Source organism: Pungitius pungitius, chromosome 8 (assembly GCF_949316345.1).
Source record: "Pungitius pungitius chromosome 8, fPunPun2.1, whole genome shotgun sequence".
Lineage (NCBI taxonomy): Eukaryota > Metazoa > Chordata > Actinopteri > Perciformes > Gasterosteidae > Pungitius > Pungitius pungitius.
In genome coordinates, this window is record NC_084907.1 from 2,202,961 (window position 1) to 2,347,139 (window position 144,179).

Genomic DNA, 144,179 nt, shown 5'->3' on the forward strand with positions numbered 1-144,179 from the left:
ATGTTTTATTGGCTCACCGCGCTGTGACAGGACTTTCCCCCGGTAACGTGCGTTCGACACCAGGTAAGCACGAACCAAACAGGGACAGCAAAGGATAAATGGGCCCAACCCGGTTGGAGGATAGAGCAGAAATATTCAAACAAAGTGCTGTCAGGCACCTGGGCAGAAGAAAGACGTCAGGTAGGCATTCTGTCCACTCACTGTCTCTTTGGCTTTCATGTGAGCGTCAAAATAAGACGTTTCAGGCATTCATCTTCAATTGAAGGTGAGGCCACGGATTATCCAAAGCTTTTTTTCTTTCGGGGGTTCGGCGGCCTGCCAAAGGTTTTGTTGCACCTTGGTGGGTAGTTAAATCTATAGCAAAGTGATTAGGCGGCCTCAGTTCAGCTAGCTCAGCACCGTCTCTCCTGCAGGGAGAGGCTAGAGCTGGGGACTAAATTGCATCGACGGCGGGGGGGGGGGTCGGCCACGGGCTGCTGGTCCAGGATCGGGGAGGAGCGATGACTTTTAAAACACTGTACAACAGCGTGGATCGATTGTGAAGTGTGAGCTCTGCTGGTGATTGCTGTTAGGCTCATTGCTCCAGTCCCTGTAAACACCCCCCCCCCCCCCCCTCTTTGCCATGTTTGTTTATTGTGCCCCGACGCAGTTCACTCGGAAGCCACAGACAGCAGACTGCACCAGTCGCGTAGACCACCGGGCCCCACTGGGACTTCCAGCCGGACGTCTCTGAGAGGAGATCTGGCCGGCTGAGAGCTGAGGTTTGCCTTCAGCTGCTCAATTCACGGCGTTAATACCCATCGAATGCCTGTCGCGAACCCTGCAAGTCAGGGCTTTCTTCTCTCCAGATTGTGGCCACTTCTGCACAATATTGACGTCCAAGATAAAGACTTGTGATAAAAAAAAAACCCTTTGTAGAGGCAAGTTTCTGTTCGGGCTCAGCGGTCATAAAAAATGTGTACAATCATCATTCCTTCTGGGCGATTAAAGGCTAGTTAGAGCAATTTACCGCTGTCATACGTTGAGCCCCTTGAAGATTATTGTAAAAGAGCAGGTCATTTCCTTTATATCTTAATCCAGGCTATGTTGAGACCACTGTGTAATGTCCTCCAGGGGCTTCCATCCAAGCTGCTTTTCGCCCACGATCGCTCACCACCCTCTCATTACTTGGTCACGCACTACGGAGAGAGCTACCAGCGAAAGCGCACCAACAACCGACCCTGGCATCCAGACAGCTTGACATGGCAGCTTGAGAGGTCCGAACGGCCAATTTCTGGTAATTATCACATTATATTATTATACATGGTGATTTAGATATTCAAACCAACCCGGGCCCCAGCGCAGAGCAAACCTGCTTTGGTGCATTTGATTTTGTGTGGACGGAGCACATCGGCAGTTCTGCTCACGGGTGAATAAATGTGGGTGGCCCCAAGTGCCTTTTATTGTTCCAATTCAGTCACCGGTTTAATTAATGCTCGCAGTAACATGGCCGTTAACGTTCTGTTCCGTGCGCCTTTACAGCCCGTCTCTGGCCCGCCGCGGTCCACAAAGAGTTTGCGTTTGGAAAAGCAGCAGCCAATCCCTTCCAGGACAGGCCGTGCACAGGTCGGCACACCACGAGGCACCCACCTGAGCGCCCTGGAGGGCTCTCCAGCCACCTCCACGAAGCCGAACCACAACAACAAGGACCTGGATCTGAGGTCCCAGATCATTGCTGGAGTCCACTTCCCCAATCACAACAAGGTGGCTTATGAATTGCCTCGCATGCTGCTGGGTGATTTCTCTGTCATTCTGGTCCTGTTGTACAGTTCCTCTTGGGTATTATCTACATGAAAGAGAACCTCCCCCCCCCCCCGAGATAAATCCTCGAGCAAAAGTAATTCAAAGAATTCAGCATTCTTCTGATTATGCCGTTGGGAGGACTGCTGTGAGTGTACTGTGTGCTTGAGTTACAGAGTGTACATACATAGAGAAACATGTTTGTTTTTGTCAAGACAGAGAAAGGAAAAGGGCTTTAAATTACGTCCGCCCTTCCAGAGGATAATTACATGCTAATTATCCCTCTCCCCGCACACTTGATATCTGAAACGCTGGCTGAGCCGTTAGTATTACCCTCAGTAGGATGTAAACCAATACATCCAACATGCGTCGATGCCATAACCGACCTGGATATTAAGGCGAACAAGAGTCATCCCAGGTGACATCTGAAGGGAAGTGTCTCATCTCCTGTTCCATTTGGTGTTTAGTTACAGGGGATCAAAGTGTTTAATTAGGGAGAATCAAAGACGGCTCATGTTTGATGGTCAACCATCTGCCTCCCTTTTCCCCCGCCTGCCTGCTGCCTTCCTGTGCAGCTGAAGCCCTCCGTCTCGCCCAGCGTTTAGCTAGTCCCCCCCTTGATGATTCCTGCATGTCACGTGACGCCTGGCTGCCGTGGGTAGTCAAGAGCTTATCGTGTCTTACCCGCCGCACTGCTGAGGTTGCCCTGTGAGCCACATGATGGCGCTACAGCAGCATGTCACCCTCTCGTGCCTGTCAGCGTCCTCAGCATTACAATGAAAAACTTGATTAGTGATGAATTGACTAAGCACCTTTACTTGTATGGTTCTTATGCATATTTCCTGTAATTGCTCAACACAAAATAAAAAAGTTGTTTTTTTCTAGACATTTGGTTTCTTACCTGGGTCCATTAATTGTGAATTAATATGCAATGGATGACATTCATTTATTTCTTTGATGTTTATAGAACAACAGATATATTTAGTAGGTACACTGAACAAAGACTGGGGCTCAGTCAGTATTAAAACAAATACACTTCTTTCTGGCCTCTAAACAACAACAAGTTTTAGCCTTGGAAGAGTTTCAAAAGTAATGACAAATGCTTTTAGAAGCCCACCTATTCATATTACGTGACAAATCCATTTACATCTTGTCATACTTAAAGAGCAACTGTAGATAATTGCATTGTATCCAGGCCACTGTGTAAATTATATGTGTGCCCTACACAGTGATAGATTACCACTACATTGCTCAATCTCTGTAATGTGTTAGAGTTGAATGAGCTAATTTACCCCAAGACTTATTCATGAATTATCCAAAGAGGTTAAGCATCTGGGATGATATAAAACTGGCTTAATGGCAGGACGGAGTGGCAAATCAAAGGAGCAAACAATCTACATGGCAGCTCTTCCGTAAATCTAAGCAAACAGTAGTTTGGCTGCCATTAGGAGTCTAATACTTTGCATCTACTGCCATGGCCACAGACGTGAGGAACACACCCAATCCAAGGATTTAAGTTTGAATCGGAAGCTCCGTGGTTTTGTATAACTCAAAAAACAAAGTCAACGCAGAGATTCCAACTTTGCTTTAACATTTGGGGTGTACACAGTAAAACCCAAACGGTCAACTAAAAACTTGTCATGTAAAAGCACGCTGTTGTTGAGATACTCCATTAAGCGCCTAATCGTCACTAAAGCAAAACTGAATCCTCAATCACACGCTCGTCTGTCGAGGCTGTTTGTCAGGGAGTGACAGAACGAAAGGGAAAAGTACGCCCTTTGCTGCGGAGAGGACACTCATCTTCCCGTCTTTGAAACCCGGCGAGATCTCGTCGGCGTCGAACCCCATGGTGAACTGCCGGCTGACGCAATATATCGTGCCGTCGGACATGACGCACTGGAAGGCGGGGCAGCGCTCGAGCCTCTTGGTGCTGCACTCGTACCACAGGCGCGCCACCGTGTGGTAGCGGTACACGCTGACTCCCAGCAGAGGGTTGACGTCAAACCGATACAGAAACCTCCCGGCGGCCACCATGTCTGCAGTTCTGTCCTTGCTGCCCACCAACAGGCTGGGCCTCCAGCTGTCGGTCTTGGGGCTGTAGCGCAGCAGCATGTATCTAAGAGTTCCCCCGGAGACGAAAAGCTCTCCGCTGCTCGCCGTGACGTGATGCGCCACGGCGAACGTGTCGTTGGGCAGCGGAGCCACGAACGTCCATCTGTCCAATCGCGGGTCGTAGCGCTCCACGGAGGACAGGCACTCCCCGCCGATGGCGTAGACGTAGCCGTCCAGCGCGGCCAGTTTGCAGCGGGGCCTGGCTTCATTCATGGGGCTGATCTCCTTCCAAATTGATGTCAGTGGATTAAAGCAAAACACTCGCTTTGAGGGTGTCATTTCTCTGTCTGCGCCTTGGCAGCCCACTGCCACAAACAAGTAGTTATCCATTGTGCACATGGCACAGGCTTTGGAGATGACCTCCTGCGGGATCGGGCAAAGTGTATGCCAGGCGTCCTTGTGGTCATCATAGTAGTACACCGCACTGGACGTCCTCCTCTGCTCCGCCTCCCGCGGGCGCCCGCCTGCGTTCCCCACCCAGTCCTGAGGGTCCATGTCGGCCGCCATGACAAACCTTCTACCTCTCATCCTCTGCTTCTGGATTTGCTCCCTCTCGCCAGCCATTAGCCGTCCATAAAGGTTGGGGTCCCTGAGCACCTGGAGGTAGTTGTCAGACATGACTCCCAGGGCAGCTTTTTGCACAGAGGTCCAGCCATGTGTCTTGGCCAGACACAGCGTCTCTAAACAATTACCCAGATGCAGTTTACTCTTCAAGCTTTCCATATCTGAGCCATCGAGAGCTTTTGCTGGAGGCAGTAAATATGCTGCCATAGTCTCCACATCTTCCTCCTCGTTCACATTAAAGCGTTTACTGCCGGTTGAGTGAGAGATGGACTCATTGCTGGTTGGTGCCCCAGAGTGAGTCTTTGGAGTTGAGACTTTCGTATTTAGAGAGGGGATGGAGAGCTCAGACTGCTCTGCAGCAGACAGATAGCTCTCTTTGCGTAGGAGTACCGGCCTCGCGGGTGGCCTCAGTTTTAGGCTTCCCGGTAAAGAAAGATCTTCAACAGTGCTTTGTGGTAAAAGCAGATCACGCATGATGATGGCGCTCAGCGAGCAGGGGGATTCTTTGAGGCCGCCGCCTCGACTTCCAAGCTCCGCAGACTCTGACTCGGAGCTCCTCTCATACTGGCCCAGAGCGGCGTTCGAGTCTGTTATTGAGTGAGAGGACGACTCAACGTAGTAATCGTATATTTTCCCGCGCACAATCTGGTCTCCCGTTCCCTCCCGCACAACGTTCGCATCCTCCACCTTGATCTCTGCCTTGGAGAGGAAGCTGGAGTAGGCCCCCTGGCGCTCTAAATCCTGCCGTAACTCCCTGCCCACACCCACACTGCCCTCCAGCTTCTGAAAAAAGCAAGGGGAGCGGCGCCCCGTTGCACTGACCATCCCACTCTCAGTTGGATGAGGAAAGTTCAAAGCGGATCCAAATGAAATATTACTGGTGGCGACCTGTGCCGGCTCCTGACGACGGAGTTTCTCTCCTTTCATGCCGACATCCCGGGTTGCATGAGACGCACTAAATGCCTCCTCTTTCTTTTCGGCTCGGCGTGGACGAGCCTCCGCTGCCGCGTCCTTGGCGTCGTCAGACGTCCGGCTGTCAGTTGCCGGGTCTGTGTCCGAGGGTCCGGGTTGCCCGCCCTCATCATCGGCGGCATGCTTTGTTGAGCTTTGGCCTCTGAGTGTTGCCTTGCAGTTTTGGAAGGTTGGTCTGTCCGGCTCTTTGTCGTCTTTGACGCAGAGCTGAACGTTTTCTGCTTCCCTGGAGCTGAAGAACCTGTATGCCCACGAAACCAGCAGCACCCCGGCCACAGAGAGACTCAGTTTCAACAGCAGCTGCATGTCGAAGTGGACTCCCGAAAGCGCCGCAAATGGCATCACCGCAGCGCTGATGGCGGTGGCGATTGGTTGACTGATCCTTTTGAACGTTACTGTCGATGCGTCTCCATAGACTGGCGCATGCCGTCTGGTTTCCTTTGTAAAGTAGCTCCTGTGATCTGATGACTGTGACTCTTTGCCAAAGGATCAAGTGTAAAATGACACCTGTGGAGGGACTATTTGCATCGCTGGCTCTGCAGAGGCGGGGCATTGGTCACACACTACCTGTGGCAGGGCAGATGTCGATTTAATAACCATACTATGTAAATACTTGATAGATCAATATTTGGTTAAGCTGTTTGCTATCGGAGGTTTTCTCATGACTGTCATCATCTAACGTCCGGAACACAAGCAAATCCCAACTTTAGCTGTGTTGTTATGGCTGCGTCTTTTGCTCTGTGTTATATCAGACTGGAGTGGTTCATTATGCACATTTCTGAAGAAAAAAAAAAAGAAATAGATCACGCTTTGTTACAGGCTGCACTGCACGGCTATGATCTGCAGGAGGAAACCATGGTCTGAATAAGGTGTAGGGAGTTATGATAGGTGACATTTATCAAATACTTAATAACCAGGATACATCTGTTTGCACAGCCATGCCACAGATCAAAGGTCCTTCTCTCTGCCAGCGCAGATGCTACAATGAATCTCCCCGAAGATGCTCCGGAGCTTGCTGCGGAATGACAAAATGGCAGCCACTTGGTGTGAAAAACACATAGGACACTAAATAACACTAGATAACCGGGACTTGGGAGGAACCTGACAGGCGTCATTCATTCCACACGCATCCCCGTCACATGCGAGCCGTTGCCCGCGTCAGGCCGCCGTTTGCAGCTGACGGCACACTTGAGCGAGTCCGTGGTCAGCAGCAGACTAGTGTTTATTTTTACAGCACACTACGGGAGGGCGTGTCAGGTGTCCCAGGCTGAGTACGGGGCATTGTTTGGGCGTCCGAGCCCCGGAGACGACATAAAGGAAACCGGATTCCCGCAGGCGAGGGTTGAGGAGCTGAATAATTCACAGATGGGCCGGAGAGGCTGCTTCTTATCCTTGCTCCCATGTGAACCACTCGCCAACTCTGCTGTTGGGTACTTTCACCTCGTGTTGATCGGGCCGTCCATGATAGGTGTGCAGTGTGCGAACCACAAAACACGTGGGCGTCTTTTTCCCTTTTTAACCACAGAGATTAGGAATGGAGTAAAAAGTAAAGCTTACTATTTTGAGATATTACAGAAATAATACGATGAAAGGGATATTGCAAAAAATGCCATGCTTAGGGATCATTTCAAAGTAAACTTATACAGCATTATGAAGGGCACATTTGTGTTCACATTGATACCCCTATAATTAACAGAGGGGAATAATTAAATGGCTTGATTAGGAAGTTAAAGAATATGCAAGTTTATACATTTAAAGGGTCCTATTGTCTCTTTTGGTCTAGAACAGCTTCAGATCAAAGTTACATCAAATGTTACTACGGACTATTAACTTGTCCCTCACGCACACACATATATGGTATCAAAATCCATGATGATTACATTAAGACAAGACGGAGGTGTATGAAGGACTGTGTGTCTCTAAGTCAGCTCTGCGGTTGACCGGCCCGTCCCGGGTGTCCCGCGTCTCTCGTCTGATGGCAGCTGGGAAAAGGCGTATAGAAGATCACTGACTCACTAATGCATTCAGAAATTGCGTTTTTTTTTGTTTTTTTTATCTCTCTTGAATACAAAAATGATTGAAGGAAGAAAGCACAGAATAGCCCCTGAATCAAAATGAAAATGGCTGCTGAGCTATAATGCTTCGCACTCATTCCTTTTTGCTTCTCTCACCGGAAAGAAAACACTAACAATTCAAAGCGCATATGACTGAGTCTTAATAATGTGTGTCCTATGCAGCTCTCAGAATGCAGGAATATGGATTGTACTTTGGCAAGGTGAGGCAAAATCTCAAACGGAAAGATGTAACCTTCCTGTTGGACTAAGCTTTAGAAATCCCCCCCCCTCTTACCTCGCACCTTGTTTAAAGATTCATCCCTCAATACGCGTCGTGTCCTTAGAACAGCTTAAAGTGCAACTCTTGCGAGGTCCAGAAAATGCAGGATTATTCTGCATCAAGCCGCCAGTCATAGTGCGAGAGAGAGAGTAGAAACTGGAATGTGTTAACAGCAACACCAGAGTCTCCTTCAAAAGCCACGTCTGGTCCGTGCACTTAAGAGAATATCTGAAACAAAACCATCTGATGGAGCAGGCCGAGACGCCCTTTGTCTCCACGCAGACTGCTCTTCTAATTTCCCGTCATACGGTGAGATCGTAAACAACCCCTGCAATAATCTAGATATGAAGGAGTGAGCAATATTCGACACTGTATATTATTTGCGGCGGGGGGGGGATCTAACACTGAACGCGTCGGACACGGTGGTTTAAGTAAAGCCAAGGCTGGTGAGTTTTTAAATCATCTCTCCATTTTAATACAGGTGAAATGAAACAAATGCAACAACCCTGTTTACACACGTTGCCTCGAGTTAGCACCTCCCTGGAATGGCGGCTAAAATGATCCTACTAGCACTGTAGATGTCTGGGTAAGAGTTACGCATTGTACACAATGTAGGTCACTTAAGATAGTATGTCACAAGTGAATAACTGGATTACAGGCCAGTGACAATGAGTTGCAGCGCTGCTGCCGATTGCAACACACCAAAAAGGAGAAAGAATCTTCAAAACGTCACATGCACCACAACCCCAAAACAGCAGACATGTTTGATCTTTTTTTTTTTTTTTTAAACTGTTCTTGGAGACCTGCTAGATATAAAAAGCCCAAATAAGAAACACAAATGCTTGTAATGGTCCCGTCCTTTTAGCCCGAGAAAGACCTGTCTGAGAACAGCGTTGAATGAAGTACAAACAAAGGTGGAGAAGTGTAAACTCCAGCTGTATCAGCAACCACCCCTCACCATCACCCATATAACGTCTTTAATTATTTTCAATATTTACACTGATGTACACAAAATACACTCAAAAAGGAGATTTTTTTTTTTTTTCTTCTAGTTTCTCAATGCATTTAAATCCTCTGGTACATTCCGCGCCATCAGAAAATAAAAAGGGAATACTTGTATATCAATAAAAAAAAGAATGTTCATCTCGGAGCATCTGTGTTTGTTCCCCTGTGGTTTGTCAGCTTGCTGCTAATCAGGTGCGTCCCAGCACACGTAACAGATGGGTGTGGTTGATGTGGTGGCGCCTATCCAGCCAGTTCCACCTTTTCACGTTTCAGTCAACAACAATGGCATTTTGACACAACAAAATGAAATCCAAATCTTTGGGTGTTTTTTTCCCCCCTCTTTTAATTCCAAATCGTCAGATTTTATTGATCGACAGGCAGACGTGGGACAAGAAACAAAAAAGGGTGTAGATGGGTGCCGGGCTGTACAGGGGGTGGTTGTTGTCAAGTTCATCAAGTTGTTCCTTCGATATCATTACCTTGGTTATTATTTCATTACAAAGCCCCCCCCCCCCCCCCTCAAAAAAAAAAACAGTGGAGGGCCATCCTGAGATGGCACTGTTTCCTGATCGACTGACGCATGGAGAGCCTGTTGATGACTGGAGAAGGCTTGCAGGGTTTTTGTGTGTGTGTGTGTGTGTGTGTGTGTGTTGTGTAATAAGGGTACGTATGTGTGTAAGTGTCTTGAGAGGTTTCACGTCAGTTCCACAGTCACTGTGAGGACAAGCGCCATCCACGTTAGTCCGGGGATGTCCACGCATGAAGCTCCATCTACAAAACCAAAGAAACAGTCAATAAGACGGACATTAACCATTGTTCTCACTTCTTTGATTGGCCTTGTACACACGAGGCCACGGACTCAATAGTTCAATTCTTTCTCAACACGGGTAGATTTTCGCTTCGCAACGCGCCAAAACGAGGTGCGCTTTGGGGCGTGGCGTGCTTCTAGATACGTCCGCTTGGTGTCAACAGCGGATGCTCCTCCTGGATGTGCCAGTGAAGCCGTTTCTTGTTGTGACCCATGGCCACTTGTTCATTCAAAAGGTCTTCTCTAAAGTCGCTGAAAAACTCGATTGCTACAATCAAAGTCAAACATCACACATGAAGAGGAGCACGCTAAACAACCTGAAGTGGCTTTTCCCCGGGGGACCGATGTCAGCTTGTCACTGTCGCTTGTCCCACTCGCCTCGAGGACGACAAGCGTGATCACTCGATGACAACAATGCTCAGCGAAATCAATGATGCCGCTACACTTCTTTTTGTGCAGTTGGTATTTCCCATTGTCACAATTCTATCATGTTATATAATTATTGGTTACTCCAAAATGTTTCAGGAGAAAGAAAAACATCCCAGAAATCTGAAAATGATCCCAAGACAGACAGACACAAAGTAGATGATGTGTACAGAATAGAGTAATAGGTTATTGACAACTATAATGACCAGAATATAGATATTGTAAATATAGATGAGGAGTATTGATCCAGGAGAATGTTGATCCGTGAGGCTACCAGTACACCCAGTGATATCCCAACGCTGAAAACCACGATGCCGTTTTTTAACAAAGTCGAAGAATCCTCATGTTAAAAATCGGAGGAGAGATGCGACTGACTGAAAGTGTGGCTTTAGTTTTATAATCAATAGTTTGTTCAGATTGTGACACTAGACTTGACCCAGTAGATACAAAATGATCATGGTTTGCCTTAAAATAAGTATGCTTGTAAAGTAACTATATAACGTCACTTTGTGACAAAATGGCATCAATGGCTGGCTTCACATTGGAGTATAGTATAGTAGAGTATAGTATAGTAGAGTATAACGCCGGGTACGTGTCATACAGGCGCCGAAGCGCGGAATCAAAACGCCGAGGGACGCGTCCCATGCATCTGTACTCGATGCCCCTGGGGAGGGTGACCAGGCTGCAATTGGATCAGATGTTTGTCGGGACGGTTTGAATCAAGGCCACGCGATGATTCCATATTAAAACGGAAATTTCCATGAAATTCTATGTCAGCTGACATGTCGTACACAGCCTGCGCCAATCAAGTGTGACAAAACAGGAAAACAACAACTGGATCTTCTCAATAAGTACTTCATCTCATGCTGTAATGGGCTCATCCAACCATAAGATCGTCATATGAGGTCCCCTCCCAGCTTCCAATCACAGATGCACGTCGCTCAGGCCATCTGTTCTCCTTCAGTTTTTGTCTCAGACCTCCTGCATTTGAACTGGGACTGATGAGCTCTTCTTAAGAAAAGCATTACTGAAAACACCTCGGCTTCTTTCTGACCTGTGAAAAGTCCAGGCTGGTTCCTGTCTCTAATCTGCCCTTTGTTCTGAAAGAGGATTTGGTGGCGTAGAAAATGACAGATGTGGATCACATGACTGTCGCTGTTACTTTTGAGCCATCGCTCTTTGTGATTGCACCAGCAGTATAATAAGTCCTGTGCCCACCACAGCGCCACAACCCCATGACGTTTGGATACTCCCACCTCGCCGGGCTGACAGGTGCTGACAGTCCCCCATCTCACTCAAGTCTGGAATCCTGTTCATTGCGGCACAGTGCGGCGTGGACACGTGGTCCGGGACGGGGGAATTCTGACAGAGATGAACGATGGGACCGAACCGGCATGAGCCGTCCTTCCCCCCTCGGCCGCGCCAAGAGGACGGCCGTTCAGCCGCTATGCCGTCGGTCACGTGTGGGGTGACCTCTCGGGGGGGGGGGCTTGTGTTGTGCACCGATTTGACTTGCAATGCAAGGCGTGTCCGCGCTGACCTGATTCTGTCCTTGCTCTGTGACACACCTGCTCCCGCGCTTACCATAGCATTTGCATATTCGGGTTTGCATCCCCGCGATACGAATGGCAGGCAAAGGGTGGGGAGAGAGAGGAGGGGAAAAAACAACGAGCCGCAGGACGAGGGACCGATAACTTGAATTCGGGGGGGGGGGGGGGGGGGGGACGAGAGACACACGATATGATGTTTCTGGAGCAGGAAAAGCGAATAAAAAAAAAAAGAAGAGAAAAAGTGAAGCCAATGTCAGACTGGAAGAATGTTCATATCTCCTCTGACTGGGGCGGTTGGGCTTAAAAACAGCTCGCATGCCATCTGCTCGGAAAGCTGTTCACACTGTACGCGGGGACAGACACGGGCGTCACACGCATGCACGAGGGACCATGCACCGAAATTATACCATTCTAATTCATTTTCCAGTTCATCAACAACAGCTCAAAAAACTATTACGATGCTGGTGTCGCTCCGGGCCCCGTTGCACGTAAATAACAGTCTACATTTTGTGCAAATTTACTGACGTGTTTTACAAAATAACATTTGGGATTCTTCCATTACTAATAATAAAAGGCACACGTGTGTGTGGACGGACCGTGACACGCTGCTATTTAAGTGGCACTTATTGAGCTTGGTGGAAAAAAAGCCTGTATGAAGAAATGTAGACGAGCTGTTCTCTCGTGGTCATAGTCGCCACTTTCGTCTCAAGTCTTGGTTACTTTGAAATGTCCGTCCAGCCAGAACTGAACAGCACGATCTGCAGTGACCTTAAGGCCCGCGTCGAAATCGGAGATCGAGGGAGAAAAGAAAATAAGAGCAACCGGAAATGGGTCAGAACGGAGGGAGGTTTGCATCGGGAGACAGAAAGTGAAATGTGAAAAGTCAAAGTGGAGAAGAGGAAAGACGACGAGGAGAGACTGAATGAGAAAGAGGGAGGGAGCTGGCAGAGAAAAGGGAGAGATGGAAAGGCTGTTGTGTCACAGCCCCCGCCGGCTTCTCCTGACAATCCCTCATCTTTACATATGATAATCTCAGAAGCCGCAAATGAGCCACTACAGCACATATGAAACGCCAATAATCTGGTGCTCAACCAAAAGTGACAGGCCCCGGTTAGTCACAGGGAGAGGGCCTGTCGCCCCCCCCCCGGCGCCGCAGATTAATCCTGACAGAGTCACTCTGCCGCCGTCTACCCGGCACCAAGGAAACCGGGACAGGAGGAGAATCAACATCCACCTTTCAATGCTCTGACATTCACGTTCGCTTCTCTCATCAGCGCCACGTCGTCTCTCTGAGTGAGCAGACTTTGTTTTTCCTCTCCGGGTTTTGTTCCAACGTTACAAACGGTGTCTGTCGGAAGCGTCGATGACAAATCGGCCCCGGGGAGCACACTCGAAGCGACGTGGCGTACTTACTGTTCTGACTCTGCGTGTTTTTCATCATGCTCGGGTTTTCTGTTGGAGAGACAGAAGGAGAAAGCGGGTCAACTGGGAGGTGAGCAAAGAGCACAGTTTAACAGGGTGATTTTTAACGAGAGGGTAATGAGCACAAGAACGGGGGACGGTGGCTGAATGGAACATCCCCAGTGAGAAATACTGGGCCTGTTAGTGGTACTGGGACCACCGGGACACTCTCAATGACAGCGATACCAGCCAACTACATAAGGGACATAAGTGCGTGCAGTCTGCAGGTGTCTGCAGTTTGGTGTGAGCGTGCATGTGTGTGTGTGTGTGCGTCACTGGCCTGCTCCTCGGTGCTGACTCACTACACAGTGAGTATTATCACTGAGGGTCGGCTAAAGACTCGCATCAAGCCGTGATTACTGCTCGTCTCCGTAACCGGGCCGTCTATTATTCCTGATGATTCATGTTGGACATTCTGCCAATCGGGGCGAAGCCTCCAGATACGGCTTTCTCTCTGCCCCCCCCCCCCTCCTCCTCCTCCTCCCCCCCGAGAGGTAGAGAGAGGTGTCTCATCTCAAGGCCACAGGGGACGGTGCCAAGGTCACTTAATCACCATTAACTTCCCCTGAGCCGCGAGCGGAAGCGATCTACAAGGAGCGGGCGGACAGATGGGCCATACCAGGCACGTAGCCGACGGCACCTGAGGGTGCATCAGGGTGTTAAATAGATATTAGCGCTCCTCGCAAAACGCCTCCCAAGGTAACGCCTCCCTAAAGTGCCACTTTGTGGGTTCTTATTAGGCCCGTCCAGTAATTTGTACATCTGTGACATACTTTAAAACCTGTTCACAGGAGGGTTTTCTGCAAAAGACTTACAAAGAAAAAGATGGATGGAGTGTTCTTTTTTTTTTTTTTTTTTTTTACCCGAGTCAATGAAGTACGTAAATGGTTTTCACTTCATTTACGTCAATCTGGGCCATTCAGGGCTGAAGTACATGCCTGTACATTGAAAAAGGTATTTCTCCTACAAGACGAGGCTTCCATAGGTGAAACAAGCACTTTGGGAGAACAGTTGGATGCTCTTCCTGTACCTTTTCTTTAACATCATATCATGATATCATGATATTAGAATAAAGCAATCAGATGTCGTATTTCTACAAATAATATCTGAATATTTAACACTGTGGGCTGTAGTTATTTCCAATGAGGTAACATGACAAAAAGCTTTCTGGTGAGGCTGAGACGGTAAACATACACCCACGTATACAATGGAGCGCGTGTGCAATCACCAGCGATGAAGAAACTAATTCCATCTTCCAGGGAACGCGTTATCTCCGTCCAGCCATTGAACAAAGTGCTTTTCTAACGCGGTCATCAACAAAGGGGCCCTTTGATGCCACTGTTGGCTGCTGGTGTTTAAGTGAGAGCACCAAGTGCCACCGACAGAACAGTGATTAAATCCCCTGCCAGAGAATAGTTATTCTCACTAAGTGCAGCCTTAAAAAAAAAAAAAAAAAGTGTTGTTGAGCCAATTAGGAATACATCTCTTATTAATCACTCACTTAGCTGCATCAATGATTCATAACCGTAAAGTAGTCACAGTATTTTTCAAAGTTAATGTGTATATATTAAAATGAATTTTGTCATTTTCCTGTGACAAAAAAAAGAAAGAAAATCCTTCACATTCAACCTCCCCGTTAATAATTCAGCCTTCTGAGGGGCGCGCACCGAAGACGATGAGGCGGGTGTGGGTGTCCGTGGAACCCAGAGGATTCTGGGCCGTGCAGCGATACATGGAGCCGTTGAGCTCGGCCGGCACTCTCTCCAGAACCAGCTCCTTCCCGTCCCGCTCGGTGCTGCCGTCCAGCAGGCGGCCCCCCACCCGCGTCCAGGTGAAGAGGGGCTCGGGGAACACCTCGTTCTGTCAACACACGAGGGGGGGGGGGGGGGGGCAGAGGGAGGAGAGAGAGAGAGGGGGGGGGGGAGGGGGAGGGGAGGGTTGTGTGGAGATAAAGAGCAAAGGCCACATGAATAATGCACGCACCAATTTCACTCAAATGCAAAGGCACGTGAACAACATGCATTAATAACCAATACAACGCCCAATTTAAAAATATAATGCTCCATAATGCAGTGTGTCAAGCATGTGTTTCTATCCATAATAAGAGGACACAAGAAGGAGGCAAATTCCACCATCTTCATCTTCTTCCTTTTAAAACAACCATCGGTCCTTCAACCTTCTACAATACGATCAGGAAAAACAACAACAATCAATTAAATACTAAGGCAAGTTTTTTTTTTGTAATAAAAGTGCAAAAATGCCAAACTAGGAACACGTAATCCTGTCCCATGTGTACATTTCATAGTGGCGACCTCCATAGCCTGCAATGGATGAAGAGGGTAAGTCAGCGGGCACAAGAACCAGAAACTAAATAATATTAATTTAATGAAAACTGTGATAGGATAGAAAGATCTGACCTCGCTACTGCTGATGCATGTGTAATAACAAAAGATCCACTGTTGGATAGGTTCATTCTAAATCTATTCCTAAAGACATTTATAATATATGAGATTTAACTTTTCATTCAAGAGCGCATTAAGAAACGGTTGAATATGCAAATCAGCTCAGACTATCAACATCTCAACATCCCTCTCCTTCACTCAGAAAGCTGCCGTCTTGGAACCCTCCCCCTCAGTCAATTATATTCAGCATGCACCCGAGTTCAAATGACACCGTCTCACGTGCTCAAACAGACCAAAGGCTCTAATCGCGCCCTCGACAGCTCGCAGTGACCCGCTGGGAGTAGCTGTGAAAACTCTAAGCTTTCAAAACAAAACGAAAAAGCGGCGGCTCTCCGAGGCCCGAGTTCAAATCCTGACGGAGGTCAAGCGAGGTCGGTGGGTCGGGTCGGCCTCTTGGGAAGAGGTCGCATTAAGGAGAGGAACAAACAAACACTAAAAGGGTCAAAGTGAAACCTTGCGGTCGCATTTAATGTCACACAGAAAGGCCAAGTGAGGAAGGCAGGTAAAGTAGAAAGAATTTCTGAAACAACACACCAGGGGGGGGGAAAGTGGCATCTTATTTCCTCACAAAGACGGGGGGGGGGGGGGGAAACGTGTCAGTGTTGACACACAATTTTCTTCGTTTCTTCTTGTTAGACCTTGAAGCCGATAGTTCCAGTGAAGGATACGGGGAATTTGCCTGTGCTGCCGAAGGGCCTGAATGGCTCTATTACACACTCCAACCTGTGCATAATTACCAGTTTATGCACTGTACAAAAACAACGTTAAGATAATCCACTCAAACCCGTGATAACATCTGTGCATTCAATGCTGAGGCGCACTTAAACCCCCCCCCCCCCCCCCCCACAAAAGGAATGGATTCGTTTTACATGGAACTGTCTTAAAGGAGTAAAGTAAAAACCCCAGAACTTGCAGAGATTCCTGAAAGCACAGATGCTTTTGGTGTGTGCTTGGGACCATTAGCGGGTCCAATAATATCAGGATTAGCCGTCAGCTTCAATCTCAAAAAAGGATCACCATCCACGGGCCTCTTACTCTGGGGACGGGGGCCTTTCTTCCGTGACACAAAACAATCTCTTCGCTGGAACCTTCGGCTTTTTCTTTGGGATTATGGAGCAAAACGTCTGGGGGCAGCAAAGGTAAAGCGACTAGCGTAGCATCGCTGCCTTCTGTCCGAGGCTGAGAGACATCGGAGACCATACTCAAACAAATGCATCTATTGTCTCAGGCCTCAATGAACAGCCTATAAGATGTTAGAATGTGTCCAAATTTGATTTCTATGCATGATTGTGAGAAGACAGAAAGGGGAAAAATGTCAATGCCAAACAGAGAGGTTGCTCCAAAAACATAATAATCAACAGGCTTAGCTGCACATGCACAAGTTTCAACGTGATTTTCTTCAAAGCCCCATGCACTTACCCCAGGCGATCCTACCTGGAATCCTTGCACGGTGATGCGCACCGTGTCCCCTACCTTTGCTCTGGTAGGGGACATGGAGAGTTTAGGGCCCTTAGGAGCAGCTGAGAGACAAAAAAAAAACAAAAACACAAGAGACAAAGAAGAAGGTCATTGTACTGAGCATGAAGAGCAAATCCTGCTGGACACCGGTTTTGTCACAGAGGGAGGGAGACAAACACAATTTCCTGTCAATTAACGTCCCGGGGCGGGAGGCGAGGGACCTGCAGCTCTTTCATCCAAAGGACTGTGCTGGATGCCTTCTCCCTCGGTGAGAGAAAGGAGGGAATTGGGTTGATGCTCATTACTAGAGGAGAATGGGAGTGCAGGAGGCAGTGAGATAAGGGACACTGAGGGAGCTAATTCCCATGTCTTGGTGTGGACAGTAGACCCCAGTTGGCTTTCATTTGGACCCTCTAGTACAATGAGGAGGGAGGGGCCACATTCTAATGGTCCGAGGCCGCGTATGTCGCCTGGAGATAAAGTGAGTGACGTCCACGAAGGTGTTGTTATGTCAGATTACAGCCAATCAGCACAGGTCATCGCCGATAATGGGCGTGGTTCTGCACGATTCGGGATCATCAACAACTCCGCTAAAGCTAGCGGCTCCACCAAAGAGACGAGGAGCACGCGCAAAGACCCCCCCCCCTACCCGTCCTCCCCGGGACTTCTTTAATCAATTTGATTCAAACTCTCGATATAAATCACACTTGCTGCTTGTTTTTTTTTTGTTAGATGAGGTAAACTAAAGGATGAATAAATAAACAGACAAATGACCTCGGTGTTTGGATATTAATCTGGCACCAAAGTGTCCGCCGTGGCTAACGAAGCATCGACTACGAGGCCGCTCCAGCCTAATGGATTAGGAGTCGTATCTGTGAATGGGATCGTGCAAGTTTATCACAATCCCTTTATTAAGTAGAAGAAAAATAAATTGCACCATTTTAGGGATGGAAATGGAAAAGGGCCGATGTATTTCATTCATTGTTGGGATTTTTAGCACCAGACACCTGGTCATTTTGCACGAACTGGTTCCATTTGTCCAGAGAGCGAGTCCAAGCTGGTGCAAACCAAAAGGGAGGATCCCTGGCCGCCGTAAGCGCCGCCATCAGGTGAGCGCTTCGCAAAGTGTTCCGTCACGTGCTGAAGACGGGTGGCATTTCACATATAAGTCTTTCCACTGCCCACACACTGACAGAAGGGTATTTTTAAATACTGGTGCCACGGCGTCACATAGAGCTTCCAGGGCATATGGTTGGGAAAGATGATGGCTGATTTCTGGGATTTGCTCCAACGGTGACAGTTGGTGTCCTACGTCACCACCTTTTGATTAGGGCAGCGTGATGGACACACACACACACACACACAGCCGGTCCCCGAAGGACTCGAGGATGCACACGGGCAGCGAGCCGCGGGCCCCCGGCCCTCCGGTTCCCGAGACGGAGCCGCGACCACTGGAGGACGGTCAGGGAATAAACCCTAAAAAAAACGGCACGCCAGTGCGTACAGAGACATCCACAGGTCACGAACGGGGGTACATTACATTACATTAGATTACATTAAGATTAGAGGCAGGAAGGAGGAGCCAAACGCAGAGCCTCAAACAAAAAACAGACTTGGTCAAAACTTCAAAACCAATCCGCAGACGGGGGACCAGGAGCATGTAGTCATACCGACTACAATGACACAACCAGAGACCAGGGACACACAGGGCTTAAATACACAGGGGAAGGTGCAGGTGATTGGACACAGGTGGAAACAATCACAGGGGACGACAGGACGAGGCAGGAAGTGAATCCAACCCCCCCCCCCCCCGGGGACACGAGACGCACGAAACTACAAAATAAGACGAGACATGAACCCAAAGCGTGACAACACAATAGAGAAGATTTCAAAGGCCTGAACCTGGGAAACCAGATAATAAATATTCACATTGATACATAAATAACTAGACACACACACACACACACACACGTCCCGGAACTGAGCATCTGCTCTTTGATTACGACAGTCTGGCCAAGCGGTCGCCGGGGCGACGCGGGGAAGGCTGGATCCGTACAAATTCATGGAATGAGAGAAATAAATGTCACCACTTGTCTCAGGATGTTGAATAATGAACACCGCAGCTTGTCTAAACCCACTGGTGGGGAACGCCTTTGAATTATTAACACTCACTGTGTTCACAAATACAATCCGGTTTCACGATTTCATAAGAGTTGTAGCACCTTTTGTTTTTTTTTTAACCCCCAGAGCGCCGGGCTTCAGGTGGAATTCGCACGCCGAGCACGGAGCCAGCTGTGAATATTCATGAAGCGCGATACAACGCGGGTGGATTTTCAGACTCCGTCTCATGTGGCAATATTAAATCTCTGAAAGATTTATTACTTATGGGCACTGCGAATGCCTCCTTTTCATTTCCTGACCAAACACACCTGAGTGAGCGATTATGCTGGTCCTGTATACAGTGGGAAAGATACCTTTATCCAGTTATGGTTGGATAATGAAGAAGAAAAAGAAGAAGAGGAGGAGTGGGGCCTGTGAGGGATGGGACTCGCTTGGCGAGCTGTTTCGCGGTTACATTCAATTAGAGTTAAACAAAGGTAAAAAAAAAAAAGACATTGTGCATCACCTCTGACCTGAATTACAAGCATAGTATCTTTTTATATACTATTGCACAGATGAAGCCAAAAGTAGGTCTGCGAATGCTCTGAATTTCAAGTGCGCTCTAATTAGGATCCACAAAAGGTGCATCTTTTTCATCGTTTTCATTCCTTCCGTCGCCGCGAACGCACCGCGGTAACGATGAATTAATGCCTTCAAACGAGGCAACCTGTGTCAAAATATTAACCTGTCTGTGACATTTAGCAGCAGCTTCACAGAAGCCGCTCCCCTCGGGGTGCGTCACCTGCTTCATCTTCCACGCGTGGAAGAGGGGGGGGGGGGGGGGAAGAGTTGTTGGAATCGTTGTTGTGAGCAGGCACCTCGTGCCGTTAGACCCATCCGGTGCTCCACTTGCCGAAATGGGATGCACTGGATTTCAATTTAACCAAAGTACGACAGTTATTACATTTTAAAAGACCATTTTCTGGGGTGAGATTTCCCCTTTTGGGAATAAGTAATATGGGGAGAAAATGGATCCTCCGCTTGGCGTATAAATGAATGGTTTTAAAGATACGGCAGTATTATAATTAAGATCCATGCCTTTTATAAAAATACCAAAACCAACACTATATTGATGATTCAAGCAAGTAGTGTGTAAAACTAGTAAAAACACAAGGACCATTTTCACATGGGTGAAATGGTCCTTTTCTTTTCTTTAATGCTAACATTAGTGCTACAAATTTGTATTGTTATTATGCAGATGGAAAGTCTCCCTTCGTATGGAAAATATCCAATCTTTGTTATAAATAACTATTATTGTCTCAGCAGGAACCAAAGGGTTTGAGGCTATTGTCCTTTTTTCGTGGGGAGTGTTGACCACACGGAAGATGACGCGTACGCGTAACGTTAGAAGTACTCTAGAACTGAAAAGTGATTCAAAGCGGTGTAACAGGAAGGAGTCTCCCTCCCTCACTAATTGAGACCCTGTAGATTCACCCTATTTATCCGGATACGTTTATAGATGGCGGAATGAAAACGCTTTTGGCCCACGAGAAAAAAGGAAAAACTGAAAATGAAACTGAAAAAAACCCAAAATCCAAAAACAAAAAAGAGCTGGACTGGACGGATATTTCAAGAGAGATCCTTTGTCGTCATCTAAATTCAGACTCCAGGAGTCCTCAGTTACGATGTTTACTTGCAGACTGATATTCCATCATTCAGAAAATGTGCCATATTTTCCTTTGTTTTTTTTCCAACTAACCCAAACAGGTGTGTTTCCACGTGTGTTTACCAGGCTTCGGGCCTTGTTTGCGGGACGTGTTCGACCCTGCTCTTCATTTCACGAACCCATTTGGAGACTTTCCATGAAAATGACAGTTCCCCGTTGGCTCATTTTTAATTCGATGAAAGGTGCCGATGTGAGATAAAAGAGTGACAGCGACAGGCACACTGCGGCAGGCAGATACGCGCCGGCCCCCGTCTCCTCATTTTAGATTCTCCCCTTTCTTGCCTTCAACCACGGCTTGTATCTCACGGAAGATAATGTCTCTGTTTATCGCGGCGTCAGGATTGTGTGGCTTGTCTCCAGGACGGCCGTGCCAGCGCCTCGCCTTTGAAGTGTTAATTGGATGCGCTGGAAGCAATCTTTGTTTCTAGATTACAGGAAATTATTGTGTGTGTGTGTGTGTGTTACTCTTGGATCGCTTACTACCAAAAAGTGTTTACCTTAAAGCAGTGGTTCTTAACTGGTCTGGCTCCGGGACCCACCATCACCCCGCGACCCAAATCGAGGAACATTCTCAACTTCTCAAATTTATTCAAAATCAAGTTCATAAGCTGAATTTTATATTCAGGATATTTAATTGTCCTAAAAACCCAATGTCTCCCCCATATCAGAATGGTTTGACCCAACCTGGCACACGCTGCTGAAAACATGGACGGACGAGCCGGCAAAAAAAACGACACTCCGCTGCATTATAAAAGTCCCTTCAAAATAAAATCACAGGATGATTTTTTTTTTTTTTAACTCAAATTTTTATTTTCCCAAACTTCCCACCAATTGAGAATCACTGCCTTAAAGTAAAAAAAACATCTCTCGGTTGTAGTGTTTCTGACCCTGAAATACGTGATGAAGCCATAAAAGGAGGAGCTTTAAGCTCATTGCTGAGATCGTCCTTTAAAGCGTTCGAACATCGATCGGCGTGTCAGAATTCTCATTGGCTTCTCTAATTCAGGCTGACTTTTTCAATAATGGCGGCGCGTTAACTCAATCGGAGCAACACGCGGCTCCACCCAATTGCTCTGTCAGTCTCAGTGGAGTTTTTTCTTTTTTTTTTGCATTCGCGGCTAAACTCCCGATCTGCTCGGCTGTTACGCAATTAATGGCTAGTGCAGTTTTTGCACAAACGCCTTACTACAGTCGCTCCTCCGCTCTGTGCCTCCTCTCCCCCTCCCTCTCAAACATGACACCGGCTGTCAGTGTGACCGGCTGATGATGATTGGCTGGCTTCTGCCTTAAGTCCCGCCTCTCGTCGTGCAGATGTATATCTGTCTGCACGTGCTGATGACGCAGGCAGGAACGTGGTTATGGTTATTTTACAGGTACTTTGAACGAGTGTTTATGCTTTGGAAGTTTTAAATAAGGTTGATATGTGTTTGGATGATGTTTTGTGGAAATCTTTAATGTTTGATTTTATATTTCGTTTTTTTAGACTAATGCTAATTGTTAATTGGGATATTCTTCAGCAGCTAGCTAAATGTTGTTGGTTGCATATAGTTAGTATTTAAAATGTTCCTAATATATGTTGTTTCTATATCTGGAGTTTGTAACAAAAAAAAAAAATCGTTATACTTTTTGTATGCTTCTGTCATTGCAGTCATCGTTTTATTGTAAATAAACAAACCACCTCCACCCCCCCCCCCCCCCACACTTCTTGCTACGCCCCTGGTCCTTACCCACCTAGGGTGACCTCGGTCTGCATGGGCATGGACAGCGCCGGGTGCTTGACCTCGCAGCTGAACAGCGCGTCGTTGTCCAGCTGGGGGTTGAGGGTCCAGGTGAGGCGGGCCTGCACCACCACGGAGCCGTCGCTCTGCGGCACGCTGGTGTGGCTGAAGTAGTAGAGCGGGTCGGTGCTGTGCACCCAGCGGGGGAACTCGCGGCTCACCACCGTCTCGGGGATGACCTCGGTCGCCGGGCTGGGCTCGTGGGCCCGCTGCCCCTGGGTGTGGACGCGCTGCGGGCTGTCCGTGTACTGGCGGGGCACGTGGCCCTCGGGGTCCATGAGGGAGAGCGAGCGCTGCAGCTTGGTGTCGTCGAGGTCCCTGCTGATGAGCGGCCGGGCGCCCCTCACGCCCGCCGAGCCGCCGTCCTGCTCGCCGGAGGCCTGCGTGTAGGAGATCACCTCGATCAGCTCGCCGTCGCGCTTGAAGTACACCTGGGACGGAGAGGAAGGAGGGTGGGATTAAAGCAGGAGGTGGAGGAGGAACAAAAGGTCTCCTGTTTACACACTGGGGTGGTCGGCCGAGAGGTCGACACAATTTGCCCTTTAGCTCGTTTTTCGCTGTAAATCAGCACGTGAGGTCAAATACGTGTTTTGGGAGGTCACATTGACCTTTGACCACCAACATCTGGTAAGTTCAGACCAGTCAACAATAACTTTAAAGCTCGGACATCTTTCACGTCACACTTTTTTCTCTCTTTCTTCCCCCACTCCGAGTCGAAAATGCTGATTTCAGCGCACGGCCTTAAAGAATTGATTTTACAATTGGATCCTCCGCTGTGTTTGGCCTGTAGCAGCATGTTAGCGCTGTGTTTTCTCACCATGTCATTTACATCGCTGGGCGCCTAATCCCCTCACAGGGGGGGGGGGGGGGGGGGGGGGATTCGAACTCCCATCTCAGCACTAAACCTGCGGATATTTGCATTGAAATAAGCTCGTTTCGTCGCCGACCTGCGTGTTGCTGTTTTGCAAAAACGCAATTCTTGTTGTCGGCGAAGGAAGGAAGGACCTTTGGTCATTTGAATTCAATTTGCTAAAGATCAAAGAGTTATTATTGTTCCCACTGTATTTCGCCGCATTGATTTTTTTTGGAAGAGATGGTTGAGTGCAAACAAGTGAGGATCAGACCGAGCTCCTAAGTAATAACTTCCAATAATATTCCCACATTGAAAAAAAAGGAGATATAATTGGTAATCCTGGAACTGCATTAGCAGCTTTACTATATACGGCTCTATGAACAATTCCTTTAATGTGGGAATACATATTGTATCCTTATCTGATAATCAGATTGCTGAACACAGTGTTTTAAATTGCACTGTAATACATTCAAAGTGTATTGACTGGTTAAAAATGTCTTTTAAATTCCATTCAAATTATACTTATTTATTTTAGGTTAGTGTGTGTGTGTGTTTGCTGTTGTGTTGCCACACCATCATATTACAAGCTGTTGTCATGTCCCGGTCGTCTCGTGTCTCAGGGCTTCCTGTTTTATTTTGAAAATAAACCTCCCTCTCGTTTCAGGCTACTTGCTCCCTCTGGACTCCTTTTCTCAGCCTAGCGTTTATGTCGTAGACCCCTTTTTGTTTTTACAGTTCGTTTTCACTTCACTTTTGTTAATAAACTTAGATTTTTTGGATGGTCTGAGGAGTCGTGCATTTGGGCTCAGGGTCGTCTGTGTCGTGCTGCCGGGTCGCATCATAGTATTTATACCCAACTCCAAAAAAATGGCAGGGCATCTATAATGTTCTAAAATGTTCTAGGTGACCACGGCCCCATCTATCTGCACTGTGCTTCCAACACAAAGGTAGGGTTCAAACTAAAAGTGAGTTCATTTTCAACTGCGCACTTCTAAGTCCTTTCAATATTTTTAAATGCTTTTTGAGTCGTGGATGTTTTCTTTCTCCATCTAAGGTCTGATAATAAATGGTTACATTTGCCATTTCCTGTAAAAGATGACTAACGACGACACCTACAAGTAGAAACCTTAGTTGGACGATGTGTTGTCATAATGTCACGCTTTGGTTCTCCTTCCTGTTTTATTTAATAGTTTCTTGTCTCTCGTGTCTCTGGGTGAACTTCACTTCCTGCCTTGTCCTGTGATTGCCTGATTGTTCCCACCTGTGTCCAATCACCTGCACCTCCCTAGTGTATTTAAGCCCTGTGTGCCTGTTGTCCCCTGTCGCGTCATTGTCTAATGTTAGTCCTCGTTGGGGCACGGGCCGTTTGAGTTGGTAAAGAATAAAGAGCACTTGGTTGGAAGACCCTGCATTTGAGTCCTGCTTCAGCCTGCGCCAGCACCCACCCTGACACATAAGGACCAAAAAAGGTGTCACCAAGGTGTCACTGGACACACCCACGCAAATACACACACGTATGCTCACATGAGCTCACACGCCTCACGTGTTTTCCACCAAGAAGCGAATGCCCTGACACATGAACGTCCTCCGTGTGTCACATGTGCGACATTTGTTTTGTGCTCGGTGAACCTGCGACGCGTCTGAATCGACCGCGGGCGCATCGACCGCACAGCATCGAGCGCATTTGTGAATGAAGCTCCGCAGTTAATCGCCCCCCCCCCTTCCTCTCGTGAACTTTTACACTGTTGGAGAATTCGATAGCCGTCACCCTTTTATCCGCCTACCCCGAGGGCCTGAAAAACCAATCGCTCAATGGGAAGTGGCTGAACCGGCCTCGGAGCCACAGTGGCCGCGGTGAGTCTGCCGCCGTGAAGCCGGCGGGGGAGAAGAAGCCTTTTTCGCGGCGTATTTAAGCAGCTTATTAATTATCACAGCAGGTGGAGGGTGAATTAGAGCGCTCTGCACCTGTTCCGCTGCTTATGTTGGACGGAGCGGTGTCGGTACACAGTAACACCTGGCTGGCTGTGGATTGGCATAATAGGGAATTCATTATCCGAGCCCGGATAACTGGTTTGTTTCTAAACACACTGACGGAGAAGTTATTTCGTGGGAGTAAAAAAGAATGCGGTTGCAGAGAGACCTGCGTCGCATGCTCTGAAGGAGCATCTTCTTTGAGATGTTACCGCCAGCAAAGTATCGAGCATCAGTTCATCTTCCCTTGTCGCCCGTCTACTGGAGGAATAAGAAAGGAAATCAGGGATCTTGAAGTATCTTGCGGTTCTGCTTCTTTGTCACTTATATCACGAAGAAGAAGCTTCCAAATGGAAACACGGACACGGTGAGACGTGGGAAGCATTAATGAATCTGTGTGAGGCTTTTTATTTGATGATTTACCACCACTTTGTCGATGCATTTGCTTCAGCGTGACCTATTCTTCTTAAACCTTGTTGTTTAATCCATTGCCTTTCTTGTAACGTTTGTAGTCTGCGGAATGTGTGTATGTGACTTTTAAGGTCGACTGTGTTGAATTTGGCGTCATCCACAGGTGATGGTTGCCAGTGGCAACCTAAGGAAACTTCTCAGATGAGTTCGAAAGCCACTGTGGGAGAACCAAATTGGGCCAACCTTTGGTTTGTGGATTTTTGGGCTCAGCAATCAAAGAAGACGGAAAATTCTTAATCAGAAAACCCTGCGACACAGGAAGCAATTTATTTGATGAGAAATATGTTTACCAACATTATTCCTCTTTCAACCTACGGTAAAAAAAAAACTAAAAAAAATCAAGATTTAGTTGTGACCACATTCAAGCTCGTCTTAGACTTCCAGATCAAATATCCCCCATTTTTATTTCAATTAAAAATCAATGTTGAGATCATGAATTAACTAGAAGTTGGATCAGTTAAATGTAAGCACTTATGCCATTACATCGGGCTGAAAAATACCAACGTTTCAGGAGGCCTTTGATGAGTGAAGACATGAATGCACCTCTGCGAGGTCGGGATTTTACATTTGGCTGTTTAAATGTGTTTTGAAAAGAGTCCGAAGTGTTTTCTTAATGTACTGAACAGCTTGCAGCCAGCCGGGCCGGATGAGGGAGAGACACCAGGTATTTTCTGCAAGTGTCTTGTCCTTCGATGTACTGCAGAACAAGTTGGAGTCAACAGGACCACGATGCACAATTCGTCTTCCAATCCAATCACAACTAAGGAGACGTGTGACATCACTGTAAACTATGTTTGTGTTACTTGAAGCTACCTACTAATTTGAATGAAAAAAAAAAAATCTCATTTCCCTGTTTGACAGGTAGAGTCAACAGAAAATGTGTCACTTCTCTCAGGCTGTTCAAATTAGAGAGCAAACATTTATTCATTTCCATAAGTTATTATAAAGCTCCCAAGATAAGACCAAGAATGTCCCTTACTGTGATGTATAATTTTTTTCTATGTCCACTTAGGAAATCAAAAAAATGTACTGTAGAATAATAAGCAAAACGGGGTCTGGGCTTGTCTTCAATAAAAAAGTATTTGCATGTTCGGTCCTACATTTTGCTGCTGCTGCTGTTGTTTTATTTCACTCAAAGAGAGTCTCAGTGCACGGAATGAACTGCTTGTCAATACTGCCTCTGTTGTGAATCCCGCAAACACTTCGTGATCCAATGTGCGAAGACGACAGAACCAGATCGGAACCAATTACTCCATTCGTGGGATGAATCGGCGCCAAAGTGAAAGCGAGCCGAAGCGGCACGAGAGCAGCGTGAATGGGCCGTGATGAAAGCACCTGCTCATCAACATCTCAAATCCAAGTCCCATTGAAACCCCGTAAACCGTGGTGGTCCATGTACACCTTTTTTTTTTTTTATTGCTGCGCTTAATCACGGCGTCGTCAAGAGGACGAAGGCGCCGACCGCACGACGCCACGCGAAGGGGTCAGAGGGAGAGACGAGAGGAAGGACCCACGCCACGACTTAATCAGCTCTCCTTCTTGTTATTAACCGTCATTACCTCCTTTTTTCTTTTCAATCAGCGCCTGCTTGTTGCTGTGAGGGTGTTCTAATGAGCGGCGCTGGGAAGCTGCTATCGATACGTCACCGGCTTTCGGGGTTACGTCGGATGGCGACAGATCTTGAAACATAACGAGCAGAGGCTCTCACGGCGTGCGGCGTGGATTGCGCTCAGCGGCCCCGAGATTGTCGGGAGCCTCAATTCGAAGCCACTTAAAAGAGCATATTGTTGTTGAAGCAGAAGCCCTGTGAAACTTTTAATATTTATTATCAGTGAGATGCCACAGGAGCAGTGTGGGTGCAGCTTAAACACTTTTAAAGGAAGAAACGTCAACCTCTCTCTGAACTCTCTACTGAGAACAAAAAACAAAACAAATGCAGCAAAAGGAGACATATTATATTAAGGTAAGCTTGGATCGTTCTGCCGGTTATTCCATCAGCCGAGTGCACAGATAAACTGGACTGAGTATAAACCACCAGCACCTGCAACCTCGTGTTCGATAGAGGCCCGCATTAAAATGCATGAAAAGAAGCCTTAAAGGCAGTTAAAACAGTTAGAACAATAACAAAAAAAAGGGGTTAGGTAATAAACAATATCACACCTTAAGTTCCTTCACGCCGCCCACGTCTGGCACGTTTAACTTGAACCCGCCCCCCAAAGACGACGGCCACTAACCAGCAGAGAGGGGAGAAAGCACTCCACGCCAGCAGGTGGCAGCGGTGGGTATTTGTCATTTAAAAAAGGGAAAGTGGGAGACGCAGCGCTGCCAACAATCAAGCTGCGACATGAAACGAAGCGTCTTTTTTTGCCAACAGCTCGAGTCCAGATGGCCTCGTCGTCGTGAACATATTTGTGTATTTGAACGATCAGATGAGTGGATGATAAAAACGGAATTGGCCGATGGCTGACCTTTACGTAGAGAAGGGCCACCACAGCTCACAATGATCATCTCCGGTGATAAATCTTAGCGCAAGAACGACAAACAGCATCCTGAGAGGGCGAAGTTTGCAGCTGAAGCGTGTGAAATGTGTCCGGAATCCAGCACTGATGAGAAAGTTACCTCCAGTATGAAGCCCGGTACCACCACTGACCCTTTGCTCCTCACCCTGCACGCCGAGGACAATCTATGCACGTCCACTCTGCGCTTTATTTAATATTACACTGGACACTCTATTTCAAACATTTAATATTATTCTGGATTTCTGCACCTGTGTACAGATGTTCCCCCCAGGAGTTGGTAGAAAAAAGAAAAAGAGCTGAAGAGATTAAATATGGGACTATTAATTATTAGGTTGACACAATAATGACTCAAAATATAATTAAATGCTGCTTTGTATTTCCTGCATGTGTAAAAAGCAATTGTTCAAACAACACTTCAATCTCATCCAATCGGAAAACTGGTCAACATTGACTTATTTTACTCGTGTAGATACATTTTCTACAGTTATAAGTGTGTCTTGAGAGAGATGTTGTTGCAATAAAAGAGTTCTTATGAGGCATAAGTCGGATGTGGCCATCGATCGAGCTGTCGCGTCTGATCATTTGGGTGTGAGAATGTGCCGGTTAGACTAAAAACGCGATTATTCAAATGAAGCTCTTGCAGTTATTGCAGGTAAAAAAAATTCATTGAATTCCCCTCAGTATGTGAATCTCATGACAAATAATGGCTGGCTATGAGTCATACAAATACAAGCCACAGAGCATGAAATAGGTCCTATAGTTCTCCATTCCATATTCCAAATGAAGGACATACATGTAAAAAAAGGGTAGAACATTCCTTGGTGTATCTGTAAACAAAGATAGACATTTGGGTTCAGTAAATACGGCCTTTGTAAGTTCGACAGCTCTTTTCTCAACAAGCAGCATCCACGAAGACCAAATGAGTTTCCATCAGAAAGCCAAACGAGACGTTTGAAGTTGCAGATGAACAACGGCGGGACGAAGAGGCAGCATCTGAGCAAAAGCTACGTACCCACCCAACGATGAGCTGCTGCTGCTGCTGCATGAACGTAGACGACAGCGACGGCAGAACAACGCAGCCCAAACGTGGTCTTTCTGCTCGCTCCATCTCCATTGCAATAAGTCACAATAATTAACTCAAAAGCATTGTTATGCTGTAAATGTCCTTTTTGTAACCCACCATTAACTTTGACGGGAGCTGTGATTAATATTTGATAAATCCTTTGACAACATTTAACAACAGGCCTGACGTTCTATGATTTAAAAGCCACAATTGAGACAGTGAAGCACATAGAATGGTTGGAAATGGTTGTTTTCTTCCATCCGTTAGCATAATAGTATGTTATTTATTAATCCTGGCTACGGACCAACGTATGAGATCTAAAACAAGATTAAACAGGAGAAAACGTTGCCTGTAATGTCGGCTGTTATGAAAGCGGCGATGGGAAGCGGCACACCGAGAGGTAGAGACAAAGTGTTTTAGGGATACAAATCCGAAATGACGGCACAGAAAATGAACACGCAGGATGCCAAAAGCTCTCTTTGAAAAGCAACTGGGGCCAACTGCAGCTAGCGGCGGTTTCCTTTCCGCGGTCAACTTCCGGTCTCAGTCCGGTCCGTAATAATTAATCTCGGCCACATCAATCGCATAGAGTAACTTACTTCTAAACCTTTTTAAATGTCTGTTTTTAACTCTGACACTAAATTTACACGTGAGGTTGTTAAACTTTTAAAAATTTGGCTGGAATGGAATGGTCAAACAGCCGAAACCTTCAAAGAAAGTTACGGCTGGGGTCGTTATCAGCAGCGTGGGCCTACTGACCAGCTGGAACCTTTCAGGGGTCTCTTGTCCTCCATTATGCTTTGGCTTAAGGCTCCCCGTGAATCCCAATGGGGGGGGGGGGGGGGGGGAGAGAGAGAGGGGGGGGGGGGGGGGCGCTGCTACTTCACTCATCAGACCGTCGGCCAGGAAGTACCTCGGAGACGGGAAGTCGCGTTCACCTCGCGTTCACCTCTCGCAGGGCTCATAATTGCAGGCGACGGGTACGCCGAGGGCCCCGGAGTCTATTACCATGCGCCCCGTGGGCGATGATTAACGGCGCGGCGGGAACGAAACAGCCAGCGGCCCCGCTCTGCAGCCGCCAAGCGCAACAAGCGAGACCCCCTTTTTCCACTTTGGGAAGAAAAAAAAAAAAGAAGTGAAATGAAAAGTGTCCCTGCGAAGCGTCTGTCCTCCTGCATGTGCAGACGAGGGCGTCTTTCTGCACGTGCATGCAGGAGGGTGTCATTAGCGTGTCACTGCGATGTGGACTCATTGGCCTGTGAGCCTCGATAACCCCAAAGTGTCCGCTTCCTCCGCCTGATTCCTTGTGCAATGAGCGCATCGTGTGACTGAATTAGCGCCCGGTAATCAATCGCCGGTCAATCTGTGAAGAACGTGACAGCCGCACAGCAGGGATGCAGCCGACGGCGCGTGGTGAAGGACACAACTATTTGTGGCGTACCTTTTAGTCTCAATGGACCACCTCCGAAACAAGTCACAGTCGTTGTGGGGGTTTAATCCAAACAAAGTTGTGAGTTATTGTCAAGTTGCACATTTTCCATGTTCTTATGGCTTTTTCACTTAGTTTACTTATTTTTGGAGGCCCAACCGCGGTGTTTTTTTCTATTTAAAATTGTCAACTTTAGGGTCCAATTGGCAAAGTTTCTTTCCTTCTGGTCAAAAGTCTGTGTGCCAACTCACTGAATTCTGTTCAAGTTTCTATTTGATAAAATGGATTACTGAGACAGAAATGGATAATTTCTCTAATTGATGTATCTCACACATTCATGTGACATTTGTGTTTCCATAGTTTATTTACTTTATTTAAATTCCTTTCCCATCCTCAAAGCCAACGACTGTCAGTCAAGTGACACAAAGAGCCTAAAATGCCTCATCCGGACCCACAGATCGCCTTTGGAATGCTGTGCTTTCCCCCTTTCTAGGGTTGGTTTAAGTGTATTGGGCTCCGTTTGTAAAATGTTGCACGTTCTAAAATCCCCGCGCAGTGTTCGTACATTTAGCGTTATCATATGAATAAAAAAAGCAGGACAATACTCACATGTCACTTTTGCTGCTCTATAACAAGAGCTAACTCATACGGACTTGCCATCTTGGCTTGCTGCAAGAATTACCGTAAGTATTGTAATTGTCAGTCGTCAAGTCTGACGTTTAAACTCAACATTTAGAAACTTTGTGTTACTGCCAAACATTATACTTGGAAAAGTTGTTGCATGTATTTACATGATTTTGTCTCTAAATGTTTGAAAAAGTGACATGTGAATATTGTCCAGCTTTTTTTTATTCATATGATAACGCTAAATGTACGAAAACTGATTTTAGAACGTGCGACATTTTACGAACGGCGCCCCATATACGTGTAGCAGGGTCTGTGAGGAGCTTGTGTCCATCTTCACCCTCTGTCAAGTCTACACTGGATGCCAAGAATTGTCCTGTTGGGACGCGACTTTGGAAAACGTGTTCCACGGAGCACTTGTTTTTCAGAAATATTCAAAACATCACAACTCCGAGTGCCGTTTAGCGGCGCGAGAGCGACAGAGATGGACCTAATGGAGCGTCTCATCTGAAGCTACTCACCGACGGGGCTGGTTTCCCTCCTTTCGCGGTGCAGAGGAGGGTGAAATTCTGCGCCTGGTATCGACTGAACGGGGCCGGAGTGTTCTCTGCCACCACTGATATGTTGTTTGGAGGCGCTGTGGAGGACAGGAAGAAAGCTTTTGTGAATCAATAGCCCCCCCCACCCAACACATTGGATTGATTAAAAAAAAAAAATGCACATGGTATATTGTTGAACTGTTGGAAAACCTCAGCGCTCCTCGGCTCAGTTCGACCCGTATGGGTTATTTAGTGATGAAACATCTCGGGGGGGGGGGGGGGGGGGGGGTCAGCGTGTTCGTCGCAACCCACAGCGGCAGCCGGGAAAAAAAAGTGATGTTCACATTGACACAGACTAAAAACCAGCGAGCCGGCCTCCTCCGTCTATCCAACCCGAGAGGATCCACACTCACTGAATGGGTCAGGACAATATGTTGGGTAACCCCACGTCCCCCCCCCCGGGGCCGATAAGGTAGAAAATCTCATACATATCATATCAGTAACACGCCGCATGAGTCTCGCTTGGGAAAAAAAGACCCCCCCACATCACAGCGTCACAGGAGCAATGGGACGAGAAGAAGGAGGCGACCAATGGGAATCTCACACATCCCTCGGAATATCAGCTGTTCAACATGCAGTCCATGGAGTCTCGACTCACGACATCAACAAGCTCGTCGTCAGGTGACGAGCAGCAGATGAGGATCTCTGGAGTTTGAATGAGGGGCCTCAGAGTGGCTTTTAGATGCAGAGTTTGTCAGGTTTTCTTTGCATCTCCATAAACGTTTTCACGCCTTTCAGTCTGACGCTTTTATTTTTTTTAAATACTTGAGTTGTTGAGAGAAGAGTCTCTTTCAAATTTGTGGATCAGGTGTGTCACGCTTCGAGGAGAACACCGGGAAGGCCTTGCAGGGAGCAGTGTCTTTTTTCACGTGTCACTTAAATCCATCAAGAGGTTCAAAAGAGACCTGCAGACGGAAATTAATTGATTTTCAGGTGGTGGGGGGGGGGGTGGTGAAGTTGCTTTGCCGGTCGGGGTGGCTCTTGTGTTTCCACACCACTTAATTGCTTATTGATGGGATTCATATGGTAGTAAATTAACCTTCCAACACTCCATTAGCTTCCTGACGAGGCGGCCTCCACCTGGCAGATGATAAGCTGTCCGTTCCTGACCAATCGTTCGCGAGTACCCGACACGGGGAAGAGTCGAGCGGCGAGAGGGCTCTCCAGCGCAGTGAGGTGGCTCCAGCATGCAGAGCACATAATCGGACAATTTAAAATAAAGGAAATCCCCGCCCAAAAAAGATCTAGATTTAAATATTCATTATATTAATCGCCCTTTTTCATTAAAAAAGCATCACACGCCAGAGTGAAATGCTGATTTAATGGAATAAAGTTTGCCGCAGTCCAGTAAACATTTTGCAAGCCCCATCGTTCACTTTTGTTCTTCAAAGTGCTGCAAAACTTTTGACATTTTCACTAAAGTCTGCAGGGAGTTTTGACCCACTAAAGCATGTACATTTATTTTTAGAATTTCCCTCAATTTTTCAAATTCCTACTCGACTGCTACGAACAGTTACCTCCACTTCCTAGTAAGGAGATGCTTTTGTTTGGGTCACTTGAGTAGAGCAGTGCATTGATCACATGGTCACATCCGAGGTGAAATATTAATAATCATAATAATTAAAAACCAGCCTGCTGGGACTGGGATGCTCGTCAGGGACGACGGAGTCCCAGCCGCTCAAACCTCATTTAATTGCAGCTCTCTCTTCGCCCACTTATCAAACGTGCTGCTTTTTCGGGAGGTTTTGAAGCTGTCTGTCGGGGAATGTCACACGGAGGCATGAACGGCTCCGTCCCCCTCCAACGGGGGGGGGGGGGGGGGGTCACCTTCTGATGGGGAGTGTAGCTCGGGTCTAGAGCTCGTACGAGGGGAAAAACTTCAAATGCAACAAAAAGGAGATGAATAAAGACACCAACGTTACGTTTGCTGTAGATGAGAGACTCAAAACTGTCAATATATTTGACATTCTCATGGAGCTTTCTTTAAAAAAAAAACAAGAAATCCCTATTTGAAGTCCTCTCTGCAGCGCTCTATAGCGAGGACAGGTGTGCGCGGTATAATATTGGTTTAGTGCGAGAAGAGAGGCTTTTGTGTCCCAATGATGTTTTTACGTTACTTAAGGATTACATCCATATCTTTAATTTGAGTAGTCTTATAATAGAATAGTCCTAATAAAATCTAAAATCTCTTTAAATGGCACAATTTGTTGAAAAAGAGAGAAAAGTGAAAAACAATTGCTGGGCCCTGCCAGACATGTTGTGTGTACTGAAGGCTCCATTCCATCATCAATAAAGAGCCAGAATCTGCAATGAGCCGTTCCTTATTTTCACGATGTTCAGAGTTCACACAACAACAACAAAAATTGGAGAAAATAAAATTGGAATTGTGCACGTTTGATGCTCCTGTGAGATCCTCCCGAGCCTCGTCATTAATGGATTTCAGAACTCTGGAGAAAGGCTGGACCCACAACCTCCCCTTGTACTGAGCACCCCGGCCTCGGGTCCACGTCTCTGGGGGTTTCTTTATAGTGCACGGACACGTGTGTGTGTGTGTGTGGGGGGGGGAGGATGGCAGAGGAAAGGCTGCAAGGTCATCCCCGGCTTACTTTTCCTGACAGTAATTCAGTGGTAAATATTTGATAAAGATGTGTTTTTTCTTTATTATAAGCCCAAGAGTCCTAAAGTAATAAAATTGAACAGTCTGTGCAATCTTATAAAAATCTCAGGATTACTTAATTGACAAATATAGATTTTTCTAATAACAATACCTTTCATTTCTAAATTTCTATACGCCTCGACTCTGTTAGAGAAAATCTTTGTTTGCGCCTGAATCTGTCAAACAGATACACAGCGACTCGGTCTTCCAATACAAGAGAACGCGTGTGTGTGTGTGTGTGTCTCTAAGGAAATGCATTGTGGGAGAGGCTGCAGCCCGCTGTGTACCACAGCAGGATAAGTGGGAAACAACCAAGTTCCAAAGCATTCCTGTAATCCCACTTCTCAAATGGCTCAGGACCTCCAGGTGAAAGCCGGCGTGCCCGAGCAGCCGCTAATCTTTGTCCCCAAAATTAAAGAGGCCAAATTTTTAATGGCATTCACAAAAGGAACATTAGCGCTAATCGTTTAGCCAAGGTTTGCAATTTCAGCCCGTCGATGATTGCCTGCTCTTGAGGCCTTTTTTCTTTGTTTAGCTCTTATTTGCCTTTCATGCTGGACGGGACGTGGGTGCACGCCAGAACATTGGGTCATTCCGAACGCACATTCCCCGTTCACGTTTGTAAGGATGGCAATTTATTTAGATTTATTTTCTTTTACAAAGGGAAAGTGTAACTTTAAATAAGTGCAGCGGCCACAGCGAGGCCGACAGCACCGACGCGACTCGACGCTTTTTCTTCTTTGAAAGAGGACCCCAAAAAAACATATTAGAAGATATTTCCTCCCTCTCGGAGGGTTAAACGCAACGCAGTGTCTCTGTGGTGCAGATCTGTAACAAAAGGGAGAAGACAGACACGCGTTAAGGTGACCAGAGCGGAATGCTGTCCATCCTTCATGGTTCGTGTCGGGTCCTTTTTTTCCTTCTGCTCCCATTTGTTCTCTCTTTCAACGTCGCTTTAAGGCGAATCTGCCATGAAGATTTAGTCCCGCCCTTAAATGAAGGGTTCATTGAAAGGATGTTTGGAAACGTCTCAGCCCAAAAAAAGTCCCAAACACAAAGAGGTCAAAAGAGGTCAAACTTGGAAGGGGCGAAAACAGACATCAGTGCATCGTTACTACAAATGAAGCGGCTGGAAAATTCAAATGTCATTTTAATGGACTCTTTCACCTCATAGCCATCCCAGTGGAGTCCGGGATGGAAGCTAATTGGACCCCCCCCCCCTCCCCGAGGACGGTGCCATGATTACGGTTTATGGACATGATTCTGGCAACCATTAAAAAAAAAAAAAATCGAAACAAATGAAGTGGCTGCCAGCTCTACGTATGATCTCTGGGTCTCTGCTGTAAAAGCACCTACAACGGAGGTTGAGGCCCAGAACTATATTCCTAATGTCTTTCCTGGGATGCTCTTGCCCAAACCTTAGTGGGTGGTTTAACCCTAAAGTGCTGTATCATAGCTTTGACTTACACTGAACGAGGAGTGCTGTTCATACAACGTCCCCTCGAGTCGGGAGGAGCTGTTTCTTGTGAACGGGAGCTGAGTGAAGCATAAAAGTGCTTTTATCCGTCGTTCTGTCACGGGGCAACAAAGGTGCGTCTTCTCGAGAGGGACAGAGGACGCGTTGGAAATGAAGCAAGCCCTGGCCCCACGTGTGCCTCAGAAGACCCCGATCCCTTCATCCCCCCCCCCCCCCCCCCGCACCGCAACCGGATAACAGCCCCCTGAAATGCCTTCCAATCACTTCTCCTTTGTGCGCGCAGCATTAGCATTTACGCCCCACCGTGTTCATCTGCACGGGTTATTGCGGCGCTGTCGCCTCACATCGCTTCCTGCCGCCCCCACCCAACCCCCCCCGCCCTTGTGTCACCAGTTCCCCACTTCTGAAGCCCATTAATCATACAGACGTCGTCGAGGATGCAGACTGAAATGCATTCGGATCCATTGAAGCGTGACAACGGCGTGTAACTATTACACAACGCTGCCGAGGGCCGCTGGAAATACCTTTTTTGTTTGAAATGGCACACAGACCTGAAGAGAGCGACTGGGAGCAATGATGGGTGGGGGCGGGGGGAGTGGGGAGGGGGGGGGGCTTCCTCCCCACGATAGTCGATGCGACACGTCACGGCTGCGTGAAGCTTTGCGGCAAACAAGACCCCGGACTTTCAGCTCTGGGTTTGAAACGAGTACAGACGGGGGGGGGGGACGAAGCTTCCTTTGTCTCTGGAGACAGATGGGACAAACCACGTACCCCCCCCCCCCCCCCCGGCCTGCATCAATTAGATTCTTTGCTTACGAGCAGGTGGTTTAGGGTTGGAGATCTGTTCCATTTTGGCCCGTTTACCCCCCCCCCCCCCACACACACATTGATGCACCTTCCGGGGTCCCCAGGGGGGGGGGGGGGGCCCTTGGGCCAGATTTCTTGATCAATATGCTTCTGAGGCGTGGGTTCTGGTGTCTGGTTGTTATTTTTACACCACGTTTACCGAGCAGAGGGGTAAAACGAGGCGGTAAAGTTCTAGGAGGCCACTCGAGACGGTGAAATATCCATCAACCCGAAATCTCACTTCTGGCCGAAGCCAATTTGAACCCCATGAGAAAATCAAATGACTCGGCAAATGTCAATAGAGTATACAGAGCATTCAGGGACGTGGAGGACAATTCATATTTCAAGCTGACATGCAGGGTTTGTTGATGGGGCCGTTATGACCAAGACAAATGGCTGACCGTGCATCAAGGCTTTCTCTCTTCAAAAATGGGAAGAAAAAAAAAAAAAAAAGGCAACACAATGACTTTCATTACTTCTACATCTTTTCCCTGTTTCCAAGAATAAGAATTCTGTAAGTTTACCAGTTTTCAGGTAGTAAAATACAAAAATATTCTGTGGCATTATCAAATCCATAAAGCTTTCACACCATATTAAATAACCACGACGTTTCCTTTTGTAGATCTGATTTGGTGAAAATGAAAAGAGGATTTTTAAATTAAAGAAACATACCTTCACCAACCTTCTTGTGTCCGTGTATGAACCGTCTAGCTGGGATTATTTCTGTGTGAATGTGACGGATTCTTTTACAAGGTAAAAGTAGTCGCTCATCAGTAATGAAACGGTCACACTTTACATTTTGAGATGAGTTATAATAATTCATGCTCACCGGTTTCATTCAGTACATGTGTGTTTCAAATACGTTTTATAGGGTGATGGTGGCGCATCACACAGTTTTGGAGTAGTGTGATACATTGGACGCCGCAAGGTTGGTGGTTCGAATCCCGGCCGCCCTGTGTCCCTGAGCAAGACACCCGACCCCCCCATTGCTCCTCAGGCCAAACGCATGGGTCATGATGCAATGTAAGTCGCTTTGGATAAAAGTGTCAGCTAAATGACATGTAACGTAATAATATATATTTAGAAAAATATTTTTCTCTTTGGTGTTTAGATCTTGGAGATTTGATTTAATGTTTAACGTTGACAGGTTCAAAAAGTCATTCTGACAGCTGCTGCGCTCAATCTCACAGCCAATAGAATCTGACACGATGATTTCATTCGTTATTTGAAAGAGACACATTGCTGTCATAGTACATTTTACATTTTATCCCAACAAAGGCTTTCTTCTTTTGTCGTGATCTTCTCCCGTTCTGTTTCTCCTCGTTTTCAGCAGCCAACACACACACACTTCCCAAAAACCTAAACTTAATCTCAGCTCCATCTGGGCATGAGCATTTGTTTCCAACTGTTTTTGGTTATAAATAATGCAAAACAAATACTTAACATTCACTACGGCGCCCGTAGCCGCGCTGTGCCAATCACCCACCAGCTCAGCTTCTACTAACATCTGAACCAGCGCTTCTTCCTTTGAAAAAAACTTTAGCTCTAGCATTCCTTATACCTCCCTTGTTGTCATTTAATGGGATACATTTTTGTTGCTGCTGGATGAGAGCGGCCTGGTGCAGCAGCACAAAGGGACTAAAACTACAGGATGATTAATAAATGCACTCTCAGCCAATCGTCTCGCCCACACGTAGGTCCCACGGCTCTGAGAACCGCTGTAGCAATCACTGGGAAGCATCCCCCCCCCCCCCATATCCCACCCCCTCAGTCTTCAAACTGCACTTCCCCTCTTCCGCAGAATCTGTGGTTCAACCTGAAGGCCATTTGATCAGAGCCATGAAAATCTGATCAATCACACATTTGAAACAGTTCCAATTAAGCGGATAAAGAGTTTTTGAGTGCTAAACTATAATGTGTTTTTTTTTAATCATTATAATTTGACTATTACTCCATGAACCACGGTGTAACCATCATGATCATCTGGATACAGATGTTTAAATTGACTATATTCTGTCTATTGAGAGAGAGGCATACCCACTGCACCTGTATTCTCTAATTCATGAATGTATTCATAGCATCTAACAACATTATATAATATGCACATATATATATATATGGAAAATGGTTAAGTTCCTTAAAAAAAGTTCCTTCCACCCTTGACAGCGAGTCACGTTTCTAACTGGGTCTCCAGCTCCAGTCTTTAAAATGGAGGAATGTGCAATAATTAGAAAAGTCCTAAATGAAAGAATGAGTGACTGAATGAATGCACGCATGAATGAATAAACGAATCGGTCCTGTGCCTCGTGTGGTGTAGCAGCATTTTCCACATGTGACGTAAAATTAAAATTCACCATTAGCATGGAAATTACATTTGATTGCCTCATGGTGACATATTACATCTCCAATTACTTGGAGTAAATATTCATGGACGCATCGGCTCTTATTTTGGCTGCAGAAAATATCAAATTTAGATTGGGGCTGAGAATATTCTTCATTTTTAAATTTAATTGAACTCTCATGGTGCTACAAATCTCTTTTCAAGCCAGAAATGAGGATCCTGGTCGATGCTGACCTCCCTCTGTGCACAAAAGAAACCCCTATTTCTCCATTCGGATTATTCATTCAATGCACTACAGTTTCCAAAAGGTTCATACTGTATCTTTTGCAATCGCTCACTATCCTGATGAATGGTGCTTTGTCCATATTTCTATTTTTTTTTTTTCTAGTTAGACAATTAAAATCTTTGACCATGTCCGTTTGGAGAACAACATCCAAAGGCAGCTAATTCAGTCACATAAATTCGGCCCAAAATCCTATTTTCTACTTGAGCTATTTCACACTCCGAAGATTGGGGAATGTTCTCAATTAAATATGAAGCTTTTGCTTCAAGACATGACAGGCTTTGTTTCAGAGATGACTTTTACTGCGAAAACTAGTTAGAAATGCCATTGACATTTCAAGGGTGATGACAGTCGTTGGTTCGTCCGCCATTAGGACGCCGAGCGATCAGGCCGAGGAATGTGAGAAGCACTTACAAATAAAAGGCCCTGCTCCGCTATCCACGATAATAGTCAAGCTCTTTTTTTTTAATCTTCCATTTAGATGTATACTACGGAGTGAAGGATAGGTGAGGACAGAAAGCGATGAACCATGAAGGCTCGGGTCTGTTTGCAGCAGCTCAGAGGAAGGTGGGCCACACAGACGCCTTCTTTAAAGTAGTCCCGCCCATTGTTCGCGGCCCATGTTCGACCAATCAGAAGAGCCGGGTGAGACGAGGCGTCGGACCTGAGCTTACGTTACATGTTTGACGCCTATGCCTCAAGGACATATTATACAAGATATTAATTAAGCATCCGTAAATATGGATTGAAGAAATCACATCCTCTGGAGCACTGGAAACTATACCTACAAATGCTATGGCCTAATATTAAATACAAAAGTTTATAAGGTTTATTCTCACATCACTTCAGAACTAATCCTTATTTGTATTTAAATGAACTAGCTGATGTGTACAGAGACAGGCTAATAAATGCTTACATTACTGCTCAGAGAGGGGACTGTGGGTTTTTTGTTGTTGTTGTTGTTGTTAAACCGTATTTTAAGAAGTCAGCAGTGACATGTGATAATCAATGTAAAAAACGGCACCACGACTGGAGCTGTGATGTCTTGCTGGGGAAAACTCAGGCTCAAATTTACCATTTTCCCGACAGATGTGCAAAGTCTCTCTGAGTGAAATACGCAGGGGTTTATTCATGTAGAGACGATTTATTCTCCATCAACGTAGTGCTGAGGAGGCACAACATTTCCCAAAGTCACTCGAGTGCATAACTGGTCCGCACGCAGCCACGTCACCTTTGCCAAAGGAAAAACATGGCCCCACTGTCATGATGACTGAATAAAAGTGATTTCAGAAGAGCTCATTTACCACGATCGTCAACGCCGGCCCATCGGACCGGTGCCGCTGGCTCGGATCCACGCAGAGCACCCGGAACAATGATGGATTAATCAACTGTTTACTCCAAGAGCAAATCCCTCGTTATGAAGAGAGCGAAGCGGATTCATCAGAGCCCCAAATGGTTGAGAGGTTATTGATTCGCAAGTTTTTTTTTTTTTTACACAGCCAGCAGAATTCAAGTGCAAAGCTTTTTTTTTTCCTTGTAGCCTCGTGTCCGGAGTGCATCTTCCTGCCAAACATGCCCCCCCCCCGGAAGCCAAATATAGACATGCGGCAGAGAGGGGAAAGAATAACCAAAACTACCCTTTGCATTAAAAAAAAAAGTTTCACGGGTGATTGGATCAAAAAGGGGGCGGGCGAGGTTTGGACGACTAGAAGTGACAGCTCCCTCTGTCTCTCCTCCTCCTCCTTGGTACGTACAACGTGGCGTTTGGGGACCCGGGGGTCTCCACAGAGTGCGCCCCCATCCTCCCCCCCCCCCCTCTCTTTTCTCCTTTCAGAGTGACAGGATCTCAATTGGATCTCAGCGCGGACAAAGAAAACAAATGTAATGGCGAAAGGCGTCGATCGATCCGTACGTTACGCACGCCGCCCTGCGCAGGCTAATACATTTTCGCGGTGACAAAAGACCTGAAAGGTTTTGTTTGAGTTCTGATGGATATTCTGATTGCCTGTAAGCGCAGGACTGAAGCATGAGACGGCGTTTTGTTATGGCACATGGGGGGGGGGGGAACAAAACCAAACACCACAGAGCTTCCATCTGGTTTGAATCTCAACCCTCAACAATAGATGACACGAAATGATGGCCCTTTAAAAGTTGTTCATCTATGAATCTTGTGGTTGGATGGGGCCAGAACCATTACTTTCATGGCCGATGAGGATATTTTGTAGAATGTCGCATCGCAGCTTTGGCCTTTTGTCTCGTGCACGAGGCGAGACCTCAACACACAAGCACCGCTATCCTTTAATGGAAGTGGAACCGTGAACGACGCAAGGCCGCTTTCTCTCCGCAGTGTTGATTTTAAACTCGAAAGCTCGCTCTTCAACTGAGAGGCGGTAAAGAAGTTCAATTCTTTTAATGACCTCCCGGAGAAGGAAAAAGCCTCATTTAAATCGTCTCCAATGTGTGTGTGACTGTCTTCACGAGGCAGGAACAACCTCCTGGTGTCCTGACAGAAACCGGACGGCTATAACCATCGTTTTGATTCCACGTTCGGTCACGGTTGGATTCACAGTGTGTGAGAAGATGCTCTCGGGGGGCAAAGTCACAGAAGCAGCGTCCGTCTGGGAGAGTCTTCATTATGTGGAACAGGGAGTCATTTACGCGGCGCTGATACTCTGTCCAGGGGCAATCTGACAAACGTATTGACTTTGGCGCTCGTGAGGGTTGCAGATATCGCTGCGCCTATTTTCCATCATTTGATTAAAAGGGGGAGCATGAGCTCTGTGGAAAACCTCCATTCTGGAAGTCCGATAAAAGGATTTTTTTCTTTGCATGTAACGTGAAACATGCAACCACAGTGCGTCATCTACCTTCTATGCATACGAAAGAATCCTTCAGCATGCATTATTCGAGAAGGACAATGTGTCTCCCTTTTGTGTCTGTCCAGTCGCCGTCCATTGTCTCTGCATCACGGTGACAGTTGTTTGACTCCCGTCTGCTTTTGGCTAATGGCCACTTCAACATTGAATTATCCGAGATCAGAGAAGAGATCTGAGGCTACGCCAAGATCTTAAATCTCCGCTAATGCTCAAACCTCAGCTGGTACACATTCCGCCAATCTCTAAATCCATGGCGGCAACAATGCTCAGATCACCCAGCATGCCCCACTTGAAACAAGACAGAACCAGTGAACCCCCAAAGCATCCCCAAACATTTACACATTGTATAAATTTAGTTCAGTATCAATCAAAAATCAATGAGGTCATGAAGGCAATTTATTAGAAATAGCTCTTAGGTTTGTCTAAAATGTCAATAAATTGATTACAGCTGATTCAGAGGAACAAAGAGGAGAGACTTTTAGCTCACATCACTCTAGCTTTAAATCCTCTATCAAAGTCTTTGCACTTGCTTCTGGTTGAGACTCCAATTAGGCTCAGCATAGATTTTTAAGATCCTGGTGCTTTTGTCTAGTAATCCGTGCACGGAGGTGGCCCTGCCGATACCGCCCAGAACGTCTCCAGAATCTACGTGACTTCTGGTCAACGTTCTCCATCTGGATCAGAGGGAAAGATCCAGTTCGAATGTTAGTATTTTCAGCCGTATTATTGAGCCCCAGAAGGGTCACAACTGAAATACTGTTCATCGAGTCACCCCCCTCAGTGCTTCCCTTCACGCTTCCACACCATCGACACCTGTCCACGTGGGTCCGTGCCAGCGCCACATGTCGGGCCACCGAGGGCCCGAGAGCTGGCAGCCGCTGTGTCAATGCCGCCGCGCTGGTTTTGGCAGGTGAGCTCTTTTTGATCTCGGATCTGTGTTTTTTTTGCGACATTGAGGCTGTGACCGCTGTGTCCTGGTACTTGCTCTCATTTAGAACCGAATATAGAATATAACAAAACAACAACAAAAAAAAAAAAGACACTTTAATTGACTATTGATTCGCCCCCATTGCATTTGTCCCTGGTGTGCTGTGACAGTGCATTTGAGGTCTAGTGAGCTTACCACAGCAGTCAATTAAGCTCTCCACAGCATGAGAGGGGCTTTTGAAGCCCACACTGCAGCAGCGTAGTAAATATGAGGGGAAGAAAAAAAAATATGGATTGTGTGAGACCACATTTCAGAAAAAGGATCCTCTTTCTTGCTCGTGAGGCAGCCGGACGCAGTGTCCTCCCGCTTGTCTCCGTGCGACATGAGACGCGTCGAGGGGAGAGGAGGATGCGAAAACCTGTGTTTTTCATCAACGGGTTTCCTTCGTCCTGCTTCGGGCCCGACGAAGCGGCCCAATCCAAATTGGTCACAAGAGAGACGACGTTCCATATGTGAAATGCTCGATCAATTGTTACCTCAAAAGAGCCCAGATCTTTGTGAAAGGGCTCCCGATGGTGCACTCAGTGTTACCAAAATAAGAAGAAGTAGAAGGAGTCTGAGAGAGAGAGAGAGAGAGAGCAAGTGCAGTTAAGTAGAGGTGATAATTAATGACATATTCCTATAATAAACCACAATCATCAAGCCGGCTTTTGGCTCTTCGGCAGATGTCACACACCTCAAACTTTCACTTTCATTTCGATATTCATCAACGTGAGGTCTGATTTCTGCCCTTTGAAAGCCTGAATATTTATAAATCCCCAACAATAATTTAACATATTTCTTGAGATTAGCAATTAAAGGAAAACAACATCCTTCTGTCCGGAATGTGAGACGGTGTTTGGTTGAGATGAAGGCTACAGGTGGTAATACATCATTCACACAGTTTGTAATACATTTCCTCAGATTTTACTTCTAAAAGAAACTTTGTTGTATTCCTAAATGCCATTATTGCAAATCTCTAAAGCCCAGCAGGCTTATCTCAGACGAGACATTTACACAATCATTGCATGTTACCCTACCTCGGTTAATTTGATAGATTTGGTCAGGACGGAATAAGGTCCCAATGGATTTCCCATTTCAATTTTCCCTTCAGCTTCCCCCTTCTCTGATTCCTATTTGAGTTTAAAAAATGGGCTCACTGAAATCCATTCGATCCGTGCCCACGGGCTGCTTTCAAGGACTCCTAAACCCGCGATTCTTCATTCCCAGAGAATTTACCGGCTGTCTCGCAGTCTTTTGTGTGCGGGCCCGCAAAGACGAGTGTCAAATCTCAAAAGAGCTGAGACCACAGTGGATGTTACCCGGCCCCACTTTTTGGAAATATATGCAACTTTCAAACTTTCAGGAATGGTGAGCGACCCTGGAAAGAACGATTGAACTCGTTGACATTCCAGAACCTCGTCTGTGAGTTAGATGATTTTACCCGACATGAAAAAACTAACTAACTAACTAACTACTGTGACGTCACCATCTTCAACGGCTTCTTTATTTTGGGTGACCAAATTATGACCAAGGACTTTTGTGAATGTGAAAGGGTTAAAGCTAAAAACATACTTTTATTATTTTTACCACATGAACATCACCAGCCGCACTGGTGCCAGTTCACCAGGTCCAGCGTGTCCACATTTCTATTTGGTCTATCTGTAAGAATTAAACTTTTATTTTTGAAATAAATGAAGAATAAAACAGACAAACAGACCAAAACATCGAGTCGAAGAGGAAAGCTACCCAGGACCACAAGAAAGGGCCGCGTGGGGTAAAGACATCACAAGGTCATTCTAAAGTTTAAAGACTCCTAGAAGACGTACACTTCTGAGTTTAGGTGAGCTGCTTGGGGGAAAAAAAAGAAATTGCTGATACGCAGAAAGTTTCTTCTTGTCGAAAGGAGTCCGTGTCAAAGCAACAAGTTTATTTATTTATCATTATTTGACGTGACTCATTGACCTCGACTGACATGTCATACTCCTTTATGCAACCTTTAAGAAAACGACTACACATCTCCTCTGACTGGGATCATGCATCTGGGGGGGAGGGGGGGGGGCGTTCCTAACTGATGACAGGCAGGAGACGCTGCGTTCCGAGGGGGTAGAATAAACACCCCCTCGCTGTTGTTGATTTCATCAGCCTGGTGCACCGCGCCTAACGCGTGCTCTTTAACAACAGAGCCATATGGTGGTGGAGGCAGCAGCGTCTACTCAGGACATTAGACAACTTTTAATGTGACCGCAGGGGTCCCTCACCATTAAGTGAGTGTCTCAAAGAGATGAAAAATGGGATAATATACGTAAAGTTAGTACTCAGCTGTGCACATAAACAAATGAAGCCACGATGCTCCGCCGAGGATGCCGTGAAACCCATATTTGCTTTCTTAGTTAGGTTCGGGGAGAGGATGGTGCTGGTGTTGGAACAGCACCGCAGTGGGATACGGGCCAATACCAGGTTGCCAGGTTTGTCGTCACAGTCAATAATGACGCTCGATGACCAGACACAGACACCACAGCCACGGGATTGGCTCAAGATCCGCACTCCTCTTTCAGTCAGAAGTGTCCGTGTGCATCCTTCATTCTGCTTGCGTTGCCTCTATTTCCTCAAATGGCACGAGTCGCGTGGACAGAAAGCACCGTAAAGTAAACACGGTGCAGAGTAATTCCTGACAGCTGCTGCTTTGGAGGACAGACCGGCCTGGAAATCTGAAACATGAAGCATCATGAATAACATTATAGACATAATCCCATTGTTTTGTTTTTTGTTGTCGTGGCTGAGACAGCATCAGCATCAGCTCCGTGGTTGCAGGTTTAAATGTTTTTAAGGAAAGGAAATGTCCAATGCAAATCGGGAGTATCTTTTACATGAGATTTCCTTGATGTGCACTTTAAGAGGAGACATAAAAAGAAAAAGCGCATAACCATTTGCTACAGCACCACCTCATTTTCAATGGGTGCCTACAGTGGATCTCGGCTGTGGCTTAGAAAAAATTTCCGTGGCCCACAGATCGCATCCCGCAGTATTTTGGGGGGAAGATGATGTGTTGCAACCATCATCAGATGCTTACGTTTTACTTTTTACTTTTACTGTAAATTATTTACTCATGACGCAACCGCATTAGTGGGTAAAATTGTCAGAGTGTTAATGTGGCTTCAAATGAGAGACAGTATGACAGGTAATATCATTGCAGGTTTATGCCACAATGAAGTTAATTTTAGAAAGATGGCAGCAGGAGGTTCATAAAATAAGAGATTAATGTTTGTCTGATGAGGATTTAATATTCTGCAGCCTTTGCCAAAATCTGCAATGGGTTAAAAGGAAAAACAGACATTCTGTAGTGACAAAACACTGACAGCAACCAAAAAAAACAGCTCTTTAGCAGACTAATTGATGCACAGACAGCCAGTTCAATATTGGGTAGAGGAATCCTGGAGGAAGCCCATGGGTTGTTTATTTCTGCCTCACTCACATCCCTGAGGTTTAGCTCAAAGACAGACATTTAATAATTTATCTCCTCTTTCAATCCATTTCTATTTCTTTTTCCCTTTTTCTCTCAATGGGCTCCGATCCAACCGTTTGTGTCAAAAGTGCTGCGCTCAGGAAGGAACGCCAAGGGGGGGGTCGCACAATAATTAAAGACAAACGGATTTCCAAAAAGTCCACGTGGGCCGGGTTGCGAGGCCAGGAGATTGAGCGTGATGAGCAGCAAGGCGCCACAGAGGCCCAACGCCAGCGTGATGGAGACTCATATCGAGGACTCTCCAACCATCACCTGACCGAGGGGCGGGGGGGGGGGTGAGGATCCGTCCCCACTTGGAAGCCTACATGTACACGCCGCTTAATTAAAGTCGCGGCATCTGTTTTTGAAGCCAATCCGGTTTTTTTTTAATGGGATGAGAAGGCAATTAGTCCCTCTGCACCTCGGCTTCCAGGGGTCCGAAACGCCGACGCGAAGGGTGTCCGTTTAACTGGCTCAATAAAGAGGTCGGAGGAAGAAGGACTTGTTCGGTTTACGTGACGTGACGTTTGACCGGGGGGGGGTTTGTCCGTGCGACGGTCACGTGACGCACACAAAAAACACAACGGCCTCAGGTGCCTCGGACGCTGTGCGCAGGTCAACCGGCCAAGGTCGGGCTCCACTGAAAGGGGACAAATAACCTTTCCTTGTAATCTTTGGAATGTGGCAGGAAAATCACTTTGGGTAATAACAAATAATGACCCAATCCCAACGATTGGGGAGCAGAGGTATTGATTTCTCCCGGGGCACTAAAGCCCGGATATGATGACCTTAACTTTACAGGGATGGATGTGTCAGTGTTTTGCAGGGTGAGATGAATCTGTTTTATGTGACTGGCGGCGACGCGGCGGGAGTTCGTCCCTCAGGGGGGGCGGAGATCTCAATCTACCAAACCAACTGTAGCGTTACGACACGACGTGTGTGCTTTTCAGTCGGGTCCAGTGCATCATGCTGCGTTACCGTTTGTTCACCTCATACACAAACAATGTCTCCTCGCGAGAACCACACATCTCCGGTGGTTAAAACACAATTGCGTGAAAATGAAGTTGCATGTTCTCCCTCTGGAGGTTAACACACATAATATGAATACGATATAGAAAGTATTTCCTATTGATCTTCACAAAGAGCTGAATGTTTGGCTGTTAAATGTCCTTCAGCTGAGCTTTTGTCATTGATATTAACACAGATGAAGTACATTTCATCAATTCTGTGTATTCTACATTGTTGAAAATATCACTAATGAGAAGAAGTCTGTCCACTGGCTTATTTCTGCATTGTCTCACGGTGAACTTTCCATCCATAGCCGTTCAGGGAGGACATTGATGTTGGACTGTGATAACCACAGAGGACCTGTGCGTGGATTGTCACGCAGTAATATGTCAATAATCATATTCAGAGGCTCGTTCGGGTTAATAAATCACATTTGCATTGTTAAGGTGCACATCGGGTGCTGCTTTTTAAACACGCTCCTTTTCATCAACATACAAGTTTGTCTCTGCATTGTCCATGGACCAAAAAAAAAAAAAGAAGCTTATTAACCATAAAGTTGATCATTATAGGCCCACACTCCCCTTCCCGCCTGGGGAGACGTCACGTTGGGACGTGATGGAGCAGACGGCTCGCAGAGGAAGCCTCACTCGCCTTCAGCTGGGTTTTTTTTTTTTTCGGACAGCAGGTGGGGCTCAGTCCTGACAACAAGTCGATATCTCGCTTCTTCTCCCCCCCCTCCGGAGGGGGTTTCTTTTCCCGAGGTCGAGCGAGGGAGAAAGTGAAAAATTAAAACTGAAAACTTTTTTTGTCCAGAGCTTCCTCTGCTATTCTTCGACAGAACGTGATTAATGCAACAAAAAAAAAAAGACGAGAGCGGTGTAACCACGGCAACAGCAGGACTGCGGGACAACATAAAGTTCAGGAAGAAAAGCAAACCTTTTCAGAGTGAAGGACACTCGAGTTCAGGGTTTCAGCCTTTTACATCTGGATGATTGCATTTCATGGCGGGGGATTCATTAAAATGATTATTCTTATTTATGAAGCCCTTTAAAAATGTAAAACACCCCGCGTGTATCGCTTCCTATTAATTAACTTTTTTCTTTTTTCTCTGTGTGATTTTCTCTCTCTTTCTCCTCTGTACTTTTTTCTTTACTTCCCAGTGAACTCGACACACTAATAGTTTATGAATAATTCTGTTTCAGTTTAGACGGCAATTAGCCACGAGGCCCCGAGGCCGTTCTCCTTCCCCTCTGGTGGGGGGGGGGGGGGGGATTTAAGGGAGCTCCGACTCGCCCCACGACCAACGTCGCTCAACTTCGTGAATCCCCCCCCCCCCCCCCCCCCCCAGTGGAGGAACTCATCACATAGAAACGCAACGGAACAGAGAGTCAAAGGGCCTAGACAAAGAAAAAGCAAACGTCTTTTAAAAAGGCAAACTGTGGAAACCACAGGCCGCTCTCGAGGGGGGTGGGGGGGGAGGTCTCGCGTCTCGCTCTGGTGTTCCGGGCGGAAGATTTCCACCGATCCTCATTAGCTGCGTCTCTGCCGCTGGAATTGATACATCAGAGAGCAGGAGAAGCAGCTGTCATTGAGTGGAGAAGAGGGGGGGGGACTTGGATGCAGTAATTACGGCAGAGACTGAGCGATGGGCTACCGGGGGCGCGCGGCGTCCTCTCGTGATCGAGCGCGGTGACCGACAAAGGCGTTCAATCCACGGGATGGACACACAAACAGCGGGGGGGGGGGGGGGGGACATGTGTCGTCATGCCGCCTCCAACGCTGAGCAACGTCATTAACACGGGAAATTATTCAACCGGGTCGATTTTCTTTACCCTGCTGACGCACAACATTAGGATTTAAAGACAAGTCCATTTCTGTGTAAGATCATGAATGAAGGAAGCAATAACCGTCTAATGGCCGACATTCTACATCCAGGTTACCACACGGAATCCAATCAATCGCTCGGTCGCCGAAGGCCTGTCGGCCCCATTAAAACTTGTATTTGATGGGGGCGGGGATGGGGGGGGGGGGGGGGGCGCTGACACCCGACGTAATTCCAATGCAGAGCATGAACCCGGCTGTGGCTCATTTTAAACTCTGCTCCGTAGCTGCAGTGTAAGTAAAGATGTGCAGCACATGTAGAAAGAAAATTAAATACCAGAAAATATACCGACAAACAAGGGAATAATGTTTCATTAAAAAAAATCCACACGGGGGGGGGGGGGGGCGGCAAAGATAATTATAGTCAGAGCGGAGTGAGGAGAAAGTCTTGCGGGACCCGTTGGGCTGATTACTGCACTTGTCTAAATCGCCATTGTTTTCTTCTCTCAGACAACAATCGATCCCGTTTTCAAACGCTTTCACGCGCAATGATGGACTCGGAGAGAGAGAGGGATTATTTTGTATTGTCATGTCTCCTGTGATGGTCTGCCTGGTCCCTGATGGTTCCCTCCTGGGGGGCCCCCCCAGTGTATTTAAGCCAGGTTTGTCCTTTGCCTCCATTGCGGTTGGTGCAGCGACGCTTTCACCGGCCTCCGGCCCACTTGCTAACGGGGCAATTTTTTCCTTTCTAATTAAAAGTCTTTGTGTTGGCGACGGTGGTCCCGCGCTTGAGTCCCTCCTCACGCCGACGCGTGGGCCAACCGGCTGAAAAGAGCTGTCTGCTCCCGGACAGATGAAAAACGAGAAGAGCGAAAACAGCTGCACCGCTGAAAAAAAGAGCTCTGACCGGTCCAACAGCTCAGTGAAGCTACATAAGTTAATGAATGAGCAAACCTTCACGCAGTGATGAAAGATGTTGATTCCTCACCGTATTTAGGAAAGCAGCATTCTGCACTTTGTCGTTTTTAATATGTAGAAATAAGTTGCCGTCTGCAAAACTCAACCCACTTGATTCTGGTTGGGTTGAGCACAGCGTCGCCCCTCTAGCTCCTAGCGTCGGTTTCGGAGGGATTAAAGGGATCCACTATGAAGGGTCCCTCCACACATTGAATTGAGCAGTGGAGGTACTCACACATGACCGTGAGAAACACATTGCCCGAGGCCAGGACCACCTTCTCCCTGGTGGCCCGGTCGTAGATGCCCACGTGGCATTCGTAGGGTCCGTTGTCTAAGATCCGCACCTCCGGGAGCCTGTGAGGATGAGGGGAAGTAAGTCATCTGTATTTCAACTTAACAAAGACATCAAAGGAGCATCATTTAAATGTATTAAAGAAACACTTAAGCTTAATCGTTATGGTATGCGGTTAAAAGTTTTTGAATATTCTAAAGCGTTTGAACCGAAGTGGCAGGAAAAGACATTGATTGAATATCCAATAATGTTTACTAAAACATTCATTCCCACTGCGAATAATTCACTCATAAAGAGAGACTTGAGATTCATACATGCAGTCCTTAAAAGATGCAGACAGAATTTAAACTGTGAGCTATTTCCGCGCTGCACCAGCTCTCACAAGCCGACTAAATGATATGAAAACTCGTGCTGGTTGAACGTTGACCTCAATTATAATCATCTACACAGAGCCTCACTGGTACGGTCTCATTGTAATCTCTGTGCATTAAGTAAGGAGTACAAAAGTAGATTCTTGGTCATTAAAGGTTATCTTCACGTCTTCTGGTGAGTTCAACGATTAACACCGTTTCCTTGTTGGCGCCACTATTTCTCTTCATGCTGCGACTCATTATGTTTATTAAGAGTCCAGCGCAACACACTTTAGTTCGGCCCGGGACGCTGTGCGTCCTAAAGTGGAAGAAAGTGCCCCCATCACACCATGTGTTTCTGTGAGGTCAGACCGTTATTTTTTTGCATTCAGCACTCGGCTGACGAGCACTCGGCTGACGTGTCACCATCGATAACCAAAGCGAGGCCCTACTGGTCACAGTTGTCCTTGCCGCCGTGTTTTTTTTTTTCGGATGGGGACCTCTGCTGGAACAGCGGCAGGGCTTTAATGAGTTCAAATGTGTGTGTGTGTGTGGGGGGGGGAATCGCTCTTTTGGAGAGCAGTCAAACCGCTGCGCCAGCAAACATCTCTCCTGCGTCTCCTGGCACGGCATCGATGAGCCGTAAGAGAGCCCCCCCCCCCCCGTTTATTTGGCTTGTTCTGGTGCCGCTTGAAACATTTAAATCCACACATTCACGCTCCTCTTCTGACACACTCGTGAGCCTGGTTGTTTTTTTTTTGCAAGGTACTGAACACGAGTGATTAGTTTTAGTATTTAAAACCTATTCCCCCCCCCCCTCGAAAGAAAATGAATATTTAAAGTGAATCTATCGCCAGCTGCTGTGAAAGCGGAGACGTGTCCTCCTGCTCGGCTTTGATGACTTGAAATCTGACACTATTTGAGACAACAAAGGACCTGACTTTTGAGTCAGAATGAGGAGAATAACGCGGCGGCTTGGGGGGGGGGAAGCTAATTGGCTTCGTGTTGGCTGGCTACATCACAGCAAACGCTGATGGAGCCCATTGCTTTTGGTTCTTTTGCTCTTTTTTTTTACAAAGAAAGCCGCAGTCGTCTTGTCCACATTCCTGACTGCTGGATTCAGGCATTTGGGAAACATACCAAAGAAGGCGTGAGATTGTTGCCGGAAGAAGGGAGGCTACGAAATAAAAACCCCAAATTCATCATTTCTGAGTGGCTGCTTGCTTCTGAATCTCCATCGGTTGCACACAAAGACATTTCCAATCGAATCCAGGGAGGGAAAAGAGCAAAGGTTGTACTCCAAACTGTCAAATTCCTTGTATGTCTGACATATTATGACAATAAACCTTAATAAACCTGATTCCTGAATCCTTTTGAAAATCGCTTCACAACCCAACATCACTCAATCTTGACAACCAAATCGTCTCGTATTTAATATACAAATAGTTTTTCCTTCAATTCTGTTGTATGAGCGAAGTGGAAATATCGAATGCTCCAATACTTGCAAGGTTCAATGTCGCTTTGGGCTTTGACAGGTCGTCTTGACCAACATGATTGGCTGATTTTGATACTTGGCTTTTAGTTTAACTAATATAATACATGAATACGCAAGCAAGGAAAAAGGCCATTGATTAAGCAAACAGTTTAGAGAAAACTACAATAAACGCACTACACGCTCTCACATACGTGGAGGAGATCGATGGCAATGGGTCCCGATGGAGGACCATCAAAAAAAAAAGAAAAAAAAAGCCCACGGCAAAGAGAGATCGATTGCCCCCCCGGATGACGGGATGCGAGGGGCTTCGTGCTGGCTGCCTACGGCGCAGGAAGTGAAGTGCAGACGCAGCTCGTCTTTTTGTCCGTGTCCACCGTCGCATTCCGTGACTTCAAATGCACGCGCATGCACGTGAGGAAATGGTCTTTTTTTATTGTTCCGTTTGTTTTACGACAACACATTCACCTGCAGGAAAGAAATCATCACAGCTCAATACTATTGCTCCCTATTGAAATATTAAGACTAAATAAATACCCTATGGATTAATATTGATTTTGTAAGGCAATTGGAAGGAGAACATGTATTTCAATTGAGTCTTCCTGTTTTTTTCCTTTAAAAATTTGCATATGGCCATCTCCAGGCTTGTCCGTTTCAGTTTTAAGCAACATTAATGATCGCTTGGGGGGGGGGGGGGGTCAAAGAAACGCGATTGGGAGCGTTTCCCATTGGAAATCAGTGGATCTCCAGGCCAGGAGGCCGACATCCCTAAAAGTGCTGGTAGAGGCGTCAGTGGCGACGTGGGGGGGGGGGGGGGGCGGAGGCCGGGTGCAGAGCCTCCAAACACAACGCTTCCTTTTACAGCGGCTACGTTTTGTGTAGCTTCGTATTACTGGGAGAAAACACGACACTGGGCCCGCAAAGACGCTGATGCACAGAATCTTGAGTGCAGTCCCATAACTGAGGTTCCGGTCCACCTGAGCTCTGGATACCTGCTCTTTGTACAGCAGGAGTTACAGGGAGACACAGTAAAGAAGACGGGAGTAGCTTCAAGCCAGGCTCCAAATTGGATTCCCGTAATAATATAATAAAACTCCTCGACTGAAGCTGAATATCTAAAGATTTAACAATAATTCCACTCTCCACCTTCTGAAATGAGTTCCATGTGAACGTGCTGTGGGGGGGGGGGGGGGCTTCCCGTGCAGTTTGCCTCTTTTTGTTCACCTACGAACATCCATCCACACCCCCAGAAGGCTGCGTGGCTGGATCCTCGATATCATCCCCAGGGAATAGTTGTGTTTGCGTTCCTCCTGTTCACAAAAAAAGCGGACGTGCACTGCACTTTTTTTTTCATGTTTGGTTGAAACTGGGCTTCGGCTGTATTTCATTGTCCAGGCGTGTGTTGCATGTTGACAATAGATGAGCCTTGAGTCCTTGAATCTTACATCGCAAAAGCTCTGAATCCTTTTAAACATCACCATCCAGCATCAGACAGGAGTTTTGTGTGTTCTATTTGATCCAATTGGTTACATTTCAGCCCGACTCTAAGCTCTTCCTGAGTTTCCTGAGGGAGATGAGTATTTGTGAACACATGAATTCCTGTTAAAGCTTGAGCCGACCTCCAACCGGCCGTGTGGAGGATTCAAATGACGCCGGGACTCGATTAAAAATATTAATCTAATTAATCGAAATTAATCGCATAAATATTTGACCTGAGAAGAGTGAGAAGTAATTTTTTTCACATGGATTTTTGTTCAACCAATTCCAGCAGACAAGTGTAGAAAGAGCATATTTAGAAATAGAGTACTTTCAGAAATTCAGGTAGCCTATAGGTAAGTAGACCTTCTGTAAACTATGTTTTTTTGAGTAGACCAATACTTTCAAGTACATTGGTTATTTTTTCAGACGTGGTCTTAGTTACCCTGGTCGTGAAACCAGTCATCTGGTGCAGTGTGGGTTGGGTGTGGGTCCTTGTACGTCCACGTTAGCTGCTAATTGTTTTGCGTTGAGGTGATACTTGAGGCTCGATGTGAATTCCTTGTTGCACAGCTTGCACACAACCACGCTCTTATCGACGCTTCCATCCGTGTGTTTATTTTAATAAGATTTCCCATTCACGGGGCCACCCGACACGGTCTCGGCAGCTTCTTCGTTTCATGTTCACTGTGGTTTGTTGTTGTCTGAAGTCATGAACGCTAGTTGGTGCTCCAGTATAATCGGTCCGCCCGAAACTCATCCAGTGAGAAACGTTCCGCGGTGCAAAAAATACGTGTAAAAATGCGTAAAAAATGTTTAATGTGTTATTTTTTGTGTAATTAATTCATCTTAATTCACATTGTAATTAATTAATCGTAATTACTGCGCTTAAGTCCCGGCCCTAATATATATATATTTATTTAAATTGGTATAGTCGACATCTCTTGTGGTAGGTTGCGTGCAGGTGAGTGAGCAAAAGGAAGGAAGCGATGTCTGTACCACTGGGATTACTCCATCGGGCCCTCGACGTGCTGCATTCATCTTTTTTGTGGCATCCTCCTGCTCTTGTGATTGGAGCTCTTGTACTGGAGGTCCTCCAGACTCAAGTACTGTGTCTCTATGCAGTGGCACTTGAATACACAGGAAATACCAGCTGCTTCCAGTCTTTGGAAGATTGTCAAAAGCTAGTCGAGAAAGATCAAATCAATATCACCCTGTAAGTGGACTAATAAGCCGGCATGTGAGGAGGAAAAATTACAGTTCCGTCATTTTGGGGCAATGAGGCCATTGCTGTCAGGTATTTTAATGAAAGTAAAAGCTTGGTCTTCAACAGAACGCTGTGCTGAAAAGATTCAGGATGTCGAGGCATTTATTTTACGTCGAACAAGTGGATTTGTCAGACTGCGAAAGGCTTTGAAGAAGCCCGAGCATCCTCAGGTGCAAAAGGAATATTACACCGTGTACACATTTTTTTTCGCGTTGCTCCGTGAAAGTGGAACCCGGGACCAGATTTTCCTCTTGACTGGGGGAGCCGCACTCGACTGTGGCAGCGGTCCACATTTCTCTCCGTTTGACTAAACTGGGTTAAGCATTCTGATACAGATTAGGACACAGGTCAGTGCAGGTAGCATCCAACTGCTTCTCATCCAGATTCTTCTGGGTGCCAGACTTGCTCTCTCCTTTTCTGTGTGTGCATTCATGCTCCCTCGTCCATGTGCGTGTTAGTGTGTACGCCGTTCCATCGTGGTGATGCCCATACTCTCCCATAGGGATACTAGGATTGTCCAGATAAATCATCCTCAGCTGGGCAGCTTCGCCACACATGAGGGGGGGGGAAAAGAGAAGAAAAAACACACACACACAATGAGGCAGCAACGGGACAAAGATAAGATCAGAGTTAACGATAGAAAATGGGATCGTGGCAGGAGGAAAAGGCTCCGTTTGGTTAATGAATGTGTGATCTTGGGACATCCAGACGGGCCGTGAGCGACCCCAGAACGTGATGTAATCAAGACTCCTGGTCGTCAGCTCCCTCCACGCCGCGGCTGTGTTTTGGATCACGGGCACGCGGGTAGATGGGTGGATGGGTAGGTTCTCTGTATGAGCCCGAGCCGGGCTGCGCCACCTGCACCGTGTGCACGGAATAAGGACCAGCGTGTCCAGATGTCGGCTAAATCTTTAACACTGGACTCTTTATCCTGAGCAGAGTTGCTGATTAGAGTCCCGCTGATGCCTCCTGTCCTGATGTAATAATGCACTGACTGACCCGCCCCCCCCCCCCCTGTTCTGACCAGCGGCAGATGGCTGGGAATGAAGTCGTGTGGACTTCCACACGGTGTGTTTATCACAGTATCGGGGGAGGTCGTTTGGTTATACGATGCGTGTAAAACCGGAGCCGCATCTCGCGACGCGGTGCGAGTCGTTTGAAGACATTGATTCGCCGAGGCTCACCGGACGGTTGATTGGTAGACGAGGTCCTCGCGCCGGCGGTAGTCCTCCATGTGAGAGTAATTGGTGTTAAACATAGCGTCGTAGGTGAAGATTTTCTGCTTGATGGTCCCCCCATCTGTGACCTGCGAAGCAAAAAAAGAGCGCATTAATGAGACGATTGCTCTGATGATGGATGGGACAGGTCCCACCCCCCACCCCCACCCCATAGATCTCCTTCTGTGCATAAACTGTACCGAGTGTGGAGAGCCCCCCCCCCATCCCTGCCATTCCCCTCATTGATTCATCTGCAGCTGTGATAATCTCACCCCTGACGCCGTGGAAGAGAAAAGGGATGGAAAACGTGCTGATGTGATGAGATCTGTGAGGCGTCTCTGAGGGAGTGTGTGTGTGTGTGTGTGTGTGTGTCCGTGCACGTGGTTAAGTCTTAATGAAGACGGGCAGTGTTATGTCGTGTGTGCGTGTGTGCTTTCCGCAGAGATAATAGTTTGGGTCGAGATACTGCAGATGGAGGGGGGGGGGGGGGGGGCGGCGAGTCGTTCGTTTTCAGACTCCTCAGAAGAAAGACACACACACACACACACAGTCTTCATTAAGACTTAGCAACTAAACAACAAAGCAACCAAAAAAAGGGGGGGTGACGTGATTCTTATGGAGCCGCTAATGCTGCTTTGAAGAGGAATTTGTTGGAAGGCCAAAGACTCTGTTTGCCGGCGGGGGGGGGGGGCGGCGCTCTAAACCCGATCCCTTGGGTGAGGTGAGCAGCTCCCGAGCGTTGCATGATTAGCCTGCATGATGTCTAAGGCACACGTCGCCTCCTGGGGAGTCAAATTGCCCCCCCCCCCCGTCCGTGAATGGCGGGTAAAGGTATGACCTTTTGACCTTTCTGGAGGCAGCACGCTGCCCGGGGCTTGGTTTCGAGCAGCAGCGTTGGTTCGACGTTGCCTGATTGCAAGACCTTTTGTGTAAATTATTGATCCCCATAAAGCGCACGATTTTTGCGATATTTTTTAATATTTGAGGCCCCTGTGGACCTTTTAAGAGTGTTGTAGCCTTCTGTTCATTTGCTTTTAATGTCAGTTCACACAGTTCCCCGCCCTCGCTCGGACAAAGACGACCGGAAAAGATGTGGATTTTTTTTTTTTTTGGGGAGCTGCAGAACACAGCGAGTCGACGGGAAAAAGGGTCGGGCCTCTAAAAGCAAAGCCATGTTTGGAATGTTTTGCTCTCCAACTCGCCGGTAATGGACCTTTTTAAGAAACATCACCAGGGAGTCCAGCCACATTTCTGTCCGACACGACACGGCTGCACCTTGTGTGACAACGAGCTTAAAAGCAGCACTGCCCTCGACTTCCTTGATGTGTGACACCTCTGTGGAAAGCTCAGAAGCACCACGTTTTTCTTTTTACTGAATTAATAACGAGATGTCGACAGGCATGAAGTTACACGTATTAAAGAAGGTAGCAACACTGGAATTGGAATGGCTGCTTAATTGCTGTAATGTTATTTTTCTCCATTTCACACAGGAACGGTGCTCGAGGAAGTCCGATATCCAAATTATTTTATTAATTGCTCATGTCCACTGCCTCCAAGTATAAAAAAAAAAATCATTTCATAGCTGCTCGTGACTCTTAAAAAGTCAAATTTAAGTTTTAGGTTCATGCAGCTTTTTGCCATTTTTTTACGCCCCACACCACTGCAGGAGTGCACGGCCCAACGTTGCATGCTGAAGGTGTCTGCGTCACGCGTTCGACCAATTGACCTCGCCGCTGACCTCGGGCCAAAGTGGCTGTGTGACTTCACACTGGCACCGACGCACCTCATCGATTCTCCAGCTCGTTAGCAGGTAACACAACATATGTTGTCGAGATGCCTCCTCCTTGCAAACATGTGAAATGGTGGAAAATACATTTTATTTGTATAGCGCTTTTTGTAGCACTAAAATCAATATAAAAACAAGCTCTTTTGAGAGGTTCCATGAATAGTTACAAACCCTCTTTTTGATGGTTACATAAGTTCCTGCTAGCTTTGCCTCTTTGCATTTTGGGTCCTTTTTTTTGTGGCAAAACCGGAAGCAGATCCAATCTCCATCAGGAGTGTTGTGATTATATATAATGCAATAATGGGATCATGGGTATTTTTTATGCTTATGTATTACTGTAGGCTATTAGCTATTGAAATGACAGAGCCTAATTAAGGCTAATGCTAGCTTTTTATGTTTTGCATTATTTAATTAATGCCCTCATCAATATTTAAATGCAATCTGATAAATGTTCATACTCTTAAGAGCTCATTTAGGTCTTTCTGTTGCATAGCTCTTGTTCTCAGGAGACGTTTTTTTACAGCGAGTGCCATTAATATTATCGCGATGGGGGGGGGGGGGGGGAAGTCGCCATGTGGTTATTTTCACCGAAGAGCAAATATAGAACCAGGTGGCTCGTGCAAGCGTCTGATTTCTGGTTGTCAGGAAGCCCCACGGACCCGGGAGGATATTTCTGCCACGGGGGGGTCATCTCTGTGGCACCCTCTCTTTATCTATCCCTCCTTAACAATGTCACTTCTTAATTAAGACTGACCCGCAAACCCCGGTGTAATAAATCTTTGAAGCTGAATCCTGCTTCATCATCTCATCTCAGAGCAGAACGACTCCTCCGCCAAGTCCTTCTTTTTTGCGGGGTGGGGGGGTCGAAATACGAAAGATGAAATGTGTGGCGTTTAAAGATACCAAGGACCACATGGAGTCAATGTTATTCTAAGATAAGGTCGGGTATTAACAATATGCTCTCCGCGTGGCGCCTTATGAGTGCGATAATGAGCTTTCAAGAAATGCACATTTGGTTTCGTGCCGGCGTGTAATCTGAATCTAAAAGTCTAATGCTACGAACGGCACCACGACTCTCAAATAATATCCTAATGAGATTTATAGCCACCGAGTGGCTCATTTAAAGACTTAGACAAGCAGCAACAAAGGGGGATGATCAGAGCATTGTCGCGAGCCGGCCTGCCACTTCCTTTCATATCCGCGCTAATTTGCCTAATATCATTATCTCACAAAATGTCCTTTTGAAACGGGACAGAACAATCGGGGTGCGTTGTCTTACTTGTAAAATTGCTATAATTGCTGCGTGAATGAGCAAAATAGTAGAAAAATCCAGATCACAAGAGGATTTCTTTTTGGTAACGCGCAAGAGAACAAATCAAGTTACTGTGAAGACGTTCAACAATGAAATGAATTGTAAACCAGAAGTTTAATGTCTTCATAAACGTGCACATTACGATAAAACAAAAGCAAAGAAACCCGATGATTGACTGAAGAACCAGACGGATCCATTCCATTGAATTCAGAGGATCAAGCAGCTGTGCTGTGTGAGCCTTTGAGTTACTCCAACAAGCGGGGCAGAGAGCAGCGGTGCATTCTGGGAGATACGCAGAGGGGGGGGCGGGGCGGGGCGGGGCGGGGGGGGGGGGGGCGGACGCGACAATAACGCAACATGAGAGTGGAGAATTGCAGTCATTGCTTTTATGGAGCAACAAGCATTGAATACGGAGAAGAATACAGAACCAAGTGCTGCAAAGTGCTGTATCTACAACAACAAAAAAGAGCAATAAAGCACACAAAATACGATGCAGCTGGATAAAAGGGCATTGTGCGTCAACTTTATTAGTCGGCAGCAGTCTGAGCTGTGTGTGGCGGGGGGGGAGGAGGGGGCGCTAAGGTGTTTATATGGCATGCCTGCTGACCCAGGAGGTCCGACAGCGAGGCGGATGTGCTGCGTAATGCTGATTCCGTAATCCCCCCCCCCCCCTCGGGCTGCTGAGCGACAGAGGACTTGGTTAAAAGGATTTCATGCTTCAAACGGCAGGCTCTCAGTGGGGCACCACGGCGGATCGAACATGTGCCCCCCCCCCCCACACACCTTCGATGATACGGCCATCACGTGACGCCCCGTCCAACGGGGGGGGGGGGGGGGGGGGTTAAATAACTGGGAGCGACACCTCGAACCATTCATTCCAGAGCCATCCTCTGGTGGAACTCGTGCGTTTCTGGTCTTAATCCATGTGGATCGGTGATCGGTGAGGGGGGGGGGGCGCCGCTCTGCTCTGCTCTCACTCCCCCAGATTACAGAGTACGGACGGGCCGGGCTTTGATTGGCTGCCGCTGGTGCTGCCGGATTACATGCAGGGATTAGAGATGGGCTCCGTGAAAACTGTGTCACCGACAGGAACGAACCAGCTGCGCCCTGGAGGTGGGGGGGGGGGGTCAGACAGGCACAGCCGGGGGCCATCTATTACGCAAGTGTGTTCTCTACAGGCCTCGGCCATCCAGAGACTGGTCACCGCGAAGCAGCCTCTACCTGTCGGGCCCCCAAAGGTTTGAGCAAAAAGAAAATCGAGAGGCGAATTCAAGTGGCGCCGGGGTTTTAATGATGAACATCGTATTCCAGGAGTGGTTTGGAAAATCAGCGCGAGGAATCACTCATCTACCTAAACAATTAGCGTCGAGATGCCCTCAAGCGAAGCTCTTCCAGCCAAATTGCTCAATGAAGCTGATTAGCTGACAATAGAAAGCTGTTCTGGGCCCCGACCAATCAGAATACTAATGATGGCAGGGCTTAAGAAGAGACTGTGCACGCACAGGAAAAGCCCCCTAATGAGGAACGAAGAAGAGGAGGGTTTTTAATCGACGGAAAATGCCGGTGTCAGCGCCCCCCCCCCCCCCCCCAAAAGCTATTAAAAAAAACACAAACAAAATATAATACCAAGTCACGCACAAACACAACAGCTGGCGTCAATGAAGCATCAAAATCACTGCAAACTGTCAGGATTTCATAACCGGCGTCTAGCGGTGCGTTAGGTCACATGGCGCGTTTGGTCACACGGCGCCTTCGACCACAGCACGGACGGCCGTGCAATGAGGGGAGGACGTCCTCGTGAGCGCCTATTTTAATGTGTTAAATCAATGGGGTTCAAGTGACCCCCCCCCCCACCCCGTTCACGCCTCCCTTTGGCAAACGTCTTCATCAGGGAGAAGTTGCGTTGATGAGCACAATGTTGTGACAACACATCTTTACATTAAGTCTCAAAATAAACTACAAAACCATTTTTTTGATGAATAAATCTTATTAAGTGCCACCGAGGCTTAATGGACTGAGACACTGAAGTGAAAATGTAATTTTAATATTAATACGGGCATTTAAAACTCTCCCTCCCTTCTACTGTTTAAACATAATCTGTGGTGTTGGTCATAATCACCACGATTGCTTTGTTTTTCCAACAGAAGACTTTACAAACATCTCCCGTGTCTTTCTGCCCATTAACAAGACCTTTTCACATATCTGGTGTTATGGGCCTCTCTGGTTGTATGACCACGACACTTGTTCTGTTTTACCTGCGCTTACCCTTCGCCCCCCCCCCCCCCAAATATGTGATGTATCGCAGTAATGGCGCAGATTTGCTCACGTAACCTCCTCAGATGGTCTTCGGCACACAAGCAGGAGAACAGATGGCGTTAAAAGACATCGTGGCCACACAACGGGTGTGCATATGTTTGTCAGCTTCACGCGTCGTATCAAACCCCCCACCCCCCCCCGCCCTCGCCCCCCCCTTTTCACTCCTTATCCTCCAGATCACTGTAGCCACCATCTGCATGTGCTGGTTGATGGATACCAGGGAGGTTTTTATTCAATGCACAAATCATCCAGCAGGTCGAAAAACGACAAAATAGACATACATTTTATTATTTAAATGTTGATTGATTTCATCTAAAAAATGAGGCTGGGCTCCAGTTAATGGCGGCGCTGTTTTTTTGTGGGACGAAGGTTTTTTTTTTTTTTATTTCCGAGGCGCTCTCATTTATTCATCAAGGCGATGAAGCGCTGAGACACTTTATTGGGGGATTAATGTTAATATTTGAATAACTTTTTTTTTTTTTTTTTCGTGTATGGCGGTTGGTCAAAATATTCACCGGTCCATTCAGCGAAAGGCTCATTTCATGCTTAAAAAACTTCTAACCCTCGGTGCGGCACGGGCCCCCCCCCCCCCCCCGTTTTTTAATAAGACATGCTTGAGTTAAATTGCGGGAAGCGGCCGCGGCTCACGGTGTTTACTCCTAATGCTCGTTTCCCGGGTGACTCCTCATTCAACTGAGCTAAGTACTGACGAACAAAAATTCTAATTCAATATCCTCCTATTTTCCTCCCTTCAGCCTACACGACTAATCTGGCGCTCCACTGTTTTTATCTTTTTTTGTCTCGATGTGGCACAGACAGGATTTTGGCAGATGAGGCCTTCGTCGTTCCCCGTCAGTTAATAGTTTTGAACTTAAATATGACGCCGTAGTAATTAAACACCAAAGCTGTAAATACTGTGCGCGACATCTGCTGCGTGTGCCGCGAGGGATCCACGCAAATTCACCAGAACTCAGCGAAAGGATCGAAAATGTATCGACTTCACAGCGAGTCAAATGAACGTTTCACATCACGCGCCCCCGTCATGCGGTTTGTCCGAGCGCTTGACCGGGGCACGGCCGACACTCCCCCCCCCCCCCCCCCTCTGCGGAACAACGGCGTGCTGATTGGAGCAAAAAGGAGTAGTCTTAAACACCTCGAAAGTAGGGCTGGAAATGATGCATAATGTGTCTATTAGCAGGGATATCATGCATTCACAGCGGAGGCCAATTATTTTGTTGAAGAGCCATAAATGAACGCGAGCTTGCAACACAACATCATCACAACGCACACACAGGAACTGGGAGTTGTTGCTTTTATCCAAATATTATTAGCACTTATAATTAGAATATAAAATGATGTAATGACAGCAGCTCTGTTAACATTAAAGCCTCTCCAATGATTACTGTTTGTTTTCCCAAACAGGGCCCAGAGATCTAACCCTGTGGAAAAAAAAAAACACAAAAAGAAGGTCTTTTGTTGCTAGTCGGGGACGCAACGTCTCACCAATTCAACACTAGAAAGGTGAATCATAATTATAGAATTATTGAAAGAATAAAAAAAGAGTGCAGCGGAAGCCAAAGTATCCTCATGTTCGGTCCCTCCTCCCCTTTCAGGAACACCTCGACATCCTTTCGGATGATAATTCTCAAATTGCACTCCCTTTATCGCGGCAGCCAGCTAGTTTTTCCTCATCTCTGCATTTCACACAAAGATCTGTGAAACACCTCCGGACCGATAACGCCGGCCTCCTATCGCGCCCAGATACCTAACTCCCACGACACCGGGTACTGAGATAGGCCGGCCTTTGATGCTTCGCTACTAAGTGTACGATAAGAGCATGTGAAACGTGCCCGCCCCCCCGGGGTGCCACGAGTGTATGTCGTTGCCTTGCGTCATTCTTCGGGGGGGGGGGGGCCCAGATGATCTCGGGAAAAGTGTCTGGACGGAGCCTCACACACAACCCGCCCCCCCCTCGTGTCTCCTCAGAGCTGCAGTCCATCTGAAGGGGGAACCGCTCTTCAGCGTCACCAGCGCGGGGAGGTGGGGGGGTGGGGGAGGGGGGGTTTGGCGTCCACTCCACGTAGCCACGGGATTCTTCATTGCGCGCGTTGTATTTATGGACTGCGCGGAGGAAAATTGACGTGTCGACACATTTCCGAGGTTCACAAATATTCCAATCAGATGAGAGGCTGCTGGGGGGGGGAGTGAGTGGGGGGGGGGGGGGGGGGGAAGAGACTCGCGGGCGGCACTGAACACTCGGCTCAAGAGCCGCATTGATGGATCCAATCAGATGTTTTTATCTTTGTATAGGAAAGGGGTCCCGGGGGGGGGGGGGGGGGGATGTTGGCGAAGGACAGCTGGTGTCTACAATTCGGTTTATCTCACCGTCGCTGGTCGCAACTCAATTTATCAGGAGTCGGTTCGAGCGGGGCCTTCATCGCATGCGTGTGAGACTGGGGAGAAAATGGCTTACCTCAGAGATATCTTAAACCAGCCACCCCCCCCCCCCCCCCCTGGCAGATTTATGTAACGCCGTAAATTCAAAGTGTTTTTTTCTGTGTCCAATGCCTTTTATGTGGCCATTTGGACGGTGTAATTGAACAAGTAAACAACAGGACGTTTTAAATACCCGATCTGCAGCGGCACCAGGTGTTTTAAAACCCAATTGATTGCGGTTATTTGGTCGAAATGACTCCAGAGATGATTTACACTTTAAATAAGGCGCATGCATGCTTGCTTGCTTGCATGCATGCACGCGCGCGTGTGTTTGACGCATGAAAGACTGCAGAAATTAACTGGTGGGCTTCGTCGGACACGAGAAATCACCTGAAACTGCACGCTACATCTGCTACCTGCTGCGCACGTCACCTCGCAGCACCGAGCCGCGATCCCCGCAGCCCGGAGGGGGGGGGGGTGGGCCCTCGGAGGGGCCGCGTGCCGGGAGTCTATCAGCGAGTGATTTAGCGCTCGGGTGCACGTGCCGGGGGGGCTGCGTCCAAACCAGATGAGAGCGTGTAGCTGCTTAAGTGAGAGCGGTGCTCATAAAACCCGACGTGCAGCCTCACGACGGGTAAGAAGCAAAAAACGGGAAAACTGATCAGACGCTACAGGTGTTTTTTTTGGGGGGGGGGGCGGGATCTGGGTTTCCATCAAGGTGGAAGGTGAGCGGGTGACGCGGCGGGGGGCGTTAAAGGTCTCATTCCTCACACCCGGCCATTTTTGGGCTCAATGGAGGACTTTTACCTCAGTTATTCACGTTGGTTAGGAGAGAAGGCAAGGGAAGGGGGGGGGGGGGGGATCATATCAAATGCAGCCCAGTATCACAGCTTTCTCAATAATTATGAGGGAGACTCGAGATGAAAAGGGACCCGTCGGACCTTTTAAGAACATTTCAAAAGGGACACCGAATGAAATTCTTACCCCAAAATAAAGCGGAATCGAGGATTTACTGTGACGACGGCACAATGGCCCCCAAAACAAAGACAGCAGGAGCTCATTGTCTCTGTTGCCTTTAACGGGGAGGACGTCAACCCGTCGCACGCTTTAATATTTGAGGTCCTTGCGAAGAAGGGGCGGACGGAGCGCTTCACGCCGCCGTGCATCATCCGCGGCTCTGACAAGTTAATTAACACGATGAAACGCATCAGTCGTCTTTGACGCGCACTCCCTTTAAAAGAAAACAAAGCTGTGGGGATGAACTGGCATTTAATGGAACTGTGTTTTACAGCTGATTGGCGTCGCGTATTACCGGGAGAACTTGACGAAATACATTTCTAGCATTGTTTAATGCCGAGGAAACTCGAGATGTATCTTTCACCGAGTGGGTGCCGCGGAGCGTGAAATGCATCGAGTCGACTTTGCTCTGCGAGCGGCAACACGTCGCTAGAAAGGGGAAACGCAGCCGAGGCCCCTTGCATCTAAAGCAGCTGTAATCCGGAAAGGGGGATGTGTTGTGTTTGCCGCTGCTGCCGCTGCTGCTGCATAAATAAAAATAAAAAAATAAAAATAAACTCCCCACAGTTTTGTGACAAGCTTTTATCTTAACTAGGACACCTCAAAGTAGTTTCACTCCATGGCGTGGGAACCTTCCTCATCACCAGCAGCAGGAACAGTCATCCTTATTCATGGCACACTCTCTGGCTCCCGACAGAGCCCATCTGGTCGGGCATGCGGGACGGGTCGGGAAACAAACGCGTCTGTTGTGGGTCGCTCGCATGTCCTTTGTCGTACGTACGAACATACGACGGAACCCTCCCCCCCCCAAAAAAAACACAGAAGGGCGACGGAATCATGTTCGAAAACCGGGAAGCTCGAGTGTGCTTTTGTTGCAGTTTTATATGCAGGAAATTCATTTCCTTCTACAGCCGACTACCCAACCGGGTCGGCCCGACCTCGGCCTCTCATTCATTCACTCATTTCATGCGTTTATCCATCCATCCGTCTGCTGAATAAAACCGAACCCTTCACACAGCGTGGAGACGGAGGGGGAGGCTACATGAGTCAATACTTTGCCACTGACAGAACGCTTTGCCCCCCCCCCCGGCGGCTGATCGATTCGGGTCCGACGCAAAATGTGCCGCGTCGGCGAGGAAGACGGACGCCGCGCGAACTGGGATCTACACGGAGCCCTCCGTCGGGCTTTTGATTCTCGGAGGTTGGATCACATCAGGATGAAAGGGGGGGGATTAAACAAAGTGTTCAATTAGTGAATCGGGGGGGTTTGGAGCACATTGTGTGTGTAAAAAGGGGGGAGAAGAACCAGGGGAGGCTTAGTGGAGTGTGCCTCCGCTGATAAGACAATAAAATGCTGACATGTCAAGTTCACGTTAGTACATCCTTAATCCACTGTAGCTACACAGATGTTTTCTTCTATTTTAGCAAATAAAAAGCAAAGGCCTTGTTTTTAGAACCAAGCTTTGGGACATTATTACGGAGGCTTTTTCCACTTTGGATTTGTTTGACAATGCATCGTCTACAACAGCGATTCTCAACTGGTGGGTCGCAGTCCTTTGCATGGGAAAATAAAAATAATTTTAAAAAAATCATCCTGTGATTTTATTTTGAAGGGACTTTTTTAATGCAGCGGGTTTTTTTGCCGGCTCAGCGTGTGCCAGGTTGATATGGGGGAGACATTGGGTTTTTAGGATAATGAAACATCCAGCAGCATCTGGGCTTCCTTAGTAGAGGGCTCCACCTGCGCTCATAGAACTTGGGTTACAATATTGACTCTGAAGCAGCTTTTATATAGTTTTGACGAACTAAAACAGTAAAAAAAAATTAAAAAAGGGCTCCCGATGGTCCATAATTAGTGGAACCTTTTGCGTCCATCACGTCACGTCCCAGCTAGTCACACAGTGACGTTTGACCAGGACCCAAAGGTCCACCATGGAGACACGTCCATATAATTACAAAGTGCGAGGGTGGTGTTCAAACTCAAAGTTTCCCCTCCAACTAATAAGCGTGCGATCCATTCTGCGGCGGACTCGGCCTTGATGAACAGGTCCGGCCCGCCGGGGCTTTTATTGCGACGGCGTGGGGGAAAATGTTAAACTGCTGAAACGCGGCGACGCCTTCGATATCGCTCGTACGAGCCATTCGGGATCGAATCCGTTTGTGGGAGTGTTTTATTGCACCGAGTTCCAATTTTTCATTACAAACACATCTATTAAAGCCGCGTTAAGGTCACATCGCTTTGAGCTGACATAACGGCGGCGCCGCCTCCCGGGGAATCTGCGGCAAAAGATTTACATAAATTACCGATGAATGTAAGGTTGTCATAAATCAAAACCCGCGTGTTTCCGCGTCTCCATTAAGATCGAGTACAAACAAAGGGTTCACAAATAACATTAGCGTTCTCCCTGTCCCCCCCCCCCCTCCCCCTCCCCCTGTGTTCCACGCGTACCTCACGCTGATGTCACACCGGCCCACGAGCTTTGATCGACACACGCCGCTGGGGTTAAAGGTCACAGTGATTTAGCGTAATGTGTCTGTATTTTGACGGGAAGAATTCTCTCTCATTTACTCGTAGTGTGACGGAGTGTCTCGTGTTTAGCAGTGTTGCCGTAGAGGGCCCCCCCCCCCGGGGGTTGAGGGGTGGTCATTAATGAGTCATGATGGAATCATCCACAACAACGGGAGTGTTAAGCGCCTGTTAGCGCGCTGGATATGCGCCGCCGTGGTGCACTCGCAGCCAGAAGGTCCCGGTGGGGGGGGGGGGGGGGGACATGTCTAATCATCATCATATGGGGGGACTTTCCACAGCCTGTTGATCTTGAAGAAGACTGCAGGGCCGAAATCAAACAAATACATATGGAACGTATGCTGCCATTTCCTCCTCCTTGTGTGTATTTTCCTGCTGCAAAGAGGATTATAAAAAGTAAAAATTGTACTAAATGCAGAAGCTAATATGAGGTAACTATGCTTGGATTTTAAATTGACGTTATTATCTTCACTGTGAGGCAAGTACAATGAAACTAGCCAGAATCCTGTGTGTGTGTCGTCACCCCCACCCCCCCCCCCCCCCCCGCTTCAACGTTTTCAATACAAAATGGCACAAATGATGTCATTTGGGAACAGTTGGGGACATTATAACGACCCGATGGAGATGCAACATGTTGAAGAGCGGAAGACTGCATACGGGGAATAAAGAGGCGGCCGCTAAAGTGAAGCCAGACAAATTCAAATGATGAATATCAAATACAAGGCCCCCCCGCTGATAAATATATGAAAGGAAGCTCTTTCATATGTTTTCAAATTTTGGCAGATTTCTTAAAGAATCTTAGCACTAAGCAATTCTGTTTGGGGTAAAATATTAAATGCATCACATTTGTGATCGCATTGGGGTTTCTAGCGTAAATATCCAAGATTATAAAGGACCTTTATTTTCTAATTATCCACAACTTGGACAAATATTTCATGGATTCAATGAATATATTTGAATAATAAACAGTGCACTTGTTACAGTGCTTTTCACTCACTTGTACGTGAAGAAAACAGGCGTCTGACATTATTCAATTAACAAAACCACAGCCATAAAACATATTTTAGCCTTTTTAAAGCTCCTCATTCATTAAAAAATTACCTCGCCATTAACCTGCCAGGATGACATGATTAACAAGGCCAATCCAGCGGCTGCACAAGAGATGAAAAAGCAGAGTCAATTACCTGGGTCTCATGGCATTTAAAAAAAAAAAAAGCTTGATTGCATAGATGCAATCTTGACTTTGAACACCCTCAGAGGCTCCGCGGCGATAACTGCGGCGAGGAGTAGCTGTCGCGGCCGCTGCGATGACTCACGCCGGGCGCCAGAATGATGTCCCGGGTGAACATCCTTTAGCCCCACTGGGAGTGCGCTGTCCTGCTCCTCTGATGTCTCTGAGTGCCTCGGACCCAGAGGTCAGCGTCTCATTTTACACGGACAAAAATCTATTACAAAACCCATCTCTCTCTCTCTCTCTCTCTCGCTATAAACCCGCCGGGGAGGAGAGGCTTTCCTCTAATTGTTTTTTCCGTGGCGGCGAAGCCGGGCCCTGGTTATGAGTGAACCCGGTCCACAGTGTGCCTCTGATTGGTGAGCAGGTCAATCAGACCCATCATTTAAGCATCGCTATGTATAGTGTGGCATTATTCAAAGTGCTTTTTTTTCCATTCTGGGAGGAGTGTTTGACTTCTACATTGGACTGAAAGTGAACTGTGTATTAAATGAATCATTCAAATGTTATGAAGGCATCATATATATATATATATATATATATATATATAGTTAATACGTGTGGCCTGCTGTGTAATGCCCACACTGGATGTTGCTGTGAAGGCAATGCATCCTGGGAGTGCGATTACAGAAAGATGCTGCCAGTAATCAACCCTAATTTGAGGGTATTGGTGGGCACCACCTGTACCTGAACCTGCACATGAACCCAAAAAGGAGGATGGCATCCATTTGAAAAAGTAGTTAACATTTTGAGGGCATTCAGCGAGGTTTTTCGAGATCTTTTTACCCTTGTTGTCTGTTTCACTTCACAGAACACAGAAGCACGGACCAGGCCACGCCGAAGGTTCTTTGAATTTGACAGGAGGCTCAAGTAGCTCTCTGGGCTTTTAACGCGGAGCTCTGAAACAGCGGGGTGCCTAATCTGAAAAGACTTTTTCCCTCCATTTGTTGCGGCAGCGGTATCCTTTAATAGCATCCGTGCACCTGCCGAGTCCTTAGAAGGCAGAACGCGCTGAGTGACGTGTGCTGTGATCGGTGCGCCAATGCCACGTCTTTTGCAAGTATAGAACTCAAGTGTATTATGTGTTTTTCTAAAGAATTAAGTCTGCACATCTTCTTCTGTACGCCGTGTTCCTTTTCAAATGCAGTTTTTGCATTTTGGTTATTATTTGCACCAAAGGCTCTTGTAGATGCATGAAAGAAAACAGGAAAAACCTGTTGTAGACAGTTTCAGGGCACTGATATAATAAATCAAGCATTTTTGGGGGGGGGGGGGGTCTTTCAGCACATTCGCATGAGGGGGTCGCCACAGCGAATCATCGATTTCCATCTGGGGGAAATCAACCGCTATGGAAATCAGATGGTTTGACCCTGGGTGTCAGGATCGGTGCTGGTGCAGGCGGAAGCAGGACTCAAATGCAGGGTCTTCCACGAGAAGTGCTCTTTATTTCAAAAACTAATCGAGGACGTGCTCCAACGACGACTGACGTAATACAATGACGCGACAGGGGACAACAGGCACACGGGGCTTAAATACACGAGGGAGGTGCAGGTGATTGGACACAGGTGGAAACACTCAGGCAATCACGGGACCAGTTAACCCAGGACCACAAGAAACATGAAACTTCAAACTAAGACAGGAAGGGAGACCAAACCGTGACAGAACCCCCCCCTCAAGGACCGAATTCCAGACGGTCCTAAAGGGGAGCAGAACCGGAAAAAATCCGACAAGGGGAGGGAGGGTGGGGACCCGATGATCCTGGGCCGCGCGGGGAACTCCGGGTGATGGCGGCCATGTGTCGGGTCCATCGGGGGGCCTGCCGGGTCGGCGACCGGGCCTCAGGGTCTCGGGGGGCCTGCCGGGTCGGCGACCGGGCCTCAGGGTCTCGGGGGGCCTGCCGGGTCGGCGACCGGGTCTCGGGGGGTGCCGGGCGGTGCGGCTCCGGCTTCGTCGTGGCGGGGGGCGCCGAGCTGTGCGGCTGCGGCGTCGTCGAGGCGGGGGGCGCCGAGCTGTGCGGCTCCGGCGTCGTGGCGGGGGGCGCCGAGCTGTGCGGCTCCGGCGTCGTGGCGGGGGGGCGCCGAGCTGTGCGGCTGCGGCGTCGTGGCGGGGGGCGCCGAGCTGTGCGGCTGCGTCGTGGCGGGGGGCGCCGAGCTGTGCGGCTGCGGCGTCGTCGTGGCGGGGGGCGCCGAGCTGTGCGGCTGCGGCGTCGTCGTGGCGTGGGGCTCCGGCCCAACCCCTGACCCCACCCCCCCTTCAAGGACCGACTTCCAGGCGGTCCCAAGAGGGTGGGAGGGAGGGGTCATGGTCAGGCGCCGCGGGGCCGGGACCGGGGGCGTGGTTCTCGGGGCAGGAACGGGCGCTGACGGGGTTCTCGGGGCAGGAACGGGCGCTGACGGGGTTCTCGGGGCAGGAACGGGCGCTGACGGGCGTCTCGGGGCCGGAACGGGCGCTGACGGGCGTCTCGGGGCCGGAACGGGCGCTGACGGGCGTCTCGGGGCAGGAACGGGCGCTGACGGGCGTCTCGGCGCAGGAACGGGCGCTGACGGGCGTCTCGGCGCAGGAACGGGCGCTGACGGGCTTCTCGGGGCCGGAACGGGCGCTGACGGGCGTCTCGGCGCAGGAACGGGCGCTGACGGGCGTCTCGGCGCAGGAACGGGCGCCTCGGGGCCGGAACGGGCGCTGACGGGCGTCTCGGGGCCGGAACGGGCGCTGACGGGCGTCTCGGGGCCGGAACGGGCGCTGACGGGCGTCTCGGGGCCGGAACGGGCGAAGACGAGACTCTGGGGGCCGGAACGGGCGAAGACGAGACTCTGGGGGCCGGAACGGGCGAAGACGAGACTCTGGGGGCCGGAACGGGCGAAGACGGGCGTCGGGGGGCCCCCTCGGGCTGGGACGGACGTCTTGGGGGCCGCTCAGGCTGGAACGGGCGTCTTGGGACCCGCTCAGGCTGGAACGGGCGTCTTGGGGCCCGCTCAGGCTGGAACGGGCGTCTGGGGGCCGAGTCGGGAGCCGGGACTGCGGGGGTTCGTCGGCTCCTTCTCCTCGGATTGAGGAGGTCCCGGAGCCTGAAGCATTCCTCCTGGTAGCTCCTGGGGCCAACAACGACATTAGTTTTCCATTGAAAAAATGGGCTTCTTAAGTCGAGGTAGTCGGGCCCCAGGTCGCTCCAGGAGTCTGCTGGCATGCCGGTGTTGGTGTTTCGCCGGGCAGCCTGCTGCATGCTCCGTGGTCCCCCAAACGCAAGGCGAGTTCCCAAATATTTTTCATTTGGGTAAAACCCTGCTGAGTCCTTTCTTGGTTGCGTCATTCTGTCAGGATCGGTGCTGGTGCAGGCGGAAGCAGGACTCAAATGCAGGGTCTTCCACGAGAAGTGCTCTTTATTTCAAAAACTAATCGAGGACGTGCTCCAACGACGACTGACGTAATACAATGACGCGACAGGGGACAACAGGCACACGGGGCTTAAATACACGAGGGAGGTGCAGGTGATTGGACACAGGTGGAAACACTCAGGCAATCACGGGACAAGGCAGGAAGTGAAGTTAACCCAGGACCACAAGAAACATGAAACTTCAAACTAAGACAGGAAGGGAGACCAAACCGTGACACTGGGTCTCCCCAATGGGCCGGATATCCCGCTCCGGGGTCGTATGAGGAAACCAGAGAGGGGACCAGGCATCGAGAGCCGAATGCTAATCACGCCACCTTTTATTCTGATGTAGAGCTGCTTCCGCATTTCTACCACAGCGCCTCTATTATAAATAACAATAAGCGATATACTCGACTTAATATGTCTTGCAAAAAGGGGCCCAAAAGGTCTTTACAGTGACAACCCTTGTCTATTTTGGGTTTTTTTAATTGTCAAAAGCGAGGAGGCAGGTTCTCCTGGTGGTTAATCAGTGGTATTGACCTCCCTCTCTCTTCCACCTGACAGGACGCTGCAGGCTGTTGACTGTGAATCAAACCGTAATCAACGTTGTCAGTTGACCGAAAACACACAACTGTGACAGGCTAATTGCAATTACTGCTTGGAAGGTGATTGTGATTCTTTTTGCCTTCTTATACTGCAAAGATACACTGATTGGCGTTTTGACGTTAGCTTCATTTCGTACTTTTACAGTTAAAATATTTGATCTCGCTGTTAAATATCAGATTGTAGCAAAGAAAGCCCCCAATGACCCCAAATAGAAGGACTGGAACAACACAGAAAGGATGATAACTGTTGCTGCATATCTCAACATTATCTGAAAACTTCCCCTTGCAAAGCATGGACTAATTTAGATAGCGTCAATCAGAAAACAACTTGTTGTCATTTAGGTCTCCTGTTGTGTATCTGCTTTTTATGATTCAACGTCAAGTTGACTGTGACGCTTGCATAGATAAGAAACACATCACAGGAACAAATAGTGCAGTAATGACCTGCTTCTATCAAATATTCAATGGCGTCTGCGCACGCGCTGATGTTGCATCACGGGGTATCATTGTTGAATGCGATCATCCTGAAGGAAAGGGGGGGGGGCAACAACACATATCACACACGTCCCGTTGAACACGCGCTTGTCAAATTTCATTACGTTATTTTTCCAAAAGCCACAAGATAAGTCACTAAAGTCACACAAGCCTCCTGCAGTGGGAGGCAGAGGAAAGGATCGACATGTGACTGGTATAAGAGCACAGCGTGGTCAGTGGCCCTCACCGAGTTCTTCTTGTGAAGAGAGGCCCAAAGGTTTTAGGGGGGGGGGGGGGAAGACTGCCACTTGACAAACCCTTGGCTTTTGGTTCCACACAAGGAAGGAACAACAGTCTCCGGGTTGAAAGAGTTTCTTTGGTAAAACAGTACGAGCTGCCCATGCTTACCGAACTCCTCGTGCTCATGTACACAAGTGTAAATAAGGCTGACAGTGAAATACAGTACAAATCCTTTAGTGTGAAAGCATCTTAATCCGGTGTCCAGGACCAGAACCATTTGATTCCCTTTAGAAATAACTACCGCCGTTGCTCTCAAGCAGCAGAACCACGGGCACGTCTCCGTGCACATGTGGTGCTCTAGTGAGTATCTACAGGAGCAGAACGGCGTGTATGGGATCACGTGGGAATACACCCAAGTGCCTGCGTTGGTGGTAATGAAGGCGACCTGGTGGCTAACAGATGGGCTTCAACATCGGCTGGACAAGAACGGAGCTCCATGGCACCCAACAACACCGACTCAATCAATCGTTTATTTGGTGCATTAATGAGACATGAATTGGGTTTAACCCCAATGAAGCATTTCAGCGTCTGTCTTTGAAGGGCACCCTTTAGACAAATGCATTGATTGACTTTACACATGCCATTTGTTTGGGAGCGTGTCTCATCACAGAGACAAGTTAATAGACAAAGAAGTGAATGAGGGACCTCCGGGGGCACAAAAGACGACGTGTTGGGTTTAGGCGGCTCGGGGGGGAGGTCACTGCTGACGCTCAACGGGCATGAAAAAACGACTTCCTCCTCTCATGCAAATGCCACAAAAGAGGCTCTGATCCACTCGCTAATCGCTAAGCAATCGCCGCCTTGTTTAATCTCGCTGTGACGGTAAGAATGGATTTCAAAAATCTGGTGGTGAGATTAGGAATTTCCAAGACATGTTGCGAACTGGACGAGCCGCAGTGAGGATCAAAAGGAGTGCAACGTTGGCAATGACTTTTACACTGTAAATCTCCTCCCAGATGGCCTCTGCAAATGAAATACAACGAAGCAAGCATTTTGAGATGCACATGATAAACTGCCGTCTCCCTTCGTTTTAATGGTATCCAAACACTGGGATTACATTTAATACTGTTGTGCAACTGACTTCTCTGCTAAAAGATTGGAAAAATAAATGCGCCATGCAACACTTTGGTGAAGCCTGAATGATTAACTAAGAACTATACCCTTGTATTTCCAGTAAAGATGGGGGGGGGGCAGGGGGGGGTGCTTTGGATTGATACCTGGGGATGAATCGCATGAAGAGAAATGGTTCGCCATCAGCTGCATGGGCGCCAAATATTCCGCTGCGGTCTCGTCCTGCACCATTAGCCCGAACAAGCTCTCGGCGATGATCAGTCCCTTTGTCACCATTAAAATGTGTGAATGGAAAAAAAAGGGGGGCGGGGGCCCAACTAGTAGTTTGCTGACACAAAGTGTGTAATTATCGTTCAAACTGTATAAGCATCTCAAAGGGGGAATGGATGCTGCCGTGCAGTGATCCATATCACCTTATCTCCGGTTCCCCTCGGGGGCCCCGGCGCTCGGCGCAGAGCGGCAGGCTAATAAAGATGACAGAGGTCCGTGCCACTGCTTAAAGAGCCGTGACGCACGTTTCTGTTTTTCACTGCCGCCCCCCCCCCCCCCAAATAAAACCGATGTGGAAACGTCTTCCTGGAAATCTTTGTCTTATTGTAAAAACACCAAAGTGTGCGGCTGAATCTTTTTGGATTCCAACTTCAATCAACCTCGCGTAAAGCAAACACACGTTTGTATGTATAGAGTCAAATGAGGTGAATGCGAAGTCAACCTTTGATTGGGGGGCTTCATGGAGCAGATTGAGAGACTCACTGATCAGAGGGCTTTGTGCGCTGCTTGTTGTTAAGAAAACTCTTGCAATCAGCTGTACATTATTTCATTAGATCACATGTCAATAAGCGCATTTCAACCATGAGGATACAAACTCAGAGGAACAAGAAAGTGAAATTTCATCAAACGAGCCGATGAACAACTTGCTGTCGATAAGAGCCATTATGAGTGTTAGTGTTTTTAGTGGAGGGTCTAGTATGAAGATGTGAAGGCTCTCTGTGGTCCTGATGTCACCAGAGACCTCCTTCCACCATCTGGGAGCAGGACAGCGAAGAGCCGCGATCTAGTGATCCAGAGAGGGAGGAACAAGCAGCGTGATGTGTGCGGGTCGGGACGGAGCGTTTGACCACGTCCCGGGTGGAGACTGGACCCCCCATCCGTTCACAGCGCGCTACGTGAGCACCAGTGATTTGATGCCACTTTGATGCAAACAACAACCACCAACATGTTGATGTTTACCTGTTGCCATTCTCACACCTGTGTGTGTATTTGGACGTCTTCTGCAATCAGAGACTCACCTTTGTGTGCAGCATGCATCAATGTAAAGTTATTCCTGCTCTGATGGACTCACAATCAGCAGTGCGGAGGCAAGATGAAGGCAGGGGAACGTTCTAATGATGTCTGGAAGGGAACAACAAACCCCACCGCCGCAGACAATAACTAAATAAATAAAAAAAAGCCCTAATGGCAGGCAAAAGGAAGTTCATAGCAGAGGGAGTTGGCTGTAGGAGGATCTCATTGAGGGTCTTAGGTGGCGCGTTGTTCACCGCCGTGAGCACGAAGCAACGACTTCACCGGGCGCCGCACGCCGGTCACAAATGGGCTTGATTCGATTCGATTTCAGCACTAAGTGAAAGTTGACAATTTCTCACACAGTGTTCAGAGAGCGAGATGGATGGATAGTGTGCATTCATCTTTTGGAGCACAGGCGAGACCTTTCTGAACCTACACAACCCCCCCCCACCCTCCTTCAGGGAATAAACAGCAGGCACTTAGACACCCGAAATCTCCCACAGGAGTGTGCTGTGGGTACACACACACACACACACACACACACACGGCGAGCTCTCTTACAGATCCCAGTTGCCCCGGCAACCCTGTCTTGAAGATTTCAAACTCGGATTTAACAAACGACGCCTCCCGCGTCTCGCCGCAGTCGAGAAAGAGGATTACCGGCTTTTTCTTTTTTGTCCGAGCGTCTGGTGACTTTCCTTCGCCGGTGGATTCGTCTCTGCGGGGGGGGGGGGGACTCGTTCGCGATGCCTCGGGTGCAACGCCATTCTGGGCCGCCCGGCTCGCCGTGACAGGACGAGTCGTTTGCATGGCCGCCGTGTTGTGCTTTCGACGCTGTCAACTGCTTTAATGGGATTTGTCAAAATGTGGGCCACAAGTATGTGTGGGGGGGACGCTGCCTGAGGCCATGTAAGAGTCCGTGTGGGCGCCGAGTGTGGCACTTCCTCCCAGAAGGAGTCGTTCCTGCAGTAAGTTAAACTGCAGTTTGGTCCGAATCCTACACGCAGAATCTATTTTTTTCACGTCCACATTTAAAAAGCTGCACTCAAGTACGATTAATATTGTGGCAATATGTTAAAAGGAAATAAATATGCATTTAGATTAAGAGCCTCCAAGTCAGTAAGGACTGTGTTCTGTTCCTTATGGATCTCTGGTGAGTTCTTTGGAAACATCCGATGCATATATAGGCCTACTTAAATTAAACTGGATAAATACAGAGTACATTGCCACTAAGGAGGAAATGGAGTGGCTGAAGTCAGAGTGAATGTGTGGAATCGGATCTACTTCTGGTGGACTGGAAAAATCACCATAAGTGACAACATTTCGTCAAGTGGTTGAGCAGAAAATCTGCGTATCTACGACCACCTCTTTCCCCATTAAACAGATCCTTGAATTAGATAAATGGAGAATATTTAAGTGCATCATTTAGTGCACTTTAGTTCAAAACACTTGTGTCCAGCTCCTGCTCACGTGAACCAATGCAGAGAAACGTGAAGAGCACAATATGTCTCTGGGATATTATGAATCATTTTCTTTTCATGTTTGCTTGTGTGCGGGGGAGGGGGGGGGGGGGTGAAGGTGTCCAATCCAGCAGAGAGTAGGACTCCACATTTAGGTGATCCTCGTAATGAAATGGACAGCTCAGCTCAGCCGGAGATAAATTAGGCAAGTGTCTCCGAGAAGACGCTCGCGTCAGTCAGGGGGAGAGAGAGAGAGAGGGGGGGGGGAGGAGGAGGATCCCAGTGGGGTTGCGTCGGCGGGGGTGGAGCCGCTCTGTAATGGGCCGGAGTGAGAGCAGCGGAGCCGAACTCACCGGGCGGCTAACGAGACACCTCGGAGTGACACACATGTAGATGAAAACAGGCACGGCACCAGATGAGCTCTCGTGGCGCTCTCTTTGAGGGGGGGGGGGGGGGAGAGAGAGGCGGCGGCGCCAAGTACTGGCCCCCGCCGCACCGGCTCCGGGCCAATCAAACGACCCATTTGGTGTTGTGTTAAAGCATGACAGACAGCTGCATGGCGCGGCACAGCCGCAGTGCTCACGACTCATGAGGGGGTTACCCAGCATGCATTGGGGCAAAGTCCCCCCCCCCCCCCTCCCTCTCCGGAATGACAAGTATAACGAGAGATCTCGTGGACTGGATCATTTCCACAGGGCGAGCGTGGGAAGCATTAAACGTTCCCGTTTGTGCCTTTTGAGGATGGACGTGTGATGTCCTCCATCACGGCGAATGACTCCTGGAGGAGGACACGTGACGCGTCGTAGCAGCTCGACCACGCAACTCAAAGGAAAATCTATATGTCCGCGTTTGGCAAATGGAGTGGAAACCTCTTAGAGGGTAAAACCGAACACCGTGGATTACCGTCCTGTTTACTGAATTTCATTGACTTTTCAACAGCCGGTTCAGGTGTTTTCACAGTCGCCTTCCCCAAATCTGCAAGATTGAATAATGTTGTTCATATATTGTCTTACGCTAGAATTGCTGTCATTTTGGATCAGTTTCTCCCGGGGAGCGAACACAGTGCGCTGAGAAACGATGGGAGATTTTTAAGGCCTTTAAAAGGTTCTTCTAAAAAGGAGGCTTACATCCTCCGTGCTGGATGTGTTCTGCATTAAAATATCCTCAAACAGAATACATCAGGATCTCGCAGCACACTTGTTACGCTTGTTGAAATATTCAGTAGATGCCGTGCCCCCCCCCCCACACACGTCTGGTCTGATTGGCCAGGCTTCGATCAGATACAAGGATTCCCCAGGTGAGCATCAACCCCAGTTCCACTTAAACAGGAGCTAAAAGGGGAAGTCAACGTTATTTAGTCAAATAAAAGTCAGGGATTAAAGAAACGTTGGCAGCTTCGTGCGGGGAATTGATTTATCATTTATCAACGCTTGTGCTGGAGAGATGAGGCCACTTCCTGCCAAACCCCTACCCCCCCCCCCCCCCGTCCCCCCCCGTCCCCCCTTTGCTTCCCTGGTGACAACACGTGATGTGGGCAGCTCCCTTCCAACCACAGCTAGCGATGCACCAGGGAGGTCAGATAGAAAATGAGCAAAAGACCCCTCTGCAATCGCCGAGGTGAGTTTGTAAAGTGACATTTTGTTTCACAAAAATAAAAGCCAGCGAGCAGGAGCTGTTTGGAGCAGGAGGTGTTTGGAGCATTTCCCGCGTAGCCGCTGCTTTCTCGTTGATGAGCGGCGTTGCAGCTCAGAAACCAAGGTCACGATCATCTAATGCTGCCGGATTAATTATCATTTAAGTCAAATTCACCAGTGGGAGTGCACACCGGCAAAAGGCCTCTGGGAAGTGTTGATGGGCGGGATGATTGATCGCATCCCGTCGGGTCATTGACCCAACGGAAAAATGAAGAAACCAAACCAAAGTGAAGTGCATGAATGATTCAGTCTTTCTGGGTCTTACTCTAAATTCCCTTCAGCACAGTTATTTAGTGTTGATAAGATTAAATCTTTTATATCAGTTATTGCTCAAACAAAAAGAATGAAATAGACAAAGTAATCTGACAAAATTAACAACCATGCAAATAAAAAAAAATAAAAGTTTAATGTTGAGCATAATGTTGATGAAATAATTGCTGATCTCACACTTCCAAAACGCAGAAGAGACATAAGAAAAAAAGAGCCTAAACTTTCATTGAAATATAAGAGCAGGATTCTTTTGAGACTTCGGAGAGCTTCCTCCCAAGTAAACCTTATGAACACAAACAAAGACGCACAACTGATGTTGGGCTCGATAAGCAAACTGTGCTTAATCCTCCGACTCCCATCTATTGTCCCGGAAATCCTTCCCGCAGATTAGAAGGAGATTAAAAGGAGAGCAGAGGCGCCGTCTCCGTCTTGGAAACAACATCAGGCTCTGATTGCATCTGAAGCACCACCAACCGGCGCAACACCTACTGGCTGGTGAGACGTCTCCGGTTAACGTCACGCGAACCCAATTATCCTAAAAAAAAACCTGGTGGAGACTTTGGGTAATTACAAGAGGTCAAAGAAGGGTGTAATGTAACCAAAATGTTTGCATGCATCTCGTGCAAACTGTAATATTTTGCACGTCTGTTTAACACACACACACACACACTGGGATTTTAACAGTTGAGTCCCCAGCTGTAGACTATTAGGAAATGACGGTGGCGACCACTGGATTCAGGGAAGTCTAGCGGCAGCTGGCCCGGAGATGACAACAGCTCGTTTCCCTAACATCGGCAGCTTGACAGCGGGCGACTCCCGACCCCCGCCCCCCCCGGCGCGCTCCACACACAGAGCATCCAGCCGCTTAATGGCGTTGAGGAACTATGGGGTTTTACTCACCCGGTACCAGACAATCTCTCGAAGCCGTCCGTCGGTTTTGAAGTTGCACTTGAGGGTGACGGTCTCGCCCACGACGACGGGGGGCAGCGGCTCTATGGTGACTGTCAAATACCCTGCGAGGGAAGAAGAAGAAGAGGGAAATTTATTCCAGTCGGACAGCATGGAAACAATGAGCGGGGGACGTGTTTGTTGTTTTCTGTGATAAAAGGGTGAATGTTGGACGACAGAAATGAAGCGTTTGAATTGAAAAACATGAAACCCAATTTTAAAAGAAAGCCCCAAATTGACCGTCTGAGTCCGCCTCCTCTTTCAGAATAATGCCATAATTCATCGTTACGCAATTACGCCACAAAGTAGCCCACATGGGGGGGTTGAGTATCTCGGGAAATGGCACTTACGATGGACTTCTTTAAGTGGCTGAAAGTGTTCACTTTTCACAATTTGGTCAAACAAACAAACCAGAATCACAGTGCAACCATTTGTGAAATCTCTACCTAGAACGCAGATGCATTCATTCGCTTCGTTCAAACACTAAATCCGGCTCCGCTGGAAGCGGGTTAAAATCCGCCTGCTCGAATGTTTAACGTGACGGCGACATTTCCATAGATTTCCTGCCGCGCGTTTCAAGGAGTTATTTGAAGTTGTTTGGCCTCGGCGGAAAGTGGAAAGTCAATGCACATCTGGACGACGCCTTTGAATTAACAAGCATCTGCCTTTCACGGTCACTAAAAAGAAAGAACACAATGAAAGGATGTGAAAAAGAATTTCATGAAAATCTATATTGTCTATCATTTGTAGAGAATCAAAGCCTCCAACGCTGCGGCTTTCCGTTAATGCGACAAAAAACGTTGTTTATGGTGATGCAAAGTGCACGAAAAAAGAAGCTGTTACAGTGGATACATTCAGCTGATTTATATGTTAACATCTCTTGGAGCTGCAATGCATAGATACACATAATCAATCTGAAAGATGAACATTTCACACACAAGTAAAATATGGCGAGCGGGAGTGGGAGTGACCCTCAACATAAAAGCTGTTTCAACGCATTCGGCTTTTAATGAGACAGACTGGATTCCAAAGTAAGAATATGGAGCGACCGACAATCTCGTCGGTAAAATAGAGAAGGATCACTGGACATAAAAGCGTGGCTTACAACACACGCCGAATGGCTTGAATCAATCGTACAAGTTCCTTTCATATGAAGGTAACACACCACGCTACGTCTGTTACTTCGAACGTCACAGTGTCCTAAACCATCCACATTAGAACGTTGCGATACCAGGTCAAACCTTAGCAAAGCGATATGTGTAGGTTTAGTTACTGCTGAGATGACCATGATGCTCATAGTTCGTCCCTGAGCCAGGAAACATCACTCCAGAGGTCTGCTGTGTCCTCAGTGCTTCTCTTTGAGGTTCATTAGGTATCATGTAGCCATTTAGCAGCATGTAAGGAGACCTGTGTGCATACCTTCTTGTGTGGTTGTAATATATATATATGTTAATGCTTTTGATCTTTTATTGTAAAACGTGATGGTTATGGATGGCTCCACCGTGACGCCAGCTTTGCTCCGGGTTCACTGTGTGTGGTTTGGGGCGGGGCTGCAATCAGCTGGCATCCGGGCTCCTCACCTGTGGATCATTAGACCCTCGTCAACGGCAGATGAAGCACCCCGGCTTCCAGCGGTCTCATCGCCAGGTCGTTTCTCCACCAGAGTGCAATAGATCGGCGCCCGGCTCCTTTTTTTTTGAATGTGAAAATCAGTTTTTAACGCTGGACCTGAACCGTGTGTTTTTTTTTTTTTTTCCTCCTTCCATCATCTCCGCCCAAACCAGCGCCTCGCCCCAGCAGACTGGACTGGATAAATATTTCCCAACAAAAAGAAACATATTTTTTCCCATCCTATCCTGCCGTCTCTTTTTTTTTTTTTTTTAAAGTCTGTTTCTTCTTGTACGAGACGCGGTCGATACAAAAGAAAAGATGATGCGTAACAAACAATGTAGCAAAATTAAAAAAGTACACATTTCAGAAAATACAGGGGACGCGACCCAACGAGAAATGTGGTGTCGCTTCCCTTTTTTAATAGGTTGTTTTTTTGAAGAATCCCTATTAGGAGGCACAACTGAGAACGTCTCTCGTGTCGGCGCACCTAGATGCGCTTATTAAAGGTTCTTAATTCAATCAGCGGGCTGCTGAGATTCTTCTTCTTCTCTCTCTCGAGTCAAATTGAACGACTAAAGCCTCGATGCCTCGATGCCGACTGCATGTCATTAACGTGGAGCGGAGCCTCTTGGAGAAAATCCCCACCACTTGCGACGAAGCCATGAGAGGAGCAGCCGAACGTCTCTGTGAGGAAACCCCCCCCAACTTCATCTATTTGTCGTAATACACCCCCTCCAAATCCTAGATGTGCAATTTACTGGCAATGAGGAATCGAACCTGGTGCTCGGCGCTCTTGTTGTTGTTGTGTGGTCGTGGTCCTGCGCCGTTCAATCTAATCTAACGCAACGTTTCAGGCAATTAGGCACATTTTTATTTTTTATTTATTTGCCATTTCTTGGTTGGACGTGTTCCCGCGAGCGATATGTCTCGCTGCGCCTGACGTGCTGGTAGGAGGACGGGCTTTAAGTGGGCCGCGCTTTGAGCCGCAAACTCTTGGGGCGTCAAAAAAAATCCAACGCTGTGTCGTGCAAGTGTTTACGATGTCATGATAATTCAACACTTGTGATCGTTTAGACAGCTGCCCCCCCCAGAGGACCATCAGCTCTGAGTGGACACACACACAGACTCCAATTAGCTGGTGTCAAAGCCCCAAAGTCCTGAGCAATCCACATCCAAACTGACAATAAGGCTGGTTATTTGTTCTTCTAAACAATGCTTTTTGGCCTTCATTATTTCTGAATCACAAGGCACAATCCCGCCACTGTTCGTCACACTCAAAAATGTTGCAATGGAAGCAATGTTTTAAAGTGGTGATCAAAATGGGGAAAAGGACACATTTATCCACCAAAAAACAGCTTTAAGTTAGTCAGACGGCTTTAATTTACAATGCGCCGGCTGTGTAAAAGCAGGAAACTTCCCTTTACTGCTTTTTATTTGACTTTAATCTGTTATATAAATTATCCAAATAGTCATGGGGGGGGGGGGGGGAAGTGCAGTTTTTTCTTTTAACATGTAACATTTCAAAGCGCTTCGGTTTGGATGAGCTTAAATTCAACCGACACGGAGACCTGCTTCCTGTTTTCATGCTACAACAATATATCGACCCTCCCTCCGTTGTGAGCCGTGCATTCGAAGGAGGAGGCCTGGGGGGGGCAGCTATGTTTATGCAGCGCTCACAGCCACCTGCCCACCAGCTTCTTCTGCATGAATCAGACGCTCTGCCTTAAAAAAAAAACAACAACCCCCCCCCCCAACCCTCCCGAACACAGTGGGTGACACCAACAGCTTGTGTCACAAATAGCTCCAATTACTGAGGGGAGAGATTACAGAAAAATGGCGAATGACGCATTGATTTGCAACTTCCTTCATGAAAAGGATGTGCTCAGCCTCTTCAGAGGGGCCAAAATAAGGCATCATTTTATTATCGTGCAATGCGCAAAGTTCCGCATCAAATCCTTTTTTTTTTTTTTTTTGCTCCAAACCAAATTCAATTCGGCCACGAGGCAGAGTCCTCGCCACGCGGCGTTTGACTGCTTCGTATTAGCCGGTTGTTGTTGCAGCGGCTCCCCTTAATCCATCAGAGGCGCTGTTGTTGAAACGACACCTAATGAGGGCTGCAAACTGTGCTTTTCTCCCATTAATAACAGCAATTTGCCAAGATGCAAAGAGAGAACCGAACGCAGCCGGTGACGGACCGGCGCCGGAATGGGCCTCTTATTGTCTTCCCTGATTTATGGCTGCCGCCTCGCTTCGACGCCGTGAGGAGCGTGAGGAGGGACGCGTGTTTTCTCGGCTCTCTCCTCATTTCATTAGAACACATCATCGCTTCCACAAAAGAGGAGGGATGGCTGACATGAGATACATATATTACCTCTGTGTTTAATTGTTGTTGGGGGGGGGGTTGTGTCATTACGCAGACAGGATGCCACGAGCTCCAGTGGAGCGCGGAACACGCATTTTTTTTAATTTTTTTTTATCAACTCCTTCCGGCGAGATGAGTTGGATGGGTTCTGCTGGTACCTGGTACCTGCAGCCCCGGGGCTACAGGTGACGTAAATGGAACCCATTTGAAATGTTCCTCACATTATTCAGAGTAAAAAGAATTCGATGAGTGAGGAACTTATTGGTGTTTCAAGTTCAGAAGTCATAGAAGTTGCCTCTTTGCGATTCTCTGAATAGAAGTTATCAAGGAGAATTGGAGCCAAAAAGTCACAAAGAAATCTTGACTAATGGACCCAGCGTGAGGTTCAGGCTCAACGCCGAAGGGAGGTAAGGAAGGCTTCTCAGCCGACGTGGCGGGGGGGGTCATTTTTAAGAAGTCTGCATTTCAGTTCCACCTGAGAAAAAGCCAGAGTAGAAATGAAATGCTTTTTCACGCGTTTCCTAATAAATGACATTTGTGACAAGTCACCAGACGTCTGATAGAAGCCAAAAACGCCTACAAACCAGTTGACCTTTGTCCTGAGTTACTTCTATTTTTGCTCCATCCCTGGGATGTGGCCTGAGCCTTTGAGCTTTACGAGGGGCGTGCGCGGAGCGATTGCTTTGACAGCTGGTGTTGCCTTACTGCAATCTGTGGTAAAGCTCCATCTACCTGTGTTGCTGCATCCTCCAAATAGCACGCAGTCGTAGCCAAAAATACGGGCCCAGCCGCCAAAAAGAGCCTGTGAAGAATCCCTTTTTACCATCTTTTAACGTGAACAAAATCTACGGGTATCTCACTATATTTGTGCAATCTGTTCTCATACAATGTTACAACAACACAACAATCCCGACAGGTTGTGATTGATAAACAGCTGTAGTCTTGCATTTAGCTCCTTTCATTAAAGATGAATGAACGTGAAAGAGGAATCATTTGTTCATCCATAAATAATCAAACACCGCCGACTGCTGCTTGACATCAACAGCCTCAACAGTTGTGTTGTGCTCATTTTACGACCTTCTGCGAAAACAGGATGTTTCCATCACGGACTGTTGACTCTTCGCGACACTTTGAGCTGAGAGTCATCAGCAGCTGCTTCAGGTTGGACTTCGTGACCGACCCTCAGAGAGCGTGTTCCGGTATCTGCGAAGTCCTCCATTCCAGAAAGTGTAAAACAGGAAGCTGCATGTTTGACGCATCCCGTCTGCTTGTAATCCACCGCCCCGCCCCCACGCAGCGGATCGCCGTCTGAAGGGCCTCGGGCCTGTGGAATCAGCGTGTCATTGGTAAAAAAAAAAGAGATGTTGCCGGGGAGTAAATGCAGGCCGCCTGCCCACGGGGAGTTAGTCACATGACGTGGGTTATGTGTCGCAGTGAGGCGGCCAACTGGGACGCAACGAATCCCACTTTTCCTGCTCCGCCCCCCCCCCTGCGTGGTGTTTCTCTGCCATCGAGCTGCTCGTTTACTCCTCAGAGCCCCACCCCCCCAAATCGAATACATTAAAAGCTTTTGGGAGATACAGCTCCTGCTGCCGAAGTGAAAGTTTGTAACAATAAAGCTGCAGTAATAAAGACGGAGAATGACCGCTGCCTGACCCCCTCCCCGGGGGGGGGGGGGGGGGGATTCTTACAGCCAGACCTTCCACACCGTGAGGAGGAATGACCCACACAGGTGCAGATTGGCCAGCAGGGGATTTGCATGTGCAGAGATAAATGTCCCAATAGCCTGTGTGTTTCCTCTGGAGATGTGTAATGGCTAATATATCGTATAATCGTTGCAGGAGGGGGGGGGGGTTCCCTTCACTAGGTGACTTTAAAAAATCTGATGCAGCATTCAGCGGGAATATTTGAGGATCATTTCATTAACGTATCTGGTAAACTCTGTGAGAATGAAGTCAGACTTATGACATGTCAGTAGAATAAGGTGCATTTTTAGTTGCCAAGAGGATATTGCACACCAGTATCTTTCTTGGCGGCTAAATATAAATCCATCTGTCGTCTCGCTTCATTATTGCAGCTTGATGTGGTCTGTTATCATTGTTCTTCGGCTGCCAATCTCAGTAATTGAGAGAGAAATCAACATCTGCTGAGGGGGGGGGGGGGGGCGGCGTTATCCCCGATTTGTGTGTATTTTTTTTACATAAAGTACTTAAAGTCAGCCATGAGAATGTGTTTGGACAGAAGACGTTTCCATATCAGGCCCACGCCTTCAACTTCCTTTTTTTAGGAAAAGCAAATGAGGAACATTTCCCCCCCCCCCCGACGACTCCGAGCTGAACAGAAACGGTTTGTTGGCGAAAAAAGAAAAAAAAAAGCCTTCACTGTAGGACGGAGTGGACGGAGCACAGGGCCCTCTGGCACTTTGCTGCAGGGCGACAGAGCGAGGACCTGTCAGCGCCGCGGCACGTCGCAGGTAATGAGCAGCTAAATCCCGCTTCTTTTTTTGTTCCTCTCCTCCAGCTGACGATGCCATTGTTTGCCCATGAGACGCTCGGCTCGTGGTACCGCTGAATGAGACCACACCGTCCACTTGTATGGAGTATGGAGGGATTCGGTCCGGGTTTTCTCTGGCTTTTGCACAAACTTATAGAAGGTAAAAGTGTCCCATTTAAAGGAGAAACTGTTTCTTAACTCCCAGAGAAGCACACTCTTGTATGTGGAAGTTACTCAGAATGTTCCCTCCAGCATGGAGTCAGGCTGCAGACAGAAACTGAAGCGTCTGCTCTGCTTGAAAAATGAAGTGGAGGCAGAACCACGCAATATGTTCCTGAATCCTGCCTCAACCCCTCAAAAAAGTGCTTTTTTTGACACCATTCATTATTTTTTTTATTATTTTATTCCAAAGAAGCTTCTGGCACCAACGGTTTGAGTCTTTCACGTGAAGTAAACATATTTAGGGTCCGAGCGGACATTCGCTGAAATGAAGCATTGCGCAACCCTGCGGCCTGGTGACAAACATCCCTGAATTAACCCAAGTCCTACCTCAAGTCCTCAGATGACCAGATATACAGAGGGATGAATATTACTACAATAGTATCACAATTAATGTGTACATGTAATACCTCAATTTATAGAAAAATACCTTCTTTTTTTTTACCATTACATAAACGCGACACAGACTCACTCGGGTATCAATCGCTGTTTGTGCATTCAATGCGCGGACCGTCACGGCGTCACCACGGGTCATGAGCCGCGGGGGGGGGGGACAAATGGCCATTCTGAATGTCAAACGGGTAGATTTGAGGAACTGCAGAGTCCATTTATCACAGTAACGGTAAGAGCGTCTCACGGTGCTTCGGTGACCGTCCGCAGCACCTTTTTTAGCTCGTTTGCTCTTGTGTTTTCTCCACTTTTGAAGCCTCGCTCGCTTTGTTCCACTTCAGGAGCGCAATCTCCCAAAGGCAGCTTCTTTTTTTTTTCTTTTTTTTTCACAAAAAGAAGACCCAGTATGCCTTGATGCTCCCAAAAGGAAGGGGAGAGAAGAATCCGTGACCTGCGTTGTTGTGCTGGTGGCTCAGCTTATTTTTGGCATTTGTATTGTATATTTCTATTAAATGGCCTCCAAAAGGACTCTGCTCACGGCAAAGAGAGAGTTTTTCAAAGAATGGTACGCAAGAAAAAAAAAAAAGCGAAAATCACGTCGCCTCGTTAACTTCATTAAAGGGCAGCGGCTGCAGCGCAGATCCTTCAGCCCTCGTCAAACCGCCTTGATCCCCAGTTTTTGTGGAAGCATGAGAGCGCGAAAAGAAAAGCCTCCGTCAAGTTCTTCTAAAGTCCAAAAGATGAGTCATCGCACTCATTTGTGAGGATCAAGGTGTGTGAATAAAAAAATGTTTTAAAAAAAAACGCGCCGGGGGACGGCAGAAAGGAAAAATACAGTTCGAGGACCACAGAAAGGCGACGCATGGCGCGGGAGGACTGGAGGCAACCTACTGGCACGTAGGACGTGATCAAAGGGATCATGGAGACAAAAGCTGGGTCTGGTCTTGTTTTCAGTAGACCGTGGTCTAGCTCCAAGAAGGCGGTCCAGGTTCATAGTGTCAATGAAGCTGTCTGACTGGACCGCTGTCCTTTGCCCAGCGATCCCATTGCTCCTTTCCTCCGGAGATCGTCTACCTGTTGGCCCGGTGCCTCAGCACCGATCCTAAGGGGGGGGCGGCTTAATACATGGCTGGATTTTAGTTCAAAAGAGCCTTTGAATGCCAGGAGGCGATGTGTTCACCACTCGGGAACCAGGTGAGGGTCACAGAGGCCGCCAGTAATTCACCTCCTGTGAAGGTGCACAAGCATCTTTTTCTCCCTTTTTAGAACTCAACCTCTACCGTGTCAAAGAAAGGAGAAATGGGACACCCCCCCCCCACCACCACCACCACCACCAAACCCAATTACAGGCGTTGCTTTGTGAGGGAGGAGAAACACATAAAACGTTCCTTTTCCAGTTATTTTCTTTTTTTTAACGCAGCTGGGCTGGAACAGTACGAGGGCATCGCACCCCTTCCCTACTCAACACCAGAACCGTTCGTCGCATGGGGCGCAGACCTGTGTTTAAAAATAAATAAATAAATAGAACCCCGGCAGAAGAGGAGACAGCTGTCCGGGCCCACGTTCTCATGTGATCTCTGCTTAGGGAGCAGCCTGCGATTTCCAAAGCCTCATCTGAAAACAAATTAAGGCGGATTAGAGGCCCGGCCGCTGCGGCTCCTCTCCTCTCCTCTCTGTTCCGAGGCGATGGAAGCGTCCTGCTGGCCAACAGGGTGACCTTCACGTTGACTCCCTCGCTCCCCCCCCCCCCCCCCCCCTCCTCCCCCCCGCACACGCAGGTGCACTCTGCCGGAAACATTGGGGTCAGGCTGCGGCTTCGGCGAGAATTTTCGCAGTAGCCTGCTTTAAAAGGGCAACTGGGTCCCAAAAAAAAAAAAAAAACGGCATCTGGTGCAAAAAGCCGCGCCGACGTGTTTGGACGCTGACAAATTAGCATTTGCTCCGTCGTTTAAGGCTCAGTAGTCGAGATCGTCTACGACCACATGAGGCGGGAAGCGGAGGATCCCTCTGAAGCGCTCTACCTCCGGCGTGGCGTTCGTGCTGATGATGAAACATCTGTTTTAGGTGGATTGAGGTCAAGTGACTCATCCGTCTCCGACAACAATGTTCCACTGGCTCCGGGGACGGGGGGGGATTAAAGAGCATTGACACAGCGGTAAACAATGGTTTGCAATATAAGGATGTAGATCACGTCGACGCCCCCCCCCCCGTCGGAGTCTTTAAAGAGAATCTGTGGATCGTTGTGCCGCTGAAACGTACATCAAACAGGCTTCAGCTGCTCAAAGTATGGAATCCATCTTCAGAAGACTAATGTGCTGGAATCGGCAAAAAAACATGTCAATTTCCATAATTGTCTTTTTTTCACTTTGCTGCTAAAAGCTACGGCAGCTAAATTAATTGAATGTTAATTATCTGTGACTTTCCATTTACAAGTAAAACTGATGATTTAAACGAGAAAAAGAAAATAGAAAAACATCAACATTGAAAACCTTGATTTGTCAGTTAGAACAAATTTGCATCCAGTTTAAATGTTTTGTTTTCAATTGTTTTTTGATCATTTGATGAGGCAACGGATGCTCTATTTGGTTTAGAACTTAATAAATAACCGCAAAAACCTGGGTTGTTAAGATCATCTGTTACTCTTTGAAACTCCAAATCGAAATCGGCAACGTCTTTCTAGGACACAAGAACCTTTTTAATAAGTCGTGTGTCCAAAAAGGCTGCTGCAGAACTCCGAGGTTCTTCATGGACTTCGGCTCCTGCTCCTTGAGTCCGGAGACGTGGAGTTGAGGACAGGAAGAAAATGACCGACAATTGCATCAGATCTCCCTACCTCCATTATGCGCCTCCACTATTCCTATAATTTAGCATTTCTATTTTTCTCATCTCCTTCTCTGAGCTTTAGACAAAGAAAAGAGTGAGAGAGAGAGTGAGAGAGAGGCTAACCCTCGTCTTAAGCGAGGGGAAGTGGGGAGTATTGGTATTCACAGCAGGCCCCCCATTTTGGAATGGAGCTGCACAGGCACATGCACATCTCCCCCCTCACACTGTTACTAAAAGAGTCACTGTGTTAACGGTGGTGACCTGCGATGGGGGGAGAGGAGCGGTTCGAGAGATCGATCGAGTTGCGTTTTACTTCCTGTGCGCACCGAGCGCAAAATGTTGCTCCTCTTTTGTCACACGTAGATTCAACTCTAAGACCCTGAAGGAAAGCATTCGAAAAAAACGATGATATACGGGTTAGGATACACTTATTTCAGAGCAGATAAGTGGTCCTCCAAAAAAAATATATAAAAAATTTATTTTCCCATTTCTAAACACACAAAGACTCACATTGGTGAAAATAAAAAGAATGTTGTGTTAAATCTCCCAACACAGGTGGCCTGATGAAGCAAATCAATTCTGACTGGTAACATAATTTGCCAACCAAGCTGGCACTGCTAAAGATGATAATTTGTATGTTATTAATTAATTAATTGGACCATTATGTTTATTGCAAAATGTCTACTTGGTGACTTCTCTGTTTCTCTCTCACTGCGCCCTGCGGTGCATCGTGCGCTAACTGTGCACAAGAAACAAAAGTATCCTATTGGATACGGAGCAGAAATGAGGAGCCGGGCGCTGTGTGCAGCGCGTGGCGTCGTGTGGTGAAACAAAGCCCATCTCCTGGGTCGCTCACAGCCGTTACTGTTACCGTAGCGCTTTGCAGGATGCAGGACACGTCGGGTATTTTCATCTCAGTAAAAGCATGACTCAGAGAAAGGAGGAGAAAAAAAAAAAAAAAAAAAGCAAAGCCTGGTGGCTGTGAGACTCAACGAGAGCGGCTCCAGAGGAGGCTTCACGTAGGATGAAGATCATCGGCACATGGACAGCAGCCGAGTGACGCTGCAAATTGGCCAAAAGAAAATGCCTTAAAAGCTTTTTTCTTTTTACCACTTCAAAAAACAACAGCACTCGTGACAGCTCCCGAGGGGCGGCCATTGTGGCGCGCAGGGCCGCGCGGCGCTACGTCGCCCCCCCCCCCCCCCCGACTTTTTATACTGGGCCGTGTTTGTGCGCACAATTCTGTGTCCTGCGTGTCAGTGATAATCTCATTTGTTTCAATTATTGAATCCCTCCGCCATGAATAAAAGAGGAGAGCTTCCGTATGAGCGAGCGCGCTGTTGCGTCGTGTGATTCTGCGCAGCGCGCTAATTGCCGGGAAGGTCGCGACGGCAACCGCCCCCAACCCCCCCGTCGGGGCTTGCCGCCGGCGCCACGTGCCTCCGCCACTCACCGCTGTGAAGGACGAGCGCCGCCCCCCCCCCCACTAACAGCGTAAAGAGGACAGGAGAAGCAGGGCTGTGGCTTTGTATTTTGTTACTTATTTATTATTTTCTCTATACATATTGTGTGGGACTGTGGGTTAGTTTGATTATTTAATCACTGGCCGCAGGGCGTGTTGGGGGGGGGTCGGGGCAGAGTAGTGAAGAGCATGAAGCTAAATGATGGACATCCCTGCTGTCACCCCGGGTCCCATCAGGATGCTCATCTGTCTCAGGCTGCCCACTTTAGCAAAGCGCTCTATATAAGGAGCACCAGAGGCATCCTTGGCAAAAACCCTGAACCTGTCCACAAGGTCAGCTAGTCCCCCCCCGGAGGCCTTTAACGGTGCCGTCACGGGACACTGGAGCATCCGCAGGCGAACGTCCGGCCCCCGACCCGCGTCACCGTTCCATCAAAACGCCGCCGTCAGTCACATTTGGGGGGAAGCGGATTCGGTTTTGTTGAAATTCTGCAGGAGATAGTGGCGCTTTTCGTTCTGTCCGTATGATTCTTGAAGTCCTCGGAGGGATGGGGGTAGGGGAAGGGGGGAGGGAGGCATTGGAAGCCGAGGCATTTCAAGACCTTGCCGAGGGAACAGCTGTATCACAACTGATTCAAAAGCCGATTGAATTGACCTTGGCTGTGAAAAGAACCCACATACATCATTTCAGTTAATAGATCCGACAATATAAATTATTAATGCAGCTCATTCCAGAGAGCCGCGGCACGCCGGATTCTCATGTAAATCCGCACCTCGCCTTGATCGCCGAGACGGGCTCGAACCCCCCCCCCCGCCCCCCCATTCCTCTCATTCAGATGCCGAAGATGCAACGTGTTTGCACAAATGCTGCTGGCGAAGGCACGCGACTCACGTTCCAAACTAAAGTAAAATGTCTTCCATCGTGGAGTGAGCGTTTGACACAGAAAAGCTTGATCAGCCATGTTGACCGATGACAATGCGTGGACGTATGGAGGTTAAAGGTGAAATGCATCAAATGAGGGCCAGATTCGAATGAAATGAGTGGAAGTTCATGGGTTTAAATCCACAGGGCTCCTCGGTGACAGATGACTACTCGGCACGGAGAAGAGCATGTGGCAGATTTTCGGGAGATGGACCTCGTTAGCAGTCGGCTCTATTTTTTGCCAGCGGTAAAATACACTCGCCCCCCCCCCCCCGGGGATGTGATCCCGTGGGACCGACCCTCCTCCACGGCACACTTTCTGTCGCAGCTATTCCTCCGAAAGTTGGACCCGGTCCCCCCCTCGGTGAATCTTAACACCCCCCCCCCCCCCCCCGGGGCCACCCTGACGAAACCGTCCAAACGAAAACAACATTACGCCGAGTCGCTCTGCAGGAGCTGCAGATTGACGACTGCCAGGAGATTCGTGCCTTTGACATTAAAACTTTTTGGTTGTTTTTGATGACCGTTACATTTTGACCACGGCGCGCTTGTTTCACTCGTTCCTTACACCCAGTTCACCTTACCTCAGCCCCCCCCCCCCACCCCTCTCTTTTCCTCAAGCAAAGATGCAGCAGAAGATACTCACGCACAACATAATATGTGTAGATGATTGTTTTTGCACCATTAAATCTGCCTTCCTCCCTGAATCTGACAGGCGCAAAAACCTGAAACGCTGAAGAGAGCACGGTCGCGCAGCCCGGGGATGGTTGCCACGGTGCCGGAGCGAACCAAGGCCTCCCCCCCCCCCCCCCCCCACCGGCCTCAGAGCGCCTTTTCTTTTCCACCTGCTTCTTCCACGAGTCGCTCTACTCGTCACATTCACGGTTCACATGCAGCTGTCTGAACGGACATTTCACTTATTCATTCGTCTTTTCACCAAGTTGTTTATTTAACGTGGTCCCGCTCTCTCTCCCAGTGACAGGTGAAGCCCCCCCCCGTGTCCCGAATAGCCATTTTGAATGTTGTTCTCCGGCTACAAACACATCACAGTGACTCCTGGGTTTTAATGGATTATTTTGCGAGCTGTCAAAGTCCGGAGCCGCTGCTAATGTGACAACGGCTCGTTGGCTTTTAATGGGATGCAATTTGAGCTGAAACTCTGTGTTTAGAGCAGCAATGTGGAGGAAGACCTGATTTACCCCCCCCCCCGCCCCGAACTTGTGATGTTTCCTTGGGTTTTTTAACGTAACGTAAGGAAGGCAGTGGTGGAAACAGTCAATGGGGCTGTAAATCAGGAGAAGATCCTGACAGGGGGGGGGGGGGACACAAACAGGGGAGCGAACCTCGACTTTGCAGTGCGGGATGGGGGGGGGGGGGCAGCAAAGTCGTTCAATGACGAGTAGACACGTGCAATAAATATCAGCTCTGAGCGGCATGTGACGCGGGATGATGGCCGCCGCTCGGCCAGAGATGGAGTTCGTAAACGACCTGGGGATGAACCGGGGGGGTGGGGGCAGGGGGGGGGGCTTGTTTTTTTCTGCTCGGATGAAGACAAAAATTAGAACGAGATTGTCGGTGTCAGACGGAGGTAGCGGCACGAGAAACCGGATCATCTTTGACATTGCCTTCCGCGACATTCACGATGCTTAAAAGGACACAGTGAGCATCCAGCGCCCCCCCCCCCCGCCGTTTTATGACAAGCTCAGACGTCCCACAATCTGGTGGCGCCCAGGTACCATCACTCCAGTCATTATCTCGCAAAACCCATTCCGTTTGACCTCTGCAGCAGATGCACATTATTCACGACAGGAAGCGCTCCAAACGCGCGCCCTCCGCTCCGGTGAAGGAGACGGCGGGAGCGCAAGTGACTGGATGACAGGGAGGAGGAGGGAGGGGGGGCGGGGAGAGAGAGAGAGAACCAAAGAGCAGAGACAAGGAGACGGTGAGTTTAAAAGAGACAAAGCGATGAAGAGCTTAACAACTCGGCGGAGAGACGGATCACAAGCGCGTGTGGCGCGGCCTCCATTAAATAACGTGGTCACCTTCAGACCAAAATAAAGCGACCGCTGTGTGTGCGCGTCTCTCCTCCCCCCCCCGCCTCCCGCTTCCTCGTTAGAGCGTAAGTGGAGCTCTAACGAGTGGGGGGGGAAAGGCCTCGCCGTTGTTGGGGAAGATGAATAGACGCGAGAGGCCGTTTCGCCTCCCTCTGCTTGACGTCGGGGCAGCGGCGCCGTTCTGTGTGCTCCAGGAGAGAACCTTCACATCCAAAGGGCCCATGGGGGGGGGGGGGGGGGGGGGGGACATATTTCAGCTGGAGCTGTTGTCAGGGATAGCTGTGAGGTTTGCATGAAAGCCTCACTCCCCGGGCGCCAGTTGTTATTCATGTTTTATTACTATTATTATAGCTATATATAAAATCATTTGGGCTATAAGCTTTTTTTTTCTCCTGTAGATGTATTGTCAAAGCTTTCTCTTGTAATGCTGTTCATCCAGTACACTGTGAATGGAATATCATATTTGGAAGTGTAAAAGACCTCTGGCAGCTTGTGATATTTAGACCCGTCACTCAGAGCTGAGCTTTTCTCTGGCGAAATAGAAAAGGCTTGTAGACATGGAAACAGCCTATTAACCTACATTATTTTACATAATTAGGGATGAACATAGACATTCTCCTCACCATATGTCCAAGGTGCATCTTCATCCAACATCCAAAACAATGACTTGTTGCTGTTGAATGCTCTACATTAAGAGTAGGTTCTTTACACCAAAGGCTATGAAAAGAGAAAAGGGACGGGTGGCCTTAGAAGTGGGAATTGAACATTAAAGGATAAATAAGTTATGAGGCGGCATGAAGAAGCATCAAGGCCAGCAGAAGCTGGAGGAAGAGAGCGGTCACTTGAACCCCGTGATGGATTCAGCCGTCTGATTCGGCTCATGACTCATGTAGAATAATCCATTGTTTGGAGCAGGAGTCCATAGTGTATTACAGTTGCATGCTGAAAAGATGACGGAACCGGGTTGTTTTTATGCAGTATATTCACCTACAGGAAAAATAAGAAAATAGTCAAGAGGACAGCACTGTTGTTCCAGCCGAGACGACCAATATCCTCAAGTAATAAAAATCAGCTTGTACAGTTGTGGGGTAAATTGAGGGACGGGTTAGAACGCAGTCAGCGCGTCGCTCCTCGGTGAGCTTGAGGTTTCCATTGAAACGGACGAATGGGGTGACTAATCACTGGAGCTCACCATGCAAAATTAGTTTCAGCGGGCCCCGCATTTGCAGGGCATCGGCTCGGTGAGCGGTGCGATTTGAACGGCGGCCACACTGCAGAGCGACGTCTGTTAGAGAGAGAGAGAGAGGGACACGTGTGCGGGGGTTTCGGGTTAACTCTTGCGTTCTCCCGGATGCATGCAGGGAAAACGCCGCTTTCCTAGAATTGCGATTCGAGGCGCTTTTTCGAGGTGTGAAAGTAAACGAAATTGGAAACAGCAGGCGAGCTGCGATAAAAACCGAATCCTCTAAATGCTGTCAATTTGGCCCCCCGCGCGATTGATTAATTGAGTCATCTGACATCCCCGCTCACTTGCCAAAAAAACTGCTCCTCCCCCCCCACATGCCTCCAAGGAAATCGCTCTTAAGTAAAGCTAATGGGCTGGAACACTTTGGGACACTTTTAGTGGCGCGAGACCAGACGCAAATATCTGCCAATCAATCAGGTCGCGTTCTCCTCTTCGGGCTGCGTGTTCGTGGGGACGGAGGCAGCTGAAGATGTGATCCTTCCCAGATGGGGGGGGGGGGGGGGGAGAGGGAGGGGAGGGGGGGGGGGGGTCACTGACATGCCTCAAATCCAAAGTGGGTGACAAGTCACACACAGCGAAAAGACAAGGCGCCAACACGAGCGCGTCCTCCGGCCCCCGGCGTGCACGCGGCGCCTTCGACAGCCGCTCCCACTTCCGTGGTCTAATGAGGTGGCACAACAGCAGCATGTGTCACCCGCTGGGAGAAGTGAGGACAGATGAGGAGATGGCTTCTTCGCTTTTTTTTTTTTTTTGAGAGCTTGACATTTTTTTTGTCGTCATTGACTTTTAGAAGGGTTTGTGGTAATAAATCACAGGGATGTTCCGGAGCAGATGTGAAAAATTAGTTGAAAAATAAGTTTGCGTTCTTGAATGATGCTCCGACTAAGGTCAATGTTCCACTCCTTCCTCGCCTGTGAGATGAATCACTATTCCATGGTGCAGATTTATTACTAGGTAATTGGTACAGACCAGAAGCACCTTTTTATGGGTCTAGTAGTTTCTTTTATTTTACCATCAAATACTGCATCTGGTTACATGTTGTACTGACGGAGCACCGTTCAATAAACTGATCAGAACATTATCAAGGCTTCATTTTGGGAAGCAGGATGTTTAATTATCCTAAAAAACCACTGGCTCCCCCCATATCAGAATGGTTTGACCCAACCTGGCACACGCTGCTGAAAACATGGACGACCAGCCGGCAAAAAAAACGACCCTTCAAAATAAAATCACAGGATGAATTTTTTTGCGATTGTTTTGTTTGTTTTTATTCTAATTTGAGTGGGTCGCGGGCCCCCCGGGCGCCACTGGACATGCGTTGGTGGGAGAGTGAGAGGGGGGGTGGTGAAGTATTCCAAATGAGGGGCCCGAGATCGACACATGTGAATCCAGAAGTATTCTTGACCCTCGACCCGCGAGGCCAAAAGGAGGAATTTCACCCTTTTTGAAAAAAAAAAAAACCACCACACGAAAAAATATTAGGTAGCTGCACCCTCGGCCTCTGAACCCAAACCACCAAACAGCGTGAGACGAGAGATGCTTATTTTGTAACCAGAAATGAGCCACAGCATCACGATGGATGTTACGTTGCGTAATTCCTGATGAATCGGCAGCACGAGAAAAGCCGATTCACAGCGCATGGAAAAGGCTCACGAGGCGGGGGGGTTGGGGGGGGGGGGGTGGTTTATTGCACCAAAGTGGAGCTGCGCATCATATCTATAAATTCTGTCCTGCTGGTGGGAGGAGCTGCGGGGCCTCTGTCCAACACACCTGAGGACGGGATAAAGAGCAGGACCTTCTGACCCGGCTGTCTGCACATTTACTTTGTTTTTGACTCTGGTTTTGTTCTGCCCCCCCCCGACCAGCTGGCCCTCCTCACCTCGCCCCCTCCAGTGAATACCTTTGCGTCACCATCATTCTGAGTCCCGCTCTGCTTTTGGGTTCCTTTGACGGACGCTGTGGGCCTTTTAAACGTACAGTATGTGGCCCATGAATCAAACAAATACAATATGAAACGTGTCACTCATGGATATGGGAGCATTAATGCTAATGCATGAAAATATAGGACAATGAAATACAAAGACAGTATTCAAATTGTTACGAAAAAGGGCTTCATCTTAATATTTTATTATTATTTATAACACTATATCATTATTTATTGAAGAGGCCCCGTGCAGCGGCTCTGGTGTCTGTGAGGCAGGAGACACGTCTGCAGTGTGCATGCTGCACGTGTCAATGACATATCGTACATTATTCATTGTTCTTTGCCTCTCCAGTGCAACCCAAAAGTATCTCACCTCCTTACTGTGCCGATCATTTACACATCTGTGTCACGACAGGCGTCACTCGCAACCCGAGCGCTCGGTAGATGAATGGCCGCTGATTACGCGGTTTCCGTCTGACTAGCAGTGCGCCGGGGGTGGGGGTGGGGTGGGGGGGGGGGGGTCGTGATCGGATGTGATGGCTCTATTCAAACATTGAAGCTAAAATCAGCATTGATCTGAATCCGACTAAAAGCGCGGTTGCCAATGGCGATGATTTTCCCAAATAAAATACTCTTCTGCTCTTCATAGCTGGGGGAGGCGGGGAGGAGCCGCCCTGCTAATATTTAACAAGACGCTGGAGCAAAAGGAATCAATGTTTGTTCGGTGTCTTCGCACATGGTTCTGAACCAGGCGCATGCATATTTGATTTCACCCGTTTACATCAGACACAGCGACCTTCTCACACAGATCCGCAGCACATGCACCTCGTGCCCCCCCCCCCCCCCCACCCCCCCGCTACCTGCATAACAAATGGTGTTTATGCCTTCAGCACTGGCTTGATAACTCTTTAGTAAATATAGATCGCTGAGGGGTAGCGCATTAGCACACATGGAGTCTCAGCCGTGACTCTACGCCTCCGCTGAGTCCAAACAATGCCTCCAAAAAAATAGAAAATACATCTCCACTATTTCCAAATGGGAAAAAAGTTCATCCTTTTTCGGGGATGAATGGGGGAATTTTGCCGAGTTATTGGCTTCTGCTTGTCAAGGTTGCCCGCGTGTCTCAGACAATTTCATTTCACTGGCAACCGCCACCAAGAGAGTTCATCTCAACTATCTGCTCTCCTTATTATTCTAATGATCACTGTCAATCTTGATGGATTAGTGTATGCATTATCGACCTGGAGATGGGAGAGAGAGACACACACTCGGCACGCATCACTGAAGGAACAGTTTGCTTTTATGGGCAAACCCATTAGGCACGTTAATCAGGATAAAATGTCTATCTCATCTATTTTCAGTGGCTGACTGCAATAATGAGTCATTAAACATTGTGTTTCAGACGAATCCATCTCCATCATGGCCTAAAGATATTTTGGGATTATTCACACTGTCTCTTATTGTCCGCCAAAGTACCGCGGCGCCGTATCAAAATGTTAAGACATCTGCGTAGTAGGATGGGAACCAAAAACGAATACATCAACTGGGATGCGGAAGGTTATTCAGGAGGTAAGTATTCCTCCACAGCCTCTATGTTTATTGATTCATCTTTTTTTAACGTGTTAAATCACCCTGCCCCCATTTTGCCCCTGGACTGTTTGGCTCTGCAGCCCTGCAGCCACGGACGCATCCTAATGCCTCAAATCCAAATAGACCTGAAGACAATGACGGCCGATTTATTTCTTCCGGTCTGCTGGAACCCAGAGGTCTAAATTCATGATAAATGCCCGTGATGATAAAAGGATAAATTTAATAGAACTATCCAGGCAACAACTGTCCTTAAAATATGTCTATTACTTTGTTGAAACATTATTCCTTTGCACACTTATTGTAAAACTTCCAGCTGACAATCATTTACTACTCAGGTTAAAGCTACAAAACATAAAATAAAATGAATGAAAGCGACACACTAAACCTCATGTCGTCCTGCGGCAATTCGAATTCAAATGTATGTTGAGTCTTTGTGGCTTTAAAAAAAACGCCTTCAAATAATAATAATAAAGCAGCGCTCTTCAAACAATGACAACAATGAAAATATAAAAAAACCACACACAGTGTGCTAAATAAGGCCGACGTATCAACATACGTGATCTAGCAGAAGCTCATTAGTTCAGTTGGTGGAATGATGTCTCATTGGTTCCGAGCTCCTCGCGTCTCCTCTCACACCAGCGCTTTAGAGCTAATGGTCCTCCGAAGATCAGCGTCTCTGACCGGCGCCATTACATCAGGTGGCTTAAAAAAACGTAATGTGAAAAAAGCACTGCCGGAAGAACACACGCATTTAAATCCATGCCCATTTAACGCATATCAAAGTGATTTTTCAAAATGGCTTCAGGCCGGAATGATGAGGCAGTCAAAAAGGCAAATATGATACTTGAAGCAGCGTGACAAATCGTCACTTTAAAAAGGCTTTCGTGTCGGTTCACAATTTGTTGGAGTTACAGAAATTATGTGTACGGCAAATTAATTTAAAAAAAAAGAAATTATAAAAAAATAGTCGCTCAGTGATGATGTGAAACATTGCCAAGAAATACTGTTTGCTTTTAAAGATTTGAGAAGGTCACTCATGGTCTCAGACGACGTTGACGGACATCTACCAGTTAAATGTTAAAAATGCCCCAAAATGATTAATAACGCTGAATGTTTTCCTCATATTTAAAAAGCACGCTGCTCGCGTTGGACATGTGTGATTCTTTCCCAACACATCTGGCTAATGGGACAGATGTGTTGACACAGTGTGCCATGGCTTCCCCAGTCTGCCTACTGTCACATCACATCACATGCCGTGGCCTTTGCTAGAGCAAATTCTGATAATATATAAATGACACCTGATTGGCTGAGATTGTGTTGTGTTGATGATCGTTGATTCACAACTTTGCTCAGAAATGAGAAGCGCTTGATTTCGTGTCCGTCGGCGCGCCGCGGGATGTTTATAAAATATACGGTTTGCGTACCGCGGAGAAAAAGGTAAATAGCAGGCAATGATCTACAAAAACACAATTATTTGCATGTGCTTTGGAATCAGGCTCCTCCGCCTCGTCTTTAATCAAGCGTTTAATCAATTCGCCCCAAACAGCTGTGTGCGGAAAACCCCGTATTTCGCTCTCACCGACCTTCCAGATGACGACAAACCTGCAACAGGTCGCAACATTCATTAACACGTCGAGCGGCAATACACTTGATTTAACACAGTCCCGTTGTGGCCTTCGTGTACATCAGCTCCCCCATTGTGCTACACGGGTACTTTTGTGTTGTTAACTAATCTGCAATGGGGGGGGTCGTGTTTCCTCTCCACCCCTCCCCCTCCCCGGCAGCCTGGTTACGATGGCTGACGACTGCCCCACAGACGAACTCCGCTGCCACGTGCCGATGCCAAGTGCCAATGTCACGTGGCAGCGCCGATGTCACGCACCGATGGTTGGGAAAAGTTCTCCTGTGAATCTCTATTGATTACCAATTGCTGACTCTTAGCTGCGGAGCACTTAGCAATTGGTTTGTTTTGTCTTGAGTGCTGTTCAAGCAGAAACACACGCGGTGATAGGGGAGCGATTTAGGGAGACGGGCAACAAAGCGCCGCATCGCTCCGAGTGACACGTGCCCCGTCCAGCGCCTCGCGCCGCGATCGTCCTAAAGAATACCAAGCAGGGAGAATGTGCTCTGAATTCACGGGAGCACGACAACCTGTTTGTCAGATGAAAACCACTTGTGCGGCACCGACTTGGACGCCATTCGATGAGACAACTTCTCTAAGAGAAAGAGGTCCTCGCCAAGGAGACTAACTAGCAACAATGAAAACCACTTAGACTGAGAAAGATTCCAAAGAATGGTGCTTATTTAGTGTCCTTTAAACGGGGCTGTAGGTCTGATGTAGGTGGTGTTAAAGTAGCAAGCGGTCCTCAGTGGCTGGACTGCGAGTGCACCTTCTGCGTGGCGTGAGGAAGCCTTCACCCCTGAATAGCAAACAGCCTCGTTCACCTGACTTGGTGCATCACAGCGATGTCCGGGCAGAGTCCTTGGAACGCGGCGTTGAACGAGCTAACGCGCGCGGAGCCGAATAAAAGCCCAAAGAAGTCAAGCGAACGCCGCTATCTCGTCGTGTTGTGGAAACCTAACCGTAATGTTCTGTTCTACTCTCCTTAACGGGGCCTTTCATCTGCATGCCTTCGGTTTGGCAGCCTCGCACTGAACAAACTACTTTGTGGCTCGCGTCGCGCCGAGCGGAGTGTGTGAGCGGCTTCAGAGGAGAGCGAGATGAAAGAGCAGAGGCTTTTTGGGCTAATTATTTCTGCGCACTTGATAAGGATAACTCGCCGTGACCGCGGGGTTAGCTCCAAAAGTCTGCGTGTGCGACAGCGATGCGAGCGGCGGCGGCTTGATTCCAGACGGATCCCGAAGCAGGTGCCAGATCAAGAGAGGCCGCAGATTGGTGTTCATTAATCGTGAGGAGCCAGGTTCCCTTCACACGTCGTCACTCTCGATTGGTGGTTGCCTCTCATAATACTACAGGTAAAATCTATAAAATGAATGTGTTTCTCTGTAAACTTGTTAAGGAAAATTCCCGTAAATTGATGTTTTGTTGCAATGAACTAATTTTAAGTTTTTTTTACTGTGTACCTGTGAGCAGAGGAGCGCTGATGGAGCTCATGGGTGAAGCACGCGGCAGGCGCACCCGTCACCACCAAGGAGAACCGGAGATGAAAGGCCATACTGTACATCGTTCGTGGTGTTTGTGCTGACATTCAGTGTAAAATTAACATCTAATGTACCAAGACAGCGGCTAATTAGGCAAAAAGACTTGCTTCGGGGCACACTGAGGCAGAGCTCTGACAGGCAGCGGTGGAATCCACCAACAGCGGCCCGAAAAACTCCGTTTAGATACTAAAAATGGAAAATTCTCATGAATGGAGTAACGAGCTACGCAGACACTTTAAAACGCTGCACATCTCGGGCCTCTGTTGCACATAAAATGAATGCAGTGGGAGTTACCGCACAATGTAGGAAAGGAAAAAAGAAACGGAATGAAGGACCTAGTTTTAAAGATACTCCAGAGGCTTTTTTGGGGGGGGGGGGGCAGCATCGGTACAGCGGCTGTGACTCAAGGAATCACAAGATAACAATACACACTTATAACGTAGGGAAGAGATGTTGAACTGTTTTCTATTAAATAGATCCCATGAAAACATGATATATTATTTTTGGCCCATGTGTGTTTTCCGATGCCCTCATATCCAAGAAGCTCTTTGATTATTAACTGATCCTTAAGGGATTCACAATGTTAGTAAAAAAACAACTGAGTGTTTTGGCTAAAACAAAATCAAAAGAGTTCAAACTAAACACAAGTTGATTTAAGCTTTTTCACAAACTGATTCAGTCTTTCCTCCTCAGGGGGGGACATCCTCATTATACTGTGAATAACGAGATGACGTTCGATGAATATCAATCAAGAACTAAATAAACTACATAGAACATATGATATTATATTCCTCAGAAGACTGTAAGCCGCACAACATACATCTTCCAAGGCATATTGCAATATCAAAGGATCAATTTAAGAAATGTGACATTTTGAGTTGTTTCTCCTTTCATTCCTCTGCTAAGAAGCATTCAAAAAGAAAAACAATTATGCATGAGCTTCCTTTCTTTAATGTTTCTCATGTAACGGACGAGTGTAGGAACATATTTTTTTCGGAGGTTGTAAGTATTTCTGAGGACCAACGATGTGCACGTTTCAGGACCCCCTGGTCCTCTCTTTAACATTTTATTAAATTATTAATGGAAGCTTTCTGCAATACACTCCAATACTTCTGTTCATTCAGCAGTGGCCTTTGCTTCAATTTGTTGAATCTACATTTGATTAGTTCTCCAGCTATTTGCTATAACTATTTCCATATAATGAATAAATGAATTGAATGAAAATCTTTATTTAAAAAGAGGCAAATATGCAGACGGAGCTGTTAATGGGTCATTACTGAAACATTATCACACATTGTATTTACTTGCATCTAATTTCACAATATTGGTTTTGCAAAATGATGGTGTGCTGTTTTTTGAGTGAATAAGCGCTCAATCACCTCACTGACGGTTGAGATGAAGTCACTCCCTTTGCGACTCTCGTCATAATCACACCCACTCATTTTTTTCTCATCTCATCACTTTATGTCCTCGACAACCTCTCATTTTTTAATCCACTGTAGGATTTGACCTTCTTTACTGGGCTGTGAATGCGTACTGTGGTCACGTGGTGTAATCCTGTCCCCATGCACCGCTTTCTGATTCCCTTTTATACTGAAGCGTTACGCTGCAATACCTTCAATATTCAACTTCATTACGCAAGGTAAACACATCAGCATTGACCAGTGCAATGTGTCCCTTAGATGGTGAAACAAATTCACTTTAACAGTGGGACAGCTTGAGATAAAACCTTTTGAAGGTATTTAACAAAAGTAATTATAATTATTGCACTTAATGTAGTCTATGTAACTAATTAATTTGTCTTGCATGTACAGTACCTTCATTTATTAAAGGTTCATGCAAACATTGGATCCATAGTATTTCATGTTTATTTCTATCATGCAAAATCCTTTTATAAAACAACGAATTATGATAAAGGGATTTGCAATTTACTCTCCATTTTAACGAAGCCTCACAAGTAAACATGCTGGTAAGAAGAGTACAAACTCAAATTAGAATTACTGCTGAAGTGCATGTAACTTAACTTGACTCAAGGAAACGTAATTGCATCTCCCGTTCTCCACATTGGTTGAGAAATGACATTTGAAGAGGACAGCGTTCGTCAAGCACTACTTGAATCATAATTTAAACAGAACATGGACAGAAACGGGGGTTTAACCTTCAGTGTTAAGTTAAATCGGATCAATGTCAGTAATAAACAATCCTATCTGACCATCGACGGCCAAATGAAAAAGAAGAAAAAAGATGAATTTGCTTGCATGCAATGGAGTCAAACTGAGATCTGTGGCTAAGTAGCTGGCTGTAAATGCGCATATGTTGACGTTGACGTGATTCACGCCACGTGCTGCAGGTGAAGCAGCAGGCGGCCTCCAGTCCTCCTTCACTGCCTCAAACTCTGCGTGATTCACTCGATTACTTCAATAAGGGATTTTCTCCAGGTGTTTCCTGCTGCTTTTCGCCGTGAATCTCGGTGTGTCTTTTTCAAAACTGTGCGATTGAAAAATAGCGCCGGGAGGTGGAGGTGAAGTTGACCCGAACAGGTGGTGCTCGAAACCTCCAGCGAGCATCCGGAGTTATTCTAACGATCCGCCCCGCCAGCGCGTTGTGAATAAAAGAATAACAGTGGGTTTTTTCAGACGGATTTGGTCCCCGGCTTAATGGAGTATAATCCCTACGTCAGCTGATGTCTTTCCTCATGGGTGGGGCTTAAATGATGGAATTAGTTTCAGCCGCTGTGTGGCTGCAGATGGAGCGGTTGGAATAGCAGGAATCATGACCATCGCAGACGTATAACTGACAGGAGTCATTTCTGAATGTGGTCCCTTCAGGAGAATGGCTGAAGGGGGGTGGGATGGAGGGACAGAAGAGAGAAACAAACACACGGGAAGATTCTGTTTTCTGGAGGGGAGGGGGGGGGGAGCAGATTAGTCCATTTCACACTGTGCTGTTATTCGAATAAGAATTATCCCAATTTCATAGGATCCAGCTCGTCAGAAGTAGGTTATTCACACGGGGGAAAAAAAGACACACGTTGGAAAAGTGTCCCCCACGATGGTCATTGTCATCCAAAGCATTGACCTTCACCCCCTCCCTTAAACCAAATGACAGGGAGAGTGGCAGCGCAACGCTACAAGCCGCCAGTGACTCATGCGCAGCGCGTACGGCTCCAAAAAATAAAGAACTAAAACCGCAACACGGGGCTGCTTTAAATTACATAACATGGGTTTTGTTCTTGTGGCATCAGATGTCCGACATCTGAGAACATTCCACTGAATTTCAATGAAGTCAAAGTGAACGCGTCTCGCTTTAGCCCCGCTACAGTGCAAACGCGCAGGCTGGTGCATTCGTATTCATTAGATTTGCATAGAAAAAAAAGGGAGGGGGGGGGATTAGATAAAATGCCAGAGAAAACAGATAGTACACTCTATTGAATCTCAAATGTGACGGCATCCTGGCGTTCCTTTTCACCCCCCCCCCCCCCCCGGAGGTCTCACTCGGCTGCAGGATGCGGCCCGCTGCTCAGTCGTCTGTGACGAGGACTAATGGGAGCTTTCTCTCACATTCAACTCCCCCCCCCCCTTGGAAGAGGCAGCGGCGGCGCGAGGAAACCGAGCAGCCGAGTGGGTGCGTAAATCAAACCGCCGAAATGACAGGAAGGCAATTCAATTCAACCTCGCTGACGGTTCTTTTGCCAAAACAGGTGCAGACCCGACGTTCTGATTCACGCGCCCGAGACGTTGCGCAGGCCTGACGAGTGGAAAACGAGGAGGGGGGGGGGGGCGTGGAAGCTGGGGGATCAGAAGGAGTGCCGCTCGGATCCCAAACACTTTCAGACAATTAGGTGTCTCCGGGGAGATGCTCTGCTATTTCCAACCGTGGTCTCAAAATCGCGTTGTTTTGGGGCACCGTTTTATTTCACCCCCGAAGCGTTAAGGATAAAAAAAAGGATAAAAAGAGAACTTTTGGTTGTAAAAAAGTCTCAACTTCTGGGTCACTGGGACTTTAACAACCTAATGCATTTCTCAAAGTGATAATGTCATTAAAGCAGCTGTTCAGCCAAAGTAGGCAGGGCAGACTTTTTATAGAGAGTGGTCTTAGTTCACATGAAAACTTGGACCAGTTGAGAGAAATGGAAGTGACCTCCAATGTGGTTTCTGTAAATGTAGTTTATATTTATAGACCTGCTGAAAAGGAAAGGAAAAGTAAATAAAAAGGCCCCAGTCCTCGTGCTCTTTGGGGATAAAAAAACTCAAAACACTTGCCATGAAGCGATTCACTAAATGAATTATAATGTCTAAAATTGAAAATGAATTAAATATCTGTTGGTAGGAAAATATATGTGGGTCACTGTGTTTTAACGATAATTGGACATCTGTCCGATAAACCATTTGAGGATTATTAAGACGTGATGAATGAACACAGATGGAACTGCTGAGACGCTGAAGCTACCCTCGCTCTGAGGCCATTGAGGCGGTCGAAACACACCGCCCATACCGCTGCGAAACGTTCGCCATGAAGTGACGACGCAACCTAGTTGCTCTTGACATGTTCCAGGGAATTTAATTCGAGCCCCTTTTTTTTTTTTTCCCCATCACCCTTCAACCCCCGTGGTCCAGCATCTACTCAAACGCCTCCGTCTTGCCTTTGTGGTGCAGGGCAACACGAGCTGGATGTGTTTGGGTTCACAATTCGTGAGCTCCGGCGCCGGGTTGAAAAGCGCCGCAGCAGATGGTCTCCACATCTCTGCCCCACACTAGAACAAGCACAGCCAAACCTGATTTGATTGTAATTTTCTCCGACGGAGCAACAGATCTCGACAAGACCTCGTACCAGCGGCTGCTTGTGGCTAAAACATAAGGAGAAGCATGTTCTCTAACAGAGACGCAGCCGGACAGGTTTGCTCCTCCACCTTTGACATACTGGAGTGAAAAGGGGGGGGAGAGAGAGAGAGAGAGAGAATGGAGGCCCGCCTCGCACGGCGAGATAACGGCGTTGAGGTTAAGCAAACAGCTTGGAACTTCATGCTGGCGCGACGCCTCGGGTAGATTGCGTTTTAAAAGATAACAGAATCCCAGAATGAAACCACTTTTAGGAAACTCTCCGTTCCTCCGGGCCCCAACAAACAAAAACCAGGGCAACCAACGGCGAGGAGCAGCAGCTCCCTGACAATATCTTTGTTTTCTTCCCCCCCCCCCCCGAGCAGGAAAAGCCACGTGTGAGCCCCATCGTGACGTAAGGCGTCCGATGCACGCTGTGGTCCGTGTGCAGAGGCAGGTTCTGTGACCCAGCGTACGGCGCGCGGGTCACGTGACTCGGATGTTTCCACACGAGTGACACGGAGGCTCGCGTGTCCCGAGGCTCGTAGGGAGTAAATAATCTGGATGCGCGTATAGCCCACATAGCGCCGCCCCCACCTCATTGAGTGCATCAATGTGCAGATTAGAGATTCCCCCCCCCCCCCCCCCTGTCTGTTTTTCACGTCTAAACCTCAGGAACTCGGGAGTCAAACCAAAACGGTTGCCCTGACGATGAATGTCATATAATCATCAAATAATTAATCAGACATCTTTCAACTGTAATCATTCCACGTTGTATACTTTTCACCTGCAGTTTAATGTATTTCACTGCTAATAACAGTTACGCTGACCCCCCCCCCCCCCCCTCCATGTTTCTTTAGAACATAAAACCACAAGGACGGCTACGGGGTTTTATTTATTCAAGCTGAGATCACAGTGACAGTGTTGAAGAATTCCACTTGCGCGGGTTCTTTAAAAAAAAAAAAAATCGCTCATCGCTAGCAGAAAATAAAGCCACCTGCGGAGAATGAGGATGTCTGTGTATGAGGAATCGTCTGTGCACAGCAGAAAATACTCCTGGGAGCTTAAGCCCCCCCCCGTGATGAACTATGAATGCAGAGATAAGTGTCGTGTACAGTACGTCGGCACTTCTCAAAGTCTTCAACGCGGGGACTAATGTTGGGACACAGAGACGCAGCCATGTTTGAACACGATAAGAACATTCACGTTGGCGTGGGGGGGGGAAAAGCCGGGGGGGGGGAAATAAACCAAAGCTGCTGACGAAGCTTGTCAAGAAGTCGCCGCCTATCCTGGCTGCTAATTTGAGGGAGACGGTTGCGGCACACTCCCAGTGCAGATCACGAACCGGAGCGTCGCACCTCGCCCTCCTTCTGAGACCTCGCTGAGCAGAGCTTCTCTTGCTCATATCTTTGGAAACCACCGGCTGCTTTAAACTCCCACGCAAGCCAAAGACATCCAGCCAGCCAGCCAGCATGCATCAGCGTACGAGGGACTTCAGAGGGGTGGGGGGGGGGCAGGGAGGGAATTCACTGTGCCGTTTGAACCTCGTAGCCCCGAGCCTGTAGCTGTCGTCCCGCAATCACAGCCTTTGCCGTTGGATCGTTAATGCGTGCGTTAACGTAAAATGTCGTTTGTATGCGGATGACAGCATTGTGTGCAGGTCTGGTACAAGCGGCTCTTCAGAGGACTCTTAGAGGCTGGAACGCGCTTCTGCGTCAATTCATGATTTTTAAAAGGCTTGCGCGTGTTGCAAAGCAATTCACCTCCAGAACACTAGGTGGAGTAACGTTTTTTTGACCCCGTAAATCGTCGCTGCTGCTTTTCATCGCATTTCTTTTTTCGCGGACACATTTGTCCCGTATTTTACTCCACAACTCTGTTCTCCCTTTCGAACCGGCAAACCTACGTCCACTATGAGGACGCCATCGTTGCGTCCTTACAGTCCGCTAATGACGGGTTGTATCGGTGGTCATATTTACAGATTTCTTCTGACAAAAACTCTTCAAACTGATTCATTCTCTCGTAAGAAATCTGTTTTATTAATGGCGGATATATGCTATGGAACCGGAAATGTGAGCCAGTTAGCAGACCAATCACAGCCTTGGGGGCTGCGTGAGCTCGCGAAGCTTTTGACGATAGTCTGGAAAAATGGGTCGACGCACGCCAGCACGCAAGGGGGGGCGAAAAGGCAGCAAGGGGCGTATGCGTCTGCGTGTATAAACTAGGTGTCAGGGAGGCTAGGGCCACAAGGACCTGGAATCAAAAGCAGACTCGACGCACGGTAGTTAGGAGCAATTCTTGTATTTAATCCAGACAGAGGTTCGGTACACGGGTAATCAGACAGAGGAGGCAGATAAATCCAAGTCGGCAGGCAAAGGTTTGCGGCTGGACAGAAAAGGTTCGAAACACGGGAAGGCACACTGGAGGAGATCGCTGGTAAGCTCATGGGAGACAAGAGACAAACTGGCACAGAACAATTCGCCGGCAAGGGCTAAATACACAGGGGAACGAGACACAGGTGTAAACAATAAGGGTGGGGCTTGTAATCACGGGGGCGGCGGCACACAGGTAGGCGGTGTCTGAAACGAGAGGCAAGGGTGATTGACAGAAGACGCACAGAAAATCACTTTGTGACCAAAATCCCCGGTCTGGGTGTTACAGTAGGGTTTAGCGGTGCGTGTCGGGTTGTTCCTGAAGATCTTAAGGTTATTGAATGAGTCTCAAATTATCTCGGAAATCTATTTATTCATATCGGGAATCTAGAGGTGACTCCCACCCCTGAACAAGAAGACAAATATGCACATTATTTATTATTTTATCCTATTTTTGTTAAACTGTCATGATAAGCATATGATTTCTTTTGTTAAACTTTGTTCATTCTAATCAGTTCAACTTTGAACGCGGGCGGACATTTCATTTTCACGGATTCATGGTTCATCCCCAAACATAACGCCCCCCGGAGAAAAGGCTGTTGCTGAAAAGGAGACATTAAAAATTGGAGCACTGCTGCAGAACAAAAATTCTGCTATTTCAGCCACATCTGCAAAAGGAAGTGTGTATTTTCCCTCATCCCCTCCCCCTTCCCTCGTACCACTTTCCAGGCAAGTGGCTGTTTTGGTCGCAGCAGGGGAGGACAGATTTGTCATGGTGGTTACAGATGTGTTGCATTGTTTGCATTGTGGAATACGTACCCGCTGAGATCCCCCCCACCCCCCCCCGGGCCCGAGGCTACCAGGCAGCAAACCGTACTGAATGCAAACTCCAAAGAAGAAGAAGCCAGCTGTTAATAAATTATGCAAATGAAATTCCTATAACTGGTTTACAGCAGACGCCACACTTGACAAATCCAGAATGTCAAAGAGATGATTTGGTTTCACCCATTTACCTGAAAAGATAGTTGGCGTGTATGCTAATGCTGGGAATATGTCACCCTCTCACATGTGGCTTATCGCCGTCTCAGACAGTTCTGGGTTTCACGCAATTGGGATGGATGTCTTTGAAGAAACCAAAAGCCGGAATGTCTTTCAGGACCAACACCCACGCCTTCAATGTGGAAAGCGAATGCATGCATGCATGGGAGAGAGGTGTGAAATGGTGTCAGACCTGCTGTTTGGGAAATTTGTAGAACAAGTGCCTGACTTTTGGTAAATAATAGCAGAACGAGTTCAATTAGCACGACAGGATTATTATGAAACAGAATAATCGGCACTACTACCAATAAATATGTCTCCTTTCTCTGTTCTAAGAAACACTTAAACCACCGGGGAGTTTACATTAACTGGTCCTATTATCAGCAGCAACTAGCTAAGCCCACATTAAAAATAAATGTCTTACAGCAGATATGCAGAACTGTGGGTTGTGAACACGGTGCAGTGTTGGGGCCCCAAGGGGACAGGAACGGTAACGTGGACATAACGTTGATTTCATTAAACACTCGTCTTCTACTTTGTGCCACGTTAACCGGGGAAAAGACAAGATGGTTTATTAGTCAAACACGTGGAGTAGTGGAAGACATTTAGTTGCATCATTATCCGTTCATCTGGGGTATATCTGTGTTTTGCCTTTGGAATTTAGATGAAGTCCTTTTCCGAGGGGAAGGGCTCGGGGAAAACTGAATTTCATTCATTTGGAGAAGGAAAGGCTGCTCTATCCCTGCATGAATGCAGTCGGGTTGTTGGAATCGGGCTTCCTCGCCCCCCCCCCTCTGATCGAACAGCGCAGGTGAGGGAGGGAGGGAGTCTAACTATGTCCCCTTAAGCCACATCCCCTTTTGAGAAATCCAATCCAATCAAGTCATCCGTCTCATGAACGCGTTTCACATTGCGGAAGCCAAAGATGCTCTATTCCTTGTTACAGTAAAAACTCTTTGATTAAATCATCAGATAATGAACTACAAACATTCATCAATGGCGTCCTGAAGGGATTAAATGACACCACAAGGACCTTTTTGAATTCATTTTTCAGTAACGAGCTATTCCGTTTTTGGGCACGGGGGTCTACGTGCACAGGGCTGGCCGACGCCATTCAACAAAAGCCGTTTCAAGTTTTAATATGGCTCTTTCATCAGACTAAATGGGATTTTTGAGTTACAAAAGATCCAGGCTGAAAGGTGAGCATAACAAATTACACTTTAATTGAAGGTGATCATTGAAAGAGACCATTTGTAGTTATACACCTGTGGTCACTGCCGTAAAGGAATGGTCCCATATATTCTTTCTTATTCCGCGAAGCTATTACACACAGGTGACCTTTGTGTGCCATTGAGGCCCCTAACTCCAGCACCTTGTACTCTAAACTAGTGTGAAAGGTCAATCAGGGACTTTATGTTGCAGTTCATTGGGTCCAAATAAGCGGGACTCATTTTTTCTTGATTAAGGGAAAGAAATGAAGGTTGTATGTTTCTACAAAATCCCAAACTCAATAGAAAAGATAAAGAGTTTTAAGACAAACGAGATCCTCTCCACTGGAGGACATGGTGATATAAGAAGTGTGCTGTCGCAACAGGGGGGGGGAAACAACTTTTACCGTGATCTTGAGAGTAGTATACTATATTAGCACATATGTGTGAGGTGGTCCTTACAAAAAAAGTACATGCAGTTAAATGCATTTTTTCTTTGTGAGAAGAAAACAACGGTGACAACGACTGAACAGACAAATCGCAGCGGCGCAAAAAACAATGCGGAGTGCTTCTAATCTGAGCATAATCATTTTATGTAACTGCTGAAAGCTGCAGGGCTCGTGCGAGGCCCGGTGGGTCGTTAGACAGATAGCGGCATGATTCCCACTTCCTGTGAGTGAAGACCAGCCGCCGCGGTGGCAGCAATGAGCGGCGCCGCGGGTCAGGTGCCGCCGGCATCCAGGGCCAAAGGGTTCTGTGAGGAAGTCGCCATCGAGGCGATGAATCGTCAGGCGGACCAGAAGGGTTTAATAATGCAAAGGCATAAAGGCCACGGTGGGTCTCCGTCAGGCATGTTGTGTTATTATTGATTATTGGCCCACCCACTAGCTTTTAAATCATGTATGTTCCCTTTGTCTGCATTCTAACAGTGTCTGTTTAAGGGGCCTTTCCATCATGCTCGGAATCTCTTTGACCTTTTGACCCAGCGAACATGGACGTGGTTCATTTTGCTCCTTTTCCTTTCAGACCAAAATCTATTGGTCTCAAATCACAGGAGCCCGCGGTCCCGTCCGCTGGGCTCCTCCACCGCAGTCCTCACAGGTTCACATCGGACATTTGCATAAAAGATGTATTTTCATGACTTCACCACTAATTGGGAAAAGATCAAAACAAGATGTATCAATTAGAGCTCCTCAGGGAAGACTAGAAAAACGATGTAAGTTGTCACTTTCCATAAGAGCAAACAGGAAAAAAACATTACCTTCAGTAAGAATTATGTAGGACATCTCTAGTATTACCGAGTAAAACGATCAACAGATTGTTGTGAAAAGAGGAATGAGATGCCGCTTTGGGGATATATTTCTATTGGGTTAGACTGATCTGAGAGAATGGTCCCTTTTACCAGAGAGAAAGATTCAGTTCTGAACACTTATCTGCATTTCTTAATCTCTTTGAGGGATATCTGATGCCCTGCGTAGCAAGTCTAAATTACATTGTGATACAGAGAGCAATACACTACCACCTTGTGCCAATTTATTACAATGGATTCTTTATTTTCTTTCTCGGTAGACGGTGGAGGGGAAGTCCGCAGGGACGAAACAAAAACCCATCAAAGCTGCCGAAACAACACTTAAAACATACCCTCGCATCCAGGAGAAAAGGCCCATCCCCTCCAACCGGAGCCCGGAAGAACTCAACTATTTCATCCCAATTCAATTCTAGGGTGTTATTCATTTCTCCCCAACGAGAAGTCATGAATCAAACTGAACTGTAAAGTCTCGTGATTAGCATCAGAAACACACACACATGTTTTGGGGACTTTTTTGTGTCAAGTTAAGCAGTCAAGTCTTCATAATATTAAGATGACGGTGATCTGATGCATATATTATAATAGTTTATAGTCAGCATGCAATGTCAAAAGATCAGTTGTCGGTTTGACTTTATGTGCCGGAATGTTTCTCAGAGCTAACAGCTTTGTTCTAGTAACTGCGAAGCATTTTTTTTCTCCTTTTTGTAAGCTAGAAACAGGAAATAATGAAGCCATTTGTTGGCGTTAGAGGTGCAGATAGTCAGATGTGCCTCTGCTCATAATGAGGAACGACGAGGGTCCACGGTCTGCTCTTTTAACTCTTGGCGTCAAAGCCGATGAGAGTAAGTTGTGAAACAAGATGTCGGAGTGTTCTGCCCCTGCAATGTGAGATGTTCCTGAACGCGTCGAGTGAAAAGTCATCGTGGCGGATCCGGGCCCGAGCGCTGTTCTGCTCGCTGTGATGGGAATGGATTTCCACGTGGAGCCTTGACCTCCAGAGAAGGCACCCTCGTGAGATCAATCCTCTGCGCCGGCGTCACGGAGGTCAATCGGGTGCACCGGAGGCTTGTGGCGCGGCTACGTCCCGCGAATGCGGTCGGGGAGACGCGCCCGGGGGCCCCGAAGGGAGATGCAAACGTGTGATTTGAGCCGCGTGGGAACCGAGCCCGAGTCCATATGACACCTCAGGGCCGGCCGAAACTGGAGCCGCAAGTCGACTCGGTATCAAAGAGGCCGATTGAAAAATGGGATCCTGAACGTTTTTTTTTAAAACACTGCTGAAAGGAAAGCAGCCATCTGGGAAAATAATAAAATGGAAAGAATTTCAAGAGAAAGATGACAGTGGAATCCTGACCAGCCCCCCCCCCCCCCCCTTTGGGGGACAACATCTATCGTAAGAATAGAGACACATTCATCTTGTTAAAAACGCACAAGGAAAATGTAAACTTGAATCTAAACCACTTAAAGGGGGGGTGGGTGTAGAAAGTCACTACAACTCACGTCCTGATTCTGCCTTTCACTGTTTGTTTACAAGCCAATCGATGTTAACGATTGCACGGCCACTCATCCAACCGAAGAAAATCTAACATACCATAATAACAATAGTAGTGATAATAATGGCAGTCCTAAATGCACGACATGAGGCCTGTGAGTGCGGCTCAGCATCTTCTGAAGAGAGAAAAAAAAAACAGGAGGAATTTAAGCACTTCACATTATTTTAAGCCCAACATGGCGTAACGATTTTCTATGTGGGTCAGCAAAGGTCAAAACCACTTGAGAACAACCAAATCCTGGGCTACCGGCGGCGCGTGCTGCTCTGAGGTGAACTCTCTTCTGAAGAGTCTTTGGAAGCCCCACACGAGGTCTGACCGTGAGCCCTGTCTCCATGTTGCTCGTGTCCGCGCAGTGCGCGCCCACAACGCATCACGAAATCCACCGTGTAGAGAAACAAAACGGCACTGTTCCCAGTAGCAAAGAGGTCCTGCAGGAGGAGGACAGGTGACATCTGAGAAGAACCGACTGCCTCGCTGTCCGTTCTGTATGTTTCGACGCTACCGGCGTCCCTCAAACTGCAGTAAAACATCTCAGTCCTTCTCCGAAAATTAAAGAGCCAGCCCTGTAGAGCACGCTTCGGCTTTTATTTCAAATGCTAATGTTCCGTGAGGGATGGTCAATGCGTGCTATTTGGGTTTTTTTTTTTTCATCCCCTCGCATCTAAACGCGTCGACAGAGGACAGCGCGCGCGCAGCAGCAGCAGCAGCAGCGCGTCTGTGGCTGAAAACTGAAAAACACATATCTGCATATAGAAAAAAAAAACCGCACTTCAATATTATTCAAGGCAACAACTTTAATATCTGTTGAGCCCGCGCTTGGCTGGCGCGTTGTGGCGCGCGCAACCACACGGCAACCGGACCGCCGGGCGTTGCGCTCCGGCGCGGCTCGGGTCGCTCCGGAGCCTCCGAAGTAAGGCGCCGTCACGCACGCCCGTGAGAGTCAATGCAGATGAATTAACACTTAATACACAACTAGGCCTCCCGCTAAGCCTCCCCGTGCACCGACTGCGCGTCGCGCAGCCTGCGCTAAATGCGACCATCATTCACGCCCCCCCCCCCTCTCCTCTCCTCTCCTCTACTGCTTGGCACGGAAAGTTGGCGTGAGGGAAAGCGCGGCGCGGATCGCCCAACATCCGGCCGTCCTGTTAATAAGCAGCGAGCACCCCGCTGTCACACGCACACACACACGCACACACACACACTCAACTCACTGACACAGTGCGCGGAAAGGAAAGGATGTGACGGCGAAGGGTCGGACTCACCGACGGCTAGATCCAGCAGGTCTGCGCACAGGAGCAGGCACAGCGAGAACACGGTCATCTTTCCCTTGTTTTGCAATAAATCCCAAACTCCATTTGCGTTTACATGCTCTCCGGGTCTCGGCCGTGTAATCCCCACCATTCCAGAGGTATGCGATTGAAGGGCGCCCCCGAACTACTCATGATGCAGCTCAAGTCCTGAGTGTGGAAATCGGAGAAGTTGGCGACGAATAAAACGTTGAGAGCGGCGGGAACGCGGCATCGGATCGGCGGGGACGAAGAGGAGCGCGTCTCGCTGCGGCGGCGGAACGAGCGGAGTGTTATTTTCTCCCTCCCGGTTTAAACAATGGGGAGCAGAGCTGAGAGAGGCTGTCTCTCTCTCTCTCTCTCTCGCTCTCTCTCCCCCTCTCACTCTCTCCTCCCGCCCTTCCTGATCACTCGCTCTTTTATTTCACACAATTTTCCTTAATCCGACCCTGGATTCAGACCACTCTAATTCTGTCCATTAAGCCGATTGGTTTTTGTAGGATTTTTTTTTTTTAAAGATCCATATGCTCTGGTGTGTATGGAAAGTTTCGCTAAAATCTCAAATAATCAAATTTGCTCTGCACTCCGTTTCATATTTAGTCAAATGTATTGAGCTGTGCCGTGGGAAGCTGCGTAATGGACACGATCAGACTCATTGGAGTCTTTCATTTGTCTCATTAGGGATCATCTATCATGCACCGTGGCAAAATTTGGTTTCAGGTGTCGTGGCGAGATTTCACCTGAGATGAGGGGACCAAATTCGCTTTGGCAGACTGATATATTCTTACATGTTCCAGAGTGGCTGCAGCGCTATATTTTCACACTTTAATGTCGCTCAAATCAGAAAGACTTGGATTAAATGTTAATCGCATTCAGAATGATCCTCGCATGTATTCTTCAAAATCATGACATTTTCCAGAAATCCCAATTAGAGATGAACCGGTTTTTATTAGCATTTGATTAGTAGACGTGGACTTGAATGAAAGGGAGTCAAAAAGTTGTACTTCCTGTCACTGCAGTCAGCTATAAAATCATGAGAAGTCCTCAGCAGTTATGGGGCCACGAGTATTGTCAAGACTCCTCTAACTTTGACAGGTGCCTCCGGCGCTGACATTCTAATCAGCATCACCCTAACAAGGTGGCTCCGAAATGATGTTTGCAGCACTATGAGCCTTTTGTGAAATAGTCCTCGGGGGGGTTTCTCTTTCAAAGTCTGGGCTATGAGTTATTCCGGAAGACAGCCACCAGCATGCCAAATCCATTCCCCCACAACAACAAAAAAAATAAATGCCAGTTCAGTTCAGTTGAATAAAGCCGTTGGTTTTCATCTTTTCAGCAGAGCTGACTCGGTATATTCTCCGTATTCTTGTGTTGATCTGAGCAGCAGTGACCCACAAGACCTTCTCCTCCACAGAAGCCTTTGGAAAGGAAAGCGCATTCTTTGGTCCATACGCTGGTTATTTAGACCTCGACCTCCTGTGTGAAAACCCCATCTCCCCCAAAAATAGCTAGTTCAACAGCTAAAAAACTCCCCCCACCAAATTGTTAAAAGGTATAAAAGTCTTCTCAGCTTCCGTGGTTGGGGTCAGCGGTACTGATGCACCAGCACACATCTCTAGAGGGCAGTGTCATCAACCATTCATTGGCTGCGCGGCTGAGCATGCCGCCGCCCACTTGGGCGTCCAAACCCGGCGACAAAGAGGGAAGTTTCCCTTACTTTGGGAGGCCTTAATCTTCGCGTGAGGGCGTGATGACCGAAGGTGGGGAGGGGGAAACCCTTCCTTCCCCTGTGACCGGTAATCGATAACTTACTTGTTCCTCGGGGGGGGGGTGAATTCCAATCAGCGCGCGCATCCGTTTTGCCCAGCAGCCCCTCGTCTAATTGCTTGTTTTTGGATGTAAATAGAGTTCACGCGAGGTTCAGAGAGCCCAAAGGAGGCACTTAAATCCCAAATGCAGAGGGCCGGGGACACGACCGCTGGCTGCGTTTGACCTGATAACATGGAAGACGCAGGCTAAAAGAATAGCTTTTCGGCGAGTGAATGCGCCGCACGCTCCGTTCCACGACGAGCCTTCGGAGAGCAGATCTGGAGACAACGTTCATGGATGAATGCACACTCAAAACACACCCAGATCTGTCATTGATTCCACCTCAGCTCATATGTTTTCATACAGATTTTAGATCCTTGCCCTTCCCTCCCAATCCGCCCCTCACCTGCAGTGGCCCCTCACTATTTAGGTCCACTGGCCTGCACTGTGCAGCCTCGTTCTACTTCCTGCACCCGACCCCGTTCTGACCTTGGATTTCCTTCCTGCAACCTCCTGGATTTGTTTGCCTTGTGCGACTGATCTACTGGTTTTCACCCTGCCTGAATACTGAGAAAATAACTATATTCCAAATCATGTATTTAAGAAACTATATGTGCATACATGTTTCACAATCACATGTACTGAAATCTTTTTAATCCAATAGCAGGTCCAAGCACCTCGGTGTTTCGGCCAGATGAACGAAAAAGTGTAAAATGGACATTCAAATAGTTTGAGGCAACCTACACATGGTCTCAGAAATGTGAGCTGCTCACGGCTATTCTCTCCCTGCATCACAACCTGATCCCTGGAGGGGATCAGGCACCAGGGAGCACCCCCCCCCCCCCCCCCACCCTCGGTTTGGGCTGTGTCTGCGAATTTAGGTTTGATTCACCTTTTCATAGCGAATCATCCAGAGTGCAAAGATACAGTCGAGCCCAGGCATTTTCTACCCAAAAGCATCAAGTGCTCTTTTTGAGATGGGGACCGAAAAAGAGAGCAGCCGATGCCGCATTTCACTCCACTCAACGGGCGAGAAGGAATTTTCTAAGTTGCCTTCGACTTGTGAAAAGACTTCATCCTCGACGTGTTTGAAGGTTATTTCGGGATGCTCCTGCAAGGTGGGTTTTCTTGTGAATCATTTGACCGCCCGGGTCGCTCCTGCCAGAAATTGCGAATGTACCACCAGTTTGTCTCGTCTGTAACGAAATCGGTGTTTGAAACAGCGAATCCTGCTTTTATTTCTTCATTGTTTGCATCGGGTTGCTCCAGAGCTCTAAGTCCTTAACGTGAATTTGCTGAAAGGAGGCAGGAGGAGGCCTGGCTGATCTCTTTGGTAAAGCTGTTGTTTAAAACTACACAGTGTTCCTCACCATAACTTTATAGTTAGACACACACTATTACATATACATGCTTCCATTCTATTTGTTAGTTATGTATCACAGGCGTGTTTCCTGCATACGTGTGGATCTGTGGGTCAAACAAACACCAACATATTTTAATGCAAACCACAATGTTCATATTTACACTTCAACAGATCACATGATCTCATTTTGTGATTGTGAGTATAATGCGTGAACGAAAACATGTTTTCCTCTAAGCTTAATCGACGTGCAGTTTACTGGTCTAAGTGATGTTTAGAAGGGTATAGAAACAAAAACAATCAGAAAGGTCCCATTCATTTCGGCCACTTTTTAACAATAAAGAAATAAAACATTGTACGTGCATATAACTGATGAACAACTGCTGGAATCCCCCCCCCCCCTTCTCTTTCTCCTGAGGGCACACTGCCTAAAGCAAAGACACAGCTCCAATGATATGCTCACATCATGTTCTACAGAGGCAGCAATGCCCGGATACGAAGCCTCAAAGGAGACAGACCTTTAGGCCAGACATGGGACATTTGCAACATGCATAGCCCCGAGATGATTGCACTCAAGGCTTAAATGGATCCGCCAATGGAAGCAGCTGACGAGAAGACGTGAACCAACTGCCTCCGATGCTCAAACCTCGTTCGTGTTTGTTTTTCTCCGACGGGAAACCTGAAAACGGCATTTGTTCAATCCCAAGGGAATCAACGATCAACCTTCCAAGAATTAACAACAGCGGATGTTTGTGAGATTTGCGTTGTCCAGAGTGACCGACATGCGCCGCGTGTTGTGTGTCCTCGTGCTGCAGTGTGTCTGTGTTTGTGACGGTCAACAAGGAACCAACTGTGACATTAAAAGAGCGCCGCGATGAGCACGAGGGCGTCCTCCATCACCGCAGCTGTCCCTCGTGCCAGTAGAAATTCAAGGACGGAATATTTTCGGCCTCGTCTGCAGGTGACAACACCTGCTTCCTCCAGCCTGTGGTTCTGAATCACTCTCTGGAAAAGCTAAATCACACAGTGGTTTGAGGAAATGTGTGACGCAGAGTGCATGGAGAGCTTCAGGCTCCTGCCGTTATGCAGCTGTCATGTGATCACATTAAAGACTCATACGTGTACCAGGACGAGTCGTCAGATCAGGGTTGGGCATTTTATGGGTAATTCCTTCTGATTTGGTCTTCTACAGTGACACAACGCAGGCTTTGTCCCACTGCCTGGGTCCCTCTCAGTGATGGGGGGGGGCAAACAGAGCCGATGGTGCCGAACAAACCACGAGAACTGCAAGTGAGCGTCGACCCCACGCGGCTAAATGTCAACGACTGACATTCAGCGCGTTGTGTGAGGTGTGTGTGTGAACGGATACCTTCTCCCGTGGGCGAAAACGCCGTGGGGGGGAGGTGTCCTTTAAGGACAGTGTGCTTATAGATGTGTCTCTTCCGACGGTCTCCACATATTACTCAAAATGTAACCGATATCCGAAACGGCGTCCCGCCATCGACGAAACGCGCGACCCGCCAGCCGCTAACCGTCTTGTAATTTGGACCAATTGAATTGCTCAGGTACAGTAGGATTGACTTTAAGTATCCCCATTACTCTCTCCAAATGGCTCCGGTGTTTTTTCAGAGTTTCCCGCGTGAGGAATATTTATTCCGACTATCACATCAGAAAAAAGCTCTTGAAGCTTTCATTAGTGAAATGTGACAGGCCGAGCACTTTAAAGTACCGCGGGAGAGAGATTACGATCGATATAAGGGTTCCGACCAATTACCAAAGAATTGTAGTGCGCCCCATTGAAACGCTTTCGCCATAGAGAACGTTCACTTCCTTCCTGGACAACGGCTTGGAATGAAAAGTTGTGTGGCTAATTTTCAGATGTCGCTGATCGTCATCCGTAAACCGCAGGGTGAACCCAGAGGGGGGGTTAAGACCTGGTGTATCTCACAAACATTAGAGATGGAACGGATAAACAGTTGTCCATGTAGGATGCATGAATCTCTCCTGACAGGAAATACATTGTTACATCCCCCCCCCCCCCCCCTCCGATGGAGACTTCCAATAATTTAGAACTAGAAATGTTTCTATTTTAAATGTATTACAACAACCACTTTCAAAGAAACCAAACTGTGCATGAGAAGACGGATAAAAGGCCAGACTCCAGGGAGGGATTTTCTCTCCGATGTCATTTTCTCCCTCACACTCCTCAGACCCGCGGCTTTGAGGCTCTTACATGTTGCAAATGCTCATTTTCAAAGAGATTACAACACATATCTGTCAGGAGCAGAATTGCATGGATATTATGCACGGGGGACGACTCAGAAGTCTGCCAGTGGGGGGACACACTGCAGTTGTGCTGAAACCATCACGGGGGATTAGGGGTGACTTCCCAAAGTGGGACAAGACCAGGCTCGCGGGGTCGACCAGGGTTGGAACCAGCTGTGGACGTGCTTTAGCTGCACAATGCAGCTTTATATGCAGCACACGTGGATAGGGAGGCATAAAACGTCTCTGTCAGCTACAAGTGTCTCCTCGGGACACATATGACTCAGTGGAAGGAGGAGCCCTGGAATAATCTGGCTTTTTGTACAGCGATGACGTTCAGTAGGCCACTACATCGTGTACTTTTAAAAAGGAGCACCTGTATTTGGAGACTCAAAGGAACTTCAACTTGGGACTCACACCGATGCATTAATACAGAAAAAACTCAATTTGAGTGATCAGTTACTCTGGTTTCAGAGCTCTGAATTCCATAACATGTATTACAACAGTATGGTGTACACGACATTTCCTTAGGTTATAGAATGTAAAAGTGAAAATGCTCCAAATGGACTTCCTCCAACAATGTCTTGTTAAAGTAAGCAAAATAAGTAACAGATCATTTTATAATAAAGTATTCCATGAAAATAGCATAAAATTGTCATTATGTGCAGCACCATAAAAATGTCATAATTTTAGCATGCAGAAAAGGAAATGTCATGGTAAAAGAAATAGAATAACAGGCCGGCATATGCTACAACAGGAAATATCTTGTAGCGATTTCATGAAAAAAAAAAACAGTGAAAATGGTCTTTCTCAAAATAGTATAGTGCAGTGGTTCTCACCTGGTTCTGGCTCCGGGACCCACCTTCACCCCTTAATGACAAGCCGCGACCCAAATCGAGGAACATTCTCAACATCTCAAAATTATTCAAAATCAAGTTCATAAGCTGAATCTTATATTTCATATTCAGGATGTTTAATTATCCTAAAAACCCACTGTCTCCCTCCATATCAGAATGGTTTGACCCAACAAATAAAACGATACTCCGCTCCATTTAAAAAGTCCCTTCAAAATAAAATCACAGGATGAATTTTTTTGGCGTTTTTTTTTTTTAATTCTAATTTTTATTTTCCCATGCAAAGGCCCGCGACCCCCACCAGTTGAGAATCACTGGTATAGTGTATAAATGTTGAGTAGTAAAATATAATACGCTTTAAGTGAGTGAAAGTAAAGTTCTGTAATGCAAGTAGAACCAGGATCCTACACTGTTGTCCAAGAGCAATATTTTATTCATGGTAATATACTCTAAATAAAGGAAGCGGAGGGGGAATGACCGCTTTAAATGCTCCCCCCCCCACAAGAGCCGTGACTAAGAAATCCTAATTGTCCAGTGGCATCCATCCAGACATCGCTGAGATCTGATCAACAGCCATCTGCCGGCAAATTTAATCTAAATCCGCTAATTAACTGTGCAGATGTCCGCCTGACAGACAGGCGACAACCAAAGGGGGGGGGAGAAAGTAACCTCGTTTTTTGGGAACTGAGGTGAATATTTTGTGAGCCCCGCGGCTCAGGCCCTCCGTCTCCGACAAACGAAGACGCTCCGGTCGATAGGAATCTCATATCACTTCTTGTTTGTCGAGTGGAGCGATGAAGAAATCACTTTTAATTCACTCTGCGCCCGCTTGTGTCTGAGAGCGTTTCTCTCTCACTCCTCAGGGTCAACATTCTTTTTCTCTTTAGCAAATGACTCGCCTTCAATTCGCACTTATTAGCGCTATTCATCACGTGCTACGATGGGGGGGGGGTCAGAGAGCGTCAAAGTAAGAGGACGACGTTGACATTTGACACCCGAAACGTTGCGAGACAATGAGAAGACAGTCGGTCCTTTAGTGGCTGCAGGCCTGACGACCGATAGACGCGCTTCATGTCCTCTGATGACTGCCCCCCCCCCCTCCTCAATGACAACGCCAACAACTTCTGACAAGTCCATTTTTTGTCACTTTGCCCGATTGCACAATGACAACAACCTGCAGCTGGACAGAACTGGAGTTTTTTTTTTTTTGATTATTTATGGGACAAATTCATCAAAAATTCTTAACAAACGTTAGAATTTCCTCTCCGGGACACAGATGTGAATGACGGATGCAAAATGGAAGCTGGTGCCCTGTACTTTACCAAATTACTTTGAAATTCATGCTGTTTAAATTGGTGCTCCTGCATAAAAAAAGACAAATTCCCTTCAAAACATCATAATCAAATGGCGTGTCATGAATGTGCTTTATTTTGTTTCCCCCCCCCCCCCCGTTCTGATGTGAACCTCCGCAGCGTTTCCCTTTATTTCACTAATGGATAAAGTTGACTTTTGTGCATTGGAGCAACGGCAATTTGGACGAGGAAAAGTGCCCCCCCCCCCCCTTTGAATGTAAAAGCTTTTCAAGTTCATGCTTGAAATACACGCTTGTTTAAAAAAAAAAATGAAATGAAACTACAGTTAACTCCCACTTTGAGGGCCCAGTCCTCATCCAATAACTGGAGTGTTTGCGTCTGTCGTTCAGGGAGCGACTCGGTGGCCACTTTCAGCCTCAAATCCCTTTAAATGTAAACACAAGAGAATGTTTTTTCTTCTTTTTTTTTTTTTTCACAACTCCAAACAGTGGGGAAAAAACGGGTCTTTATTACTCTGGCGTAATGACAGAATGTGATGACACTAAGCCATAAATAATACGCCGTAAGCTTATTTTCATATTATATGGACACATACTGTGCTCATGCCGTGGCGTAATACAAATGTGATCAAAGCATTAATGAAACTCATTACACACTTGACGTGTACTGATATTAGGGTAATAGTTAGAGTTTAATTGCATCATAAGGATGTGTGTTCTATTTAATTGAATTTAATGTAGGCAGGCGACATAAAACACAATATGAATATATTTAAAACAACATGAAACTAAAGTTATGGCTAAAGCGGGACTTGTAATAATATTACGTGTCAGATCTTCATTCTGATGCTGATTTCGCCCCCCGACAGGCGGCCTTCTGGCCTGTGGGTCACACCGCTGGTCCGGTACCAGAGACACACACGGGTCACTCTGTTGCTGCGGGCACGTTTGTGTTCCTCCTCACTGCAGGTGTACGTCCGGACTAGTTTTCCCACTAGCGGATGCACCAGGTAGATTCGATCGGTGCGTTTTTCTTCCTCGCGGCGGGACGACACCACGGCGCCGTTGATTCCTCCAAATTGACCGTAAAAAGTGTGGCGGTCTGAGAGCGGCTTCGGATCATCAGCCCAACGTCACCGCAGGAGCCTTCTCTCGTTACAGTGAGATCAACTGCTCCTCGGGACAAATTATAGGCCGGCTTTCACAATCGGGCCTTTTCCTCTATAATTACGCTGCGCGAGTCTTTATCCCTTAAAAAGGCATTAATTGTTTACTCTCCTTTGCTCTCTGTCGCCCGAGTTGAAGACATCCTAATTGAGACTCTGCACTGACCACAGCTGCGGGAGTGGACACATGGCTTCCTCCGAAAAAAGATGGATCGCTCCCTCCTCGGGAACTAATTAGCCCGGGTCGTCCAGGGCTGCCGTTGAAATGCCAAGTCCTGGAGCTCCGTGGCTGCATGGAGGAGGGGGAGGAGGGGGGGGGGGAAGCCGGCCAGAGGAGGGTCCGCACGCACGGACCATGCTAATTGTCCATTACGAGAGCCTTTTTTTTTTTTGGGACGTTTCCGTTGTCTATTTTGAGATCAATTTCTACCCTTCAGAATGCAAACGGTCACATGGCGGAGGAAGCAATAAGCGTCCAGTTACTACTGTGAAGTTCTCCACTCATGGGTGGGTTTTGAAACAAAGTGTTTAATTGGATTGTCAGGTTGGGTTTTAAATATTCCAAAACCTCCACTCTGCCTCCCTCCATTGCACAGGAAAGTGGAGGTGTGATGATCCGTGCGCTTTAAGTGGATTTTCGGCTTTGTGAAACAGTGAGGCTGGCTACAGAAATAAATTATAATGTTTTCTGACACACTTTCGCTTTGATTTCACTTTTGGTAAATTTGGAAAAGCGAGCGTAGATACGACGGATAATTGACACTTCATAGCGCACTTAGTGTCTTTTTAAAATAGCATTCAGTGTGCCATTACACTAATTCAATTGAAGGTAGGAAAATTAATGGGATTTCAGAGAAGTGAATTGCCATCAAGTACTAAAACAATCATTCACAACCTGTCATAGTGACAAGGAACATTATTTCCTTCTAAATCTATTGCGAATGAAAAAAAAAAAATCTAAAATATTAACGCAAAATCTGATGCAAAACACTCCGAAATGCCAACGGTTTCCATTTGAGGGGCTGATGGGTAGAACGCTCAGCAGCTGGCAGAGCCTCCATGCAGGGGAACCAGATGTGGGGCTGAAAGGTCCTATTTGGCCCAGAAGTATTGATGGAGCCACCAAGATAAAAGCTGAATATTTGAAATACTTCCTTTCACAGCTGCTAGAACAGAAGAAGAAGCAAGTCAACGCCACCCCACAGTTTAAAGTGACGTCATAAAAATCCATTCTACAGACTTGACAAACAGTCGTAAAGTGATGACGATGACGAACATGACACAGATATGGAGAATGCTTTTGTCACATTTTAAATATATTCATTTAAATAAATAAATAAAAGCAAGATTACGTATTTCAAGTAAAACAAAGCAAAGTGCCAATGAACAAATTCTTAACAACATACATAGATGAAGGAGGTGTTGATTGTTAAGCAGCAGCAGCAGGGAGGAAGGAGCTTCTCCTTCTCCCAAAGCTCCAGCTACGCCGTGAGAATATCTAGATTTCTTCTATAATCTCTCAGGTTGTCTTCTCCTAACTCCCCATGAATCCACCTTCACGTCTCCCTTTCAACACGTGTCGCTTTCCATCCAGATCAAGGAAAGGTGGTCAGGAGGCAGGAGGAGTGTGTACGAAGGAAAGGAGGCTCAGCGGCCAGAAGTCGGCCAGTTCCACTTTTAAACCTTCAACATTAATGCTCCTAAAACGTTAATAAAACAGCTTTTTTGGCAAAAACGCTGTGATAGAAATGAACATTTTAGGACCATTTTTGACACATCGGTGCTCATCAGCTGACATGGAGGCTGCGTATAATGTTTAGAGGAAAGGACGAGAACTAACTAACAGCAAGACTCTCTCTCCGAGGCCCCCCCCCTCTACCCCTCGACAAAGGGAACACGTTCTTTGTTCGTGAGACTTGGTCCAGGTCTTCTTCTTCTTCTCTTTTGAAACACCGGTTCTTATCCGTGACAGGAGCGGCTCGTGTCAGGTTGCACGCGTGTGCCGGGGCGCGTGGGCGTGATGTGGATTAGTTTGAGTGAATGCTGCTGTGCGCAGTGTGGCTAAACCCTCAAATGGGATTAATTCAAGGTGGGCTCGCGAAACCAAAAGATGCCATTTACCTCCGGTTTGAGTTGCCTGCCTTCAATAAGCTCATCTGTTTAAAGCAATGCATTTCAATATGCTGTGGCAGGAGTACATTTTTAAAATATGTAAATATGCTAATGTCATACAGTGATGTGTGTACGCCTGCATGCATTGAAGTTAACATCAGGGAAGGTTAATTTACTTTTAACAGTAAAGTATTGCAGGGCAGAGAAGCTGCTTACTTACTCACTCACAGTCGTGTTGGTGTTTTATAACACGTCACGAGGAATTTAAAATTCATGTGACCTCCGGGGTGCCTTTTTTAAAAAAAAAGTATTCACTGCCAGACAGAGGGGTCAGCGGAAGTCAGAGGCTTTTACAGCCCCGCTTACCAGGAATATTCTGTCCCGACCCCGACCCTCGGTAGAACATCGCCTCTGCCTCCCCCGTCAGCCGCTCCGGACGAAGAGCACCCCCTCCCCCCCCCACCCCAAAGCTGACGGAGATCACAGCGAGGACACGGGGGCCTGAGTTTTTTTATTCCCCTCATTCGTGACGTCCGGAAGCCGAAGAGCTTCTCAAAATGCCTTTTATATACATATACATATATCAAGTACTCAAGAAAAGGGGGGTGTGGTATCGAAGCAGGATGAACAACAGCGGTGGTTTTTATTTTGTAGTGTCATGTCTCTCGTGTCCCTGGGGGACACTTCCTGCCTTGTCCTGTCCTCCCCTGTGATTGTCTGCCGTGGCCATGATTGATTTCCACCTGTGTCCAATCACCTGTATGTTTAAGGCATGTGTGTCTCTGGTCCCTTGTCGCTGTCGTCTTGTCGTTGGGTTTTTGTCCCTCGTTGGGGGTTTTGATTTAAGGACTTCTGGATTTGGGGGGTTTTATTAAAAGGTTCATTTGTTTGAGACCCAGCAGTCGCGACAAGCGAAGCTTCCAGTGACACTTCCCTTAGACAAACCAAGGGGGGGTGTCATTTATTGGCAGCTGATTTCCGCGGAGGTTTAAGCAACAGCTTCATCTCCGCCGACTCGCCGGGCTTTCCACACGGGGGGGGGGGGGGTTTCAGATGAAGTGCTACTCGCCGTGTCACCGCCTCACGGAGCAATCTGAGTCAACATCAACAGGCCCGGGCTTAACGCGAGGAGACGAGAGCCGTGAAGGATGCGTTTCTCCCCCCCCACCCCGCTCTCTTGCCGGCGCCATCTGGATGGCGATGATGAAGTGGCCCGAACGTTCACCAAGTGACCGCAGCGAATGCCTGCTGTACAATAATTGTTTCTCGTGCGATACGAGGGGAGGTGAGCGACGAGAGTCTGCTGCAGAGGCAGGCCCGGAGTGGCAGTGCCCCCCCCCCCCCCACCGTGAGGATGCGTTGACATGCACACAAAGGACAGGCGGGCGGGAAACCAGGTATCTACCAGGCCAGCAGGCAGCCGCTGGTCGTGAGGGCGGAAGGAGACGGGGGCCCGTCCCTCCTCACCTGCGTGTGTGAGATTGGGTCTGAGACGGGATACAAAGACGGAACCTCCTCGGGGGGGGGGGTTAAGAGGAATAAGGGTCTTCATTACAAGAGCCTGCCGCTGGTGAATGATGGTTCAAAGCCTGCCGCATGCGGCCAGCTAGATAGAGATCACAATGACCAGGTGTCCAGACCAGAGGGTACAAGTTAAGGGGCCCCACGTCAAGACGTTTTTAAAGCAGAATAAAGACATTTCTGTCTGCTAAGTAAGTTCTGGATAAGGCTTTATTCATCTGGGAGTGGATAAACCAACACAATTGCTAAAATGCTGCCTTTCATCAAAATATGTCATCGTGCCCTTTTGCAACGAGCACTATGAAACTCTCATTCACACGGACGTGCAAATGTTTGGTACATTTTAAAAAAAAAGGAAAAAAACATTTCCAGGCGCTGCGTGCATAATCAAGAAAAGAAAAAGAAAGAACACTTTGCCTTTTGTAGCTCGTCCAAAAAACGCTGCAAATGCCGCAGCGCGGGAAGGTGTGAAGACCGTTCTCTGTGATGAAAATAGGCTTTTTAGTTGATGGGATCCAGTAAGCCTCAAATTGGCGCCACAGTGATGCAAATGGAGGTTGTCATTAAGAACAACAATATGCTTTTTTTTTTTTTTTATTCCCACGACAGTCTGTGCGTTTATGCTGATGTGCACGCGTTGTTGTCCGGGTTAAGTTGCATCTCTCCTAGCGGTACAAACACCATGTGATTTAAATTCATAACGATACCTGCTACTAGACACAAAGAGGAAGGAGTCTCTTTTTTTTTTTTTCCAGTGGGTCGCCATCCACAGTGCTCAGTCATTATTATGATAATCTGTCACGGTACATCAAACAGCTCGTGGCTTATGAATTCTAACGATAATTAATGGAACGTGTGTGTGTCAGGGTGAAGGACCTCGGCGTCCATTGTATGCAGCCAAAGCGCCGCCGGTGCAAGGCGGGAAATACTCATCAGCCAACACCTTAAATCAGTCACCTTGACATGAGAAGGACGCGACGGAAAATGAAGGCAGTGTTGGAATGTAACTTAATTTAGTCGAGTGTTGAACCACTACGAGGTGCCGGACTGGCTTTGGTGCAAGTGATTACACGGTGTATTAATAGAAATATAACTCTGAAAGAGGCGTACCGGCGTCAGGCGTCGTCCTGCTTCTCTAACACTTTTCCTCCTTTTAGTTAAATCTGCAACTCCTCACTTGGGTATCCCTCCTTTTGCTTACGTGAAATGATTGGAGTGTCTCTTGTGCCAATGCATGACTAGTTCATCCCATCTTAAACCAAACCGCCTTTTATAGCGTCAAAAACCGTACGGTGCAAAAGTCCAATCCCAGAGATTGTGTAGAGTGGTTCCCTGGCTGCAAGGTTGCGATGGCGTCGGAGGCGGCGATGACGACGTGGGGGGTTGGTGGGTGGGGGGTTTCCTCCTGTTGTCCGGTGACGCCGCGTCGAAAGGGAGATAATGCCGGCCCGGGATTAATCGGCCCCTCGGCTAAGGGCAGAGATTAAGGCCATCCCGTGAAAGTGGGACAGCGTGGCGTCATTGCAACCCGGTGGGGGGGGCAGAAGGCGCATCGGTGCTGCAGCGGGATGCCCGTGGCCTCCTGGAATGCACTCATTGCAGAGTAGAAAAAACCGCTTGTTGCCCACCTTTTTAACATTCTGTGTACGCGGGAGTTCTTTCAAGTGGTCACATCTGTCGGCGCACGCTTGGCGTAATCCCCGTGCGAGAGCTGGTTCACATCCCAAGGGCCTACGACGCTTCGCCGGTAAACGTTTAGGACGTCCTCCTGGATAATTACAAGTGTTAACGTAATTACAGCCTCCACATCAAAAAGGGAAAAAAAAAAAAAAACACACCAAAAATAAAGGTTATAGAATTGTTTTGGAGAGAAATGACTTGCTTGGCCCTCTTTTTATTCATAATCTCCTCCTATTGGCTGCACTGCTCACACCTGCAACACAAAAACAACTCTGGGGGGGGCGGGGGAACGTTTGCAGCTCGCAGCTCTCCAACACCGGAATTGGTTTGAAAATGGCTCTTTTAGCAGGCGACCGTTGCCCTACTTCAAAGCTTCTCTGAGCTCCTTCTCCCAGGCTGCAAATATGACGGAGTCAAAAAAAAACACCAATCCGAACTCTTACTTCCAGCATCTTCATCTCCACCCAAACAGGGTCGGTGGATGAATGTTTTATTTTCGGAAGACGATATTTTTAAGAACGGCATCAGTTCAATTGTTTAATTCACGCAGGTCCGTTTGAGTTTGATTCCTTTGTGTGTTTGTATTTCTATTTTTGACAGGCGTCAATGAGTGACAGATCTCCAAACTTCCATCTCTAAGTTAAATCCAACGATCCATCATTTCACAAGGGCCGCGTTGCAGAGAGCATGTTTTATGAAAGAACCACTCGGCAAGATTCATAGGCACAGATTTATTTTCCCCTGCAGCTCGATCATTGTAGAAATGTGCCGAGGAATTGGCTGCCATGTTGAAAGTGACATTTGGAGTAAACCCCCCGGATCGACTTCTTTACATCCATCTTTTATGCAGCTATTAAAAATGTACCCGTAAAGGACTTGTGCAGCGATGGAACAGCAGAGCGTCCGTGACACACGTCCACATTAGCGACCGGTCCACTTTCTCAGAGTGTTTCCGGGAGACGGGAGACGGAGGCGGAGCAGAGAGCGTCTTCATGTGCACTCATGGGACAATATTATGTGCATCTTATGTGTTGTCGGAGGGACGTGTGTCAACACAATCCACACAACATACGTGTGAAATTTTAGGGTTTCCTTTGTCAAAAATGACAAAAAGTGTTTTTATGACACACATTTACCTCTGAGATTCAGTACAAAGGAGTTTTAATCAATTTGACCAAATATCACAGACTTGCCTCGAGGGGCTTTAAAATCTACAGAGCACTACTCTATTTTTCAAAAATCAGAACAATCCTCGAGAGACGCCAATGAGGAAGGATCCCGATTTCAAGTGTAAATGAATAGAATAATCCAACGTAAAACCTACAGCGTGGACAACCGAGAGGAGAGCTGTGCTAAATGCTGTTGTGTCGCCTGCTTGCAGACGCCACTCTTTTGCCTCGTTGTCATTTGCTTTTCGGCGCCATTGTGCGCATTTGATGAAATGCCCGAAACTTGTTGAAAGGGTCGTGCCATTTTGTAAATGAGCACCCGGCCACCGAATGAAACGTGTCACGCTCGCCATCGTCTCCCTCGTCACACCCACAAGGGGTTCGGGGCGTCACCTCGGCGGCCGACGGACCTGCGTGGCTTCAGGTGTTGATCGAATGTGACGGCGATACGATTAATTTATGGATCGGGACAATGGAAACATTTTAGCAGGGAATGCTCATAATGAGCTGTGGTTATTGAATGCCCCCCCCCCCCCTTGTCCTTTTTCATTAGATGCCCGTTGTGTGCGGCATTGTGTGATCACACTGGCTTTTGAAGTTTGTAGTGAATGGTAATTTTAAATGATGTGTTTTTGAAATGCCTTAAAGAATCAAACCATATTCGCAGAGAGTTGTCAAATGACAAAAATCAAAGTAAATCACAATGGTTTGACATCCACTCACAGATTTTTATCACAAAATAACGTGTTGATTTAAAGACGTTAATCCTGTGAGAGGCAAGTATTTAGGTCTGAGACCACTTTCCATCTCTACAAAATCAAAGATCGGAGTGAACACAGCTGTTCTTTTCACTGATTGGTGCATTGATTTGTGAAACCATGCAGTGCCTGTAGTACGTGTGACTTCGCGTGGTTACAAAAAATAAATAAATCCCAGGGCGTCACTCTGGATGCACGCAGTGTCTCATCGCACAAACAAGTTTTCTTCAAATTCACCCCAAGTTCTAACAACATAATGTGTCACTTGTTGTTACTCGTGGGGGTTTAACTTGATGCCAAATCGCTTCGGATGAGACATGCTGCTGCAACGCGCCTTTGCCAGATGCTAATGGTTTTTCTGCCAGCAATGGTAATCTATCCGTTTCCAGATGGATTTCCTCATTTCATTAACTCTCGATTTGGTCACAGTCCACCTTCGGCAACCTCTGAATTACCGGCACGTTGACGGTCGGGAAAGACGTAGAAATGCTCGGAATTCAACGGCGAGGTGCCTGCCGGTAAAAAAAAAAAAATGTTTCCCCCCCCCCCTCCACCTGCGGACGACGAGTTAAAGCTTCTCCAGGCGAGCTACAGCGGGACGATCCACCCGCAGGTAAGAAATCCACGTTCCTCTATTAAAGCCAGAGCTTTGACTCTGCATTGCCAGTCCAAACCCTTATGAGTAGGGACCTGTTACATTGGTGACCCCCCCCCCCCCATCCGCTTCCCCTGCGGCTCGAACCACTCGAGGGGCGGTGCGGTGGGATGAACTCGCCTCGGGGCGGCAATCACACAGGTCTGGTATTCCAGGCCGAGCCTTAAAAGCTGAGAGCAGCGGAGGAGACCCACGAGTGAGAGGAGTGAAACACTCGAGTGCCAAAAAACAGAAGGGAAATCAATGAGTGCGGTGACGCTCTGGCGCGGCAGGCCGTCCTACCGCGTTCAACGCGCCCGTCGTTCTTGTCAGTGATTTACTGGAATGGAGGAAGACTCAGCCGCACCCTGCCTGTCAAACGTTCGCACCGTGGACACAGCTAACCTCGGAATGCGAAACGGGAATCATTAGTAAACACGGAGCCGCTGGTCTCGCGTCGCTTCGTCGACGAGGAAAACATTTGATCGAAAAGGTCATGTTGCTATTTCTCACGGAAATGAAAACGTGTTGCAGTGAGGTGTGAGAACAAAAGACAAATAAGCAACCCAACTGCATATCATTTCAATAAAAGAAAAAGGACAAATGATATGAATTCATGAATAAAAATGTACAAATTGCATAGTAAAAAACGCAGCCGTGACAACTGGGATTCACAGCATGAGCCGTTGTTGATGATGTCGTTTCATGGACTCTGCGAGCTGTGAACGGTTTACACGTGCACGCTTTCTCTAAAGGCTCATTTTGAACTAATATCCCTTGGCCGGATGATTCATTTCCCACTAATACAAGAAAAAACACACAATTTGTTTAATTAGGTCCATTTTTGGCTACATCATTTGAGTGTTTTTTCATATTAAGTATGAAAATGCCTCAATTTCACCATCATTTTATTTTGATAAAATACAAACTGCTCTTACTACTATGGCTACCACCACTAGTACCACAATTACAACTATAACTAGTACTACTACTTATATTACTACAAAAATATATTTTTTGATTCTCAGGTTTTATCATACCTGTATTTTTTCAAATTCATATCAGCTTCTCCCATTTCTTTTTTTTGTGCAAATCTTTCAAGTTCATTTCAGCTTTTCCTATTTCTATTCTTTTAGCAATGTTTAGAATTCATTTCAGCTTTTTTCATTTCTGTATTTTAAGCAACTTTCTGAAATTAATTTCAGCTTTACGCATTCCAACACATTTTCAGCAGGAAATGCATTTTCTAGTTCACGCCGCTACACGATTAAACAGCTTAGCGTCTCACACGTGATGAGGTTCCTCGGCATCTTTTTTCTATAAAAGGTCAAGACTATCCCAGGAGTACAGATCACAATTTGGTCTTGGAGGAAATGCACTTGATATTGAATTCACTAACTTCTGCACTTGAACAAAATGAATGATCAGTTCAACTTGCATCCATCACGCTGACCTCCAGCTGTACTGAGACCGGACAGATATGAATGTCACGTGAAGGCAGCCAGGGAGGACTCAAACGCAGACAAAGTGCTCTTTAATATTTATCAAACATAACCGACAGGTAACAGGAGACAATGACGCGACATGAGACACGAGACTGACAGGGCTTAAATACACAAAGGGAGGTGCAGGTGATTGAACACGGGTGGAAACAATCAATGACACAGCAGACAATCACAGGGGAAGACAGGGACAAGGCAGGAAGTGAAGTTACCCAGGAAAAACAAGAGACATGAAACTACAAAATAAAACAGGAAGCAGACCCAAACCGTGACAATGAAGCGTGCTGCCTTTTTTTTGGCTCAAGGTCTCGACTGAATCAAAAGGTTCGCGAGTGTTTTAATTAAACACATTAGTTGCCGAGATTGTTAGAGTCAAACATTGTCATTTTGGGTTAAGCTTTGTTGTTTGCTCTTTGGGGATTTCAAAGATAACAAATGGTCCCTGGGCATTAATTACGTACTTAGGCACCACAGAAGCAGCTGTGCTCTGCTGCTGGTCCAGCATGACGGCTGAGACCTTTTTTGGCCTCGAACAAGTCATTACGCTGCAAATATGCAAAATTTAGGTGTCCTTCCATTTCCATCAAAATGAGGAAACGATGGTGGCGCTGGTGGTGCATGGAGTAGTGTGATGCGCTGGGATTCCGCAAGGTTGGTGGTTCAAATCCCGGCTGTGACTCTCAGCAAGACACAAAACACCCATTTGCTCCGCTTGGGTCATGATGCAATGTAATGGAACAACTTCAGAATTTTAGTCTTTTGAAAGCACATGGAGACTGAGACACGGGCCGAGTTTTCCAAAAAACCTGCAACCGGATCGGCAGCCAAGCTCCTGGATTCAGTGCTAACGACGGAAGGAATTTGTGTTTTGGAAGGAGATCAATTATGTTTGCTTTTTCGTTTCCTGGAAATAGATCAGTACCAGTTAGTTGTGGAAGAGAATCCCAATTGCTAATTAGCGCCTGAACAGCGGATGACCGAATGTGCCAATCAAAGACATTTTGTTGAATTCTGAATCAAACATCGGCGGCTTCTCTAAATGTCAGCACATTTAAATCGATCCCGTTATCCAATAAGCTTAGTGTGAAGCATCAGAAGGCTCCGCCCTGTACACAGAACATTTCATTTGGGTCTCATGTGTTTCTGAAGTACATGAATAACCGCGTAGCAGGTGACCTGCACTCGAAGCACGGAAAAAAGAGGACAGAAAATAAATAAAACACTGTAAAGCCGCCATAACGCAGCGATAGATTCAGATTGAAGATCTTTAATTTATCCGCCCAGATGGTTGTGTTGAGGCTTGTGTGCTAAATCATGAAAGCAGGATGTTGGTGTTGTACTTTCCACTCTGGCCATGAAATCTTTATCTCCGAATGGTTTGAGTGGAGCCTCTGCTTTTGTCTCACCGGTAGAAGTGGCACAATGATTGCATCGGTTGCTTCAAGGCTTTGCACTCTGCACTTCTCCTTCAATACTAATTTCTGTGGGAGGTGTCACGGAGGATATGAATTATGATGCCTTCCCTGCCTTCGCATGAACTCAAGTGACCCAGCTGTTGACTTTGAGGGTTAAGACGGGAATGCATATTGATGCAACTTGCTCTATAATAGCACTGCACGTTCCATAATGAGGGGGGACTATTCAAAGTGAGCTCGATGCGTGCACAGAAAGCCTGAAGGGCCCGAGTCGTGAGTGCGCCAACGCTCAAATCGCCGCTGCCAAACGCAGACATCCGGTAGGTCGGGAGCCTCGGCAGCCCTCGTGGTACGTAGCATTATCGCCAATTACAGGCTAATCGAAGAGGGGGATGCATTACCCGGGGATAATGCGTGTCAGTAATGTGATGCCAGGAGGCGGGATGGCTCCGGACGTTTGACATGGCAGACGCACGGCCTCCAGTCATTGTGTCGGGCAGGGTCTGGAGAGGAAGAGTTATCGGGCGTCCCGGGTCCAGCCTCGCCTCCCCTGTCACGACGGCTGCACTTTGGTCCAAGTGCCGTTTGTCGTCAAACGGCCGTTACCTCGCACGGGTAAAAATAGGGTTGCAGCTCATGAATTCCTAAAGCAGGAATGCATATTTCAGCACTGTAAACGAAGCATTATCATAAAGCAAGTGGAGCGATACCGTGGCGTTGACTTGGCGCCGGCACACAGGGGGGGGGACTGTGGCTCACCGAACCATCTCCGTGGTCAGCTCCGTCTGCACGAAGACATGATTCCGTACACAACACAGGGCTGAACCCTCCCTGAGGCCCGAATGCAGCAACCATCGTCCTGTCGAACCGACAAATGGGCTTGATGCAGATGTTATGAGAGTAGATCTAGTTTTTAGTAATGGATCACGGTCGGTAGGATCATTTTGGTGTGGTCAGAGAGGAGGGTTTTGTTAGGCCACACTGTCTTTGCTTCAGGGAGACACATCGAGGAACGTTGAGATCAAGGCTGTGATGAACAACAATAAGAAAAGGAGCATCATCGTGTCTGGGCAGATAATTACCTTTTTTAAGTGTGGATTCAACGAGACACAAGTGAGACCGAGGTGCCTAAAAGTCATTGTTACTTTTGATTTGGGCTTTTTTTTTTTAGAGCGAGAAATAGATCTTCAGACGGAATTCTGGTGGAAATGTTTGAGCTCCCACTTTGAAATCCCAACTCGCCAGTGAAAATAAGACGGAGCACGAAGCCTCGAGGTTTTGATCATCTTCACAGTGAGATATTAAAGGCTCGTGTGGGATGGAAATGTGTCTCTGGTTCACCGGGTTAAAGTCAGAGACAGCAGCCCGTGTCCTTACGAGGTTTACTCCCTCAAAGAGGATCAATAGTATTCAGTCGATTCTCACACATACATGGATGTTCGTTTACTGTCCTCCTGTTCAATACCTGTCTATTTTTAACTCTTGGTTCAGGGTATTAAAAAGCAAAATCTGCATCTGCTCACATGCTGCATGAGTCTGAGTTAGTCATATCAGGATTTTGGAACCCTGCAAAGTTAAACACCAATTCTTCTCAGTCATTGGGATGTTTGTGCCAAAATGTCCCTGGAAGAATAAATTTAAAGTTTGCAAAAGTGAAACTTTTGGATGAGACCTTGATAATGGGAGCAGAGAAAGATGTGCCTATATGTAATAAAACTGTCTAAACCTAAAAGTTTTCTATATTTTCCTCCAACTGCAGACAGCAAACGTGTATTTAAATAAAATGCATCCAACAATAGCGGATGGAGCCGCTATATGAAACAAAAAATGATATTGCTGTTTTATTTCTCCGTATATTTAAATACATCTTTTTTTTAAACAATGATGCAACACACAGGCCTGTCATCTGGATCAGCTTTTTTCTGAGCAAAGTTGTATATCATAAATGTCCATGTGGGTTTAACTGCATGCAGCTGACATGCAAGTCTGAGCCTTGTGAAAAGAATCCAAATAAAAGTAAAATAAATGCTAAAACTCCGAAGCTTTGTGACTTATTCCTCATAATTCCCCTCCTTTGGACAAGGATTATATAAACTAAAGTGCCAGAGGTGGGTTTAAATTAGAAGAAGTTTCAGTAATACTAAGTCACCATGTCTTAAAATTGCAGAATAAATTCCCACATTACACTGCTTGTGCTTTCTTTTCAGTTTATTTATCAACCTGCTGTCGGGTGTCTGCTGGAGGAAGCCAACCGGTGGCTGCAGCTCATTTCCAATCCAGCGCCGGGGTTTATTGGCACCATCGCTTGTCGCTCATCTTCCACGCGATGCACCGACTCCTTCCCCACCTGCAAATGTGTTTAGCGAAGGGCAGATAAGACCTGTCACATATGAAACCCATTTTGCTCGCCGCCTCGCCTCGCTGGTAACGCTTGGACCCGACGGGGGGGGGGGGGCTTCCAGTCGCATTGGGTACCTCCGACCAACTGATTTTAAGATGTTGATGCAGACCGATTAGTGGGGTGCACTTGCATATTCTTACGCGTGGCTTTACTGCTTCTCACATAGTTACATGGGATGGGAAGGTTCTTTCTGTGTTAAACCTGTTGTTGAAGCATCAGTGGAGACGTCACGCCTCGTCGGGCCACGGTGAACAATCCAAACTCATCTGACTCACTCTATTGAGTTCTTCTTTGATATTTCATCCAGGATATGAGAGTGATTCATCACGAGAGTGAAGAAGGACATGTGCTGGCTGACCTTAAAAAAATAATGTTATGATCCACCTAATTAAAACTGATCGTGTAGGGAACTCCATAAATGAGTGGAATATTTTGCTAAAATATCTCCTAATAAACACAGATTACAGATATCCTGCTGGACTTTGGATCCACAACACCATCAAGGTCAAAGAAATGGAGCCGTTTTTTCAGACATGAAAATTAGCATTAGCAAGACAATTGTTTTTCAAATAAAATATGAAACTATACTTTCTCAGACCCTCAAGTTGGTGATTTAGATTCTAAATCTCTTTCAACAAAGCGGACATCGACTCTTCATAGAAGATATTTTTACTCTCGCTCTGCTAGACGACTAAAATGCACTGAATGAAACCGAAAACAAAAACATAAAATCAGCATTTCATTTGTATTATTTATTGGGTGGCTGTGAATGGATGTGGAAAAGGAAACATTTCCTTTTCTCTTTGACAGATTCCCCCTCTTTGTTTCTCAGCTAACGCACAACAAAGCTCTTACAGACAAACATTTGGCAGAACGATCAAACGCACATCCAGCCCTTCAAAGCCTGATCACGGATAGACAAACACAACACCGACCCGAAACAGATGGCACCGAAGGCGTGGACAAAATACACTTCTCCTGTTTATATCCAAATAAACCCCTTAGGAATAAGGATTAAGGTGTGTGCAGGACAGGTGGGCGCTGTCACACTGCTCGAGACCCCCATTTGATGGAAACATGAAGGAAAGCACGTCGGCTCCAGCGCTAAAAACTTTCTCTGTTTCTACTTTGAGAGCCATCGTGCGTTGTGGCCTTGACGACCTCATCCACTTTAACGCGTGTGGCCCCCCCCCGCAGCAGGAAAAGAGAAGAGTGGGCTCCTGGGTCGTGTTGGCGGGTCCCCCTGTTTTCTCCGCAGTGAGGCCTGCACAGAAGCCTGCCCTAGAGTAGTTCATCCTCCGTCTCCGTGTTTCATGGGACTTACCGGGCTGGTAGGGAGTTTTTTATTCTGGCGATTCTCAAAGTTTTTGTTTGGTTGTGTAATATTGATTTATTCCCTCACCAGTAACATATGAATTGTTCCAGAGTTATTACACTTATCGAAAAAGCAGGCCTCATGCGGAGAAAAAAAGGAAGTCCTCGTCTCCAGAGCTGTGTTTGTTCAAGCTTCTCGCGGTTCGAGTGATCTTTAACCCTCACGAACATCTACACAGGAAAATGCATGTTTATTAAAAACTGAAAAAATAATGAGCCCAAATCTATTAAACATAAAAGCCTGATTTAAATTGACCCCAATTAATACCAACTAGTAAACAAACCCCCCACTGGAGCTCCCTGGCAGTCGTTAGTGGGTACAACGAGAAGTGAATCGGCCACGCGACCCCCCCCCACCACCACTGGGGAGCGTGTTCCTCAAGAAGAGGAGGCCAACGGCTCATTTCGCCCTCTCCGACCGAGTGGAAAATAGGTCGGACTCGGGCTGCAGAGCACAAAGGCCCCTCATTACCCCCCCGAATCTTAAGCAATTAGTAAATACAGCCACGGCTCGGCGGAGTCTACATCCTGCAAAATGGAATATATACAAGGAAAGAAAAAGGTGGAGGAACCCCGTCATGAGAAAGGATAAAAAAGCTCACCCACTCTGAGGACTTATGCAATGATTCTACTTCATGCAGGTCAATGTTTGCAGGTTGTACAGCTCAAGTGCAACAAGAATCCTATTATATCAGACACGGCTTCTCCTGCTATCTTCATCACGTCATTTTCACTTATTTTCACGTATTCCGTTCAAATTTCTACTCCCGGCGCTTTTGAAGTAATATTCTTTAATGCTCGATGTTTTAAAATTAATGTGATATTTTGATGGTAAATTATTTCGCTACAACGTGTCGCCTTCACTAAAAAAACAATTATGGCACACATTTGATGTTGGTGTTTGAGTGCGGCTCAGCGCTGTCAGCTGAAGGCAGAGATTGACAGGCCTCCGGTAGCTCACTTAAATCCTCATAGCTCACTTGCAGCAGGTAGCGAAGGCTCTTTGAAAATGGGGATTTTCCTCTAAAGGGATGAAGGTTACTAATCATTTCGCTTCCACGTGTTATGGATTTCTCCCGCTTTCGATCTATTACACGCAAATACAGCCTTCACGCACTCCACTAACGTTTAATTTGTTTTGACCGAGAGGCGTCGCGATGGCATGAAATAAGAATGGCTGCCGACAACATTCAAGGGGGCTCCCCCACTCATATATGTAGGATTCTGTGTGGTATATGAAAAAAGACTCCCAAAGTTACACATCATCCCACCATGCAGTGTGCAACGGGAACAGAAAGCCATCACAGGTGTGATCCAATCATCAAGGTTATTTCTGACTGGGTTTGAAAGTTGAAGGATGAACTTAAAAAACATCAAATACCAAAAAGCAGATAGACCCAAATTGATGATACCAAGCGATGATGCTGTTCCTTTCTTTGCATTTAAGTGTGTGATGATATGATGATATTAATGATTTATTGGAGCTGATGTACTGTTATTTACTTTTATCATTAAGCGTTCCATTTTTACAAAGTGCAATCGGCGCTGCGTGTGTCCTCAGGGGCGGTTGGCGTGTGCTTCGGAGGCGTTTGGCGTGCGGTGCCACGTCCGTCGTGGCTTCGCCTGGCGACCACATCGATTTTTTTTTTTTTCCCGTGGAGACTCACATTCATGAAATCAATTCTTTCTCAGGCAGGACCCCGGCTCACAGGAACGCTCGGCTGCTTTCTGTTTCCGTGTTATTTCCCGTGGACCTGTGCGAGAAGAGAGTCTGGGGGAGAGAGCGGCGGGTCGGTTGCCGAGCAACGGGTGGAGTGACGGGGCGGGCGAGGGCCCGGCCCGTCAGCTGTGTGACGAGCGCGGGCGGGAAATGCAAATTAGCATGAGAAAATAATTTAACCTTCTGGGAAAAATGTTTCTTCTGGGGGATAAAAATGTCATTTTACATGTGAGCGGGGTGGGAGGGGGGGGGGGCGGTGACCTTTTGATACACCTTTAGCGTAGAAGGGCCTGAGAAGCACCACGTAGACACAATCAATAACTGCAGTGCAAAAACAAAAGCCACAGCTTGTCAGAGTGGTCCACGAGCGTGAGGCGAGCCGCGAATTCCATGTTGACAGAGTCATGGAGTCGATTTTCAAAATAAAATCTGTATTGATGTATCACCTGATATTTAGATTTGCCTTCACATTGAGGTGAGGTGAGCTGCGCTGTCCCATGAGAATAAATATAAGTATAAATAAAAATATTGGCATGTCATTTTGCCCACCTGGAAGTATTAAAAGAGACATAAACTCACAAAAAACGTGCAAAAAGTGCTTTAAAAATATTGATGACATTGCACCGTTATTGAAGAAGTACAGTATAGTTTCCTTTCAATTAACACTTCTTTTAATTGAATGTTGTGCAGCTTCGTTGCATGCATGTCCACATCCCTTCCCCGTTCCTGGTTCTGCTCTCCGCTGTATTAGAAAGAAGGAAGCCGCCCCCCCCCGCCCCGGTTACCACGACTGGAATCCTGTGTCTCAGTTTCCCGGATTTCTCGGCAGAAATATTCCAACAAACACACCCGCTGTTGGGAGCTCTTTGGAGTGGACCTCGGGCTCAGGCCTTTGTTAGTCATACATCAATTAATCACGAGGCCCGAGCCGCGGCGGCGGGACGGCTGCCAAATCTCACCCGAGCAACGTGTCGACACACAGGTATCTTATTGTGGCGCCGTCACCTGGGCCCACCCAACCATCTGCTCATTACCGCACTCCGGGGCCGCCGAGAAAGCCTCCGACGTGGGGGAGTAATCAAGCTCGGCTCGTGAATCAATAGGCGGTGGGGAGGGGTGGGGGGGCCTTTTCCCGCTCAGTTTCGTAGGACAACGTGTGCTTTGGCGCTGACACAGGAAAGGCCCGCTCCTCGGTTAGGGGGTTCATGGGTTAGGGTTAGGTTAGGTTAGGGTAGGGTTAACCTAACCCTAACACAAGGTGGGAAATTGCTTCTTTTCCTCGAGATATTTCAACCCGGTTTTAAATTTTCCTCTTCTCATTTTGATCCTGTCGCTCACAATTTATTCAGTTTGGAGAAAAAAGTGGACGTAGAATCTCTATTTATAGATTTAAAAATCCGTGCATTATGCCGCCCCTCACCTCGCTCATTAAACACTGTTTGTTTGCTTACCTCTCAGCTTGGGTTCAAACTTTTTGCAACCTTCCATTTGAATATTTCCTCACAGAAGGAGCTCGCCGTTGGTGACCTGCACACCAGAGCACAGCGATAGGATCCCGCGACCTTTAAACCCTGCCGCTGTGCTCGGCATCCAGAATCCTGCAAACTGCACGTACGCGCGAGCGTGCTGAGCCAATAACGCAGATTCTGATCCTGGCCTCCAGCGGCATTGGGTCCGGGAGGCTCTGCACTGGAACCGGCCTCTCCTCCAATCAATCACATGTTTGGTTGCCACCTCACAACTTTCTTTATCTCTCCGTGCCCTCGGGCGCCTCTCGTGAAATGCATCAACCTGTCTCTCAGTTTGCCGTGCGACGTTCATGAATAATGACCCCCGAGATTTTTTCATCTAGGAGGCATTAGGCGAACGCCATTTTCACCGTGATGCCATCACAGCGGAGTGCGTTGGCGGAGGAGTTAATGACAGGGAATGGCACACTACAAGACGCGCTGTTGTTGTTGTTGGGGTTTTTTTTGCCAGAGAGTACACATAAAGCTGGAGCCCCGGTTTATTCATCATTCATCCCTCTCATCCATGTTTAATCTGCTCGCTGTCATTGTTTGGGAGATCAGCTGTTCGCATCAGCTCGCGACATCCCTTCCGAAAGCACGGCGGCAGCTTCCATCCAGCTGCTGTCTGCCCTTTGCATGAGACCCGGTACGTTCCTGTTCTTACACACCCCCCCCTCCCCCGTCACCACCCAGTCGTATACCTCCACCCGATTAAAGATCTACCTGTACGATAGCAAACAGGAGGCATCACGCGTCATCTCTTCTAAAAAAAAAATACA

General features: G+C 47.4%; 3 protein-coding genes across 4 annotated transcripts in view; 1 reads left to right on the forward strand and 2 right to left on the reverse strand.

Annotated features, from left to right (window-relative positions):
• Positions 1–2,679, forward strand: part of cfap107 (cilia and flagella associated protein 107) — a 3,126-nt gene extending 447 nt beyond the window's left edge. The window contains 5 exon segments of the mRNA XM_037490482.2: positions 64–180; positions 650–700; positions 702–761; positions 1,114–1,279; positions 1,520–2,679. Coding sequence (XP_037346379.2) covers positions 64–180; positions 650–700; positions 702–761; positions 1,114–1,279; positions 1,520–1,833 — 708 coding nt within the window. The 3' untranslated portion in view covers positions 1,834–2,679.
• A 152-nt stretch (positions 2,680–2,831) lies between these two features.
• klhdc7a (kelch domain containing 7A) lies at positions 2,832–6,021 on the reverse strand. Its single transcript, XM_037489944.2, has one exon. The coding sequence runs from the start codon at positions 5,767–5,769 to the stop codon at positions 3,493–3,495; it is 2,277 nt and encodes a 758-aa protein (XP_037345841.2). The 5' UTR covers positions 5,770–6,021; the 3' UTR covers positions 2,832–3,492.
• Positions 6,022–9,394: 3,373 nt separating this feature from the next.
• Positions 9,395–117,213, reverse strand: igsf21a (immunoglobin superfamily, member 21a). 2 transcript variants are annotated; one of them, XM_037489945.2, is made up of 10 exons: positions 116,814–117,213; positions 80,949–81,061; positions 56,863–56,984; positions 51,037–51,155; positions 31,987–32,102; positions 22,489–22,966; positions 16,893–16,993; positions 14,679–14,871; positions 12,964–13,002; positions 9,395–9,537 (listed from the first exon to the last, which is right to left on the reverse strand). In XM_037489945.2, exons 1-10 carry the CDS (start codon positions 116,950–116,952, stop codon positions 9,461–9,463), a joined length of 1,497 nt encoding a protein of 498 aa, XP_037345842.1. In that variant the 5' UTR covers positions 116,953–117,213; the 3' UTR covers positions 9,395–9,460. The 2 variants fall into 2 exon arrangements, with proteins under 2 accessions (XP_037345842.1, XP_037345843.1); XM_037489946.2 differs by having other exon boundaries at positions 16,908–16,993; positions 116,814–117,212.
• Between the last annotated feature and the right edge of the window lie 26,966 nt (positions 117,214–144,179).

Bases quoted from the DNA above. Each gene is read 5' to 3' on its own strand.
- klhdc7a (XM_037489944.2), bottom strand. From the start codon at position 5,769: ATGCCATTTGCGGCGCTTTCGGGAGTCCACTTCGACATGCAGCTGCTG.
- igsf21a (XM_037489945.2), bottom strand. From the start codon at position 116,952: ATGGTGGGGATTACACGGCCGAGACCCGGAGAGCATGTAAACGCAAAT. The intron at 81,062-116,813 runs GTGAGTCCGACC...CTTCCCTCGCAG, and splicing joins CCTGCTGGATCTAGCCGTCG to GGTATTTGACAGTCACCATA. The intron at 13,003-14,678 runs GTGCGCGCCCCT...TCTCTCCAACAG, and splicing joins CACCCGCCTCATCGTCTTCG to AAAACCCGAGCATGATGAAA.